The sequence below is a fragment of the Heloderma suspectum genome, chromosome 2, assembly GCF_057233095.1.
Source record: "Heloderma suspectum isolate Gila_16-S chromosome 2, 16-S_ref, whole genome shotgun sequence".
Taxonomy (NCBI): domain Eukaryota; kingdom Metazoa; phylum Chordata; class Lepidosauria; order Squamata; family Helodermatidae; genus Heloderma; species Heloderma suspectum.
The window spans coordinates 398391864-398536042 of record NC_139459.1 but is presented as its reverse complement, the minus strand read 5'-3'; the positions used below and the strand labels follow the sequence as shown (position 1 = coordinate 398536042).

The window sequence follows — 144179 nt, the reverse complement described above, 5'->3', positions numbered from 1 at the left end:
CTCTCTCATAATACTAATGCCTGTGGTCATCCAATGAAGTTGAATGGTGGGAGATTCAGGATAGATAAGAGGAATTACTCCTTTCCACATTACATAGTTAAACTATGGAATTTACTACCACAAGATGTAGGGACTGTGTCCAACTTGGATGGCTTTAAAAGGGGATTAGACAAATTCATGGAGGAGAAGGCTATCATTGGCTGTTAGGCAAGATGGCTATATCAGGAAAAACTTCCTGACTGTTAGAGCAATGCAAAAATGGAACCAATTCCCTAGGGAGGTAGTGGGCTCTCCCACACTGGAGGCTAGACAGCCACCTGTCAGGGATGCTCTGACTTGGATTCGTGCATTAAGGGGGGGGGGTCTCGATGGTCTTATAGGTCCCTTCCAACCCTACTATTCTATGATTCTATGAAGCTGGACAGCCACCTGTCAGGGATGCTCTGACTTGGATTCCTGCATTGGGGGGGGGGGGTTGGACTCGATGGTCTTATAGGCCCCTTCCAACCCTACTATGCTATGATTCTATGCTATGATTCTATGCTATAATGGGGACTAGAACCCAGATCTCCCGGCTTCCAGTCCAGCACTCTAGTCTAGCCACTACACCACACTGGCTCTTGTTCCATAGTTCCAAGACACTTACTAGTCATGCAACATAGTCTAGTATTGTGAGGTGTTAAAAAGCTGTGACACTCACAACAACATGGAATGTAGTCCACGGTTGTTATCTCAAACTACAGATCAAGTGAAATCATAGTGGCTCTCCCACCATGCCTCCCTCTCACAAACAGGCACAACAACAGCACATCACCTGCAAACACATGGAGAAGCTAAAATCACACATACATATTATCATATAAACATGTAACAAGTCCCTAAGATCGACTTCTCTACCAGAGAACAGGGACAGTGGCCAGTGTAATACCTGTGAATAAAAGAAAAGAAAAGAAAAGAAAAGAAAAGAAAAGGGACCTGGGGGAATCCACTGATTTACTGGCTGGCTAGCTTAATGTCTATTCTGGGTAATTTAGCAGAAAGCATTTTTAAAGTTAAAATTATCAAGCATATAGGACAAGCCCTGCTTTGGGGGGGGGAATCACCATGGCTTTCTCAAAGATGAGTCCTGTCTCACTAACCGTTTAGAATTCTTCAAGGGTGTCAATAAACATGTGGACAGGGGTGATCCCCTAGACATTGTTTACTTGGATTTCCAAAAGGCTTTTGAAGACATCCCTCACCAAGGAGTCCTGTTCAAGTTTAGCAGTCATGGAACAAGAGGAGAGGTCCTCTTATGGATCAGTATCTGGTTGAAGACCAGAGAGCAGAGAGAGGGAATAAATAGTAAATTCTCCGTGTGGAAGGATGTAGACAAAGGGGTCCCACCAGGCTCTCTGTTGGGGCCGATGCTTTTTAAGTTGTTCATCAGTGATCTGGAAATATGAGTGAGCAGTGAGGTGGCTAAGTTTGCTGATGACACCAACTTATTTAGGGTCATTATAATTTTGTAAAAAGTGTGTGTGTGTGTGTGGGGGATACTGAACAACTTCAGAAGGATCTCACCAAACTGGATAATGAGAATCAAAAGGGTAAATGTAGTTCAATGTAAATAAGTATCAAGTGATGCACTTTGGGGCAAAATATCCTAACCATGTAAATGCGGATAGGATCTGAGCTGGCAGTATGTTGCACAATGAAAGTATTGCAGATCACTAGAAAAGGAATCATAGAATTTTAGTCTTGCAAGGCATCTCAGAGGTCATCTACTCCAACCCCTTGCTCAGTCCAGGCTCTACAGGGTGCAACTACAACTTCTATAATGGATGGCCATCCAGCTTCTACTTAAATAACTCCAGGGAGAGACCCACCACTTCCTGAGGCAGTTTGTTCCATTGTGGAACAGCTTGTACCATTAGGAAGTTCCTCCTAATGTTTAACCAAAATCAGCTTCCCACCATTTCCACCCAGTGGTTCTAGTCCTGCATTGTGGATGTATGAAGAACAACTCTACTCCATTTGATGCATAACAGTCCTTCCAATATTTAAAAAAGAGCTGCCTTATCTCTCCTTAACCTTCTCTTCTCAAGGCTAAACCTATCCAGCTCTTTCAAGCATTCCTCTTCCTCATAGGACTTGGTTTGTAGACTAACATTTGCTATCTTAATAGGCAGTTATGGGAAAGGAGAAGAGATTCTATCTGCCCTAGATTGAAATGTCCTATAATATGTTACTACCCTTTTTTAAAAAATGAATCAGCAGACTATGCACTGAATGGTTTAAAAAGAGAGTGCTTTAACTCTACAATTCAAAAGGACCCCTTGCATCTGCAGCTTCTGAAATGGCATGCTGTCTTTCAGTGTTCATGCATCCCCAAAGTCTTCCTCCAAAGGCAAAATAGAGCAGCGATTTACCAGGTACGAGATAGCAGGTATAGTCCCTGGGAATTAAAGCTGATTAGAGCTTATTAAATCTAGTGGAGTAGCAGAAACTCCATCACATGCATAATGACTTACCAGTGGAATCTGTTAGAGGGAGGGTCCTTGAAAGTGTATGGTATAAACGCAGCATCTACTGCAGAGGTAACACCACTAATGAGGTAGTCTCCTGGCTTGTAATGATTCAATGGGTTATGTCTATCCCTTTTCAAAGTCAAGGGGCATTTGACCTTGAGCATCCTACAGGTTGCCTGGGGCAGCAGAAGCAAGAGCAGAATCATTCTGGGTATGCCTAGTACTCCCTCCACCCTTACGCCTGCTCCTCACAAGAAATTAGAAGAATGATTAGAAGAAGCCAAAGCCCCCTAACAAGACTGAAGTCTTAATAGACATCAGTGTCTATTAAGACATTGATGTCTTAATAGAAATGGAGCCCAGCCAGCCAAAGCTTCACTCCTGAAGGAGAAGATTGGAAGTAAACCTCACACCTATGCAGTCCTCCTCACCAGTCCTAAACCATCCCCCAAGGCTCTCTGTGGAACAGAAGGCATTTATGTAGAGGTCTTTTCAGGCTTGATTGTAAGTCATCACTTGAGCGTTGCTCTTGAATCTGATGTTTATGTTTGTGGACTCGAAGGGAATCTTACGAAAAACCCCTCTGGAGAGAATAATAATAATTTATCACTATGATTTGGATAATTATGAAGGGAAGAGGTTGCATCTCTTCAGCATCTTCCTGAACTCTCTGTTCAGGTCCATGTACAATGCATGGCTGGAAGAAAAACATGTTTATGAGAATTCACTGATGCAACTATACTCTCGACATGGGCGAGTAAAAGTGGAAAGGTGAGCTTGGCCTGACCTTTACGGATAAAGCAGCTTCATGTGACCCCTATGTCTGCTGGTAAAGTTAAATTGGGCATACTTAGTTATACTCTGAAGATAGAATGTTGTCACTACTCCCAAGATTTCCAGAAGAATTCTGTTAGAGAGGTCTCATATGTACAAGGTCTATATGTGACATCACAATGTGAGATTATACTGTTGGGCCCCTGCCCGGGGGTGGGGGGTAGGGAGAATGTAATCCTTTGTGCTCCCCTGCTGTGCTCCCAATCCAGCTCATCCCCCAACCATGCCTCCAATTTACATTGCCAAAACAGCATCCAGTTGTAATGTGAATTGTAGGCATATTGCAAAGTGTTAAATGCCCTACCCACTATCCTAGGGTCCTGTCTATATTTGGTCCCATGAGCTTTATTGTGAGTAAAAAAAGTAGTGCTGTGCAGGGAGCCCCCAATCTGAGTCAGAAGCCACTGCTTTGTGGCTTTGGAAGAGGGCCCAATTTGGCTCGGGCTGATTCGGGAGGCCCCCGACCCAACTCAGCCCCTAATCCGAAGTAGGATTTGGATGGCTGAATCCTGCTTCGGGGGGCCCTGATGCCCCCATGCAACCCCCCAGCTCCGTAGGTTGCCACCTCCTCTTCCTCCTCCTTGGCCGCAGCCACCATCATCGCCGCCACCAGCTCCTGACGCCTGGACGTGCGCTGGCTCTTTTTGCAGGGAGTCGCCATTTTAAAAATGGCGGCACTGGTGGTGGCAGCAGCGGAGGCAGCAGAGAAGGAGGAGAGGGGGAGGTGGTGGTGATGGCGACTCAGGTAAGGACCTGGAGGCACCAGTGCAGATGGGCCAGGGGTGCCAAAGCTCCAAAGCGCACCGAGGCACTTCAGAGAGCCCCTTACCCACTCAGGGTCACTTCAGGAACTTCAGCTCAGAAGGGGCTTGAAGTGACCTGAAGCAGCCCGCTTCGACTTGGGCTTCGGGCCTCAGGCCGAAGAGGTGCACAGCCCTAAAAAAAGAGAAGAAATCACCTACTTCTTTAAAATAACATCCACTTAGTTTCTCAGGGATTTTTTTTGTGGTGCGGTGGAATGCGCAGGTGGGGAGTAGGGCTTCACACCCCCTTTCTGAAACCAGAAATGCAGCACAAGGTTTCTCTGTCTTACTTTCTGTGTGGTAGGGAAATCACATGTAAGGGTCATGTCTTACATTAGGGACATATCACACATTACACTGATCACATGTTTGCACTTTATGCATGCTCATTAAGAAGGTTGTGAGAATCTAGCCATATTTAAGGAACAATCTATGCATGTTTAGATAGAAAAATGTCCTACAACTCTGAACATTTGGAGAACTTATTTTGGAGCTGTTCGCAATACCGTGTTGTTTTAACCACCACAGATTGCTTGGCATCAACAGCAAATGTGACCACCTCAATGCTTACTCCTAATTCTGGATCATTTATGAGCAGGTGAAAAGCATTGGTTCCAATACAGATCCCTGTAGGATCCCACCATTAACTTCCCTCCATTGGGAGAATTTACCATTTATTCCTACTCTCTGCCTCCTGTTCTTTAACCAGTTACTGATTCGTAAGAGGCCCTCTCCTGTTATTCCATGACTGCTAAGTTTGCTCAGGAGTCTTTGGTGACTTTAAATTTTCCATTGGGAGAATTTACCATCTATGCCTACTCTCTAACTTCTTCATCTCTGCCATCCAGATGGTCCACTTCTTGTCCAGGTCCATGTGGAAGATCATGGTGCAAATACTCACTTTCTTATTCATATGTACAAGTTGGATTCCCACAAATGCAGTTCATGGAGAAAAATCAAATCCAATGAAAGGTTGAACCTAACTAACTGTGTTTTTTGAAACACTCAAAGTATTATGTCTCTTATCTCAAAAAACCTTCCTTAAATACAATGCTCTTGGCATAAATGTTCTTCTGGCCCACTGATGACTTGAATCTTGAGGTTTGCCGATGAATGCACATGACTCATGGCAATGTAGAGTTGTTCGTGGCAAAATACAGGTGTGGGCAGATAGGTGCCAACTAGGGGAGTACAAAACCCCGCTGAACTGGCTCCGCCGGGTTCCGCTGGGAGGGGGAGGCGCTCCGTCCCTCCCCTGGAATCCTCGCCGGGGGGGGAGGCGCTCCACGACTCCCCCCAGAATAGCGTTGCCCTTATTTTCACCGTAGTCTACATAAATCTTTACGTAGACTACAGGGAACAAATAAGGAACGCGAATGGCGGCTCCCTATGGGGGCCGCCATTTGCGTACGCGCTTTTTTTTTTTTCAAAGTCACCCGTGATAGGCTACGTGACGATTAACGTAGCCTATCATGGCTGACTTTGCAGATCTAGCCATGATAGGCTACGTTAATCGTTACGTAGCCTATCACAGGGGCGTTTTTTTTTTCTTTTGAAGTTCGCGGCCGGGGAGACGGGGCGCTTCTCCCCGGCCTGAATTTCGGGCAGGCGAGGTGGGAAGCCTCCCCCCCGGCCTGAATTTCAGCCGGGCGAGGCGGGAAGCCTCTCTCCCCGGCCTGAACTTCAGGGGGAGCAGCGAAGCGCCTCCCCCCCACCACGAAGCAAGCTGCGAGACCAGGTAAGTGACTTTCGTGCATCCCTAGCTGTGATAGGCTACGTAAATACTTATGTAGCCTATCATGGCAGGGGGAAAAAAACCCCAGCGTACGCAAATGGCGGCAGCTGCCACCATTTGCATATGCTGGGTTTCCCCCCCCACACCACCATGATAGGCTACGTAAATACTTACGTAGCCTATCACCGTCTCCACAGGGACGCAAATGGCATCCCTGCGTTAGCCGTGATAGGCTACATAAATATTAATGTAGCCTATCACAGCTGAAGAGGAAGACACGAATGGTGGCCACAGGATGGCCGCCATTCACACAGCAGCCCGGACAGGAGCAGGTAAGTGCTCCATTTCTCACGCCTTCCGTAGGGTAGGGGTGGCGTCACTTTGTCCCGCACACCTTTTGTGGGTTGGGGGGGCAGGGGCTTCATTCTGCGATGGTTTTCAGGGGGCAGAATGCACTGGCATTCAGCCTCACTGAGATCTGTTGTGGAATTCTCTGACATCCCTAGTGCCGCCAACTTGGTTTGCCTGGCTGCAACATGTGCCATTCCAGGACACCATCCAGCCAAACCATGGAAGTGCAGCAAAGGGTAAACCAAAGGGTTGCCATGGTTCTCCACAAAGAAGAACTTGCAGCACTGTCCACCTTTAGGGTATACTATCAGACCACCATCAGCCAGAGGAAAGCCATCCAAGGTAACAAACACAGCAGCAGCTTCAGAGACACGGGAAACATTTTAGCACCCGGAGTGAGCCATAGTGTTCATCGTTCCATTGTTCTGATGGAAGCACAGTGATACATCCATTGGTGCACATCCATCAGCAAGTGTGGCAGCGTTCTCATGCTCAAGGATTTCACTGACATGCCGGTGCTTATTAGCATGAGCGTTAAGATTAAGTGGCAGGTTAGGGAGTGACTCAAGAAAGGTGAGGTCCAGTGTGCTGTTCTCTGCTCACTCGAAGAGAGCTCTAGTGACCTCATCAGTGTCAAGAATGAACAGCTGGCCACAGCTTGGACTCTCATCCGACTGCAAAGTGCCGACCGGATGGTGAACTGAGCCTTGCACCTTGATCACAAATGGACCGGGACCTTGTGGCTGTGCCATCTTGAGTGGTACGTAGAAGGAAGCAAAGCCTAGGGCAGTGTTGTACTTGCGAAGGTCTGTTGGCAATGTCTGTTGGCAAGGAATTACTTGCCAAGGGCAGAGCCTCAGTGACAATGCTGCAGATGAAGTTGGGAAATGGAGTGGGATATGTTAACTGCTGATCCAGGATGAAGCTAAATAGAAAAATCTCATTTCATCAAATCCCTAGGCAAGGACAAATTCATCACACCTAGCAGAGTTAAAATGGCAAGTAGGTGTCTATACCACATTTCACATACTATCAGACAACAACCAGGCAGAGGAAAGCCATCCAAGGTAACAAACACAGCAGCAAATTCAGAGACACAGGGAACATTTTAGCATCCAGAGTGAGCCATAGTGTTCATTGTTCTGTGGCTTTGATGGAAGCACAGTGATAGGTCCATTGGTGCATGTCTAGCAGCAAGTGCGGCAGGTAGGGATGTCAGAGAATTCCGCCATGGATCTCGGTGAGGCCAAATGCCAGTGCATTCAGCCTCCCAAAATCCATCGCGGAACGAAGCCCCTCCACCCCCCCACCCCACGAATGGTGCATGAAACGGGACACCTACCCGCTGCCGTTTGGGCTTAGGGATGTACGAAAGTCACTTACCATTTCGTGGATTGTGTTCGTCGGGGGGGAGGCACACCGTTCCTCCCCCTGGAATCCTTGACAGTGGGGGGAGGTGATCCATTCCTCCCCCCCTGAATCCTTCCTGGCCGGCTCTGCTCTGCAGCGGCTCTGCGGAGCAGCCGGCCAGGGCCGTCCACAGACGGATTTCCGGCCATGGACCAGCTGGTGCAGACGTAAATGGGGGCTGCTGTAGCAGCCGCCATTTCTGTCCAGCCAGGCAGTCGTGATAGGCTACGTGAGTCTTTACGTAGCCTATCACGGCTGGGCCAAAAAAAAAAAACCAGCAGATGCAAATGGTGGCAGCTATGGCAGCCGCCATTTGCTTTCCTTATTTTTTGCCATTTTAGTCTACGTAAATATTTATGTAGGCTAAAACGGCAGGAAAAAAAGGAATGCAAATAGCGCCCACTACACTATTTGTGTTCCCTTTTTTTCCCACCGTAATAGTCTACATAAATATTTACATAGACTAAAACGGCGAAAAATAAGGAATGCAAATGGCAGCCACCGTAGCCGCCGCCATTTGTATACGCCGGTTTTTTGCGGGGGGGGGGGGGTTATGGCTTGCCGTGATAGTCTACGTAAAGACTTACATAGCCTATCACGGCAAAGACCAGGATGTAAATGGCGGCCACGGCAGCCGGTCAAAAGACCAGCTGCCGTCGCCGGACCCCCCGCCAGACCCACCGCCAGACCCGCCGCCGTCCGGAACATCCACCCCAGGTAAGCCTCGTCCCGAGGGTATCCGCGGGGGGGGGCGGGCGGCAGGCCATTCCACCACAGATTTTGAGGGACCAAATGCCAGTGCATTCGGCCTCACTGAAATCCCTGGCGGAATTCTCCGCCATCCCTAATCGTGCTGACTTGCGAATGGTGGCCGCATCCACGGCTGCCATTGACTTCATCGCTATAGCCGTGATAGGCTACGTAAATACTTATGTAGCCTATCACGGCTAATGCAGGGACACCATTTGCATCCCTGCAGAAGTCGTGATAGGCTGCATAAGTATTTACGTAGCCTATCACAGCAAAAAAAAGGGAACGCAAATGGCAGCGGCTACAGCTACGGTGGCCGCTATTTGTGTTCCCTTTTTTGGGGGGCGTGATAGCCTATGTAAATATTTACATAGGCTATTACAGCAAAAGAGGGGCGCAAATGGCATAGTGGCTGCCCTTTGTGTTCCCTTTTTTTTGCCGTAATAGTCTACGTAAATATTTACGTAGACTAAAACGGCGAAAAATGAGGAACACAAATGGCGGCCACCGTAGCCGCCGCCATTTGAATTCGCTGTTTTGTTTTGTTTTTTGCCATGATAGGCAAATATTTACGTAGCCTATCACAGCAAAATACAGGGACGCAAATGGCGGCGGCTATGGCAGCCGCCATTTGCGTCCCTGCAGGCTGCCCAGCGGCCGGATGTCCGGCTGCAGGCAGCCCCAGCTGGCGGCTCCACGGAATCTCTGCGGAGCGGAGCCGGCCGGAGAGAATTTCAGGGGAGGGACGGAGCACTTCCCCCCCACCTCGAATGTCACCCTTCAAAATGGTAAGTGACTTTTGTATATCCCTAGCAGCAGCATTCCCCTGCTCAAGAATTTCACTGACATGCCGGTACTTATTAGTCTATGGGTTAACATTAAGTAGCAGCTTAGGGAGTGACTCCAGCGAGGTGTGGTCCAGTGTACTGTTCCCTGCTCACTTTAGGTGAGCCGTAGTGTCCTCATTGGTGTCAAGAACGTACGGCTGTGCCATCTTGAGTGCTGCACAGAAGGAAGCAAAGCCTAGGGTTGTACTTGAGAATGTCCTTCAGGAATTGCTTGCCAAGAGCAGAGCCATTGGTTTCAATGTTGCGGATGAAGCCCAGAACCATGAATGGTAGTAGTAAAACCTTTCCGTCATGGCAGCAAAGAGCTGATGATTCACCATTGAAAAGCAAGGCATCGCAGTGTTCACAAACCTTGACACAGTTATTGATATCAATGCTGTCGATATTGGTTGCAGGACACATACTGGCAGGCACAGTTTGCCTCCTGCTCCTGGGCTGGTTTGAAATGCTGACCGATGCAAGGCTGGCCAAAGCTTTGCTGTCGTCAAAAGGCGGTCATCATATGCAGGTCTGCTGATGCAGGCATGGCATGGAAGCATCCAGGTGGGGGCACAAAGCTTTTTCTCTAGGAGCTGGTGGGGTAGTGGCAGGAGGCAGTCTCAGACTCATGGTTCATTTGCCGGTTACTGTTATGGGCAAGTGTTTGACATCTGGGCATGCTAGTAATTTATAAATGCTATTTTGTTAAATTCAACAGCTAGAATTTCTTTCTGGGCAACAACTAATGTTTGACTGGGTTACTTTTACCTGTAGGTGTCTCTTAATCCCTTCATGATTTGTTTCCAGACCGTACATTACTGGCATATCATTGTACTTTGGCCTGCAGCTGTGTTCATAAAGGTGTATAGAGATTTCATGTGTGTTCATATTGCATTTTGCTCCAATTTGTTATAAATTATGTTTATTTAATTGTACTTGACTTCGTAGTACATTGTTATAGAAGATAGCCTAATACTTAAAAAAAAAAAGTTTATGGACATTAACTCCCAACTATGAATTACAGTGAAAACTGTTGTTATTCCTGGAATCTGTACATCAAAAGCTTTCCAGTGATGTGTGTTTCAAGGGAATCGGTCAACGGGGAAGCAGTCAAAAAGGGATGACCGTCTAACTCCCAACTTTGTGTGTGTGTGTGTGTGTGTGTGTGTGTACATGCCATAACTGGCACAGGGGCTTGAGAGCATCGGGAGAGAAAAACTGATATGTAGTTGGCTGATATACCAACTACATCCTTATCTGGACAGAGATAGCCTAGCTACAGTTATCCATCCTCTGACAACCTCTTGTCTGTATTACTGCAATGTGTTATACATGAGGCTGCCTTTGAAAATGGTCCAGAAACTTCAGCTGGACCAAAACAGGGCAGGGAGACTGTTAGTGGTTGGGATGGCAGAGAATTCCACCAGAGATTTCGGTGAGGCCGAATGCACTGGCATTCAGCCCCCCGAAATCTGTGGCAGAATGGCCTCCCTCCCCCATGGATTCCCCCTGGGACAAAGCCTACCTGGGGTGGATGTGTTGGGGAGGGGGAGGGATCAGGATGAGCCTGATGTGATGAGACAACCCAGCCTTCACGAACGATGACAAATGAGGCACAGAGAGCAGGACCAGCATTTTCGGAGAAGCGTGAGGTTGAAGGCAAGGATCTTGGCTCCATGAAGGCCATCCTTATGTAGCTGGCTTCACAGCTGGCAGTTGGGCATGTCCAGCTAGGGCCTGTATATCAGCCAGCAAGGCCAGGCCCAGCGTTGGTTGGAAACAATGTCTTTGCATGCTTGCGGTGTTCATGCATCCTCAGTGATCCTGAACTTCTTCCTTGGAAATTGGACTCCCTTGAAAATTCATACTGAATCTAACTTTGCCTCTTGCTTCACCCTTGTCTGGATACCTGCCTGCTCAGAACTTTGCCTGTTGTGATGTTCGGACTGCTTGACAAATGGCTTTTTGGACAAACCTCTTATCACTTTGCTGTGAGTGAAAGTGGCCTTGAAGAGGCCATCATCATGGGTGGACTTGTCACTGGGTGACTTTGGGCCAGTCACAGACTCTCAGCCCAACCTACCTCACAGGGTTGTTGTTGTGAGGATACAACGGTGAGGAGGAGGATAATGTAGGCCGCCTTGAGTTCCTTGCGAGAGGGAGAAAGGCGGGGTATAAATGCAATAAATAAATAAATAAATCATCATTAGTTACTGCTCCTGCTGGCAGGGATCCGAGCCCAATTAAGCAGACTGTGTTGGAAAAGGTGGGCTGAGACATGAGAGAGATGGTTCAAGGCTTATTCCCAGGTCCAAAGCTCCCAGTTCCTTATGTGTGTCATAGCTTGGGGATTCTCCTGAAACTATATTTGTCCCATGAGACTCAGGTGGCCTCTGTGGCACAGAGTGCTTTCTACAAATTTTGGCTGGTGGCTCAAGGAAGCCACTATCTGGACAGGGATAACCTGGCTTCAGTCATCTATGCTCTGGTAACCTCCAAGTTAGATTACTGCAATGCACTCTATGTGGGACTGCCTTTGAAGACAGTTCAGAAGCTTCAGCTCATGAAAATGCAGCAGCCAGATAGATAACAGGGACAAGGAGATTTGAACATATAACACTGATTCTGGCCCTCTTGGACTGACTTCCTGCATGTTTCTGAGACCAGTTCAAGTTGCTAGTTTTGACCTATAAAGCTTTATCAAGCTTAGGACCACAATATCTGATGTAATAAGAACATGTGAACATGAGAAGAGCCCTGCTGGATCAGACCAAGGGTCCATCTAGTCCAGCATTCTGTTCACACAGTGGCCAACCAGCTGCTAACCAGGAACCCACAAGCAGGGCATGAGCACAACAACACCCTCCCACCTATGTTCCCCAGCAACTGGTGTACATAAGCTCACTGCCTCTGCTACTGGAGGTAGCACATAGCCATCAGGACAAGTAGCCATTGATAGCCTTTTCCTCCAGGAATTTGTCCAACCCACTTTTAACGCCAGCCAAATTGGTGGACATCACTACATCTTGTAGTAGCAAATTCCATAGTTTAATTATGTGCTGTGTGAAGGCATGAAACTACTCATTTAATTAGGGATATCAGAGAATTCTGCCATGGATCTCGGTGAGGCCGAATGCCAGTGCATTCGGCCCCCCGAAATCTGTGGCGGAACAGCCTGCCACCCCCCCCCCGCGGATCCCCCCCGGGAGGAGACTTACCTGGGGCGGATCTTCCAGGCGGCGGCAGCTCTGGCGGTGGCTCCGGCGGCGGCTTTGGCAGCGGTGGCGGCAGCTGGTCTTCCGACCGGCTTCTGCCGCCGCTATTTCCAGGCTTGTGAAAAAAAAAAAAGATGTGATAGGCTAAGTAAAGATTTATGTAGCCTATCATGGCTAGGTTTAAAAAAAAATTAAAAAAAGACGTGATACGCTACATAAATCTTTACGTAGCCTATCATGGTTGGGGGTGGGTTAAAAAAAAAACGTGTACGCAAATGGCAGCGGCTATGGCCACCGCCATTTGCGTTCCTTCTTTTTACCCGTCTTAATCTACGTAAATATTTACGTAGACTATCACGGCGAAAATCAAGGGGAGCACAAATAGTGTAGTGGGCGCTATTTGCGTCCCCTTTTGATTCGCCGTTTTAGCCTACGTAAAGATTTACGTAGGCTAAAACGGTGAATGAAAAAGGGATGCAAATAGCGCCCGCTATGCTATTTGCGTTCCCCTTGATTTTCGCCGTCATAGTCTACGTAAATATTTACGCAGATTAAGACAGCCAAAAAGAAGGAACGCAAATGGCGGCGGCCGCAGCTGCCGCCATTTGCGTACGCGGTTTTTTGTGTTTTTTTACACAGAGCCCTCCGCGGCCGGAAATCTGGCTGCGGATGGCTCTGGCCTGGCCAGGCCGGGCCTGGCCGGCTGCTCCACGGAGCTGCTGCGGAGCACAGCTGGCCTTTCGAGGATTCCGGGGGGAGGAACGGAGTGCCTCCCCCCCACCAGGATTCCGGGGGGAGGGATGAAACACCTCCCCCCCACCATCAACATAATCCGTGAAAGGTAAGTCACTTTTGTACATCCCTACATTTAATACACTCTTCCCCTAAGGCCCTCCTCGAGATGCCTCCTCTAAGGGAGGCTTGGAAGGTGGCAATAAGGGAGAGGGCCTTCTCAGTGGTGGCCCCCTAATTATGGAACCACCTCCCTAGTGAGCCCCCCCCAGCACCATCATTGTTATCATTTCAGTGCCAAGTTAAATCCTTCCTCTACTCCATTGGTTCATCTTCTGAGGATTTGTTTCCCTCTTCCACAGAATGATGCCCTACTTCCCTGAGCCCCAATTCTCCATGACAGCAGAGGTGCTGTCAGCCAGGGACTGGGACACTGCTATTATGCCCGTGACATCCACCAACCTCTCTGCCTCTCTTAGCTTCTACAAGTCAGCAACCTTGGCTTCAAGGGAATGAATTTGTTTCCTGAGGGCTAGGAGGAGCTCATCAAACCGAGCGAGCACCAGGGAAGTCAAAGAAATCTGCTGCAGATTCAAATAAGGCCGAATTCTTTGGAATCCAGGCTCAGGAATCTGCAGCGAATCGGGACCACTTACCTCTGCTCCAGGAGGACTGGAGGTGAAACAGCACTCGGCTGCTTCTTGCCAGCCAAAGCCGTTCACCTCATCCCTGTCCCTGCTGATTGACGTGTCTTTTCTTTAAAAAAAAAAAGGCAATCAGCAGGATGTGCCCATAGACGCAAATAGAGTCATGAATCTTGCGTATAAGCCTAAGGACACATAGGCTTAGATGCAAGATTCATGACTCTATTTGTGTCTAAGTCTATGGGCACATCCTGCCAATCACCTTTCTTTTCTTTTTTTAAAGAAAAGACATGGCAGGGACAGGGAGGAGGTGAACAGCTCTGGCTGGCAATAGGGAAGGTAAGCGACCCCCAAGCTGGTTCCCCCCCTGGAATCCTCACTGATTGGAGCCACTCCGGAGGATTCCAGGGGGGAGGAATGGATCACCTCCCCCCCCCCGGATTCCCCACTGGAACAGATGGTGGGGAATCCATACACCCCAGATTCAAGCTATTTCCTCTGAGATTTGTTGTGGCCCAAGGATGAAGCAACAAAGGGGAAGTTGAGTGGGGGGGCAGAGGTGGACTTTTTGGCCCTCTCTAATAAGTCGTCTCTTTTTGTTGCATTTTAAATATATTTTATATTTTTAAATATATTGTAAGAATGTTGGTTAAGAACATCATAAGAACATTGTAAGAACTTTGGTTAAGAAGCATCAGGGTGTACAAATAAATCCTAAAGACCATTGTGTGTCCATTTCCTTAGGGCTAGGGGATCTTAAAACACCACCTGTCACCCCTGATAGGGACCGAATCCAGATTGGGGTCCTGTGCCAACTCTTGTGTGAAAATGAGGAAAAAAGATATAGATGCTTGTCATGTTTAATGTACACTGTGTTTTGACCCTGAGTGTTGAGATTAAACATTATGACTATAGACATTCCGGTGCTATGAGTGGTGCAGAACATCCATCAAGGAGAGCTCCATCCTTCCACCCTCCCTCTAAATCAAGTACTCAGATCATGAGTTTGAAACCCATTTACCTCTTCGGCACCAGCACTACTTCACCTTTTCTCTCCCTTCTTTTATTCCTCCACAAGGGCTAAAGGCAGGAAAGCCAACACAATGAGATCATACCAAAGCCAATCAGCAAAATGTGCTTGCAGAGGAGGTTTTTCAGGTGCTATTTCCTTGCCTCATCCAGGTAGGGGGGAAGAGGTTGAGGGATGACATCTGGAGAGCAATATGGTGATGGTTCTCTGTCTAATCTACAGTACTGCCTTGAGCATCAAGCCTGGTTTTCACGCTTTATTTGTTAGTTTGCTTCTTCATTTATTGGTACAACATTTCTGTACCGCTGTTCTGCCCTCAAAGGGGTCTCCAGGGTCTTTTACAGTGGTTAAATCGAACAACAATTTAACAACAGAGTATGAAAAGCCACACTTAAAGAGTTAAAACAAACCTCTTTGGTTGGTCACAGGATGAAAATGGCAAAAAAGTTTACTTTGGTAAAAATGGCAAAAATGTTTACTTTGGTGCTTTTCCAGAGCTGGAATGAAGCCTGTTTTGCTATGTGCTGAGAGATCAAAGTCAACAATAACAGAATATTTGAGTGTGTGATAAAAACACACATCAAATTTATACTTTTACATGTGTAATAATGTGCTCCTTTGTATTCAAATCCGGCCTCAGTATAATCATGTAGCACTTCGGTATGAAGATACATCCTAATAACCCAGCACTAGAGGCCGAGATAGAGAAGACCTGCACGGCTACCATGTATTTCCTCTTGGTGCTCAGGTAGGTGGGCACAAAGGATACCCAAACACTGCAAAACACCAGCATGCTGAAGGTGATCAGCTTGGCTTCATTGAAGGCCCTGGGCAGCTTCCTGGCTAGGAAAGCCACTGTGAAGTAGATGGCAGCCAGAAAGCCCATGTAGCCAAGGGCAGTATAAAACATGGAGACAGAGCATTGCAGGATGATGTGTCGAGGCTGTGCGTGCATGTCGGAGTCTGGGAAGGGTGGAGAGATCCCCAACCAGGTGGTGCAGATGAGAACTTGGACAATGGAACAAGAATTGACAATGGAAATGGCCAGACTCTTCCCCAACCATCTCCTTACCCTGTTCCCTGGTTTTGTGGCCAGCAAGGCCAGCACCACAGTGATTGTTTTGGCCAACACAGAAGAGACAGTAACTGAGAAGATGATGCTGAAGGCTGTTTGTCGGAAAGGGCATGCCAATTTGCTTGGCTGTCCAATAAACATAAAAGAGGACAAGAAGGAAAGCAGGAGGGAGACGAGGAGAATGCAGGAAAGGTCCCGGTTGTTGGCTTTGACTATTGGGGTTTCGAGGAATTTAATGAAGATTCCTAAGACAAAGCCTGTGATTAAGGTCAGGAATAGGACTAAGGAAGCTAGAATGATCCCCAAAGGTTCTTCATAGGACAGGAACATTATAAGCTTGGGGATACATTGATTATGGTAATTGTTTGGATACTGATCTTCTGGGCACTTGGTGCAATGGTCGGCATCTGGAAAGAACAAGAATAAAATCTCCTTAGCGATCTTGGTCCTTTTACATTCCGTACAATATATGTTTCAAGTATGACTTGGAGTAAACTTTAAGTTTGTACAGTGCACAGCTCAGGACTGTTGGTTCTCCTCTTTTTCATTTTTTTCACCTGTGAACAAACCAGTTTGAATTTCATGAGTTTAAATATGAGTCTATGCAAATCACATCCTTGCAAGATTGGGGTTTGGATAGGTTGGTGGTTCCAGGAGTATTCCTGGGGACTGCCTTTACAGTGCTCCAAAAATTGCCAAATATCTCCTCCTTTGTTAGGGAAATGACAGTCTTCTCAGGCCGGTCTGTAAATTGAAAATTCCACCATTGTAATGTTGTGTTCTAACCACTATGCTATTGGCATGGTTGGACCAAGCATTCTGAAACAGGACAGTTTTGCTTCAGACTTTCAGGATGATTGGAGGAAGATTGTGGGAGAAAGATCAGGCTGAGTTGAAAAAAACACACACAAGCAAACAAAAGTCCCTCTGTAGCTAATCCTGAAGGGAACAGGCCCTTGTCATCTAAAACACCATTTCTGTTCTTCTTATATTGGGGTCAGAAGGAAACTATTTTGTTTTCAAAGTGTAATTACATTTAGTCTTTAAAATAAGATGGTGGTTGTTTTTTTTAAATGTGAAGATAGTCAGTGGGTTGAACATAAGCCTCAGTATTCTCAGTAGCTTGCCCCCTCTCTCTCCCCCCCCCCCGCTCTTTACCTCATATCCTTAGTGTCTGAGAAGAAGAAAGATGAAACTGCTTGGCCAATTGGTGGATGGGTGGGCTGAATCTGCTGAGAAATGTGGGATGTGGGTAGGGACGGACAGACACAACTGCATCCGCATTCTGGGAGTGCTCCAGCCGCTGCCACCACTCGCCCAGTTGAGCTGGGCTGTGTGAGACCCTGGAGAGCTGGGGATCTTCCTGCTTGTATCCAGTCCTGGCTCACATGCATCTTTCCTCTGCAGTTCCTCCTTTGCGGGAGCCATTTTAACGCCAGATGGAGGCTCTTGTTTTTTGTAAGTCTACTGTTGTGCACAGCGGTGGGTGGCCTCGACAGGCCATTTTCGCCACTCTCATCAACTGAATGAAATCAAACTTTGGAAAACAAAAATAGTTTCCCACTGACCCCAATATAAGAAAAACAGAAACAGTGCTTTAGGTGATGAGGGCTTGGTCTCTTCAGTAGGGATGGCGGAGAATTTCTCCCCGAAACTTCGGGGGGCCGAGCGCCAACGCGTTCGGCCCCCCGAACAAGTTTCGGGGAGAAATCCTCCGCACACACCCCGCCCCCCGCACCCCCCCGGGATGGGACTTACCTTTTGCGAATGTCCCTCCCGGTGGCTGGTCCGGCCGGCGGTTCGGCGGGTGTTCAAGCGAGGGGGGAGCGGCAGCCGGTCTTTCGACCGGGTGCCGCCGCCGCCATTGTAATGAAAAAAAAAAGAAAAAAACTTCCCCTGATAGGCTACGTGACGATTCACGTAGCCTATCACGGCTAGATTTGCAAAGTCAGCCATGATAGGCTACGTGAATCGTCACGTAGCCTATCACGGGTGACTTAAAAAAAAAAAAAAAAGAGTGTACGGATAATGGCGGCCCCCATAGGGAGCCTCCATTCCCATTCCTTATTTGGTGGCTGTAGTCTACGTAAATGTTTACGTAGACTATGGCGAAAATAAGGGCAACGCTATTTGCATTGTGCTTATTTTCGCCGTAGTCTACGTAAACATTTACGTAGACTACAGTGACTAAATAAGGAACGCGAATGGCGGCTCCCTATGGGGGCCGCCATTAGCGTACGCACTTTTTTTTTTTTTTTTAAAGTCACCTGTGATAGGCTACGTGACGATTGACGTAGCCTATCACGGCTGACTTTGCAGATCTAGCCGTGATAGGCTACGTGAATCGTCACATAGCCTATCAGGGGAAGTTTTTTTTTTTTCTTTCTTTCGCGTTCGCGGCCGGGCGAGGCGAGGCGCCTCTTCCCCGGCCTGACTTTCGGCCGGGCAAGGCGGGAAGCCTCCCCCCCGGCCTGAATTTCGGCCGGGCGAGGCGGGAAGCCTCCCCCCCCCCGGCCTGATCTTCGCGGGGGGAGCAGCGAAGCGTTCCCCCCCACCACGAACGGCCTTCGAGGACAGGTGACTTTCGTCCACCCCTACTCTTCAGGAGTTGCCAGAGAGTGACTTTTTGTATATTTGTTTTTCAGCTCAGCTTGATTTTTTCTCCCACAATCTCCCTCCAATCATCCTGACATTCAAGTTTCAGAATGAAAGGTCAAACCAGGTGAGGAAGGACGCATGCAAGCAGATGGGCTCAGTAAGTCCTCCTGTCTCACCAGCACTGTTGCCGCTGTGGTAGCCACAATGAGGGGAGGAGGAGAAAGGAGTGCTACTCACCTCTCCTCTTTCCTCCCATCCCAGCTACCATAGCGGCATTGGTGGGGCACGAGGAGGACAAGAAGGAATCCCCTCTTGTCATCCTTCTGCCCTAACCATTGATGCTGCCACTGTGGTAGCCAAGCTGGGAGGGGGAGAAGGAAGCAGCAGTGATGGCAACACGGGCTGAGCTGATCCTGGATGCTGCCGAGCTCTAGGGCGCTGGGCAGTGGGTCGCTCAGCAGTCCACAGCTTGGTGAGCAGGGTCTGGCAGGCCAAGTATGGGAGAACCCACCAGGCTCTCAGACCCATTCAGGCACCTGCATCAACCCTATGTGTCGGGGAGGGGGAGGGATTTCCTGAGTCACCAATGCATGAGGAATCTCCTCACACTCCAGTTTCCCAACAGATTCAACCCCTCCAACCCACCAAACAGCCCACCATACAAAACTTGAGAGGAGCCAGGAGGACCCCTTGATTCGTACTGAAGGGAGTAAGGTAAAGCAGTTAAAGCACCAATCCTGGGTGAGCCTTGGCAATAATTCAACTTTGTGCGTGATGACTTATGGTATGTACCAATAATTTAGGAACTTTATGTATTTTTGATGTAGCTTGAGTGAGTGGTTAATTTATAACGTGTGCCATTTTGGTAGTTTGCGTTGATGAAGGTTTAGTCTGATATATTGTTGATCTACGTTGTTAAGAATCTTAATGCCTTTCTTTTAGAAGATATTAAAAAAGAAGAAATTTTTGGAGGGGATAAAAATTAACACCATGACAAGTAAGGGTGTTGTTAACAGTTCTTATAATCGGGATGAAAACATGATTTCAACAATGAGATTTCCTACTGAATACTACTAGATACACTATGTACTAGATACACAATAGATGTCTGCCCAGATGTCCAAGGAAGCTAGCAAGTTTGGAAAATCAGTGAGGTCTGAAGCACAGGTGCAGACTATCCCCGTTTGGAGGTCAACTGGAATGATAATTCATGAAGGGTTTTTTTTAATTATTGTTGTATTAATTATTCTATTTATTGAATAATTTTAATTAATTGGATTCATTCTAAATTAATTCTGAGGAAACTGCGGAGAGGCATAGAAAAAGACAGATCCTGAGGAGGCTGAGGAAAGACCAGGAAAGAAAACAGCAGGAGCAGCATTCCGCCCTTAGATGCTCGACAGCCAACAGAAGTAACTGGGTCCCACACTTCCTTCTGAGTCCTGGATTGCACAGTTAGAGACAGCATTTCTTTTAAGAAATAAATTACTTAGTTTAAGGGCACATTTGCCATTCGCCCAATGGACTGCCCTTTTCACAGAAGTCACCCACCTTCTTTAGCAGAGATAGTCCCTTCTGCACAGGGAACACATTCATAGCAGCAAACCAGCTTTCCTTCCTGAACCACCTTGACGGATCCAGGGCGACAGCTTTTGATGCACTGTGAACGAGGTAGGGTCTAAAAAGAAGGACCAGCAAGGCAAATGTGTAGCACTGATGTATGTACAGAAATGAGACACAGACCAAGCAGGACCTCTGATTCCCTGGAGACTGGTGGCTCCACTTTCAGTGGAGCTGTGAATGCATTCTGATTTCATTCAGAACCAGACTGCATTCTGAAGGAGCTATCCAAAGTGCTGATCCCTATCCCCAGAAATGGATAGCTCCTTTAGAGTTCTGGGGGGTTCTGGCTGAAGCCCAGAAGGCATTTACAGCCCCGCCCACAAAGGATTCACAGCCCCAGTGGAACAGGGGCCATGAGCTTCCACTGATAGTATCTCATTTGAAGTTTCTAACCAAGTCCAAGTGCATGCAATAGAAATAAATGGATTTTGATCCCATGTTTAATACCCCTGGTGCCTCCATTTTCCTAGTTGTCATCTCTATTGAATTTTAGATTCGGAGCATGTTGCTAATTGCATTAGTTGTTTGCAAACCAATCCTTCTAATGTTCAGCAACCAGCACCAGCGCCACTGTTCAGGGGAACCTTTTCATCATGTCATGTTTTATATTTGGATCACATAGGTCCCTTGCCTCCATCTCATGGCTATATGCATCAGTAAGTAGTTGTTGGTGCCTGTACCAGGTTCACATGGATTTTGCCACAGCAGGATGTGACAGCTGGGGCTACAGGGAATGCCTTGCACATGTTGATTGGTTGGGCCGCACCAGTTAAGCAGCATTAACCTACATCACAGGGTTGTTGTTGTGAGGATAAAATGGAGAGGAGGATAGTGTAAGCCATCTCGGGTTCCTTGCAAGAGGAACAAAGCCGGGATATAAATGCAATAAATGAATAAATAAATCCACCATCAAATGGGGTTGCTGAGAAAGGCAACCAAATAATCAAGAGAGGACTTCTCAAACTCCTCCTGGCCAATTTATTACCCGTGGTGCAGAGAGGAGTCAACAACATGCTAAATGTTCCAACCCCATGGAACGTATTACAAGGCTAAAAGAGATGACACCGGACGTTGAGCCCCTCAGGTCGGAAGATGTCCAATATATGACTGGGGAAGAGCAGAGGGAATTTCCAAGGAGTGCCAGAAAGAGTGAAGCGGCTGGGCCAAAGCCGAAAGGACACTCAGCTGTGGATGTGTCTGGTGGTGAAAAGAAAGTCCAAAGCTGTAAAGAACAATATTGTTTAGGAAATCATATCCCTTATGAATATACAGTAGAGGTGAGGAATAGATTTAAAGGATTAGATCTGATAGACAGAGTGCCTGAAGAACTATGGATGGAGGTCCATAACATTGTTCAGGAGACAGCAACTCAATCCATCACAAAGAAAAAGAAATGCAAGAAAGCAAAGTGGCTGTCTGATGAGTAGGGATGTACGAAACCCCCCTTACTTGGCTCCGCCGGGTTCTGGGGGGGGAGGCACTCCATCCCTCCCCCTGGAATCCTCCCCCCTAGAATCCTGGCTGGCCGGCTGCACTCGGCGGGGATTCCGCGGAGCCACCGGCCGGCTCCACCAGCAGCTGGACATCCGGCCGCTGGCTAGCAGAGATGCAAATGGCTAGCAGGGAAGCAAATGCAAACAGTAGCTGCCGCTGTTTGCATCCCTGTATTCAGCTGTGATAGGCTACATAAAGACTTACATAGCCTATCACTTCTGGGTCCAAAAAAAAAAAATGCTACGCTATTTGCGTTCCCCCTTAGTATCGCCGTCTTAGTCTGTGTAAACATTTCCGTAGACTAAGACAACCAAAAATAGGGAATGCAAATGGCGGCAGCCGTAGCTGCCGCCATTTGCATACGCTTTTTTTTTTTTTTTTACCCAGATGTCATAGGCTATGTAAGTCTTTACATAGCCTATCACAAATGGGGGGGGGAAGACTGCAAATGGTGGCGGCGGCCGGTCGGAAGACCGGCTGCCGTCGCTGCCTCCGCCGAAGCCTCCGCCGGAGCCTCCGCCGTCCATAACATCCACCCAGGTAAGTCTTTTCCTGGGGGGGATCCAGGGGGGAGGGGGGGGTGGCAAGCTGTTCCACTTCGGAGTTCGGGGGGCCGAATGCACTGGCATTAGGCCTCACCAAGATCCGTGGCGGAATTCTCTGACATCCCTACTGATGAGGCTTTACAAGTAGCTGAGGAAAGAAGGGAAGCAAAAAGCAAGGGAGAAAGGGAGAAAGGGAGAAAGGGGAAGATTTATCCAACTGAATGCAGAGTTCCAGAGAATAGCAAGGGGAGACAAGAAGGCCTTCTTAAATGAACAATGCAAAGAAATCGAGGAAAACAACAGAATGGGAAAGACTAGAGATCTCTTCAAGAAAATAGGAGATCTCAAGGGAACGTTTTGTGCAAAGACGGGCATGATAAAGGACAAAGAAGGCAGGGACCTAAAAGAAGCAGATGAGATTAAGAAGAGGTGGAAGGAATACACAGAAGAACTATACAGGAAAGATCTGAATGTCCCTGATAGCCATGATAGTGTGGTCACTGAACTTGAGCTGGACATCCTCGAGAGTGAAGTCAAGTGGGCCTTAGGAAGCATTAGTAACAACAAAGCTAGTGGAGATGACAGTATTCCATCTGAGCTATTTAAAATCCTAACAGATGATGCTGTTAAAGTACTGCACTCAATATATCAACAAATTTGGAACACTCAACAATGGCCACAAGACTGTAAAAATTCAGTTTACATTCCAGTTCCAAAGAAGGGCAATGCCAAAGAGTGTTCAAACTACCATACAATTGCGCTCATTTCACATGCCAGCAAGGTGATGCTCAAAATCCTAGAAGCTAGACTTCAGCAGTATGCGAACTGAGAACTACCGGAAGTACAAGCTGGGTTTTGAAGAGGCAGAGGAATGAGAGGTCAAATCACCAACTTTGCTGGATCATGGAAAAAGCAAGAGAATTCCAGAAAAACATCTATTTCTGCTTCATTGACTACGCTAAAGACTAAAGTGGATCACAACAAACTGTGGCAAATTCTTAAGGAGATGGGGGTACCAGACCACCTGACCTGTCTCCTGAGAAACCTGTACGAGGGTCAAGAAGCAACAGTAAGAACCAGACATGGAACAACCGATTGGTTCACAATTGGAAAAGGAGTACGACAAGGCTGAATATTGTTGCCCTGCTTATATAACTTATATGCAGAGTACATCATGAGAAATGCCGGGTTGGATGAATCAGAGGTTGGAATTAAGATTGCCGGGAGAATTATCAACAACCTCAGGTGATACCACCCTAATGGCAGAAAGTGAAGAGGATCTAAAGAGCCTCTTGTTAAGGGTGAAAGAGGAGAGTGCAAATGCTGCTTTGAAACTCAACATTAAAAAAACTCAGATCATGGCATCTTGCCGCATCACTTCCTGGCATATGGAAGTGGAAGAAATGGAAGCAGTGACAGATTTTATTTTCTTGGGCTCCAAGATCACCGCAGACGGTGACTGTAGCCATGAAATTAAAAGATGCTTGCTCCTTGGGAGGAAAGCTATGGCAAACCTAGACAGAATATTAAGAAGCAGAGACATCACCTTGCCAACAAAGGTCCATCTAATCAAAGCTATCATTTTCCCAGTAGTAATGTATGGCTGTGAGAGCTGGACTATAAGGAAGGCTGAGAGCCGAGGAATGGATGCTTTCGAACTGTGGTGCTGGAGAAGACTCTGACAAGTCCCCTGGACTGCAAGGAGGTCAAATCAGTCAATCCTAAAGGAAATCAACCCTGACTGCTCATTGGAAGGACAGATACTGAAGCTGAAGCTCAAATATTTTGGCCACCTCATGCGAAGAGAAAACTCTCTGGAAAAGACCCTGATGCTGAGAAAGACTGAAGGCAAAAGGAGAAGGGGGCGGCAGAGGATGAGATGGCTAGATAGCATCACTGATGCAATGAATATGGTCTTGAGCACCCTCCAGGAGAGAGCACAGGACAGGAAGGCCTGGCGTGCTATAGTCCATGGGGTCACGAAGAGCTGGACATGACTGAACAACTGAACAACAAGAATATTGTAATATTTGTAGGGATGTACGAAAGTCACTTACCTTTTCGCAGGGGTGCTTCGCGGTGGGGGGGAGGTGCTTCGCTTCTCCCCCCGCAGTTCAGGTGAGGGGGGGGGAGCCGTCCTGCCTTGCCTGGCCGAAATTCAGGCCGGGGGGGGGAGGCTTTCTGCCTCACCCGGCCGAAATTCAGGCCGGGGAGAAGCGCCCCGTCTCCCCGGCCGCGAAACAAAGTCTAAAAAAACAAAGAACAAACCCGTGATAGGCTACGTAATGATTAACGTAGCCTATCACGGCTAGAGACTACCGGGACCAAATAAGGAACGCAAATGGTGGCGCCCTATGGGCACCGCCATTTCCGTACGCGCTTTATTTATTTTTTTCAAAGTCACCCGTGATAGGCTACGTAACCATTTACATAGCCTATCATGGCTGACTTTGGAGATCTAGCCGTGATAGGCTACGTAAATCGTTACATAGCCTATCACGGGTTTTTTTCTTTTTTTTACACTTTGTAATGGCGGCGGCGGCAGCTGGTCGGAATACCGGCTGCCGCCCCTGCCCCCGACAAAAGGCCGACGAACCGCCACCAGGACCCGCCGCCGGGAGGGACAATCGCCAAAGGTAAGTCCCATCCCGGGGGGGGCGGGGGGGTGGAGAATTTCACCGCCGATTTTTGGGGGGCCGAATGCATTGGCGCTCGGCCCCCCGACGATTCGGGGAGAAATTCTCCGCCATCCCTAAATATTTGAAACTGGGGATTTTAGATTATGTTGTTATATTTCTTAATTTTGTTTTGTTTTGTTCCTTTGTTTGTTTGTCTGTTTTGTTCTGTTAAAATTCCAAATACAAAATGATAAAAAAGACTACTAGCCATTGATAGCCCTTTCCTCCAGGCACTAGTCTAACCGCCTTTTTAAACCATCCAAATTGGTGCCCCTCACTATATCCTGTAGTAGCAAATTCCATAGGTTAACTACACAATATGTGAAGAGGTCCTTCATTTTATTATTACTGAATCTCCCACCAATCAGCTTCATAGTATGACTTTGGATTCGTGTATTTTGAGAGAGGGAGAAAAAGTCTCTCTATCTACATTCTCCACACCATGCATAATTTGGTAGACCCGTTTCATGTCTCCCATTGCCTTCCAGGCTTATTGGAAAATTGACAGGGATTCAAAGGCAGACCTACAGAGGGACTTCCATACGTGGTTTTGCAGAGCTATTGCCCTGTCTCATTCACAGAATATTATTGTGGGGGGAGTGCAGATGAAACACATCATACCCATGTATTCTATCCAACTGCTTATTCGATCTTTAGACTTCCCACAGAATATCCATTAAAGAAAGAAAGATGTAATTGCTGGATGATGCTTTCTGATTGGTAGCTCTATGAGCCTGCTGTCTGGAACTGCAGGTCGAGTCTGTCACAGTTATTAGAGCTTAAGAGATGGCAAACAGAGTGAAATGAAATGAATGATTTTCCCTACCTTGGGGGTTTTCCCCACAATGGCATCCTGATGAATGGTGAACTTGAGGCCTGAGGAATCCTGTCTTTCCATACTCGCAAGTTTCACTCTCATGACAGACCGATTGGGAAGCACCACTGAGTACACGATGTCCATGTTGACTGCCAGGTCTCCATTCTCATCCAAATACACTCCATCCATGATGGACCTATTGTTAACATGGGGATTTCTCAGGAAAGGATGAAGCTAGAATGGCAGAGAAAACACCAGCATTTAGGAAACATGAAACCACATGGGATAACTCTGTTCTGCCCATTTCATGCTTGAATCTCCCATGACTCGAGGATAGTTCCAGACTTGTGCCTTGGTTTTGTTTTTTCACACTTAAAGCCTCTGATTTCATTCCCCTGTCAGCCTTAGCATTTGGAAGCTAACGCCATTCAACACATAAATTTCCCTTTTCCGTTACATTGGCCATAAGACATTAATGTCTTTTGGTCTCCTGAGGAGAATTCTGCAATCCCAGTCAGCTCTTACTATTAGCAGAGATACCCCAACCACTCCACTGGGCACATCTGGGGCACCATTAAAAGTCAGCAAATTCCAACAGGGGCCTGATTGGCCTCTGTGTGAACAGAATGCTGGACTAGATGGAGTCTTGGCCTGATCCGACGTAGCTCTTCTTTGGTGTTTATATACTGCAAAAGTAAGGGGAGAAGAACAAATTGGCCCAATTTTCAGTCACCAGAAAACTTAAGAACATACATTTCTCTCAAACATGTGAGCCATCCAGACATCCGGTAGAGGGGATGGCACCACACATCCACCTGCCAATGAGGGAGGCAGTTTGGAGAGGGTGGAGCTATAGTGAAAACCAACTGGCGCCCAAGTAGCAGCCCAGTCAGGATACAGGAAGGATAAGATAGACCTAAGATAGACATAAGAGGGCCCATTCCAGCGTCGAAGTATTTGAAATAGACCAGTTCCAAGACAGAGGAGTTGAACCAGTGCCAGGGGCTATTACCAGAGGACCTGTGTCCTCCAAGGGCATAGAAGAAGGAGAAATGAGGGACCAGCAAATGTAGTTTCGCAACTGGATTCACTCCGTAAGTACACATCATTTTACCTCCTTAATACTTTTGAGATTTTCCTATATTGCAAATCCAGGTCAATGATTCTGGAGTGGGCAAATGATTGCCATGTCTAGCAGAGGTACTTGTAATGGAGTGACAACCATGGATATGCTGATGTAGCAGTGCCTCCAAGAGCATCTGGTAAATTGTCACCATGCTGGGATGCCTGTGTAGGCAGATCGCACTTTCTTGTCCTCCAATGTGCATCCAAATCCTAATGCTCTTTTTTACAATGGGCTGACTGACTCAAACCAGCCGAGCCTTTTGAAATGGAAGTTTACGGTTGTTGGGAAGGAAAATTCAACAACTAAGTCATTAATTGTTTATCTGTTTTCAGGACCGCTGACATCAAGAAATGGAAGCTATTGCATTATTGGACAAAACTTCTATAAATTTCTGCTCTGGATCTGGCTTTTATTGAAATCAGATTCCCATAAAAATAAGAGTTCACTCACCACTGCTGAGCCATCCATATGTTGTTTAATCGGAGAGGACACGATTGTCTCAGACAATCTTTCCCCCCCCAATGAACTCTGCATATGTTCTGGTATCCAGACTGTACTCTAGGAGGAAACATGGAACTGGCTATGTCAGGGATTATTATGGTGGCGGTGGTGGTGGTGGTGGTGGTGGTTGTTGTTGTTTTGTGTCAGTGTGATCATTGCCTAAGCTTGTTTCCCCCCCCCCTTTATCTTCTCTCCCTTCCCCAACCCCCACCCTCAGTAAACCCCTGATAATATTTGGACATTTGGCTGCATTATTTCAAAATGGATGTTGTTGTTGTTGCTGCTGCTGCTGCTGTTGTTGTTATTATACCCCCAGGTGGAAAGGACTGCAAGGTTACAAAAATACCATTTATGTTTATAATATAATACATAATATATATGTGTATGTGTGTGTGTTCACAAGATTTTTCCTGAATTTTGCATTATTGGGTTTAACCATGAACATCCCAAAGCATTTCTATTTTTTATAAGTTTCCTAGGGGTGGGCTGAAAGGTGACATCTTTGACAATTGGGCTTAGAAACTCCCCTGGCAGTTGAACAACCTGGAGTGTCAGGAGATTTACCATTACTGATGGAAGACAATCAGTAATTATTTTTTTCACAGCATGTAAAGAAGGGGACTAATAGGACAAGATAAACCCCACCCACCAAACCCCAACCATAACAGACAGAAAAGGGAATACCTGCCATGGCTGTATCCTTTGGATATCCAGCCTGCCTCCAACTTCTACCACCCTCCTCTTGGATCTGGATGAATAAGCAGCATCTAAGGCATGGGCCACAGCCTGGATGGTGTTGTAAATGATGTAGGTGTCTAGAGATAGAGTTCTCTCCATGTCTTCTTGGGGCAGGGCCTCCAGGTTCTCATACTCTCTGCATCTTGTCCAGCCTTTCACAGACAGGGCATGCTTTGCATAGGAACAACTAAATGCTTTCTCCACAAAATGCTTGATGGTGTAGTAAAAGTGTAGAAAATCATCATAGTTTGCCATTGTATTTGTCTGGATTAAAAAGGAAAAAAATCCGTCGATGTGTAGGAAAGGCTCCTCAAAATACATCAAGTTCAAGGTGATGTCCCACATAACTGTTGTGATGCAGACTTTCCCTACAATGGAATTTATCTGGTGTTCGATGGTTGTTTGTATAGCATATATTCCAGGTATGAAAGAACTATGCTCTGCAGAATAAACAAAGACATTGACTTTTCTCCACTTTTGGAACAAAGCAGTGCAGACCACTACTAGGTTTGTATTCAGCCCTGAGATGGTTTCTGAGAAAAACACACAAACACCATTCCTGATGAGCTCAGTTGTGAAGGTCTTCAAGAATGTCTCTCCTTTGTCAGTGGCTGATGCAAAGAGACCAATCAAGGTCCATCTGAAACGCAGGAGCAGTTTCACAATCCCCTGGTGCTGGATTCCTTCTTTGGGGACCATCCGGCAGAAAAAAGGGAACTGCGTTTTATCACTCAGAACATGGGAGGCAAAAGCATAAGTGACCTGCCAAAGAAAATAAGAGACTGATGGTTTGCTTTGTTGCAGAACCAGATTTCAAGTCTTTACCAGATTTCAAGTCAGATTTCTGAAATCTGGCCAGATTATGTGTATTAACTGGTTATTATATTTTCCAAATGTCATACCATTGAACAGAAATTGAAAGTCTCTGATTAACTTCTTTTTCAATTATTCTTTATTTAATCTTGACATAAAATACAATGAACAGTAATCAACAAAATCCATCATGGAAAATAAAACTAATAAATAGGGCAAAAATAAAAAAGATTCCCCCCCCTCCATTATAATAATTCAAACAGCATATCTTAGTACAAAACATAGTCACAAAAATAGGAGTTTTAGGGGGAAATTACAAATATGAATATAAAAATAAACATTATATTTAAAGGGGGTTTGTGCATTAAGTAAACCAAATATTTCTAAAGTATTTTTTGGACTAAATCCGTATTACTATCTTTCTTCATATATGCAATATAAGTCCACCACTAGGAGCAAAAGTATCTATTTTCTTTTGTCCTTTTTCTATGTGTAACTTTTGAGTCAATTTTTCTACTAATGCTACTCCCTCCACCCGTGTTTTGTTTGTTTGTTTGTTTGTTTACTTTTATATACCACTCCACTTCAAAGATTTCAGAGCAGTGAACAAGAAGATAAAAGACAAATACCCCATTATTAAATTTATGTGAACATTTTGAAAGAACATTGTTATATCATGGAGGGAGCAATCCTATGGCCTCCAGACAGTGGTAGATGGCCATAGGATGGGTCGGTTCCTGGGAACCGACCTCGGAGCCCGGACTCCGAGGTAAGTTCCCTGAGAACCAACCACCCCACACCCCTGTGCTGCCTCCTAGGCAGCGTGGAACAGCCTTGCACCCCGCGCTCAGAAGAGGTGCACAGAGTGGCAAGAACGGGGCATTCCTGGGGGCATGTCAAGGCAGGGAAGTCAGAAATGTCAGTAGAACACATCCTACATGTCATCTGGCTGCTGCTTCCTGTGCCCCGAGGTCCCATTGCCAGACAGCCGAAATTGGCTGTCTGGCCATAAATGTAGGGCAGCTGAAGCGTGGAGGGGACAATCCCCTCCACGCTTCTCCTGCCCTGCATCAAATAGGTGGTCACCTCCAAGTTCAGAGGCGGCCACCTACCCGTATAGGATTGCGCCCCTAGCTATTGAAATTCCTTGTAAATCTTTCCAAAAATGGCAATAAGCACTTGTGCTGCTAATTAAAACACATCCCACCAACTTGTTATGTGATAGGTCTCCATACTTTCCATGGAAATTAAAGTTCTCGGGTGAACCACAGGTGAATGTAGATGAAGCCTTCAAATCACTGCCCCACCTGTGGGATTTTGTAGATGCCCAACATGGTTGATATCTGGATGGAGGTTTCAGAGTCAGATCCTTCAAGAACCACCAACAGGTGATCCTGCCTTCCACAACTGTAATTGGGCACATTGGCCTGCCCAGTGGAGAGCAGGTCTAGCAAGGCATCAGAAGTCATTCTTGCATTGAAATGGTTGTCATGGATGCTGTAGCCCAGGGTGATGTTGGGTAAGAGCCTTGGATTCTGGTTGATTGTCTGAATGGCAAACAAGAAGGAAAGCATGTTCCAGTAATATGTGTATCCTTGCCTGTAAAGACATCACGGCACATTGTCATCCTGTCTTCAAGGAAACTGAAATATGCCGTTGTTTCTTTGCATTGCTCTGAGGTAGTTTTCCCCAACCTGTTTCTCCCCAGTCTTTTGGTCATTTTGGAAAACAACTGCAGCATTCCTGGCCATTGTCAAGCTGATTGGAGTTGATATGCAAAATATCTGAAGGTCATCAATTTGGGAAGGGTGCTGTAAGTGGGGCAGTAGCTTTGGTCATATTTACTACTGAAAAGAATTTGGGGGATGGCTGGATATAATTGTTGTAAGATACAGCACCCAGCCTCTAAATTTGGGAGGGAAGAACTGAACTGAACTTTTATCTCCGTTTGTGTGTTGTGTGTGTGTGTGTGTGTGTGTGTGTGTGAAAGGGGAGAGTTGTCATGACTTCCCATGAGCTGCCAGCACTTTAGGCCCTGTCCCTGCTTATTTGTGCTGCATCTCTTCGGAGATTTCTGCCATGAGGTTTCTGCAGTCAGCCCACGATTCCAGAGTCTGGCAAGTCAGTTTGTCTCAACTGAAGACATTGAAAGCATGTCATATCTCCAGGGCTATTTTTAGTCTTAGCTCTACACCATCTATTTTTTTAAAGATGTTATCTTCATAGTTGGTTTAATAGATCAAGGACACATACTGGGCATAAAACATTGTCTAGAACATCCTTTAATGCAAGTCCTCTTTTTTTTCTTTTTTTAATCAGGCTGCAGATCAAGTGAAGTCATGGCAGCACTCCCCCCCACCTGTGAGAAATGCAGAAAATAGCAGCAGCATTTCACCTAGAAAAACACATGGAAGCGAAGACAACACCTTCTCCACTTTCTTTAGCTGCAAATTATGACATATGCATATTCTACAATTAATATGTAACATGTCCCTAAGAACACCCTCTGTACCAGTGAACTGGCCATCATAATGCCAATTTTTAAAAGGGGATTTGTGGGGAACCCAGGGAACTAATTTTATTAAAGAGCAAATAATTTTTTAAAAAACTATTTATTTATTACATTTCTACACCACCCAATAGTCGAAGCTCTTTGTGGAGTTCACAAGAATCAAAACCACAAAGGACATAATAAAGTACCATATAAAAATGTAAAAGTTCAAAATTACAGTATAAGTAGAAACCAAAATAAAACCTAGCAGCAATGCAGAGATTTAAAATACAATAACAGATGTAAAACAGAGCTATGGTTCACCCTCCCCCTTCCAAAGTTTTCAACCAAGTGCCAAAACATAGAGAAATTGTGAGCTAAGGCTCACAAAAGCCTTAACATGACATCCAACATAAAGAGGCAGAAAAAGCAAGTGGAATTCTCATTCATCCAAAGCAGATACACCAGGACAGAGAATATGATATGCAGAGGTGACTGTTGGGTTCTGGAAAACTGATGACAATCAACTTAGGTCCACTTACATCTCTTTTTTTAAAGCAGCCGTCCTCCATCTGGTCTCCTCCAGATGTGTTGGCTTCTCTCTGGGAATGATTGGAGGTATAGTTGAATGCATCTGGAGGGCACCAAATTGGGGGAGGCTGTCCTAGAGCAGTGGTGGGCAGAGTTAGATCTGCACATGTTCTGGACTTCAACTCCCAGAATCCCCTACCAGCATGGCCAGTGATCAGGAATGCTGGGAGTTGAACTCAAAAAGTCTGGAGATCTTCTTTCTGCCCATGCCTGTTCTAGAGCATTGTCTGTTCCAGAATTTGGAGAGAACATATGTGATCCACCAAGGATCTCCAAAGCAGGTGCAGCACTTTAAATAGATGAACTTAAACCAAATGTGGAGACAACTCCTGCCACTTGAATGCGTAATCAAGACAGTTCTGCTGACTCCAAAACTGGTTCTCAAAACATGGCACAGGTTTTCCTTTTATTGAATGCCACATATATGTTGTTGGGGGTCTTACAGGGGGGACTTTTCCTTCTGTATGATCAAAGGCAGAAGCTAATGTGTAAAATTATTTTTTAATTAATCATGAAAATGTTTACACGGCCAACCTATTGAACAAGGAAGGAAGCCACGTTGGCAATCCATCTTCAACATGATTTTTGTATGTCTTAGAAAAACAACCCACACACTTAAAAGACTTTGGCACATGAATTTTGTATTTAGTATGCAAGTTGCCATAACATTCTACTGAAAATGCTCATATTCAGAAGGCTGGAATGCCTTACTGCACCCCTCAACTAGCATCTCCCTCATAAGCAATAATTCATTACATGGACTTACATGCTCCTAGTCCTATGCAGAAGTTCATTCAAAAGTAGGAGTAGAGCTCTGAAAGGATTTCACCAAACTGGGCAAAAGGGCATTAAAACAGCAAATAAGATTCAATGGAAGCAAGTATAAAGCAGTGTACATCCGGGCAGAAAATCCCAACTTTACATATACACCAAAGGGATCTATGCTGGCAGTGACTGAGCAAGAAGGAGGTCTTGGGTTAATGTAATGCAGCTGCTGTGGAAAGTGCATATCTCACGTTGGGGATCCTTATGAGATGGATCACAGAATGCTGGAGTTAGAAGGGGGCATGTAATCCACCTCCCTGTTCAATGCAAGATTGAGAATGCAGGATGCAGCTACTGAAAGATGGCCATCCAACCACTGCATTGTTGTTATCATGATCATGATCATCATCATCAAATAGATTGTATACCACGAAACATACTTAAAATAGCTCTAAGTGATTCACAAGATACATAAATACCACCAGGGAGGGAGAGTACCTCACTTCCTGAGGCCATCGGTTCCACTCTCAACATGAGCAAGTTTCTCCTCAGGTTTAGCCATATAATCTGCTTCCCTGAAATCCCCACCCCACCCCCGTTCTAGTCCTTTCCTCGAGGAAAACAGAGACGAAGTCTGCTCCATTTTCAGCCTGACAGCCCTTCAGATATTTGAAGCCTGCAATCATATTTTCCCTGAATCTTCTCTTTCCCAGGCTAAAAATACCCAGGTCTTTTGATCGTCCCTCATAAGACACGGATTCCAGACTAACACTGGCAATGTTAATTAATAGGAAATTATGGAGATGGGGGATAGATGATGGGAGCAGTGTTTGCCACCCTAACTGTGTATATTCTCATTGATGGGATGGCAGAAAGACCACACTGTCCTAGAATATGTTACCACACTTTCTAGTTCAAAAGAAGCCTGGCTCGCTGCAGCACCTGACTTGGCTGGCAAGCTGTTATTTATCATTGATGCATCCCCAAATTCTTCCAGCAAAAGCAAAACAGGACAGCAATTTAGGTTCCAGATAACAGGGCAGTGGCTGGTAATGTTGGGTGATAGGAGCTTATGAAATCAGTAGTGCGTGGAGTAGCAGGAACTCCATCACACATGCATCGTGACTTACTTGTGAAGTCTGTTGGAAGGAGGCTTGTTGAAAGCATAAGGGAGAAATCTAGGACATGTTGCAGGGATGAGCCCACTGATGATGTGGTCCCCTGGCCTGTAATAATTCCGTGGGTCTATTCCATCCCTGATCAAAGTCAAGGAGCATTTGGCCCTGCGCATCCCACCAGTGGCCGGGGGAAGCCGCAACAGCAGCAGCAGAATCATTCTGAACAAACCTGACACAGCCGCCCCCCTTGAGTTTGCTCCTCTCAACTAAACAGACAAAGAATGAGAAGAAGCCGAAGCCGCCTTGAAGACTGACGCATACATGGCTTTCCTAATACAGATGGAGCAGAGCCAGCCAAGGCTTCCCATCTGAAGGGGATAAGAGAAGTAAACCTCACACCCACACACTCCTCCTCCCCTGCCCAAACCTCCTCCTGAGCACTGGAGGCATTTATGTGTCTGTCCTTACGCACTTGGATTCGAAATGTCACCTGATGTTCATCTTGAATCAGTGGACTCAAAGATGAACTTTGGAAAATACCCCGGATGTTTGGAGAGAATAACAATAATAAACATTATGATTTTGATAATTATAAGGGGAAGAAGTGGCATCACTTCTCCATCTTTCTGAACTCTCTACTCGGTTCCATGTGCAGGTGAATATCTGGGGGCAGGGGAGAAGCATGTTTGTGAGAACTCACATATGCAACTCCACACTTTTGACATGTGCGAGTGATGGTGGAAAGGGGAGATTGGCTTGACATTTACTGACTTCATGTGAAGCAGGATCAAGATAGTCTTTTAGGATATATGCACATAAACATTTGGGTATCAGATAGTTATTAAATCCCAGCTCAGTATTGTTCCCTCTGATAGGCAGTGTCTCCTCTTGAGGATGTAAATGGGGACCAGGAAAAATGTTGGCTGTTTATTTTGTACCTCCCATTTTTTTGTAGCTAAAGAGGTGACAAAATCAATGCAAAATCAGTTTGGATGTCCAAATTGACATCCTAAAGAACAGACACTACCTATCAGGGGGATCAATCCAGAGCAGGATTTAAAAACAGCCTGATGAAGTCACCATGTTTAAAGATATTTGTAAAGGGCTAAATGGATCCTGGTTCATATGAAGTTAATAATGGTCAAGGAAAGCTCGTCTTTCCAACCTAACACACCCATGTCAACAGTGTGGGGTTGCATCAGTGAGGGCTGACTCAGTGCGTTCTCACAAGCCACCTCTTTCGGTAGCTCATGAAACATCCTGGGGGGTTCAGTGCCTGGCGTCTCCATTTGTGCCATCTGCACAAGGCAGAACACATACAACATGACTAGTCACCTTGAGCTGTAGGCATGGGGCAGGCTATGAGTCTGGCAACATAATGGCCACAGAAACCAAACCAGCACTTCCTAAACTCTACCAGGCTCATACCAGCTAGGTCAGAAAGAGAAGAAGGGGCTTTTCGCTTCTATTTTTTTCTTTCTTTCTTTTCCTCACCAGTTCTTCTTCTTTAAAAAAAAAACTGTTTTCCTTACCACTGTTTCCAACAGGAAGGGAAAGTAAGTGCACTAGATCAACAACTGCAGCAATTTTTCTCTTTTCTGGCTGTGTGCACATGTAATGACAAGGCTTTGGGCTCAGTGGATGAAATGTCAATTTCAATATGTTGTTGAAATTTCACCAGCCGTGGCCTCTCCTGGACAGGGATAGCTTGGCCACAGTGGTACAGGCATTAGTAACCTCAAGACTGGAGTCCTGCGATGTGCTCTATGTGGGGCAGCCCTTGAGGCTGGTCCGGAAGCTGGAGCTAGTGCAGAATGCAGCAGCTCGGCTGTTGTCGGGAGCTGCCTTTCAGCATGGGACTCCTTTGTGGAGGGAACTGCACTGGCGGTGTATTTGCTATGTGGCCAGGTTTAATTCTTTAATACTGATGTACAAAGGCCCAAGAGAGCGCCTTCTTGCTTACCGACCTGCACAGTCACTGAGGTTATTGGAGGGCTTGCTCCTGGTGGTTCCACATGGACCTGTGGCCCGGTTGGAGTCCACTAGGAGAACAGCCTTCAGTGTGGTGGCCCCCTTCCTGTGGAATTCCCTGCCTTTGGAGGTCAGGTAGCCACCAATATTGTGTTGCTTTGGGCACCTCCTGAAGACATTGTTCTTTCGACAGGCTTTCCTGAGTGACCAGCCGCAGCTCATTACATTCAGAATCTACTCTTTTAAAATATTTTAATTGCTTTAATTATTGGGCTTCCTTATTTTATCTTGTTGTTCACCACTCCAAAATCTTTAATGTGGAGTGGTATATAAATATTGTAAATAACATCGGTGAATTAAATAAATAAAACATATATACATAGTTAAAAGAGTAACAAGCAAACTGGATTAATACAAATTAACCTGGGAAAGCTTAGATTAAAATGAATTATTAGAATGTGAATAAAATATTTGATTGTGTTGGAGGACAGAGTCTTTCCAGGGGTAGAATATTCCAGAGAGCAGGGGCTGATGGGAATCTTTGGCATCACTGCCTCTTGTTAAATAGGCACTTAGCAGAGAAAAACTAAAGGCCGAACAGAAAGAGTGTTTACCAATCCCACATGGACACAGAGGGGAGAAAAAGGAGAGCACACCGTTCTTTTGGTGAAGAAAAGGTTAAATGTTTTACCCATAGTTTCCTGCATCTAAGATGTAGGTACAACATAGGGTTTCAATGCCAAAAATCCCTCATGTATATGTTCAGTTTCAATGGATGTGCATATCACATACATGTAAACCAAACACATACCTGAAGGATGTTTTGGCATTGAACTCTGGGTGCTTAGGAAAACCTGACACTCCCCAAAGCTGAATGGGTCAGAGAGCACACCAAGATATTCAGAAACCATTATTTCACTTATTAGAGAAGAAGCATAGAAGAAGCATAGAATCATAGAAGAGTAGGGCTGGGAGGGGTTTATAAGACCATTGAGTCCCACCCCCTGCTCAGTGCAGGAATCCAAGTCAGAGCATCCCTGACAGATGGCTGTCCAGCCTCCTCTTGAATGCCTCCAGTGTGGGAAAGTCCACCGCCTCCCTAGGTCATTGCTTCCATTATTGTATTGCTCTAACAATCTAGACTTTTTTCCTGATGTTCAGCCAGAATCTGGCTTCCTGTCACGTGAGCACATTATTCCATGTCCTGCATGCTGGGATGATGTTTTAATGTAGAATTTTATTGTTTTAAAACTGTTGCTTTGTTGTACATTGCCCAGAGTGGCCGGGTGACTGGCCAGATGGGCGATTAAGAAATTTAATAAATAAACAAACAAATAAAATGATCGAGAAGAGATGTTGGCCTTCCTCTCTGTGACAACCTTTCAAGTACTTAAAGAGCGCTATCCTATCTCCCCTCAGTCTTCTCTTCTCAGGGCTAAACATGCCCAGTTCTTTCCATCTCTCCTTATAGGGCTTTGTTTCCAGTCCCCTGATCATCTTCGTTGCCCTCCTCTGAACACTTTCCAGTTTGTCTGCATGCTTCTTAAAGTGTGGCGCCCAGAAATGGACACAGTACTCCAGACGAGGCCTAACCAGCTGAGTAGAGGGGAACTGATACTTCACATGATTTGGAAGCTATGCTTCTATTAATGCAGCCCAAAAGAGCATTGGCCTTTTTTGCAGCCACATCACATTGTTGGCTCATCTTCAGCTTGTGATCTACAACCATTCCAAGATCCTTCTCGCTTGTAGTATTCTTGAGCCATGTATCCCCCACCTTGTAACTTCGCATTTGGTTTCTTTTTCCTAGGTGCAAAACATGGCATTTATCCCCATTAAATGTCATTCAAATGTTTTCTGCCCAGCACTCCAGTCTATCAAGATCACTTTGAATTTTGTTTCTGCTCTCCAGGCTATTTGCTACCCCACCCAATTTTGTGTCATCTGCAAATTTGATAAGCAATTAATTAAAATCCCACATCAGGGCAATTAGAGCTGTACATACTTTTGGGGAATTAGAATCATACATTCACACTCTGAAGGTTAGAGGTAAGCTTTTAAAGTCAATAGTGAAGCACACTGAGATGTATAGACAAGTGTGTGTGTGTGTGTGTGTAGCTGATCATGGAGGGGGGAGGAGAAAGTGTGTGTGTGGGGGGGAGAAGGAACTTTCAGCTTGAGATTTTGAGCGGGGGGGTAACAGACTGTTTGGGGGGATTGTGAAAGAGTTTTAGAGCAAATGCAGGATTTGGGAAGGAAGTGGATGGAGAGAATTAAAGAGCAGCAGGTAGCTTTAAAGCCAAGGGGATTTGGAGTTTGGATTGGGATGGAATATTCGGAAAAAGGGAGGAAAAGAGAATAATTGGACTATGCAGAACTTAGAAGGAAAAAATAAAATAATGCAGAGAGTTATTTATTTATTTTATTTAACATATTTATATCACTCTCCATACCTTGAACAGATTTTGGAGCAGTGAACACAAAAGATAAAACAGTCAGAGCATAAAAGGATTAAAACACCACATTAAAGTTACACTTGTTTAAAAACCCAGTACCAATAAAAACTGCAACTGGTCGATTAAGGAAGGCCTACTGGAAGAGTGCTGTTTTCAGGAGGTACTGGAAAAATAGAGAGCTGGTGTCTGCCTGACTTCCAGGGGCAGGGAATTGCAAAGAAAGGGGGCCGCCACGCTGAAGCCTCTTCTCCTGGTGGACTCCAAGTGGGCCATAGGTAGGGATGTTGGAGAATTCCGCCACGGACCCAAATGAGGCCAGATTCCGGTGGACCGGCTTCACTTACCTCCGCATCCGGAGGATTCCCTGCAGAATGGCACTCCGGCTCCACGGTGCTGGCACTATGGTAATGGTGGCCGCCATTGCCATATACCTTGGAGAAATACAGCTGCAAATGGTGTAGTGGACACCATGTGTGGCTGTAAAGTGCTGCTTTTTACCAAAACAGAGCCGTAAACACCTGCAACTCAGGGATTTACAGCCACAAGTGGCATCCAATATGCCATTTGTGTCCATGTTTTTCTTTTTCCCCATGATGGGCTAGCCTGTGACTGTATTGCCAGCACTGCAGAGCAGGAGTCTGGTTCTGAGAAATCCTCTGGACACAAAGCTGCTCCGGAGGACTCCAGGGGGGAGGAACCGATCAACTCCCCCGCTGCGGACACCGTCATGGAACGGGTGGTGAGTAATCCGCCCATCCCTAGCCATAGGTCCATGTGGAACCAGCAGGAGCAAGCCCTCTGCTGACCTCAGTGACCAGGCAGGTTGGTAAGGGAGAAGGCACTCTCTCAGGTAACCTGGTTACTGTAGTTGTTGTCCTGAGGCAAGATTTGAAATTTGCAAGTGTTAACACAGAGGAATTAAGGTCAGTGGCACACAGAAAGTTTTTGCAAGAAGTCTGCAGCTCCTCTTGGGTTGTGCAAGGCCTCAGTATCCTATGGGAACTGCTTGTCTGCCCTTCTGCAAGCCCGAAAAACTAGGGATGTCGGAGAATTATGCACGAATTTTAAATGGAATCGAATTCTGAGAAATCCAGTCCAAGGAATTGTCCTCGGAATGGAGTGGCCCAGTCAACCTGGACCGGAGCTCACGCAGACCCTTTTTTTTTGTCAGTCGAATGGCGGATTTTATGAAAGTAATTATGAAATGTAATCCGTGGTTTGGAAAAGGAGGAAGAAGAACGTGACCGGCTTCACCATTTTTATAAGGCATTTTCCCTGTGATCCGAGGCTTTCTTTTGCTGGGGCTGAGTCTTGAACTCCATGGAAATCCTCCATGTTTTTTGTTTATTGTCTGTGGAGGTGAGGTCAGGTCCAGTGAGGTCAGGTGAGGTGAGGTCAGGACAGGTCCGGTGAGATCAGGTGAGGATAGGTGACCAGAAATTGCGTGGGGAAACCCATGAAGGGCTTTACCCTTTTTACGAAAATAAATTTGCATTTCGGGGCATGTGGACAGCAGATCGGGGCAGCCCTCGGCTCTGCGAAATCCTTGCGGAGCGGAACTGCACCACGCGGATTCCGGGGGGAGGAACGGATCACTTCCCCCCTCCCCTCAGATTCCCCACTGGAACGGACGGTGGAGAATCAGTACATTCCTACAAAAAGCCCTAGTCCCCATCCAGGTACAGGCCACTTGTCCCCAGATCAGCAGAATTTGGGGGTACTTTGTAACAGGCTTCTAGCATTAGCATAGAAACAGCTATACATGGTATCCCTCCCCAGATGTCTCTGGTGCATGCCTCTTCTGCTATGGCACTTAAGCCTCTTTGACTGGCTATCATGTTTCACCGTATGCTGATGGCCCATTTCTTCCCCATCTCCATTTGGGCAACTGGAAATGTTTCGAGCTTCAATCCCTAGGGATGATCCAACATGAACTGGATGCTTCCCAGCTCATGTTGGCTTTAATCCAGGGTTCAGTTTAAAAGCTGCTTTGCCAGCTTGTTTGATTGTTTAGCGCCAACAGTCTGGTTCAAGTGGAGCCCGTCCCCCTTGTAAATGCTCATCTTGTCCCAAAATGTTCACCAGTGCCGAAGAAATCTGAACTCCTCCTCCTTGCACCACCATCTCATCCACAGGTTGAGGCTCCTCAGCTTTGCCTGTCTAGCTGGCCATGCGTGTGGAAGAGGTAGCATTTCAGAGAAAGTCACCTTGGTCATCCTGGATTTCAACTTTCTCTCTTGAAAGCTAAATTTGGTAGGGATGGCGGAGAATTCCGCCATGGATTCCAGTGAGGCCGGATTCTTTAGAATCCGCCCCCCCCCGGAATCCGTGGTGGAACCGCCTCCTGCCCCCCCACCCCCCTACGGAATCCCCCCGGGATGGCACTTACCTGGGGCGGATTCGGTGGTGGCGGCTCCAGTGGCGGCAGTGGTGGCAGCGGCTGGTCTCCTGGCCGGCTGCAGCAGGGCTGCTGCCGCAGCTATTGCCATCCTTGGACCGTGATAGGCTATGTAAGAATTTACGTAGCCTATCACGGCTAACGTAAAACAAAAAACAAAAAACACACAGCATACACAAATGGCGGCGGCTATGGCGGCCGCCATTTGCGTTCCCTATTTTTCTACGTAGAAAATATCTTTATATAGATATAAATATTTATATAAAGATAAATATCCTTATTGTAGATAAATTTAAAATATGTACGTAGGCTAGAATGGCAAAAAATACAGGAACGCACATAGCGTCCACTATGCTATTTGCGTTCCCCTTCCCCCCCCCTTTTATCTTACGTAAATATTTATGTAAGATAAGTTGGCAAAAAGTAGGGAACACAAATTGTGGTTGCTGTAGCCGCTGCCATTTGTGTACGCTGCGTGTTTCTTTTCTTTTTTTGACGTTAGCCGTGATAGCTATGTAAATTCTTACGTAGCTTATCATGGCTGTCTAGCTGGACGCAAATGGTGGCCATTATGGTGGCCACCATTTGCGTCCACACCAGACCGTCCGCCTCCGGAAATCCGGCGGCGGACGGCCCTGGCCAGCTCCTCCATGTCCTGGCTGCAGAGTGGAACCAGCCATCGAGGATTCCAGGGGGGAGGACCGGAACACCTCCCCCCCATCGAGGATTCCATGGGGAGGGACGGAGCAAAGTTAAGTGAGTTTTGTACATCCCTAAAATTTGGGTTTCATGACGTGCTGGCCACAATTCTCCATGTCATTGGGACCAACATGGACATGACCACAATCAACACCCCAGCACTACCTACAAGGCTGTCTAGATGGCATGTGATATCAACAACAATTGCACCAAGGAGTCCAATTACCATGACGCTCATCACAAACCCAGCTGTCTATGTGTCCAATGATCAGATCCCCATGATCATAAGGCCACCATGTACTGGAGTATTGGTTCATTTTCTGAGCAATGCATCTCTTCTAAGGGAACATGCCCTCTTCCATAGAATAACACCCTACTTCCTAAAGACCCCTATTCTCCATGACAGCAGAGCTGCTTTCACCCAGGGATTGGGACACTGCTATTAGGTCAAGATCACATCCACCAGCCTCTCTGCCTCTTTAATTTCTCCATGTCAGCAACCTTGGCTTGAATGCAAGGAACTTCTTACCTATCAGGCAGGAGCTCATTAAACCGAGTAAACACCCACGACTTCTGTCCAGCTGGCAGAGAATCATACACATGGCACCCAGTGCAATATGCTGGATAGCCCGCAAACACCTGCTGGCTTTCTACCTTCATAACTCTTTCTTTAAATTGCTAAATTAGCATTTCCAGGTGCAAGGTATTTCCTCTGAATATGGCCCATTAATGAAGGCGCAAAGGGTCAGTTGAGTTGGGGGGCAGAGGTAGATCATAGAATCATAGAATCATAGAATAGTAGGGTTGGAAGGGGCCTACAAGGCCATCGAGTCCAACCCCCTGCTCAATGCAGGAATCCAAGTCAGAGCATCCCTGACAAATGGCTGTCCAGCCTCGTCTTAAAGGCCTCCAGTGTGGGAGAGCCCACCACCTCCCCAGGTAATTGGTTCCATTGCCGTATTGCTCTGACACTCAGGAAGTTTTTCCTGATGTTCAGCCGGAATCTGGCTTCCTGTAACTTGAGCCCATTATTCCGTGTCCTGCACTCTGGGATGATCAAGAAGAGATCCTGGCCTTCTTCTCTGTGACAACCTTTCAAGTACTTGAAGAGTGCTATCATATCTCCCCTCAGTCTTCTCTTCTCAAGGCTAAACATGCCCAGTTCTTTCAGTCTCTCTTCATAGGGCTTTGTTTCCAGTCCCCTGATCATCTTTGTTGCCCTCCTTTGAACCCTCTCCAGCTTGTCTGCATCCTTCTTAAAGTGTGGTGCCCAGAACTGGACACAGTACTCCAGATGAGGCCTAACCAGTGCTGAGTAGAGGGGAACTAGTACTTCCCGGGATTTGGAAGCGATGCTTCTATGAATGCAGCCCAAAATAGCATTTGCCTTTTTTGCAGCCACATCACATTGTTGGCTCATATTCAGCTTGTGATCGACGACAATTCCAAGATCCTTCTCGCTCGTAGTGTGGTTGAGCCACGTATCCCCCATCTTGTACCTGTGCATTTGGTTTCTTTTTCCTAGGTGCAGAACTTGGCATTTGTCCCTATTAAATGCCATTCTGTTGTTTTCTGCCCAGCACTCCAGTCTATCCAGATCACTTTGAATTTTGTTTCTGTCTTCCAAAGTATTAGCTATCCCTCCCAATTTTGTGTCATCTGCAAATTTGATCAGCATTCCCTGCACCTCCTCCTCCAAGTCATTAATAAAAATGTTGAAGAGCACTGGGCCCAGGACTGAGCCCTGCGGTACCCCGCTCGTTACCTCTCCCCAGCTTGAGAAGGTCCCATTGATAAGCACTCTTTGAGTCCGATTCTGTAGCCAACTGTGGATCCACATGATCGTTGTTTCATCTAGCCCACTTCGAGCAAGTTTGCTCATCAGGATATCATGGGGCACTTTGTCGAAAGCTTTGCTGAAGTCGAGGTATATGATGTCTACAGCATTCCCACGGTCTACAAGGGAGGTGACTTGATCAAAAAATGAGATCAGATTTGTCTGGCAGGACTTGTTTTTGACAAATCCATGTTGGCTTCGAGTAATCACGGCATTGTTGTCAAGGTGCTTCCAGATGGATTGCTTTATGATCTGCTCCAGAATTTTCCCAGGGATTGATGTCAGACTGACTGGTCTGTAGTTCCCAGGTTCCTCCTTTTTACCCTTTTTGAAGATAGGGACAACGTTAGCCCTCCTCCAGTCATCTGGCACTTCCCCGGTCCTCCATGATTTCTCAAAGAGAATAGACAGCGGTTCTGAGAGTTCTTCTGCCAGTTCCTTTATTACTCTAGGATGCAGTTCATCTGGCCCTGGAGATTTGAACTCATTCAAAGTAATGAGGTGTTCCTTGACCATATGCCTGTCGATCTCAAGCTGCAATCCTGCCCCTTCAGCCTGTACTTCGCCTTTGCCAGGGGGGTCATAGACCCTCTTTTGGGAGAAGACTGAGCCAAAGTAGGAATTGAGCACCTCTGCCTTTTCTTTGTCATCTGTTATCATTTTGCCATCCTTATTTAATAGCTGAACAACCATTTCTTTCCTCTGCCTTTTACTATGCACGTAGCTGAAGAAAGCCTTTTTGTTGTTTTTAGCATCCCTCGCTAACCTCACCTCGTTCTCCGCTTTAGCCTTCCTGACGCCATCCCTGCAATTCTGTGCTACCTGCCTGTACTCTTCCTTTGTTACTTGGCCTTCTTTCCACTTCTTATATGTGTCCTTTTTTGTTTTCAGGTCATCCCTAAGCTTTTTGTGAAGCCACATTGGCTTCTTCTGTTGTCTTCCACCTTTTCTTCTTGTTGGAATTGTTTGTGATTGTGCCTTGAGAATTTCCTTTTTTAAAAGTTCCCACCCATCTTGGACTCCTTTTCTCGCTAGCATTGTTTGCCATGGGACCTTACTGATCATTGTTCTGAGTTTATGAAAATCAGCTTTCCTAAAATCCAGGGTACGCGTTTGAGTACACTCGGCTTTTGCTTCCCTTAGAACCAAGAACTCAAGTACAACATGGTCGCTTTCCCCCAGAGTTCCTGTAACTGCTACTTTATCCACTAAGTCATCTCTGTTGGTTAGGATCAAGTCAAGGATAGCCGATCCTCTAGTTCCTTCCTCTACTTTCTGTAGGAGGAAGTTATCCGCCACACAAGTCAGGAATTTCCTGGAGGGGCCATGTTTTGCAGAATTTGTCTCCCAACAAATATCGGGGAAATTGAAGTCCCCCATTACTACTACATCATGCTTCCTTAAAACATTGGCTATTTGCTTTTCAAAAGTTTCATCCTTGGCTTCTCCTTGATTGGGTGGCCGGTAGTAGACTCCGACCACCAGGTTCCTTTTATTCTTTGCTCCATTTATTTCAACCCAGATGCTCTCGATGGGGCTACCAAGCTCCTCCTCCTGTATTTCTGTGCAGAGATATGTATTTTTCACATACAGTGCAACCCCGCCTCCCTTTCTGTTCCTCCTGTTCTTTTTGAACAAGTTATATCCTTCAACTGCTGTATTCCAGTCATGAGAGTCATCCCACCAAGTCTCAGTTATACCTATCAAGTCATAATTTCCCTCCTGTATTAAGAGTTCAAGTTCATTCTGTTTGTTTCCCATACTCTGGGCATTAGTATATAGACATCAAAGACCATGTGCTTCATAGTCTGGCTTTCTTCCTACATGTGTCTGAAGACTATTATTGGGCGCTATCAGCGCTGTTCTCTCCATTGCAGTGCATGCGCCTACGTCCATTGTTACCCCCAACATTACATCTCCCTTCCCCGTAGGATTCAGTTTAAAGCCCTCCTGATGAAGTTCTTCATGCTGTGTCCAAACACATTCTTCCCAGCCTTTGTGAGGTGCAACCCATCCCTAGCCAACAGCCCATCTTCCAGGAAGTATAGCCCGTGGTCCCAGAATCCAAATCTCTCTCGTCGGCACCACCTTCGTAGCCAGTCATTCACCCGGAGTATTTTTCGTTCCCTTTCTATCCCTCTTCTAACTACTGGAAGGATGGATGAGAAAACTATCTGGGCCCCAAAGTTCTTGAGTTTCCTTCCCAAAGCTTCAAAGTCTGACGTGATCTCTTCGTAGCTCCGCTTGGCGGTATCATTTGTTCCCACATGGATGAGAAGAAAGGGATACCTGTCAGTGGGCTTTATGAGTGCAGGCAACCTTTCAGTCACGTCTCTAATCTGTCCTCCCGGGACACAACATACCTGGCGAGTCCACGGGTCTTCGCGACATACTTGGGTCTCGATCCCACGCAGCAAGGAGTCTCCCACTACTACCACTCTTCTCTTCTTCTTCTTGTAGGCCTGGGTTTCATCGCCTCTGTTTGACTGACCTTTAGCCTCTTGCTCACTCTCATGCAGGTTCCCCTGTGATTCTTCCTCTGCAGGCTGTCCTCCAGTCTCATCTGCAAGTACCTGGAATCGGTTCCACAGCTCCACCGCTTCCACTGGTGCAGAGTGGCGTCTAGTTCTTCTTCTCCTAACTGTCACCATTTTCCAAGGAGTATCCTCTACTCCATTTTTCTTCTCCTCAGCATTTCCCACTTCTGCCTCATCTTGCTGTTGCTCTTCAAGCTTCTGGTCTGCCCTTTGCTGCTGTAGTTCCCCCATTCTGTCCAAGAACTCTTCGTGTTCTCCTATTCCCCGGAGGGTCGACAGTCGCCACTCCAGTCCACTTACTTTTTCTTCCAGCAGCGTGATCAACTTGCACTTGTTGCAGGTGTAGGCCATGTTGTTCTCAGGCAAGAAAACAAACATGGCACACACCTTGCAGGTCACCACCACTGGAGAGTCTTGTCCTTCCATAGCCTCTTTTCCCTTTTTGTGTCTAGCTTTGTGATTGTTCTAGACTAGCCTGTGCCTGCTCCTCTACTCAGTAGAGGTTAAAAGCAGAGTCCTACTGGTGTGGAAGTATGTGTTACAAGACAAATAAATGGGAAAAAGTTAGTTAAAAATAAAATAAAATAATAATGAAAAAAAATGTTAGCGGCCTCCCCCTTGACCTCCCATGCCGAAGTCCCCTGGTCAACTCCTGTTTGCCCCCCCTGGTTGCTCACTCTGGTTGCTCACTCTCTGGGAGCTTGCTTGCTTCTGTAGTCCCTGGACCAGCTGGAGCAGCTTGCTCTGCTCTGCTCTGCTCAGCTGGGAGGCAGGAAACAAACTGAAGCTTCCCGCCCACTCAGCTGCTGGGAGTACTCAGGCCACATACCCCCAATTCAGTTAAAGCTCTCAGAAGCACCTGGTGAGCTCACAGCCACTCAGAAGGATAAAGGGCAGCCCTCTGGGCTTCCTGCAGCCCACATACCTCTTAGCCTCTGTCTCCCTTGTCTCTTCTACCACTGCAACTCCCCTGGCCAACTCCTGTTTGCTCCCCCTGTTCGCTCGCTCTGTTCGCTCGCTCTCTGGGAGCTTGCCTGCTTCTGTAGTCCCTGGACCAGCTGGAGCAGCTTGCTCTGCTCTGCTCTGCTCAGCTGGGAGGCGGGAAACAGACTGAAGCTTCCCGCCCAGTCAGCTGCTGGGAGTACTCAGGCCACACCCCTCCAATTCAGTTGGAGCTCTCAGAAGCTCCTGGTGAGCTCACAGCCAGTCAGAAGGATAAAGGGCAGCGCCCTGGGCTTCCTGCAACCCACTTACCTCTTAGCCTCTGTCTCCTTTGTCTCCTTTGTCTCTTCAACCACTGCAACTCCCCTGGCCAACTCCTGTTTGCTCCCCCTGTTCGCTCGCTCTGTTCGCTCGCTCTCTGGGAGCTTGCCTGCTTCTGTAGTCCCTGGACCAGCTGGAGCAGCTTGCTCTGCTCTGCTCTGCTCAGCTGGGAGGCGGGAAACAAGATGTGTATACAGATGTGTATACACCTTTGGCCCTCTGTAGTAGCAACTGTCTTTTCTGTTACATTTTAAATATAAAGCATCATAAGAACTTTGGTTAAGAACAGCATGGTATACAAATAAATCCTAAAAGCCATTCTGTGTCCATTACCTTATGGCTGGGACATGTTAAAAGACATCCTGTCATCCATGCTAGGGTTAGAGGGCTGGAGGCAGGAAAGCCATCAAAATGAGGGAATCCTTGAGACAAAAGAAAATGTGCTTATGGATTATGCTTTTTTGGTGGAATTTCCCTGCCTTGTTCAGTTAGGGAGATAGGGAGGAAGCAACTGAGGAATGAAATCTGGTGAACACTAGGCCTGCCACACAGGGGGTGATGACTCTGTGCCTTCCTTAAGCAGCAGGCCTGGTTTCTGTGCTTTACTTATTGATTCATTCATTCATTCATTCATTCATTTTTATAAACATTTCTATACTGCTGTTCAGCTCTGGTAATTTATATTGGTTAAATCTAAAAATGAATTAAAAACAGAGAGCATTAACAGCCAGAGTAAAAGACGTAAAATAAAAAATAATAGCTCACAGAATTAAAATGGTCAAAGCATTTACTATGGTGTTTTCCAAAGTTGGAATAAAACCCCTTTTGCCAAGGACAGACTACCAGGTCAAACGTAACAGAATATTGGGGTGTTGGATAACAAGAATAATCAAATTTATACTTTTGTTTGTGTTATGATGTTGTCCTTTGTATTCAGATCAGGCCACAGTAGAATAATATAGCACTTGGGAAGAAAGATGCAGCCCCGTAACCCAGCACTAGAGGCCAAGATGGAGAAGATCTGCACAGCTACCATGTATTTCCCCCTTGTGGTCAGGTAGCTGGGCAGAAAGGAGACCCAAACACTGCAAAAGACCCTGTTCATGTGATAATCTATGCAAATATTTGTGTAGCCTTTCACGTCAAAAACCAGGGATGCAAATGCCGTAGTGGATGCCATTTGCAGCCGTAAAGCTGGTATATTAAGCTAAATGCAGCCATAAATGGCTGCATTTTGGCTAATCTACCAGCTTTACAGCTGCAAATGGCACCTACTAGGCCATTTGCATTTAGAGACATACTTAGCACAGTGATACAGCACAGCAGTGGCTGCCAGCCATATCGATACTCACCATTGATGCAGAGTAGGCGGCCGGCTCTGCAGGATCGATGCCAAGACAGATTCAATCCGGACGGATTCCGGGAGGAGGCGGAGGTGAGTGCTCCATTCCACCACAGACTCCAGGAGGCTGTATTCTTTAGAAACCAGCCACATTGGAGTCCATGGCAGAATTCTCCACCATCCCTAGTGTACATAGGCTCACTTCCTCTGGTACTGGAGGTAGCACATAGCCATCAGGACTAGTAGCCATTGATAGCCTTTTCCTCCAGGAATTTGTCCAACCCACTTTTAAAGCCAGCCAAATTGGTGGCCATCACTACATCTTGTAGCAGCAAATTCCATAGTTTAACTCTGTGCTGTGTGAAGGCATGAACCTACTCAGTTACTACACTCTTCCTCTAAGGCCCTTCTCCAGTTGCCTCCTCTGAGGGAGGCTTGGAAGGTGGCAATAAGGGAGAGGGCCTTCTTGGTGGTGCCCCCTAATTATGGAACCGCCTCCCTAGTGAGGTTCACCCACTACCATCATTGTTATCATTTCAGTGCCAGGTTTAAACCTTCCTCTACTCCATTGGTTCATCTTACAAGGATTTTTTCCCCTCTTCCTCAGAATGATGCCATCCTTCCCTGAGACCCCCATTCTCCACAACAACAGAGGTGCTGTCACCCAGGAATTGGGACACTACGTCCCTGAAGGTCTCATCCACAAACCTCTCTTCCTGTCTTGGCTTCTACAAGTCAGCAACCTTGGCTTCAAGGGAATGAACTTGTTTCCTGAGGGCTAGGAGCTAATCACACCGAGCACATATACAAGACTTCATAATAGTTTTTTTTTTAATTGCAAAATTAGCATTTCCAGATTCAAGCTATTTCCTCTGAGATTTGTTGTGGCCCAGGGATGAAGCAACAAAGGGGTAGTTGGGAGGGGGGATTTGTATCCACCTTTGGCCCTCTCATCTCTTATATTGCATTTTAAATAGATCAACCCTGACTGCTCATTGGAAGGACAGATACTGAAACTGAAGCTCAAATATTTTGGCCACCTAATGTGAAGAGAAAATTCACTGGAAAAGACCCTGATGCTGGGAAAGATTGAAGGCAAAAGGAGAAGGGGACAGCAGAGGATGAGATAGCTAGATAGCGTCACCGATGCAATGAATATGAACTTGAGCACACTCTGGGGCAGAGCGGAGGACAGGAAGGCCTGGCGTGCTATGGTCCATGGGGTCACGAAGGGTCGGACACGACTGAACGACTGAACAACAACAAAAACAGCAACAAGAATAATGGTTAAGAATCATAAAGAACATTATAAGAACTTTGTTTAGGAAGTGTCAGGGTGTACAAATAAATCCTAAAAAGCACTGTGTGTCCATTGCCTTAGGGCTAGGGGATCTTAAAAGACCACCTGTCAGCCCCGCTAGGGACTGAATCCAGATCAGGAGTCCTGTGCCAACTCTAGTGTGAAAATCAGGATGAAGACATAGTTGCTTGTCACATTTAATGTACACTGTGTTTTGACCCTGAGTGTTGAGATTAAACATTATGTCTATAGACATTCCGGTGCTATGACTGGTGCAGAACATCCATCAAGGAGGGCTCCATCCTTCCACCCTCCCTCTAAATCAAGTACTCAGATCATGAGTTTGAAACCCATTTACCTCTTCAACACCAGCACTACCTCACCTTTTCTCCCTTCTTTTATTCCTCCCCCTCCTCCACAAGGGCAAAAGGCTGGAAAGTCAATGAGATAATTCCCAAGCCAATTGGTGAAATATGCTTGCAGAGGAGGTTTTTCTGGTGCTATTTCCTTGCCTCATACAAGTAGGGGGAAGAGGCTGAGGGATGACATCTGGAGAACAATATGGTGATGGCTCTCTGTCTAATCTACAGTACAGCCTTGAGCATCAAGCCTGGTTTCCACACTTTGTTTGTTAGTTAGTTTGCTTGTACATTTATTTTTACAACATTTCTGTACTGCTGTTGTGCCCTCAAAAGGGCCTCCAGGGTCATTTACAGTGGTTAAATCGAACAACAATTTAACAACAGAGAGTATGAAAAGCCACACTTACAGAGTTAAAACAAACCTCATCGGTCACAGGATGAAAATGGGAAAGAACATTTACTATGGGGATTTTCCAGAGCTGGAAGGAAGCCTGTTTTGCTAAATGCCAAGAGAACAAGGTCAACAATAATAGAATATTGGCGTGTGTGATCAAAACACCAAATGAAATTTAAACTTCTGCATGTGTAATAATGTGCTCCTTTGTATTCAAATCCGGCCTCAGTATAATCATGTAGCACTTCGGTATGAAGATACAGCCCAATAACCCAGCACTAGAGGCCAAGATAGAGAAGACCTGCACGGCTACCATGTATTTCCCCTTGGTGCTCAGGTAGGTGGGCACAAAGGACACCCAAACACTGCAGAAGATCAGCATGCTGAAGGTGATCAGCTTGGCTTCATTGAAGGCCCCAGGCAGCTTCCGGGCTAGGAAAGCCACTGTGAAGCAGATGGCAGCCAGAAAGCCCATGTAGCCAAGGGCAGTATAAAACATGGAGACAGAGCCTTCATTGCATTGCAGGATGATGTGTTGAGGCTGTGCGTGCATGTCGGAGTCCGGGAATGGTGGAGAGATCCCCAGCCAGGTGGTGCAGATGAGAACTTGGAGAATGGAACAAGAATTGACAATGGAGTTGGCCAGACTCTTCCCCAGCCATCTCCTTACCCTGTTCCCTGGTTTTGTGGCCAGGAAGGCCAGCACCACAGTGATTGTTTTGGCCAACACAGAAGAGACAGCAACTGAGAAGATGATGCTGAAGGCCGTTTGTCGGAGAAGGCATGCCAATTTGCCTGGCTGTCCAATAAACATAAAAGAGGACAAGAAGGAAAGCAGGAGGGAGACGAGGAGAATGTAGGAGAGGTCCCGGTTGTTGGCTTTGACTATTGGGGTTTTGAGGAATTTAATGAAGATTCCTAAGACAAAGCCTGTGATTAAGGACAGGAATAGGGCTAAGGAAGCTAGAATGATCCCCAAAGGTTCTTCATAGGACAGGAACATTATAAGCTTGGGGATACATTGATTCCGGTCCTTGTTTGGATACTGATCTTCCGGGCACTTGGTGCAACGATCTGCATCTGGAAAGAACAAGTGTAAAATCTCCTTAGCGATCTCAGTCCTTTTACATTCCATACAATATATGTTCTAAATGTGACTGACAGCAAACTTTAAGTTTGTACAGTGCACAGCTCAGGACTATTGGTCCTCCTTTTTTTCTTTTTTCTTTTTTTCCCCCTGTGAACAAACCACAGATTGAGTTTCATGAGTTTAAATATGTGTCTATTTAAATCACATCCTTATAGTACTGGGGCTTGAAAAGGTTGGTGGTTCCAGGAGTATTCCTGGGGACTGCCTTTACAGTGCTCCAAAAATTGCCAAATATCTCCTCTTTTGTTAGGGAATTACAGTCTTCTCAGGCCAGTCTGTAAATTGAAAATTCCAGTCTGTAAACTGCAAATGCAATTTTAATGTTGCATTCTAACCATTATGCTATCGGCATGGTTTGACCAAGCATTCTGTAACTGGACAGTTTTGCTTGAAACTTTCAGGATGATTCATGATTGGAGGAAGATCGTGGGACAAAGATCAGGCTGAGTTGAAAACACACACACAGGCAAACAAAAGTCCCTCTGTTGCTATTGCAGAAGAGAACAAGCCCTTGTCACCTAAAACACCATTTCTGTTCTTCCTATATTGGGGTTAGAAGGAAACTATTTTTTCCAAGGTTTAATTTCATTTAGTCTTTAAAATAAGGTGATGGTTGTTTTTTAAATGTAAGGATAGTCAGTGGGTCGAACATAAGCCTCAGTATTCTCAGTAGCTCGGCCTCTCTCTCCCCCTCTGCTGTTTACCTCATGTCATATCCTTAGTGTCTGAGAAGGAGAAAGAGAAGATGACTGCTTGTCCATTTGTTGGTTGGTTGGGTGAATCTGCTGACAAATGTGGGGTGTCAGTACGGATGGAAAGTCACCACCGCATCTGCATTCTGGGAGTGCTCCAGCTGCTGCCACCACTCGCCCAGGTGAGCTGAGCTGTGTGAGACCCTGGAGAGCTGGGGACCTTCCTGCTTGTATCCAGTCCTGGCTCGCATGCATCTTTCCTCTGCAGTTCCTCCTTTGTGGGAGCCATTTTAACACTACATGGGGGCTCTTGTTTTTCGTAAGTCTACTGTTGTGCACAGTGGTGGGTGGCCTCGAAGGGCCATTTTCGCCATTGACTATCACTGACTAAACAAACTTGAACTTTGAAAAACAAAAATAGTTTCCCACTGACCCCAATAGAAGAAAAACAGAAATAGGGTTTTAGGTGACGAGGGCTTGGTCTCTTCAGGAGTTGCCAGACAGGGACTTTTTGTGTCCCTTTGTGTCTCTTTCCCCCAATCCCAGCTACCCTGACGGCATCAGTTGGGCAGGAAGAGGACAAGGAGGAAGCCCCTCCTGCCCTAACCATTGATGCTGCCACTGCGGTAACCAAGCTGGGAGGGGGAGAAGGAAGCAGCATTGATGGTAACGCGGGCTGAGCTGATCCCGGATGCTGCTGAGCTCTAGGGTGCTGGGCAGTGGGTCTGTCAGCGATCCACAGCTTGGGGAGCGGGGTCTGGCAGGCCATGTGTGGGAGAACCCACCAGCCTCTCAGACCCATTCAGGCACCTGCATCAACCCTACGTGTTGGGGAGGGGGAGGGTTTTTCTGGGTCATCAATGCATCAGGAGTGTCCTCACATTCCAGTTTCCAGCAGATGCAACCCCTCCAACTCACCAAACAGCCCACCAAAGGAAACTAGAGAGTGGCCAGGGGGATGCCTAGATTCATACTAAAGGAAGTAAGGTACAGCAGTGAAAGCAACCATGCTGGATGAACCTTGGCAGTAATTCAACTCTCTCTCTGTGTGTGTGTGTGTGTGTGTGTGTGTGTGTGTGTGTGTGTGATGAGTTATGGTATGTACCAATAAGGTAGGAACTTTAGGTATTTTTGATGTCGCTTGAGTGAGTGGCTAATTTATAAAGTGTAGCATTTTGGTAACTGCGTTGCCCTTATTTTCGCCGTAGTCTACATAAAGATTTACGTAGACTACAGAGACCAAATAAGGAACGCAAATGGTGGCTCCCTATGGGGGCCGCCATTTGTGTACGTGCTTTTTTTTTTTTTAAGTCACCCGTGATAGGCTACGTGACGATTTACGTAGCCTATCATGGCTGACTTTGCAGGTCTAGCCATGATAGGCTACGTTAATCATCACGTAGCCTATCACGGGGGCGTATTTTTTTTTTAACTTTTTAGTTCGCGGCCGAGCGAGGTGAGGCGCCTCCTCCCCGGCCTGAATTTCGTCCGGGCGAGGCGGGAAGCCTCCCCCCCGGCCTGAATTTCAGCTGGGTGAGGCGGGAAGCCTCCCCCCCTGGCCTGAACTTCACGGGGGGAGCAGCGAAGTGCCTCCCCACCACCACGAAAAGCTTTGAGGACAGGTAAGGGACTTTTGTGCACCCCTACCACAAACCAAAACCTCCTCTGCCTTTTTTACACAAGAATTGAAACTCAAAACTGGGGAACATGGGCCCCAGTTTCACGTGGCTGAGAACGTGGCTGAGAATGTGAAAGGGCATGCTGAGCCAAGCCCTGTCTGTTTCCTCGCAGATTCAGCCCCTCCCCACCCCCCGCTGTTTGACAAGCTGGTGGAAAGGGCCCCCAATTCTGCTGCAGGAATGGCCCATGTGGAGAACTCTCCTCACATGCCTGTTTTGAAGCAGACTGTGGCCCACCATGACCACTCTGGCAAACAGATGTTTGGCAGGAAAATGGGGGGAGATTGTAGAATGAGATCAAAATATTTGTACTAGATACACTATAGATGTCTACCCAGATGTCCAAGGAAGCTAGCAATTTTGGAAAGCTGTGATGTCTGAAGCACAGGTGCAGACTATCCCCACTTGGAGGTCAACTGGAATGATAAATCATGAAGGCTTTTTAATTATTATTGCACCAATTACTTCTATTTATTAATTAATTCTAATTAATTGGATGAATTCTAAATCAGTTCTGAGGAAACTGAGGAGAGGCGTAGAAAAGCAAGATCCTGAGGAGGCTGAGGAAAGACCAGGAAAGAAAACAGCAGGAGCAGCATTCTGTCCTTAGATGCTCGACAGCCAACAGAAGTAACTGGGTCGTACACTTACGTCTGAGTCCTGGACCGCACAGTTAGAGGCAGCGTTTCTTTTAAGAAATAACTTACTTTAAGGGAGGATTTGCCTTTCTCCTGATGGACTGCCCTTTTCCCAGGAGTCACCCACCTTCATTAGCAGAGATGGTCCCTTCTGCGCAGGGAACACATTCATAGCAGCAAACTGGTTTACCTTCCTGAACCACCTTGATGAATCCAGGGCGGCAGCTTTCAACGCACCTTGAACGAGGTAGGGTCTAAAAAGAAGGACCAGCAAGGCAAATATGTAGCACTGATGTATGTACAGAAATGAGACACAGACCAAGCAGGACCTCTGATTCCCTGGAGACTGGTGGCTCCACTTTCAGTGGAGCTGTGAATGCATTCTGATTTCATTCAGAACCAGACTGCATTCTGAAGGAGCTATCCAAAGTGCTGAACCCTATCCCCAGAAATGGATAGCTCCTTTAGAGTTCTGGGGGGTTCTGGCTGAAGCCCAGAATGCATTTACAGCCCCGCCCACAAAGGATTCACAGCCCCACTGGAACAGGAGCCATGAGCTTCCACTGATGGTATCTCATTTGAAGCCTCTAACTAAGTCCAAGTGCATGCAATAGAAATAACTGCATTTTGATCCCATGTTTAATACCCCTGGGGCCTCCATTTTCCTACTCGTCATCTCTATTGAATATTAGATTGGAAGCACCTTGGGGCAGAGTGCTGTACTCTTCTAGTGTGCACAGTGATGGCGCTATATGAATGAATATGCTGTGTAACCAAAAAACCCTTTTGTTTAACATTTCGCGTTCAGGGCTTTGAACACTCCAAAATGCTACCAAACTACAGCTGTTAGCTGACAGACCCATAAAAGATGTGCTATTTAAATAATACGTCTATTGCATAATGAAAAGGTTTTTGTTTATTGAATTTAACTACTTCTTGAGAAGGCTATGCCTACGAAGTTCTGATCAGGCAAACTTTTTTTTTCTCTTTAAGATAACCTCATTTATCATGGAAAAAGAAAGCAAGAAATATCATGGTTAATATAAAAGAAATCAAACTGCATTTAGAAGGGTCAGAATTCACATCCAACTGACATTAACATCCAACTGGAATGTCTATAGACATAATGTTTAATCTCAAAACTCAGGGTCAAAACACAGTGTACATTAAATGTGACAAGCATCTATTTTCCCCCCCCCCCATTTTCACACTACAGTTGACACAGGACCCTGATCTGGATCCAGTCCCTAGCAGGGGTGACAGGTGGTCTTTTAACATCCCCTAGCCCTAAGGCAATGGACACACAATGGTCTTTAGGATTTATTTGTACACCCTGATGCTTCTTAACCAAAGTTCTTACAATATTTGTTTGATCTTCTGAACCAACATTTAAAATGCAACAAAAAAAGACAACTTATTAGAGAGGGCCAAAGGTGTCTACAAGTCCACTTCTACCCCCCCCACACACACACACAACTCAACTGCCCCTTTATTGCTTCATCCCTGGGTCACAACAAACCTCAGAGGAAATAGCTTGAATCTGGAAATGCTACTTTTGCAGTAATAATAATAATAATAATAATAATAATAATAATAATAATAATAATACAGTTATGAAGTCATGGGTGTGTGCTCAGTAGGCATGTATGGATTTCCCACCATCAGAACTGGACACAATACTCAAGATGAGGCCTAACCAGTGCTGAATAGAGGGGAACTAGTATTTAATGGGATTTGGAAGCTATACTTCTATCCATGCAGCCCCAAATAGCATTTGCCTTTTTTGCAGCCACAGCAAACTACATTGTTGGCTCATCTTCAGCTTGTGATCTGCAACAATTGCAAGATTCTTCTCGATAATACTATTGTTGAGCCAAGTATCCCCAATCTTGAAAATGATCCCCAATTCCGAGATCCTTCTTGATCATAGTACTGTTGAGCCAATTATCCCCAATCTTGAAAATGTGCATTTGGTTTCTTTTAACTAGGTGCAGAACTTGGCATTTATCCCCAGTAAATTTCATTCTGTTGTTTTCAGCCTAGGGCTCCAGCCTATCAAGAACACGTTGAATTTTGTTTCTGTCTTCCAGGGTATTAGCTATCCTGCCCAATTTTGTGTCATCTGCAAATTTGATCAGCATCCCTGCACCTCCTCCTCCTAATCAGTAATAAAAAAAAATGTTGAAGAGCACTATGCCCAGGACTGAGCCCTGTGGTATCCTGCTTGTTACCTCTCCCCAGTTTGAGAAGGTCCCACTGATAAGCACTCTTTGAGTCCGATTCTGTAGCCAACTGTGGATCTACCTGATCGTTGTTTCACTTTGACCTACTTTGCTCATCAGGATGTCATGGGGCACTTTGTCGAAAGGTTCCCTTTTTGCCCAGCTGAAAACTCCAAGAGCCAAATCAGCACTCAGATCAGAGGCTGCATTTCAAGGCTTTAATTCCATTTCCTCTAATGAGGCATACAGGTGCAAATTGCTAGAGGCTACAAAAGAAACAACCTTCACGGAGTTCAAAGGGAAACTACAAAAGTTGATCTCCTTTTGGGAAAAAAGGTGGCAAGCTCTCTTAACTTAAGGGGTGGGAGGGGAAGATCTCCCCCTCTCCTGTGACACATCCGGGCGTGGCTGTTGATGCTGAGCCAATCGGCAGAGTGCAGAAGTTCAGCCCATATGACCTCACGTTTGTGCCTGCATCTGCAACTTGCGTCTAAAAGTTCAGGTTGTTCTTCTGTTTCTCTCCCTGTCCACTATCTGTCTCAGGGATGTGCAAAGGGGAGATGGACTCTCCATGCAGCTGTGCCTCAGAAGCCTGGGAAAGTTCCTCCCCCACCTGTAGCAGCTCTTCCTCAGAATCTGAACTACTCAGACACTCTGTATGCTCAGGGGCAACCCTGAACCTTTGCTGAAGTCGAGGTATATTCTGTCCACAGCATTCCCACAGTCCACAAGGGACATTAGCGGATCCAAAGATGAGATCAGATTAATCTGCAAGCTTTGTTCTTGACAAATCCATGTTGGCTTCCAGTAATCCCTGCATTGTTTTCAAGGTGCTTACTGACTGATTACTTGATAATCTGCTCCAGAATTTTCCCAGGGACTGATGTCAGACTGACTGGTTCCATCTTTTTGCCCTTTTTGAAGATAGGGACAACCTTAGCCCTCCTCCAGTCATCTGGCACTTCCCCCGTCCTCCACAATTTCTCCAAGAGAATAGACAGTGGTTCTGAGAGTTCTTCTGCCAGTTCCTTTATTAGTCCAGGATGTAGATCTTGAAGAATTGCTGCTAGTTGAAAAATAAGGACATAAGAAGAGCCATGCTGGATCAGACCAAGGGTCCATGTAGTCCAGCATTCTGTATCAAGTGATTCTTGATACTGAGGGGTATTTTTTTATTCTGGTAGGGAAGTATATGGGTAAATTAATTGCTACAATCAACATATTAACTGCTACAATCAACATATATGGGCCAAATATTGATTCTCCAGCTATGTTTCATGATTGTTTTGCTAAACTGATTGATAGCACATATGATTATTTAATGGTGGGTGGGGACTTTAATGTGGTCTTACAAACTTTGTTAGATGGGAATGCACCTTCTCCTAAGACCACATCTGCTGGGAGACTGCCACTCCAAGCTTACATAATGGGACATGGTTTAATTGATGCTTGGAGAATTTTACATCCTGCCGACAGAGAGTATCCTTTTATTTCACCAGTTCCTCATAATGGCATTACATTAGACTATTTTTTTATCTCTATTTCTTTAGTAGGTGAAATGAAAGACTGCAAGATGGACAAGATTGACACATCGGTAGTGTTAGATCATGCCCCAATATGTTTGGAACTGCAATTGTCTGACACTTCTAGGGCCTTTAGTCTTCATAGAATCATAAAATCGTAGGGTTGGAAGGGGCCCAGATGGCCATCAAGTCCAATCCACTGCTTTTTGGTGCTTTAATCGTTCTCCTCTCAATGATGAGAAGTTTACAACCCAGATGTTAGCTGAACTAGCAGAGTGTTGTGATACTAATGGGAGTACTGTGGGTTTGTGTGCCATTGGTGGGAGGGCAGTAAAGATTTTCACGAAGGGCCAAATTATTTCTAATGCTTCTTGTAAAAAAACAAACACAAGAACCGTAAAAGAACTCAACAGACGTTTTTAAATAGGAAGCTGAAATCTCTTATAACTCAGTTTGCCACTTCCCCTACAGCACAACTGTAGAAAGAGCTACAGAATAATAAACATGAGCTCATGCTTAGTATGCGGTGGTAGATAGGCATAACTTGTGAATGGACTTATATTTCGGTATTTGGTCTGATTTTACTGAACTTTACGTGTAACGCATTCTCTCTCTCTCTCTCTCTCTCTCTCTCTCTTTTTCTTCCTAGAATATTGTAATATTTGAAACTGGGGATTTTAGAATATGTTGTTATATTTCTTAATTTTGTTTTGTTTTGTTCCTTTTGTTTGTTTGTCTGTTTTGTTCTGTTAAAATTCCAGATACAAAATGATAAAAAAGACTACTAGCCATTGATAGCCTTTTCCTCCAGGCACTAGTCTGGCCGCCTTTTTAAACCATCCAAATTGGTGCCCCTCACTATATCCTGTAGTAGCAAATTCCATAGGTTAACTACACACTGTGTGAAGAGGTACTTCATTTTATTTTTCCTGAATCTCCCACCCATCAGCTTCATAGTATGACTCCGGGTTCTAGTATTTTGAGAGAGGGAGAAAAAGTCTCTCTATCCATATTCTCCACACCATGCGTAATCTGGTAGACCTGTTTCATGTCTCCCATTACCTTCCAGGCTTATTGGAAAATTGACAGGGATTCAAAGGCAGACCTACAGAGTGGCTTCCATAGGTGGTCTTTATAGAGCCATTGCCCTGTCTCATTCACAGAATATTATTGTGGGGGGAGTGCAGATGAAGCACATCATACCCGTGCCATTCTGTCCAACCACTTCTTGCATCTTTAGACTTCCCACAGAATATCCATTAAAGAAAGAAAGATGTAATCGCTGGATGATGTTTCTGATTGGTAGCTCTATGAGCCTGCTGTCTGGTACTGCAGTTCAAGTCTGTTACAGTTATTAGAGCTTAAAGGATGGCAAATAGAGTGAAGTGAAATGAATGATTTTCCCTACCTTGGGGATTTTCCCCACAATGGCATCCTGATGAATGGTGAACTTGAGGCTTGAGGAATCCTGTCTTTCCATACTCGCAAGTTTCACTCTCATGACAGACCGATTGGGAAGCACCACTGAGTACACGATGTCCATGTTGACTGCCAGGTCTCCATTCTCATCCAAATACATTCCATCCATGATGGACTTATTGTTAACATGGGGATTTCTCAGGAAAGGATGAAGCTAGAATGGCAGAGAAAACACCAGCATGTAGGAAACATGAAACCACATGGGATAACTCTGTTCTGCCCATGTCATGCTTGAATCTCCCATGACTTGAGGATAGTTCCAGACTTGCTCCTTGGTTTTGTTTTTTCACACTTAAAGCCTCTGATTTCATTCCCCTGTCAGCCTTAGCATTGGGAAGCTAACGCCATTCAACACATAAATTTCCCTTTTCCGTTACATTGGCCATAAGACACATATGTCTTTTGGTCTTCTGAGGAGAATTCTGCAGTCCCAGTCAGCTCTTACTGTAAGCAGAGATACCCCAGCCACTCCACTGGGCACATCTGGGGCACCATTAAAAGTCAGCAAATTTCCAACAGGGACCTGATTGGTCTCTGTGTGAACAGAATGCTGGACTAGATGGACTCTTGGCCTGAACCAATGTAGCTCTTCTTTGGTGTTTATATAGTGCAAAAGTAAGGGGCAAAGAACAAATTGGCACAATTTTCACCCGAAAACATAAAAATGTATACGGCTCTCAAACATGTGAGCCATCCAGACATCCAAACTGCCTCCCTCATCGGCAGGTTGATGTGTGGTGCCATCCAGACATCCGGTAGAGGAGACGGCACCACAGATCGACCTGCCAATGAGGGAGGCAGTTTGGAGAGGGTGGAGCTATAGTGAAAACCAACTGACGCCCAAGTAGCAGCCCAGTCAGGAGACAGGAAGGATAAGATAGACCTAAGATAGACATAAGATGGCCCATTCCAGCATTGAAGTATGTGAAATAGACCAGTTCTGGGACAGAGGAGTTGAACCAGTGCCAGGTGTGGCAACCACTGATACGTTAATGTAGTTCAGCAGTGCCTCCGAGAGCATCTGGTAAGTTGTCACCGTGCTGGGATGCCTGTGTAGGCTGATCGGGTTTAACCACAAGTATCCCAAAGCATTTCTATTTTTTATAAGTTTCCTAGGGCTGGGTTGAAAGGTGGCATCTTTGACAATTGGGCTTAGAAACTCCCCAGGCAGCTGAACAACCTGGAGTGTCAGGAGATTTACCATTACTGATGGAAGACAATCAGTAATTCTTTTTTTTCACAGCATGTAAAGAAGGGACCTACTAATTGGATAAAAGAAACCCCACCCACCAAACCCCAACCATAACACACGGAAAAGGGAATACCTCCAATGGCTGTATCCTTTGGATTTCCAGCCTGCCTCCACCCTCCACCACCCTCCTCTTGGATCTGGATGAATAAGCAGCATCTAAGGCATGGGCCACAGCCTGGACGGTGTTGTAAATGGTGTAGGTGTCTAGAGATAGAGTTCTCTCCATGTCTTCTTGGGGCAGGGCCTCCAGTTTGTCATACGCTCTGCATCTTGTCCAGCCTTTCACAGACAGGGCATGCTTTGAATAGGGACAACTAAATGCTTTCTCCACAAAATGCTTCATGATGGAGTAAAAGTGTAGAAAATCATCATAGTTTGCCATTGTATTTGTCTGGATTAAGAAGGAAAAAAATCCGTTGATGTGTAGGAAAGGCTTCTCAAAATACATCAAGTTTAAGGTGATGTCCCCTATAACTGTTGTGATGCAGACCTTTCCTACAATGGAATTTATCTGGTGTTCGATGGTTGTTTGTATAGCATATATTCCAGGTATGAAAGAACTAGTCTCTACAGAATAAACAAAGACATTGACTTGTCTCCACTTTTGGAACAAAGCAGTGCTGACCGCTACTTGGTTTGTATTCAGCCCTGCGATGGTTTCCGAGAAAAACACACAAACACCATTCCTAGTGAGCTCAGTTGTGAAGGTCTTCAAGAACGTCTCTCCTTTGTCAGTGGCTGATGCAAAGAGACCAATCAAGGTCCATTTGAAATGCAGGAGCAGTTTCACAATCCCCTGGTGCTGGATTCCTTCTTTGGGGACCATCCGGCAGAAAAAAGGGAACTGCGTTTTATCACTCAGAACATGGGAGACAAAAGCATAAGTGACCTGCCAAAGAAAATAAGAGACTGATGGTTTGTTTTGTTGCAGAACTAGATTTCAATAGGGGTGAGCGGATCACTTACTTTTTTCCAGTCCGGGGCATCCCCTGGGGGGGGGGCAGTGATTTGACCCTCCACCCTGGAATCCCCCCAGCCGGCTCCGCTCCATGGTAAAGCCGCGGAGCTGCCTACTGGGGCTGGCTGCAGCCAGACCTCTGGCTGCTGCCGCCGCGCTGCGGACGCAAAAGGCGGACACTATACTGGCTGACATTTGCCTTTGTTAGGGATGTCAGAGGATTCTGCCACGAATCTCAGTGAGGCCGAATGCCGGTGCATTCGGTCCCCCCAAATCCGTGGCAGAACGAAGCTCCCCTGCCCCACCACCCCATGAAAGGTGCACGAAACGGAGCACTTACTTGGTGCCTTTCGTGATGCTTTGCGAATGGCAGCCGCATCTGCGGCCGCCATTCGCTTCCCCATTTTTTCCGTGATAGGCTATGTAAATACTTACTTAGCCTATCACGGCAAAAAAAGGGAATGCAAACGGTGGCTGCCATAGCCGCCGCCATTTGCGCCCCTGTTTTTTTGCCATGATAGGCTATGTAGATATTTACATAGGCTATCACGGCAAAGGACAGGGGTGCAAATGGTGGCTGCTATGCCATTTCCGCCCCTGTTTTTTTGCCGTGATAGGCTACATAAATATTTACGTAGCCTATCATGGCAAAAAAACAGGAATGCAAATGGCGGCAGCCGTAGCTGCAGCCATTTGCATCCACAGGCTCCACACGCCTGCAAATGCACCTGGCCAGAGGATCCGTGGAGTTGCCATGGAGTGGAGCCAGCCGGGTTAGGATTTCGAGGGGAGGTGCGGAGCGCCTCCCCCCCACCATGAATCACCCCCTTTGAAAAGGTAAGTGACTTTCGCACATCCCTACATAAGTATTTAAGTAGCCTATCATGTGGCCTAAGGAATGGACGAAAATGGCGGCCATTGCAATGGCTGCCATTTGTGGCCGCAGCACCTTGGCAGTGGCCGGAAGATGAGCTGGGGCTGCCACCACCAGGTAGGGATGGCGGAGAATTTCTCCCCGAAACTTTGGGGGGCCAAGCGCCAACGTGTTTGGCCCCCCGAACAAGTTTCGGGGAGAAATCCTCCACACTCCCCCACCCCCCGTCCCCCCCGGGACGGGACTTACCTTCCCTGAATGTCCCTCCCGGCGGCTGGTCCGGCTGGCGGTTCGTCGGGTGTTCGAGCGGGGCGGGAGCGGCAGCCGGTCTTTCGACCGGCTGCCGCCCCCGCCATTGCAATAAAAGAAAAAAAAAAAAACGTCCCCTGATAGGCTACGTGACGATTCACGTAGCCTATCACGGCTAGATTTGCAAAGTCAGCCATGATAGGCTACGTGAATTGTCACGTAGCCTATCACGGGTGACTTAAAAAAAAAAAGTGTGTACGGATAATGGCGGCCCCCATAGGGAGCCGCCATTCCCGTTCCTTATTTGGTCGCTGTAGTCTACGTAAATGTTTACGTAGACTACGGCGAAAATAAGGGCAACGCTATTTGCGTTGCCCTTATTTTTGCCGTAGTCTACGTAACCATTTACGTAGACTACAGCAACTAAATAAGGAACGTGAATGGCGGCTCCCTATGGGGGCCGCCATTCGCGTACACGCTTTTTTTTTTTTTTTAAGTCACCCGTGATAGGCTACATGATGATTCACGTAGCCTATCACAGCTGACTTTGCAGATCTAGCCGTGATAGGCTACGTGAATCGTCACGTAGCCTATCAGGGGGCTTTTTTTTTGTTTTTTTTTACTTTCGTGTTCGCGGCCGGGCGAGCGGGAAGCCTCCTCCCCGGCCTGAATTTCGGCCGGGCGAGGCGGGAAGCCTCCCCCCCCGGCCTGAACTTCGCGGGGGGAGCAGCGAAGCGCTCCCCCCCACCGCGAACAAGCTGCGAGAAAAGGTAAGTGACTTTCGTCCACCCCTACCGCCAGGTAGGTCCGTTCCAGGGGGGATTTTGGGGGGTGGCAGCAGGGTAGTCCGTTCTGCCATGGACTCTGGGGGGGTGGATTCTAAAGAATCCAGCCTCACTGGAGACCACAGTGGAATTCTCCAACTTGCCTAGATTTCAAGTCTTTACCAGATTTCCAGTCAGATTTCTAAAATCTGGCCAGATTATGTCTATTAACTGGTAATTATATTTTCCAAACTTCACACCATTGGACAAAAATTGAAAGTCTCTGATGAACTTCTTTTTAATCATTCTTTGTTTAATTTTGACAATATGCATAAAATACAATAAACATTTAATGTTGATTAAATTTTGTAATCAACAAAATCCATGATGCAAAATAAAACTAATAAATGGGAAAAAATGGGAAAAAGATCCCCCCCCCAAATAATAATTAAAATAGTATATCTTAGTACAAAATATAGTCACAAAAATAAGTAAGGGTTTTAGGGGGAAATTACAAAGATGAATATAAAAATAAACATCATATTTAAAGGGATTTTGTGCATTAAGTAAGCCAAATATTTCTAAAGGTTTTTTGGACTGAATGTATATATGCAATGTCTTCATATATGCAATACAGGTTCACCATTTGGCATCAATGATTCTGGAGTGGTGAACAACAAGATAAAAGAATAAAATCCCATAATTAAAACAATGTAAACATTTAAAAGAACATTGTTATACCATGGAGGGAGCAATCCTATGGCTGCTAGACAGTGGTAGACGGACATAGGATAGGTCGGTTCCCGGGAACCGACCTCGGAGTCCACACTCTGAGGTCAGTTCCCTGAGAACCAACCACAATCCCCTCCCACACTGCCTCATAGGCAGTGCTGAACAGCACCGCGGTCCACACTCAGAAGTGGTGCATGAAGTGGCAAAAATGGGGCATTCCTGGGGGCGTGTCGGGGGAGGGAAGTTGGAAATGCTTGTACAACACATCCTACATGTCATCTGGCTGATGCTTCCTGTGCTCCAAGATTGGTTGTCTAGCCACAGATGCAGGGCAGCTGAAGCGTGGAGGGGACAATCCCCTCCACGCTTCTCCTGCCCTGCATTGGATAGGTGGTCACCTCCGAGTTCAGAGGCAGCCAGCTACCCCGATAGGATTGCACCCTTAGCTATTGAAAGTCCTTGGAAATCTTTCCAAAAATGGCAATAAGCACTTGTGCTGCTTATGAAAACACATCCCACCAACTTGTTATGTAATGGGACTCCATACTGTCCATGGACATTAAAGTTCTCTGGTGAACCACAGGTGAATGTAGATGAAGCGTTCAAATCATTACCCCACCTGTGGGATTTTGTAGATGCCCAACATGGTTGATATCTGGATGGAGGTTTCAGAGTCAGATCCTTCAAGAACCGCCAACAGGTGATCCTGCCTTCCACAACTGTAATTGGGCACATTGGCCTGCCCAGTGGAGAGCAGGTCTAGCAAGGCATCAGAAGTCATTCTTGCATTGAAATGGTTGTCATGGATGCTGTAGCCCAGGGTGATGTTGGGTAAGAGCCTTGGATTCTGGTTGATTGTCTGAATGGCAAACAAGAAGGACAGCATGTTCCAGTAATACGTGGATCCTTGCCTGTAAAGACATTGTGTCACATTGTCACCTTGTCATGCTACTGCAGCTACCCTTCCACCTTACAAGTATTCAACTGGCAGCCAATACCATCCACATAGTATGACAGAGTTGGAATAACAGCAACAGCAACAACACCAACCAAATGTCTCTGTTCTGACCGGAACCACCACCACTCCATTACATGAGCCCTCTTGAGTGGGTGAGGCTAGTTTCACTGCAGTTCAATTATTCATAGCTTTTGTATTGAGGTTGAAGACACTAAATGCATGTCATATCTCCAGGACTATTTTTATTCTTATCCCTATACCATCTGGTTTTTACTTTTATCTTCACTGTTAAATAGGTTTAACAGATCGAGGACACATATTGGGCATAAAACATTGTCTAGAACATCCCTAAGATCAAGTGAAGTCCTAGCAGCACTCCCCTCCACCTGTGAGAAATGCTGAAAACAGCAGCCATATTTCGCCTGCAAAAGCATCGGGAAGCGAAGACAACACCTCCTCCACTTTTTATAGTTGGTAATTATGACATATTCATATTCTAAAAGAAATATGTAACATGTCCCTAAGATCAGCCTCTGTAAGAAAGGACTGGTCAATATGATGCCAGTTTTAGAAAGGGGATTTATTGGGTATCCAGGGAATTAGTTTTATTAAAGTTCTAATAAACAAAAAAAAAACTATTTATTTAGTTATTTATTACAATTCTATACCTCCCTATAGCTGAATAACCTCTCTGGGCAGTTCACAAGAATCAAAACCACAAAGGACATAATAAAGTACCATACATAAAATGTAAACATTCAAAAGTAAAGTATAAAAGTACAAACCAAAATAAAACCTAGCAGCAATGCAGAGATTTAAAATACAATCACACATTTAAAACAGAGCTATGGTTCTTCCTCCCCCTTCCAAAGTTTTCAACCAAGTACCAAAACACAGAGAAATTATGGGCTCACAAAAGCCTTAACGCCACATCTTTCCTAAGAAGAAGGCAGTAAGCGCAAGGGAAATTCTCATTCATCCAAAGCAGATACACCAGGACAGAGAATATGATATGCAGAGGTGACTGTCGAGTTCTGGAAAACTGATGACAATCAACTTAGGTCCACTTACATCTCTTTTTTTAAAGCAGCCTTCCTCCATCTGGTCCCCTCCAGATGTGTTGGACTTCTCCCTGGGAATGATCAGCATTACAGTTCAACTCATCTGGATGGCACCAATTTGGGGAAGGCTGTTCTAGAGCAGTGGTGGGCAGAGTTAGATATGCAGATGTTCTGGACTTCAACTCCCAGAATCCCCTACCAGCATGGCCAATGATCTGGAATGCTGGGAGTTGAACTCCAAATATCTAGAGATCTTCTTTCTGCCCATGCCTGTTCTAGAGCATTGTCTTTTCCAGAATTAGGAGAGAACATATGCGATCCACCAAGGATCTCCAAAGCAGGTGCAGCACTTTAAATAGACAAACTTAAACCAAATGAGGAGACAACTTCTGCCACTTGAATGCGTAATCAAGACAGTTCTGCTGACTCCAAAACTGGTTCTCAAAACATGGCACAGGTTTTCCTTTTATTGAATGCCACATATATGTTGTTAGGGGACTAACAGGGGGGACTCTTCCTTATGTGCTCAGTCCTGTATGATCAAAGGCAGAGTCAGAACCTAATGTGTAAAAAAAATAAAATAATTACTCATCAAAATGTTTACATGGCCAACCTATTGAACAAGGAAGGAAGCCATGTTGGCAATCCATCTTCAACATGATTTATGTTTTAGGGGGGGGAAAACACCAAAAAGACCTTGGCACATTTATTTTGTATTTAGTATGCAAGTTGCCATAACATTCTACTGAAAATGCTCTTACTCAGAAAGTTCGAATGCCTTACTGCACCTCTTGACTAGCATCTCCCTTATAAGCAATATTTCATTACATGGACTTACATTCTCCTAGTCCTATGCAGAAGTTCATTCAGAAATAGCAGTAGAGCTCTGAATGAATTTCACCAAACTGGGAAAACAGGCATTAAAATAGCAAAGGAGATTCAATGGAAGCAAGTGGAAAGTAATGCCGGTTGGGGCAGAAAATCCTAACTTTATATATACACCGACGGGATCTAAGCTGACAGTGACTGAACAGGAAGGAGGTCTTGGGTTAATGTCATGCAGCTGCTGTGAAAAGGGGATCCTTATGAGATGGATCACAGAATGCTGGAGATAGAAGGGGGCAAAGAAACCTGTACGAGGGTCAAGAAGCAACAGTAAGAACCAGACATGGAACAAACGATTGGTTCAAAATTGACAAAGGAGTACGACAAGGCTGCATATTCGCCCTGCTTATTTAACTTATACACAGAGTACATCATGACAAACGCCGGGTTGGATGAATCACAGTTCAGAAATAAGAATGTCGGGAGAATTATCAACAACCTCAGATACGCAAAGGATACCACCCTAATGGCAGAAAGTGAAGAGGATCTAAAGAGCCTCTTGCTGAGGGTGAAAGTGGAGAGTGCAAACGCTGGTTTGAAACTCAGCATTAAAAAAACTAAGATCTTGGCATCTGGCCCCATCACTTCCTGGCATATGGAAGGGGAAGAAATGGAAGCAGTGACAGATATTATTTTCTTGGGCTCCAAGATCACCGCAAATGGTGACTGTAGCCATGCAATTTAAAGACGCTTGCTCCTGGGGAGGAAAGCTATGGCAAACCTAGACAGCATAGTAAGAAGCAGAGACATCACCTTGCCGACAAAGGTCCGTCTAATCAAAGCTATGGTTTTCCCAGTAGTAATGTATGGCTGTGAGAGCTGGACTATAAGGAAGGCTGAGTGCTGAAGAACTGATGCTTTCGAACTGTGGTTCGATTGATATACCATGAAAGATACTTAAAATAGCTGTAAGTGATTCACAAGATACATAAATACCACCAGGGAGGGAGAGCACCTCACTTCCTGAGGCCGTTGGTTCCACTGTCAAAAGACTCCTATATTAGCAAGCTTCTCTTCAGGTTTAGCCATAATCTGCTTACCTGAAATCCCCCCCTGCCCCCGTTCTAGTCCTTTCCTTGAGGAAAACAGAGGCCAAGTCTGCTCCATTTTCAGCCGGACAGCCCTTCAGATATTTAAAACCTGCAATCACATCCTCCCTGAATCTTCTCTTTCCCAGGCTAAAAAATCCCAACTCTTTTGATCATCCCTTCTAGGACACGGATTCCAGACTAACACTCGCAATGTTAATTAATAGGAAATTCTGGAGATGGGGACAGATGGTGGGAGCAGTGTTTGCCACCCTAACTGTGTATGTTCTCCTCATTGATGGGATGGCAGAAAGACCGCACTGTCCTAGAATATGTTACCACACTTTTGAGTTCAAAAGGAGCCTGGCTAGCTGCAGCACCTGACTTGGCTGGCAAGCTGTCATTTATCACTTATACATCCCCAAGTTGTTCCTGAGAAAGCAAAACAGGACAGTGATTTAGGTTCCAGATAACAGGGCAGTGCCTGGTAATGTTGGGTGATAGAAGCTTGTGAAATCAGTAGTGCTGGAGTAGCAGGAACTCCATCACAGATGCATCGTGACTTACTTGTGGAGTCTGTTGGAAGGAGGCTTGTTGAAAGAGTACGGGAGAAATCTAGGACGTGTTGCAGAGATGAGCCCACTGATGATGTGGTCCCCTGGCCTGTAATAATTCCGTGGGTCTAATTCATCCCTGATCAAAGTCAAGGAGCATTTGGCCTTGCACATCCCACAGGTGGCCGGGGGCAGCAGCAAAAGCAGCAGCAGAATCATTCTGAACAAACCTGGCACAGCCGCCCCCCTTGAGTTTGCTCCTCTCAACTAAACAGACAAAGAATGAGAAGAAGCCAAAGCTGCCTTGCAAGAATGATGCCTACATGGCTTTCCTAATACAGATGGAGCAGAGCCAGCCGAGGTTTCCCATCTGAAGGGGATGAGAGAAGTAAACCTCACACCCACACACTCCCCCTCCCCTGCCCAAACCTCCTCCCCAGCACAGGAGGCATTCATGTGTCTATCTTGTGCACCTGGATTCGAATTGTCACCTGATGTTTGTCTTGAATCAGTGGACTCAATGATGATCTTTAGAAAAATCTCCTGATGTTTGGAGAGAATAACAATAATAAACATTATGATTTTGATAATTATAAGGGGAAGAAGTGGCATCACTTCTCCATCTTTCTGAACTCTCTACTCGGTTCCATGTGCAGGTGAATATCTGGGCGCAAGGGAGAAGCATGTTTGTGAGAACTCACATACCCAACTCCACACTTTTGACATGTGCGAGTGATGGTGGAAAGGGGAGCTTGGCTTGCCTTTTACTGACTTCATATGAAGCAGGATCAAATTAGTCTTTTTGGTTACATGTACATAAACATTTGCCTTTCAGATTGTTATTACAACCCAGCTCAATACTGTTCCCTCTGATAGGCAGTGTCTCCTCTAGGGATGCACAAATCCCACTTACCAGTCTACTGCCAGGGTCCTCTGGGGGGGGCGATCCCTCCCTCCCGCCCCGGAATCCTCCCCAACCGGCTCCACTCACCTCCACATCCAGAGGATTCCCCATGGAATGGCTCTCCAGCTCCGTGGTGCTGGCACTACTGTAACGGTGGCTGCCATTGCCATATACCTTGGAGAAATACAGCTGCAAATGGCGTAGTGGACACCATTTGCTGCTGTAAAGTGCCGCTTTTTACCAAAATAGAGCCGTAAACACCTGCAATTAGGGTAAACATAGGGCTTTATGGCCACAAGTTGCATCCAATAGGCCATTTGTGTCTGTGTTTGTTCCCACAATGGGCTAGCCTATGTCTGTATCATCAGTGCTGCAGAGCCGGAGTCTGGCTCTGAGAAATCCTCTGGACGCAGAGCTGCTCCAGAGGATTCCAGGGGGGAGAAACCAATCACTCACCCCCCTGTGGACACCATTGTGGAACGGACGGTGAGTAATCTGCCCATCCCTAGCCATAGGTCCATGTGGAACCACCAGGAACACGCCCTCCGCTGACCTCAGTGACCAGGCAGGTTGGTAAGGGAGAAGGTCCTCTGTCAGGTTTCCTGGTTCCTGTAATTGTTGTCCTGAGGCAAGATTTGAAATTTGCAAGTGTTAACACAGAGGAATTAAGGTCAGTGGCACACAGAAAGTTTTTGCAAGAAGTCTGCAGCTCCTCTTGCGTTGTGCAAGGCCTCAATATCCTATGGGAACTGCTTTTCTGCCCTTCTCCAAGACCAAAAAACTAGGGATGTCAGACAATTATGCACAAATTTTAAATATGATTGAATTCTGACAAATCTGGTCCGTGGAATTCTCCTCAGAACAGAGCGGCCCGGACAACCTGGATGCAGACCCTTTTTTTTTTGGTCCACCTAATAGAGCTGGTGGAGAATTCCGCCATGGCTTTCAGTCAGGCCGACTGCACTGGCATTCGGCCCCCTGAAACCCATGGCGGAACGGCCTCCCCCCCCCCGCCCCCCTGCAGAATCCCCCCCGGGACGAAGCTTACCTGGGGCGGATGTTCTGGCGGCTCCGGCTCCGGCTCTGGCAGCGGCTACGGCGTCGGCAGCTGGTCTCTCGGCCGGCTGCTGCGGATGCAAATGGCAGCCGCCATAGTCGCCGCCATTTGTGTCCTGCCAGGCTGTCATGATAGGCTACATAAGTATTTACGTAGCCTATCATGGCAAAGAGCAGGGGCACAAATGGAAGCCGCTACGCCGTTTGGGCCGCTGCTCTTTCTGTGATAGGCTACATAAGTAGTTACATAGTCTATCACGGTAAAGGCAGCTACACAAATGGCATAGTAGCCGCCATTTGCATGGCTGCCTTTACCGTGATAGGCTATGTAAATACTTACGTAGCCTATCACGGCAGCCTGGATGGATGCAAATGACGGCTGTTATGGCGGCCACCATTTGCGTCCTCAGCAGCTGGCCGTGGCTGGAACTCCGGCTGTGAATGGCCCTGGCCGGTGGCTCCGCAGAGCCGGCCCAGTGAGGATTCCGGGGGGAGGGACGGAGTGCCTCCCCCCCACCATGAATCCAAGCTGTGAAAAGGTAAGTGACTTTCGTACGTCCCTACCTCCTAATGGCAGATTATACAAAAATAATTACGAAAAGAAATCCATAAATTGGAAAAGGAGGAAGAAGAACTTGATCGGCTTTACCCTTTTTATGAGGCATTTTCCCTGTGATGCGAGGCTTTCTTTTGCTGGGGCTGAATCTTGAAGCCCACAGAAATCCTCCATCTTTTCTGTTTATTGTCTGTGGAGGTGAGGTCAGGTCTGGTGAGGTCAAGTGAGGTGAGGTCAGGACAGGTCCGGTGAGGTCAGGTGACCAAGTGGCATGGGGAATCCCTGTGAAGGGCTTTACGCTTTCTACGAAAATAAATATGCATTTTCCCCATCACCTGAGGCTTACAGAGACTGGCGGCGGGCAGGCGGAAAGGATTTTTCAGTGGTACTTACAGAATTACTTACATAAGTTCAGGGAACCAGAAAAAAAGAGGGAATCCAGGGCATGCAGATGGCAGAATGGGGCGGCCCTTGGCTCTGCGGAATCCTCGTGGAGTGGAACTGCTCTGTGCTGATTCTGGGGGGAAGAACAGATCACTTCCCCACTCCCCACGGATTCCCCACTGGAATGGACGGTGGGGAGTCCTTACATCCCTACCAAAAAACCCTAGTCCCCATCCAGTTACAGGCCACATGTTCCCAGATCAGCAGAATTTGGGGGTACTTTGTAACAGGCTTGTAGCATTAGCATAGAAACACCTATACATGGTATCCCTCCCCAGATGTCTCTGGTGCATGCCTCGTCTGCTATGGCACTTAAGCCTCTTTGACTGGCTATCATGTTTCACCGTATGCCGATGGCTCATTTCTTCCCCATCTCCATTTGGACAACTGGAAATATTTTGACCTTCATCCCCCAGGAATGATCCATCATGAATTGGATGCTTCCCAGGTCATGTTGGCTTTACCACAGGGATCAGTTTAAAAGCTGCTTTGCCAGCTTGTTTGTTTGTTTAACAGCAACAGTCTGGTTCAAGTGGAGCCCATCCCCCTTGTAAATGCTCATCTTGTCCCAAAATGTTCACCAGTGCTGAAGAAATCTGAACTCCTCCTCCTTGCACCACCATCTCATCCACCGGTTGAGGCTCCTCAGCTTTGCCTGTCTAGCTGGCCATGCATGTGGAAGGGGTAGCATTTCAGAGAAAGTCACCTTGGTCATCATGGATTTCAACCTTCTCTCATGAAAGCTAAATTTGGGTTCCATGACCTCCTGCCCACAATTCTCCATGTCATTGGGACCAACATGGACCATGACCACAATCATCACCCCAGCACTACCTACAGAGCTCTGTAGATGGCATGTGATATCAACAACCATTGCACCAGATAGGCCAATTATCATGTTGCCCATCACAAACCCAGCTGTCCAGTGATCAGATCCTCACAAGCAAAACGCCCCCACGTACTGGAATATTGGTTCATCTTCTGAGGAATGGGTTTCTTCCAAGGGAACATTCCTTCTTCCATAGAATGACACCCTACTTCCCAGAGACCCCAATTCTCCATGACAGCAGAGCTGCTTTCACCCAGGATTGGGACACTGCTATTAGGTCCCTCAAGGTCACATCCACCAGCCTCTCTGCCTCTTTGATACATGTCAGCAACCTTGGCTTGACTGCAAGGAACTTCTTACCTGTCAGCCAGGAGTTCATTACACCGAGTACACACACACGGCTTATGTCCAGCTGGCAGAGAGTCATACACATGGCACCCAGTGAAATATGCTGCATAGCCCGCCAACACCTGCTGGCTTTCTACCTTCATAACTCTTTCTTGAAATTGCTAAATCAGTAGGGATGTCAGAAAATTCCGTGATGGATCTTGGTGAGGCCAAATGCCAGTGCATTCGCCCCCCCGAAATCCATCGTGGAACGGCCTGCCACCCCTCTGCCCCCCACGGAACCCCCCCCAGGACGAGAGTTACCTGGGGCTGATGTTTCAGAAGGTGGCGGCAGCAGCTGGTCTTCCGACCGGGTGCAGCTGCCGCCATTTGCAGTCTGTGTTTGTTTCTCCCCCCCCCCCATAGACATGATAGGCTATGTAAAGACTTACATAGCCTATCACATCTGGATAAAAAAAACAAAAAACAAATGCGTACGCAAATGCCGGCAGCTACAGCCTCCACCATTTGCGTTCCTTATTTTTCTCCGTTTTAGTCTACATCAATATTTACATAGACTAAGATGAAGACAAGAAAGGGGAATGCAAATAGCGCCCAGTACACTATTTGCGTTCTCCTTTCTTTTCTTCGTCTTAGTCTACGTAAATATTTACATAGACTAAGATGGCGAAAAATAAGGAACGCAAATGGCGGCAGCCGTAGCCGCCGCCATTTGCGTGTGCATTTTTTTGTGGTTTTTTTACCCAGAGCCCTCCGCAGCCGGATTTCCGGCTGTGGGCGGCCCTGGCCTGGGCCTGGCCAGCTGCTCCACGGAGCCACCGCGGAGCACAGCTGGCCATCGAGGATTCCGGGGGGGAGGACCGGATCGCCTCCCCCCCAATGAACTGAATCCGCGAAAAGGTAAGTGACTTTCGTACATCCCTCTAAATCAGCATTTCCAGGTGCAAGGTATTTCCTCTGAATATGGCCCATTGATGAAGGAGCAAAGGGGCAGTGGAGTTGGGGGGCAGAGGTGGACTTGTATACACCTTTGGCCCTCTGCAGTAGCTACTGCCTCTTCTGGTGCATTTTAAATATAAAGCATCCAAAGAACTTTGGTTAAGAAGCAGCATGGTGTACAAATAAATCCTAAAGGCCATTCTGTGTCCATTACCTTAGGGCTGGGGCATCTGAAAAGACATCCTGTCATCCATGCTATCAGGGGTCCTGCACCACGACTAGTCACATTTAATGCAGTCTGTGTTTTGACCCTCACTGTGACTAAACATTATCTGTATAGCCATCCCTGTGCTTTGAGTGCTGCAGTACCTCCATCGGGAGGCCTCCATGTCTCCACTCTCCCTCAGATCATGAAGCTGAAACCCATTTACCTCTTCAGCACCACCATTACCACACCTTTCCTCCCGTCACTAATTCCTCCCCCTCCCCCACAAGGGCTGGAGGCAGGAAAGCCATCAAAATGAGGGAATCCTCAAGACAAAAGAAAACAGGCTTACGCATTATACTTTTTAGGTGGAATTTACCTGCCTTGTTCAGGTAGGGAGGTAAGGAGGAAGAGATTGAGGGATGAAAACTGGAGAACATTCGGCCTGCCACACAGGGGGTGATGAATCTGTGACTTCCTTGAGCAGCAGGCCTGGTTCCTGTGCTTTACTTACTGATTCATTTGTTCCTTTATTTTTATAAACATTTCTATACTGCTGTTCAGCCCTGGTAATTTTTATTGGTTAAATATGAAAATGAATTAAAAACAGAGACCATTAACAGCCAGAGTTAAAGAGGTAAAAGAAAAAAGAAAAGCTCACAGAATTAAAATGATCAAAGCATTTACTATGGTGTTTTTGAAAGTTGGAATAAATCCCCTTTTGCCAAGGGCAGACTACCAGGTCAAACGTAACAGACTATTAGGGTGTTGGATAACAAGACACATCAAATTTATACTTTTGTTTGTGTTATGATGTTGTCCTTTGTATTCAGATCAGGCCTCAGTAGAATAATGTAGCCCAGTAACCCAGCACTAGAGACCAAGATAGAGAAGACCTGCACATCTACCATGTATTTCCCCTTCATGATCAGGTAGCTGGGCAGAAAGGAGACCCAAACACTGCAAAAGAACCTGTTCATGCGATAAGCTATGCAAATGTTTGCCTAGCTTATCACATCAAAAACCAGGGACGCAAATGCCGTAGTGGACGCCGTATATTAAACTCAAAGCAGCTGTAAATGGCTGCATTTTGGCTAATCTACCAGCTTTATGGCCACAAATGGTGCCCACTATGCCATTTGCATCTGGAGCATAGCGATGTGGTATGGCAATGGCTGCCAGCTGTATCGACATTCTCCATTGATGCAAAGCAGGCGGCCGGCTCTGTAGGATCAACGCCAAGACAGATCCGACCTGGACGGATTCCGGGGGCAGGTGGAGGTGAGTGCTCCGTTCCACCACAGACTCTGGGGGGCTGGATCCTTGAGAATCCAGACTCACTGGAGTCCATGGCAGAATTCTCCACCATCCCTAGTGTACATAGTCTCACTGCCTCTGGTACTGGAGGTAGCACATAGCCATCAGGACTAGTAGCCATTGATAGCTTCAGGAGTTTGTCCAACCCACTTTTAAAGCCAGCCAAATTGGTGGCCATCACTACATCTTGCAGCAGCAGATTCCATAGTTAACTATGTGCTGTGTGAAGGCATGAACCTACTCAATTACTACACTCTTCCTCTAAGGCCCTTCTCCAGTTGCCTCCTCTGAGGGAGGCTTGGAAGGTGGCAGTAAAGGAGAGGGCCCTCTCAGTGGTGCCCCCTTAATTATTGAACCACCTCCCTAGTGATGCTCACCAGCCACCATCATTGTTATCATTTCAGTGCCAGGTTTAAACCTTCCTCTACTCCATTGGTTCGTCTTCCAAGGATTTTTCCCCTTCTTCCTCAGAATGATGTCGTCCTTCCCTGAGACCCCCATTCTCCACGACAACAGAGGTGCTGTCACCCAGGAATTGGGACACTACGTCCCTGAAGGTCTCATCCACAAACCTCTCTTCCTGTCTTGGCTTCTACAAGTCAGCAACCTTGGCTTCAAGGAATGAACTTGTTTCCTGAGGGCTAGGAGCTAATCACACCGAGCACACATCCAAGACTTCATAATAGTTTTTTTTTTTTTTTTTTAATGTAAAATTAGCATTTCCAGATTCAAGCTATTTCCTCTGAGATTTGTTGTGGCCCAGGGATGAAGCAACAAAGGGGTAGTTGGGGGGGGGACTTGTATCCACCTTTGGCCCTCTCTAACAACTCATCTCTTATATTGCATTTTAAATAGATCAACCCTGACTGCTCATTGGAAGGACAGATACTGAAACTGAAGCTCAAATATTTTGGCCACCTAACGTGAAGAGAAAACTCACTGGAAAAGACCCTGATGCTGGGAAAGACTGAAGGCAAAAGGAGAAGGGGACGGCGGAGGATGAGATGGCTGGATAGCATCACCGATGCAATGAATATGGATTTGAGCACACTCTGGGGCAGAGCGGAGGACAGGAAGGCCTGGCATGCTATGGTCCATGGGGTCACGAAGAGTCGGACACGACTGAACGACTGAACAACAACAACAACAACAACAAGAATGGTTAAGAGCATCATAAAGAACATTGTAAGAACTTTGTTTAGGAAGCGTCAGGGTGTACAAATAAATCCTAAAGGAGCACTGTGTGTCCGTTGCCTTAGGGGTAGGGGATCTTAAAAGACCACCTGTCAGCCCCGCTAGGGACTGAATCCAGATCAGGGGTCCTGTGCCAACTCTAGTGTGAAAATCAGGATAAAAACGTAGTTGCTTGTCACATTTAATGTACACTGTGTTTTGACCCTGAGTGTTGAGATTAAACATTATGTCTATAGACATTCCGGTGCTATGACTGGTGCAGAACATCCATCAAGGAGGGCTCCATCCTTCCACCCTCCCTCTAAATCAAGTACTCAGATCATGAGTTTGAAACCCATTTACCTCTTCAGCACCAGCACTACCTCACCTTTTCTCCCTTCTTTTATTCCTCCCCCTCCTCCACAAGGGCAAAAGGCTGGAAAGTCAATGAGATAATTCCCAAGCCAATTGGTGAAATATGCTTGCAGAGGAGGTTTTTCTGGTGCTATTTCCTTGCCTCATACAAGTAGGGGGAAGAGGCTGAGGGATGACATCTGGAGAACAATATGGTGATGGCTCTCTGTCTAATCTACAGTACAGCCTTGAGCATCAAGTCTGGTTTCCATGCTTTATTTGTTAGTTTGCTTGTACATTTATTTTTACAACATTTCTGTACTGCTGTTATAACCTCAAAAGGGCCTCCAGGGTCATTTACAGTGGTTTAATCTAACAACAATTTAACCACAGAGTATGAAAAGCCACACTTACAGAGTTAAAACAAACCTCATTGGTCACAGGATGAAAATGGTAAAAAACATTTACTATGCGGCTTTTCCAGAGCTGGAAGGAAGCCTGTTTTGCTAAATGCCAAGAGAACAAGGTCAACAATTACAGAATATTGGAGTGTGTGATCAAAACACCAAATGAAATTTAAACTTCTGCATGTGTAATCATGTGCTCCTTTGTATTCAAATCCGGCCTCAGTATAATCATGTAGCACTTCGGTATGAAGATACAGCCCAATAACCCAGCACTAGAGGCCAAGATAGAGAAGACCTGCAGGGCTACCATGTACTTCCCCTTGGTGCTCAGGTAGGTGGGCACAAAGGACACCCAAACACTGCAGAAGACCAGCATGCTGAAGGTGATCAGCTTGGCTTCATTGAAGGCCCCTGGAAGCTTCCTGGCTAGGAAAGCCACTGTGAAGCAGATGGCAGCCAGAAAGCCCATGTAGCCAAGGGCAGTATAAAACATGGAGACAGAGCCTTCGTTGCATTGCAGGATGATGTGTCGAGGCTGGGAGTGCATGTCGGAGTCCGGGAAGGGTGGAGAGATCCCCAACCAGGTGGTGCAGATGAGAACTTGGAGAATGGAACAAGAATTGACAATGGAGTTGGCCAGACTCTTCCCCAGCCATCTCCTTACCCTGTTCCCTGGTTTTGTGGCCAGGAAGGCCAGCACCACAGTGATTGTTTTGGCCAACACAGAAGAGACAGCAACTGAGAAGATGATGCTGAAGGCCGTTTGTTGGAGAAGGCATGCCAATTTACTTGGCTGTCCAATAAACATAAAAGAGGACAAGAAGGAAAGCAAGAGGGAGACGAGGAGAATGTAGGAGAGGTCCCGGTTGTTGGCTTTGACTATTGGGGTTTCGAGGAATTTAATGAAGATTCCTAAGACAAAGCCTGTGATTAAGATCAGGAATAGGGCTAAGGAAGCTAAAATGATCCCCAAAGGTTCTTCATAGGACAGGAACATTATAAGCTTGGGGATACATTGAGTCTGGTTCTTGTTTGGATACTGATCTTCCAGGCACTTGGTACAATGGTCTGCATCTGGAAAGAACAAGAATACAATCTCCTTAGCGATCTTGGTCCTTTTACATTCCATACAATATATATTCCAAGGGTGATTGACAGCACACTTTAAGTTTGTACAGTGCACAGCTCAGCACTGTTGGTCCTCCTTTTTTTTTCTTTTTTTCCCTGTGAACAAACCACAGTTTGAATTTCATGAGTTTAAATACGAGTCTATGTAAATCACATCCTCATAAGATTGAGGTTTGGAAAGGTTGGTGGTTCCAGGAGTATTCCTGAGGACTGCCTTGACAGTGCTCCAAAAATTGCAAAATATCTCCTCCTTCGTTAGGGAATTACAGTCTTCTCAGGCCGGTCTGTAAATTGAAAATTGTTGTTGTTGTTCAGTCGTTCAGTCGTGTCCGACTCTTTGTGACCCCATGGACCATAGCACGCCAGGCCTTCCTGTCCTGCGCTCTCTCCCGGAGCGTACTCAAGTTCATATTCATTGCATCCGTGATACTATCTAGCCATCTCATCCTCTGCCATCCCCTTCTCCTTTTGCCTTCAGTCTGTCCCAGCATCAGGGTCTTTTCCAGGGAGTTTTCTCTTCGCATTAGGTGGCCAAAATATTGGAGCTTCAGCTTCATTATCTGTCCTTCCAATGAGCACTCAGGGTTGATTTCCTTTAGGATGGACTGATTTGACCTCCTTGCAGTCCAGGGGACTCATAAGAGTCTTCTCCAGCACCACAGTTCGAAAGCATCAATTCTTCAGCGCTCAGCCTTCCTTATAGTCCAGCTCTCACAGCCATACATTACTACTGGGAAAACCATAGCTTTGATTAGACGGACCTTTGTCGGCAAGGTGATGTCTCTGCTTCTTACTATGCTGTCTAGGTTTGCCATAGCTTTCCTCCCAAGGAGCAAGCGTCTTTTAATTTCATGGCTACAGTCACCGTCTGGGGTGATCTTGGAGCCCAAGAAAGTAAAATCTGTCACTGCTTCCATTTCTTCCCCTTCTATATGCCAGGAAGTGATAGGGCCAGATGACATGATCTTAGTTTTTTTAATGTTGAGTTTCAAACCAGCTTTTGCACTCTCCTCTTTCACCCTCAACAAGAGGCTCTTGAGATCCTCTTCGCTTTCTGCCATTAGGGTGGTATCGTCTGCATATCGGAGGTTGTTGATAATTCTTCCGGCAATCTTAATTCCGACATGTGATTCATCCAACCCGGCATTTCTCATGATGTACTCTGCATATAAGTTAAATAAGCAGGGTGACAATATGCAGCCTTGTCGTACTCCTTTCCCAATTTTGAACCAATTGGTTGTTCCATGTCTGGTTCTTACTGTTGCTTCTTGACCCTCGTACAGGTTTCTCAGGAGACGGGTAAGGTGGTCTGGTACTCCCATCACTTTCAGAATTTGCCACAGTTTGTTGTGATCCACACAATCAAAGGTTTGAGCGTAGTCAATGAAGCAGAAATAGACGTTTTTCTGGAATTCTCTTGCTTTCTCCATGATGCAGCGAATGTTGGCGATTTGATCTCTAGTTCCTCTGCCTCTTCTAAACCCAGCTTGTACTTCTGGTAGTTCTCGGTTCGCATACTGCTGAAGCCTAGCTTGTAGGATTTTGAGCATCACCTTGCTGGCATGTGAAATGAGCGCAATTGTGCGGTAGTTTGAACACTCTTTGGCGTTGCCCTTCTTTGGAATTGGAATGTAAACTGACCTTTTCCAGTCTTGTGGCCACTGTTGAGTGTTCCAGATTTGTTGGCATATTGAATGCAGCACTTTAACAGCATCATCTTTTAGGATTTTAAATAGCTCGGCTGGAATACTGTCATCTCCGCTAGCTTTGTTGTTACTAATGCTTCCTAAGGCCCACTTGACTTCACTCTCTAGCATGTCCGGCTCAAGTTCAGTGACCGCACTATCATGGCTATCAGGGACATTCAGATCTTTCCTGTATAGTTCTTCTGTGTATTCTTTCCACCTCTTCTTCATCTCATCTGCTTCTGTTAGGTCCCTGCCTTCTTTTCCTTTATCATGCCCGTCTTTGCACAAAACGTTCCCTTGAGATCTCCAATTTTCTTGAAGACATCTCTAGTCTTCCCCATTCTGTTGTTTTCCTCGATTTCTTTGCATTGTTCATTTAAGAAGGCCTTCTTGTCACTCCTTGCTATTCTCTGGAACTCTGCATTCAGTTGGGTATATCTTCCCCTTTCTCCCTTGCTTTTCGCTTCCCTTCTTTCGTGAGCTACTTGTAAAGCCTCCTCAGACAGCCACTTTGCTTTCTTGCATTTCTTTTTCTTTGGGACGGATTTCGTTGCTGCCTCCTGAACAATGTTACGGACCTCCGTCCATAGTTCCTCAGGCACTCTGTCTATCAGGTCTAATCCCTGAAATCTCTTCCTCACCTCCACTGTATATTCAGAAGGGATATGACTGAGGTCATACCTGAACGGTTTAGTGGTTTTCCCGACGTTCTTCAATTTAAGCCGAAATTTTGCAAGAAGCAGCTCATGATCTGAGCCACAGTCAGCTCCAGGTCTTGTTTTGACTGACTGTATGGAGCTTCTCCATCTTTGGCTGCAAAGGACATAATCAATCTGATTTTGATATTGACCATCTGGTGATGTCTATGTGTAGAGTCCTCTCTTGTGCTGTTGGAAAAGAGTGTTTGCTATGATCAACATGTTCTCTTGGCAAAACTCTATTAGCTTTTGTCCTGCTTCATTTTGTACACCAAGGCCATGCTGTTATCCCAGTGATTTCTTGACTTCCTACTTTAGCATTCCAATCCCCTATGATGAAGAGGACCCCTTTTTTTTCGTGTTAGTTCTAGAAGGTGTTGTAGGTCTTCATAGAACCGATCAACCTCAGCTTCTTCGGCATCAGTGGTTGGGGCATAGACTTGAATTACTGTGATGTTGAATGGTTTGCCTTGGATTCGTACTGAGATCATTCTATCATTTTTCAGATTGTACCCCAGTACTGCTTTTCCCACCCTTTTGTTGACTATGAGTGCTACTCCATTTCTTCTAAGGGATTCTTGCCCACAATAGTAGATATGATGGTCACCTGAATTAAATTCGCCCATGCCTGTCCATTTTATTTCACTGATTCCCAAGATGTCGATGTTCAATCTTGCCATCTCCTGTTTGACCACCTCCAGCTTACCTGGATTCCATGATCTGACATTCCACGTTCCTAAACAATATTGTTCTTTACAGCATCGAATTTTCTTTTCACCGCCAGACACATCCACAGCTGAGTGTCCTTTCAGGTTTGGCCCAGCCGCTTCATTCTTTCTGTCGCTACTTGGAAATACCCTCTGCTCTTCCCCAGTAGCATATTGGACACCTTCCGACCTGAGGGGCTCATCTTCCGGCGTCATATCTTTTAGCCTTGTGATACGTTCCATGGGGTTTTCTTGGCAAGAATACTGGAGTGGGTTGCCATTTCCTTCTCCAGTGGACCACATTTTGTCAGAACCCTCTGCCATGACCTGTCCGTCTTGGGTGGCCCTGCACGGCATAGCTTATGGCTTCACTGAGTTACGCAAGCCCCTTCGCCACAACAAGGCAGTGATCCATGAAGGGGAATTGAAAATTCCACCATTGTAATTTTGCATTCTAACCTTTATGCTATCAGCATGGTTAGAATCATAAGTCACCCGTGATAGGCTACGTGACGATTTACGTAGCCTATCATGGCTGACTTTGCAAATCTAGCCGTGATAGGCTACGTTAATCGTCACGTAGCCTATCACGGGGGCGTTCTCATTTTTTTTTCTTTTATTGCAATGGCGGCGGTGGCAGCCGGTCGAAAGACTGGCTGCCGCTCCTGCCCCGCACGAACACCCACTGAACCGCCGGCCGGACCCGCCCCCAGGAGGGACATTCGGCAAAGGTAAGTCCCGTCCCGGGGGAGGTGCGGGGTGTGGGGGGGTGAGGAGAATTTCTCCGCTCGGCCCCCCGAAGTTTCGGGGAGAAATTCTCCGCCATCCCTACGTAGCCTATCACGGGTGACTTTGAAAAAAAAAAAAGCCCGTATGCAAATGGCGGTGCCCATGGGCGCCACCATTTGCGTTCCTTATTTGGGCACAGGTAGTCTACGTAAAGATTTACGTAGACTATGGCGAAAATAAGGGCAACGCTATTTGCGTACGCGGTTTGTTTGTTTTTTTCAAAGTCACCCGTGATAGACTACGTAAAGATTTACGTAGCCTATCATGGCTGACTTTGAAAATCTAGCCGTGATAGGCTACGTAAATCGTTACATAGCCTATCATTTTTTTTTATTTACTTTTTTTATTTCACAGCCGGGGAGACGGGGTGCTCCCCCCCGGCCTGAATTTCAGCCGGGAGGGGCGGGGCACCTCCCCCCCGCCAAGAACTTTGGGGGGAGAACCGAAGCGCCTCCCCCCCACCGCGAAGCAAGCTGCGGGACCAGGTAAGGGACTTGCATCCATCCTTACCAACATTCGCTGGATCACGGAGAAAGCAAGGGAATTCCAGAAAAAACTCTATTTCTGCTTCATTGACTATGCTAAAGGCTTTGATTGTGTGGATCACATCAAATTGTGGAAATTCTTAAAGAGATGGGAGTACCACACCACCTTACCTGTCTCCTGAGAAATATGTACGAGGGTCAAGAAGCAGCAGTAAGAACCGGACATGGAACAACCGATTGGTTCAAAATTGGTAAAGGAGTACGACAAGGCTGTATATTGTCGCCCTGGTTATTTAATTTATATGCAGAGTACATCATGAGAAATGCCGGGTTGGATGAATCACAGGTCGGAATTAAGATTGCCGGGAGAATTATCAACAACCTCAGATACGCAGAACATACCACCCTAATGGCTGAAAGCGAAGAGGATCTCAAAAGCGTCTTGCTGAGGGTGAAAGTGGAGAGTGCAAAAGCTGGTTTGAAACTCAACATTAAAAAAATGAAGATCATGGCATCTGGTCCCATCAATTCCTGGCATATGGAAGGGGAAGAAATGGGAGCAGTTACAGATTTTACTTTCTTGGGCTCCAAGATCACCGCAGACGGTGACCGTAGTCATGAAATTAAAAGACGCTTGCTCCTTGGGAGGAAAGCAATGACAAACCTAGACAGCATAGTAAGAAGCAGGGACATCACCTTGCCAACAAAGATTTGTATAATCAAAGTGGTGGTTTTCCCATTAGCAACATATGGCTGTGAGAGCTGGACTATAAGGAAGGCTGAGCGCCAAAGAATTGATGCTTTCTAACTGTGGTGCCTGAGAAGACTCTTACATGTCCCCTGGACTGCAAGGAGGTCAAATCAGTCCATCCCAAAGGAAATCAACCCTGAGTGCTCCTTGGAAGGACAGATCCTGAATGAACATGAACTTGAGTATGCTCCGCGAGAGAGCGGAGGACAGGAAGGCCTGGCGTGCTATGGTCCATGGGGTCACGAAGAGTTGGACATGACTTAACGACTGAACAATAACAACAATCTATCCCCATAGGATTGCTCTCTTAACCTCTTTTTTTGTGACAGGAGCATGTGTTTATCCTGCCAATATGGGGTAATTGAAGTCACCCATTATTACAACACTTTCTCATTTGGATGCCACCCTGGTTTCATTTTCTGTCTCAAGATCAAGCTAGAGATGGCGGAGAATTTCTCCCCGAAACTTCGGGGGCCGAGCGCCAACATGTTCGGCCCCCCGAAGAAGTTTCGGGGAGAAATTCTCCACACACCCCCGCCCCCCCGCACCCCCCTGGGACAGGACTTACCTTTCCCCAATGTCCCTCCCGGCGGCGGGTCCTGGCGGCGGTTTGTCAGGTCTTCGTCAGAGGCGGGGGTGGCAGCCGATCTTTCGACCGGCTGCCGCCCCCGCCATTCCAATAAAAGAAAAAAAAAACGCCCCCGTGATAGGCTACGTGACGATTAACGTAGCCTATTACAGCTAGATTTGCAAAGTCAGCCGTGATAGGCTACGTAAATCGTCACGTAGCCTATCACGGGTGACTTAAAAAAAAAAAAAAAGCGCATACGCTTAATGGCGGCCCCCATAGGGAGCCGCCATTCACGTTCCTTATTTGGTCGCTGTAGTCTACGTAAAGATTACGTAGACTTCGGCGAAAATGAGGGCAACGCTATTTGCGTTGCCCTTATTTTCGCCGTAGTCTACGTAAAGATTTACGTAGACTACAGCGACCAAATAAGGAACGCGAATGGCGGCTCCCTATGGGGGCCGCCATTTGCGTACACACTTTTTTTTTTTTTTAAAGTCACCCATGATAGGCTATGTGACGATTTATGTAGCCTATCACGGCTGACTTTGCAGATCTAGCCGTGATAGGCTACGTTAATCGTCACGTAGCCTATCACGGGGGCGTTTTGTTTTGTTTTTAAACTTTTAATTTCGCGGCTGGGCGAGGCGCCTCCTCCCCGGCCTGAATTTTGGCTGGGCGAGGCGGGAAGCCTCTCCCCCCCGGCCTGAACTTCGCGGGGAGAGCAGCGAAGCGCCTCCCCCCCACTGCGAAAAGCTGCGAGACCAGGTAAGTGACTTTCGTGCACCCCTAGATCAAGCTGTGTGTTCTGATCCGGGGGATAATAGCATGTTCCCGGTACTAAATTGCTTTTGGAGAGCAGTAAAGGGAGAGAAGAGAGTGACCTTTACATATCTGAATGGTTGTTATGCAGAGAAAAAAAAGAAAAGAAAAACGGAGTTGTTTTCTGTTGCCACAGAAGGCAGAACTAAAACCTGTTGGCGTAAATTCCAAGAAAGCCCATTTCAGCTAAACATTAGGAGGAACTTAGTGAGGGATGTTCAACAATGGAACAGATATCCTTGGGAGGTGGAGGGTTCTCCCTCTCTTTGGAGGTAGTTGCACCCCTTTTTGCAGATCCTGCATTGAGCAAGGAGTTGAATTATTTATTTACTTGTTTATTTGTTTGTTTGTTTGTTTGATGTATACCCTACCTTTCTATAAAAAAATGTCATTCAAGGTGGCTTAAAAAAACAATTTGAAATAGATTAAAGCAATAAAACACATTGAAATTCAATAAATGCATAACAGTTACAGAATTAAAAAAGTATCCAACCTACAGACCCACTTACAGGCCAAAGGCCTTCTTGATTAAAGTAGTATTTGCTTGCCATCAGAATGATAGCAGAGGATGTGAGCCTCCTCCCTTGGGAGGGAGTTCTATACCTTGGGAGTGGCCACAGAAAAGGCCCTCTCTTGTGTTGCCACCAAATGTGTGTGCGTCTGATGGTGGTGGTCTCAAAAGAAGTGCCCCTCCAGAAGTTCTTAAGGACCAGGCAGGCTCATACCAGTCTTTCTGGGAGCTAGCCAAGGTAGTCTCAGGGTTGGCACTGAAGTCTCTGCAGCTTGTTGTCCTGGGGTGAATTTACTATTCATGCTGTGGCCGCCTTATTGGAAGTGTCTCAGGACTTCATGGCCTCCATGGCAACCATGGGTCTGTCCAAATTAATATCTGGCCCCACTCATTCAGCAGGGCACACTTTGGATCTGGTTTTCTGCATAGGGTGGAATGATGGTGATCTGGGATTGGAGGACCTTTCTCTAATTCTGTTGTCATTGCATATCACTACCTGGTAGGGTTTAGAATTGCTGGGACTTGGAGCCTCTGCAGGGGTGGTGGGTCTATTAAGAAAACAAGAAAAGCTTGTCTACATAAACATGTATTTACCAGAATCTAAGTTCAAGTTCCAGGAGTTCCATAGCGAAGGAGCCAGTGCACTAAAAGATCTTTCCAGAGTGGACTCCAAACAGACCTCAGGACCATGCAAAGCCACCATTACAGCAATGCCCTATCATTTAATGAACCTTTTGAACATTTACTGTTATCTGATTTACTTATTTGAAGGGTTGCACATGCCTAATCAAAGCACTGGAACAAAGTGGTTTTGTTGGATAATGGCTATTGACCCTTGATGAAGGCTACTTCATCACGCTCCCAGAAAAAAAATCAACCATTAAGTGGGGATTGGCTGTTGTGCTTCTGGCTTTGGCTCAGGGATGGCGTTAGCATGAGCAAAGTTCTAGGAATGGACTGCAAAGATATAAATTGCTTCAAAGGGTCATGGAGTCAAAGCAGCAACAAGTGAATATTTTAGTTTCATTGAAGATGTGATGAGAATGTGACACATTTCCCCTCCCCCACAGGAAAGGAAGCATAGATTACAGGAAGATCCTGTCTTTCTTGTTTGCCACCCAGGAGATCAACCAGAATCCCAGGCTCTTACCCAACATCACCCTGGGCTACGACATCCATGACAACTATTTCAGTACAAGAATGACTTCTGATGCCTTGGGAGGCTTGGTCACTACTGGGAAGGCAAATGTTCCAAACTACAGCTGCGGAAGGCGGAATCACCTGTCTGCTCTTCTTGAAGGATCTGACTCTGAAATCTCCAACCAGATTTCAACCATGTTGGGCATCTACAAAATCCCACAGGTGCAGGGACGGGGGGGGGGGAGGTATTTGCAGGCTGTGTCCAACACTATGCGGGATTCTCTCCAAGTAAATCAAGGGGTTCTCCAGAGAACTTCAGTTGGGATTTCCCCTGCTAATGAAAATAGGAGGCATAGGTGGAATGTTGGGCAATCCAGATCTACAGAGGGGGCAAAGTGTTAAAACACCCAACATCTCTCTGCTAAGTTCCTGACCTGGATCAGGGGGGCATGCTAGCTACTGTTGAAAAGAAAATCCATCATTCAAGGGCAAATCACATATTTAACATAATTTGTAGTTTAATACTCAGTCATACTGAGCCAGTGTGGTGCAGTGGCTAGTGTGTTGGACCGAGAGTCAGGAGATCTGGGTTCTAGTCCCCACTCATCCATAGAAGCTCACTGGGTGATTTTGGGCTAGTCATAGACTCTCAACCCAACCAACCTCACAGGGTTGTTCTTGTGAGGATAAAATGGAGAGGGGAGGAGGATTATGTACTCTGCCTTGAGTTCCTTAAGGAGGAAAAAAGGCAGGATATAAATGCAACAGATAGATAGATAGATAGATAGATAGATAGATAGATAGATAGATAGATAGATAGATACTCTTATAGCTCAGAAATCAGAGGGTGGTGCTCAGGGACACCAGTGAAAGTGGAGGGCCAACTACTTTGCAGCTATTGGTCTGGTCATCCCTAAGAATCATTGTGCTCCAGTTCTGGGTTCTGTTTCTTGGCCTCATTAAACACTGCATCGAAAGTGTTATATATTTTTGGTAACTGGCTTCCAGTATAGAGTCTTAGGGCAGACTCTATACCTTGTAGTTTAGGACATCTTATGTTTTGTTGTTGTTGTTGTTGTTGTTGTTGCTGTTGTTTTAGTGTTCTATCATTATGAAGCCTGAAAAATGTATTCCTCATAAAAGTAAGACTATTTCTTCTATTGGTATGAAGTATGGCAAAGATTTTGTTGTTGTTCAGTTGTTCAGTCGTGTCCGACTCTTCATGACCCCATGGACCATAGCACGCCAGGCCTTCCTGTCCTGCGCTCTCTCCCGGAGCATGCTCAAGTTCATATTCATTGCATCCGTGATGCTATCTAGCCATCTCATCCTCTGCCGTCCCCTTCTCCTTTTGCCTTCAATCTTTCCCAGCATCAGGGTCTTTTCCAGGGAGTTTTCTCTTCGCATTAGGTGGCCAAAATATTGGAGCTTCAGCTTCAGTATCTGTCCTTCCAATGAGCACTCAAGGTTGATTTCCTTTAGGATGGACTGATTTGACCTCCTTGCAGTCCAGGGGACTCGTAAGAGTCTTCTCCAGCACCACAGTTTGAAAGCATCCATTCTTCGGCGCTCAGCCTTCCCTATAGTCCAGCTCTCACAGCCATACATTACTACTGGGAAAACCATAGCTTTGATTATACGGACCTTTGTCTGCAAGGTGATGTCTCCGCTTCTTACAGTGCTGTCTAGGTTTGCCATAGCTTTCCTCCCAAGGAAATAAAATGGGTCACTGCTTCCATTTCTTCCCCTTCTATATGCCAGGAAGTGATGGGGACAGATGCCATGATCTTCGTTTTTTTAATGTTGAGTTTCAAACCAGCTTTTGCACTCTCCTCTTTCACCCTCAACAAGAGGCTCTTTAGATCCTCTTCGCTTTCTGTCATATCAGTTAATAGATGTAATCTGGTCATATTCCAGAAATATACAATGAAGAATTGAAACCTCTTTGTTTCCTCACTAGGTCACTTATGCTTTTGTTGCTCATGAACTGAGAGATAAAACTCAGTTTCCCTTTTTCTACTGGATGGTCCCCAAAGAAGGAAGCCAGTACCCAGGGATTGCCAAACTGCTCGGTCTCTTTGCTCCAGATACCAACATTGGAGGGAGGTTCATGAAGACTTTGACATCTGAGCTCATCAGGATTGGTGTTTGTGTTGTTTTCTCACAAAGTATCTCAGGACTAAATACAGACAATGTGGTACTCCGTCACCCTTCTTTCCATAATTGGAGACAAGTCAATGTTTATGTTTATTGTGCCGAGACTAGTTCCTTCTTAAATGGAATAGGCATTATGCAACAACTCTTTGAAAAGCTGATGAAACCCATTACAGGGAAAGTCTGGATCACAACAGCTTTGTGGGACATCAACTTGGAGTTGAGATCTAATGATCTATCTTTCCAAAACATCCATGGGATAATTTCCTTCTTTATCCAGACAAATAAAATGACAAAAGATGATTATTTTTGGCTCTTTTTCTCTGCTGCCAAAGCATTTTGGAAAAAGGCATTTAAGTGTTTCTATTCAAAGCATGTATTATCTGTGAAAGGACAGACAAGATGCACAGAGAACAAGAAACTCGAGGCCCTTCCGCAACAGGACATTGAGGGAATTCTCTCTCTAGATAGCTACATCATTTACAACACCATCCAGGCTGTGGCCCGTGCCTTAGATGCTGCTTATTCATCCAGATCCAAGAGGATGAGGGTGGAGGGTGGAGACAGACTGGATGGTCAAAGGCTACAGCCATGGCAGGTATTCTCTTTTCCATCACAGATACTTTTGCTGAATGTGACAATCAATTGTACAATTCCAGCATGATTGCTTTGGATGTAGAAGTTGGGAATGTAAGAAAATGAGATGAAATGTTGCATATTTATGGAGCAAAACCAGCTGCAAAACACCATATGCTGCTCCCTCTTTTGGCTAGGGATGGCGGAGAAATCCGCCACAGACTCCAGTGAGGCCAGATTCTTTAGAGTCCCCCTCGAGTCCATGGCGGAATGGACTACCCCCCCACACTGCCACCGCCTGAAATCCCCCCGGGATGGACCTTACCTGGCAATGGTGGCTGCTCCTGGTTGGATGGTCGTCTTCTTTCCGCAGCCTAGCTGCGGAATGAAATGGCGGCTGTCATAGCAGCCACCATTTCCATCCCTGCCCATGATTGTCTATGTGAATATTTATGTAGCATATCACGGAAAAGAGCAGGGATGCAAATGGCGGCCACTACGCCATTTGCATCCCTGTTCTTTGCAGTAATAGTCTATGTAAATGTTTACGTAGCCTATTACTGCAAAGAACAGGGACGAAAATGGCGTCTGCTATGCGGCTGGAGCCGGCTGGTGGCTCCACTCCGAGGTGAGTCTGTGAAGCCAGCCGGGCACGGCGAGGATTCCGGGGGGGAGGGAGGGATCTCCTCCCCCCCCGCGGACCCCCTTGGATGCCAGGTAAGGGGGTTTTGTACACCCCTACTTTTGGTCTCCTTACACTAGAAAAAGAAGACTCAGCCATTCCGGTCATAAACCCAACATTCTCAGTAGGGGTGTATGAACCCTACTCACCCGAGTCTGCTGGGGGGTCTGTAGTGGGGGAAGCAATCCGTTCCTTCCTCCAGAATCTTCCCCAGCTGGCTCTGCTCCGCGGCGCATCTGCAGAGCCACCGACCAGGTCCGTCCACTGCCGGACGTCCATCCGCTGCCGGTCTGCAGGCACAAATGGCGTCTGGCGTAGCGGACGCCATTTGTGTCCCTGCTCTTTGCTGTGATAGGCTATGTAAATATTTACATAGCCTATCACAGCAAAGAGCAGGGACGCAAATGGCATAGCGGATGCCATTTGCGTCCCTGTCCCTTTGTGCGATAGGCTACGTAAAGATTTATGTAGCCTATCATGGCAAAGAGCAGGGACGCAAATGGCATAGCGGACGCTATTTGCATCTGCAGACTGGCAGCGGATGGCAGTGGAGTGAGTGGATGGACCCATACCCAGCCGGTGACAGGTAGCATCCAGCCAGCGCAAACTTTGCGGGGTGGCGGAGGTGAGTGTTTCGTTCCGCCACAGACTCTGGGGGGCCGGATTCTTTAGAATCCAGCCTCACTGGAGTCTGTGGTGGAATTCTTCACCATCCCTACCCCTCGGTGTCTGCCGCACTGGCCCATTCCCTTGTACAGTTCCAGAACAGCTGTCCTGGATTTAGAACCTGAGAAAATGCCCCATCTAGCAGTGTGGTGAATAGCTGGGTATTTATGGAGCAAACCCAGTTGCAGAACTCCCTGTTCTGGTCCCCTTTTTTTGCCACCTTACACTGACCTCAGATGACACAGCCAATCCAGTAATAGCCCCCATGATTGGGACAACTCCTCTGTCCCTTCAGTTACCCATCCCCTCTACCCCACCACTGGAGTCAGCCATCTTGCTGGCTCTGTCTGACCTTCTGACCTTCTCAAATGGCTGCTACTTTGGCATCTCCATGACTCCACTGTGGCCCTTCCTATCCTCCCTCCAGCAAGCTTCCTCTTTTATCTGTGGGAGTGTGTGTAGTGCTGGAGTGGAGCCTATACTAGGTGTCTGTATGGCTCATGTGCTGATAGGGTGTATTGGCCCCAGGAGCATAGCCAAGTCATTTATAGTGTTAGAGGGGCCTAGAGATCCATAATGCTTGCTTAAGTTTATTATTAGTGCAATTCTCTTGCTAGTAAGCCTCTGAGCATGTGAAGGTGAGTCAAAGGTCCAATAGCGCAGCCTAGCACATTGCATACTAATGAGTAGAGTGTAATGAGTAAAGTATATAGAGTATAAGATGAGCCTGAGAAGCAGAGGCTATTCATCTTAAAGCTACAGGTGGCTGTGCTGGGAACCATGCAATGCTAGTCTATGCTGGGAGTGAACGCTAGGGGGCGCTTGCTGCTGTTATGCTGCTATGTATGCTATAAAACCCATGTTACTCCATGGCTCTGGGTTCAGAGAAGCTGTATGATCCAACCATTGGGTATGCCTGTGTGCTGTAAGTTACTCAGTACAGTACTCCTTTATCAGTAAACCTGGATCTGATTTATCACTATCTTGGCACCTCTAAATTAAGAGTTCAGCACCCACTGCAGGGGCAATACATAGGGTGTGATAGGTGTGTACTTCTTTAAATGCTTCTGGTGAATTCAGCATTGTCCCAAGCTGTACTTGCCCCATTATATTATATTGAACTTATATTTTTGTATTAAACTTACCTGTTCTCAGGGATGGTGGAGAATTTCTTCACGAATCTTTGGGAGGCCAAGTGCCGACGCATTTGGCCCCCCGAAATTGGTGGGGAAATTCTCCGCCAGCCCCCCGGCCTTTCCGGGATGGGACTTACTTTCGGCGAATGTCCCTCTCGGTGGCGGGTCCCGGCGGCGTTTCGGTGGCGTTTCGGCGGGGGCAGGGGCGGCGGCGGGTCTCCCGACCGGCTGCTGCCGTCATCATTACAAAATAAAAAAGTAAAGTTAAAAAAAAAACACCCGTGATAGGTTACGTTACTATTTACGTAGCCTATCACGGCTAGATTTCCAAAGTCAGCCGTGATAGGCTACGTAAATCGTCACGTAGCCTATCACGGGTGACTTTGGGGGGAAAAAAAAAGCACATACGCAAATGGCAGCGCCCCATGGGCGCCGCCATTTGCCTTCCTTATTTGGACAGGGGTAGTCTACGTAAAGATTTACGTAGACTACGGCGAAAATAAGGGAACGCTATTTGCTACGTAAATCTTTACGTAGACTAGACGTGCCAAAATAAGGAACGCAAATGGCGGTGCCCATGGGGCGCCGCCATTTGCCTATGTGTTTTGTTTTTTTTTCAAAGTCACCCATGATAGGCTACGTGACGATTTACGTAGCCTATCACGGCTGACTTTGGAAATCTAGCCATAATAGGCTACGTAAATCATCATGTAGCCTATCACGGGTGTTTTTTTGTTTTTTTTACTGTACTTTTTTTTTTGCGGCCGGGGAGATGGGGTGCTCCTCCCCGGCCTGAACTTCGGGGGGAGAACCAAAGCGCCTCCCCCCCACCGCAAAGCAAGCTGCGGGACAAGGTAAGTCCCTTTCATCCATCCCTACCTGTTCTTGGCAAGCTGCTCAGAGGTAAGGCAGGCACTGCAGACTCTCACGTTTGCTGGCAACCATGGAAATGGCCACTTTAAGATAACCTTGTCTAAGCACTGTTCCGGGAGGCATTCCTTAACTTACCAGCCATAGTTTTTATTGGCATTCTGTTTTTTAAAAAGCATAATTTTAATATGGTGTCTCAGGAAGCAATCCTATGGCCACTAGATGCTGTCTAGAGGGCTGTAGGAAATGCTCTATTCCAGGAACCAACCTTGGGGGTTGGTTCCCAGAAATCTGACCTCCCCCCGCATCTGTGCTTCCTTAAAGGCAGCATGGAGAAGCCCCATCCTCTGCATTCAGAATATGAATGCAGAGTGACTGAAAAGGGCTTGGGCTGGGGGGAGTTCCAGGGTGGGGAGAGTGGAGCTGCGCATATGACACATCCTATGTGTCGTATGGCAGGTTCCTCTCCTGGTCTCTTCCCCCACCGCTAGACAGCCAAAAAGGACTGTCTAGCGAGAAAGAGCAAGGCAGGAGAAGCACAGAGGGAACGATCCCCCATGCCTCTCCTGCCTTGCTTTGGACAGGCAGTCGCCACCGAGGTCAGAGGCAGACACCTGTCTAGTTAGGATTGCAAGCTTAATGTTTTTATAGTTTTACAATTTTACCTTTTATGTTCACTGCTCCAAAACCTGTTTTAGATATGGGGTGGTATGCAAATACTGTATGGATGGATGGATGGATGGATGGATGGATGGATAGATATAAAGATAGATATAAAGATAGATGATAGATAGATAGATAGATAGATAGATAGATAGATAGATAGATAGAGAGGCAGGCAGGCAGGCAGGCAGGCAGGCAGGCAGGCAGGCAGGCAGGCAGACGATAGACAGAGATATATGCACAGCTAAGCAAGAGGAGGGGAAATGGTACTGTAAAACTGTCTTGCCTGACTGCTCTGCACATATTTATTTATTTTAAAACATTTGTATCCTGCCCTATATCATTAAGATCTAAGGGCAGTGTACAGATAAAATTAATTTAAACAGCATAAAACAATAAATAATTAAAACAGCCAAAAGCATATTAAACCATTAAACAAGCTAAAACCAATTTACAACATCTAAAACAATAAAACAGTTAAAACAGTGTGCAACTTTAGGGAATTCAATTGGCCCTCAAAGGCTTTGGTGAAAAGCTATGTTTTAACTGGCGCCAAAATGAAACAAATGTCTTCAGCAGTTGGGCCTCCAAGGGGAGGGTATTCCACAACTGGGGTGCCATAGCAGAGAAGGCTTTCTCCCACGTCCCACCATAGTGTATATTTCACACTGGTGGGATGCAGAGGAGGGCTCCTTGAACAGATTTAAATCCTCAGACAGGCATATATAGGGGGAGGCACTCCCTCAAATATCAAGGAATTGACCTGTCCCTGTTGTTTTCAGCATACAATGCCTTCTGCCACCACCTGGGGATCCTCCCACAGCCTCTTTGTGACTGCGCCATATCACTTTGCCATTATAGGTTCTGTTAAAACAATATAAACACCTGAGCTTGGGCTGGTTTGCTGGATCAGTTCCATTCATGGCTGTCTGGCCAGTAACATATGGGGGCCACACTACCCAGACCAACCTCGTCTCTACACCTCCCCATTTCTGACCGGATTTTACCATTTTGGGGAGCATGGCAAATCTTGGGGCTTCTCCACATGGAGCTTTTACCCTGCGATTGAGATTGGTTACTCATGGAAGCTTGTGGGCTCCTTAGATGATGTTGTCAACCCCCGGGTCATCTCCCACACTAAATAACCTTTATTCCATTTTTTAAAAGATCGGAGACAGTGAGCTATCAAACTACAGCGCTTGAGTTCCACTTGAGTTCCCTCCGTGAAATGAGGAAAACCTGCCGTTAGAGGAGCTAGACTACAGCACCATCTAGTGGCTGTATAATGAAACATATGGACGACTCAGATAATGGGGGGAAAGTAGGGGGAGGAGGCACAGTTAAAGGGAGCTCGTCGTTATCCTGCATTTAAAATGGAAGCAGAAAGCCCCATTTTAAATGTGGGAGTTTAGGCTGTTTTAGAGATGCTCTTGGTGTTCTGTTGGCAACCCAAATGGCAACGCTAAGGGTGCAATCCTATGCATACTGGCTGGGTCATACTAGGAGTTGTAGGACTTTTTTCTGCCTAAACATGCATAGGATTGCACCGTAAGAGGCATAGGATGCCACTGTTCTGCCACACTGCTCGGCCACCTTTTTGCCAGACTCATCACATCCTGGCCACCTAAACTCTCACCTTGCCAAACTCCAGCTTCACAGATTACTGAGATCTAAGGAGACATCTTTCACACATCTATCCCATTCTCCAAAGGACCTATAATTACAGAGTATAGCCTTCTACTTGGCACCTTCTTTTCTATTGCTTCTCTGCTTTATGGAAGTGTGCAAACTTGGTCTAATTTTGGAGGCTATTTGATTGGAGCTCAGCCACTTTGTACAAGCCTTCCTGTGGCTGCCTAGGGGGAAGAATTGCAGCTGAGATTCCTGTTGCATCCCCAAATTCCCTCTCTGTAGACAGTCTTGTCATCAGTCAGCCAAGTCTACCAGAAGATTTGGCTGAGCTGACTGTGACTGTGCTCAATAAGAAAGGCTTTTGGTGCCCTCTGAAGTGTAGACCCTTATTCCATGAGAGGAAAAAAGAGGAAGTATTGCACACAAAACACTGGAAAATAGTGTGTGTATGTTTTAACTATAGGCACCGTCATAGAATAGTAGGGTTGGAAGGGGTCTACAAGGCCATCAAGTCCAACCCCCCTGCTCAATGCAGGGATCCAAGTCAAAGAATCCCTGACAGGTGGCTGTCCAGCCTCGTCTTGAATCCCTCCAGCGTGGGACAGCCCACCACCTCCCTAGGTCATGGGTTCCATTGTCGTATTGCTCTAACAGTCAGGCAGTTTTTCCTGATGTTCAGACGGAATCTGGCTTCCTGTCACTTGAGCCCATTCTTCCGTGTCCTGCACTCTGGGATGATCAAGAAGAGATCCTGGCCTTCCTCTCTGTGACAGCCTTTAACAAATGCGCACCAAGTGTGTAGATGTGTCTAGAAGAGCACATTCAGTAACATTGAATCAAAGGTTGTGCATTAAACCTTTGATATTAAGCTTATCTTTTATATTGAGTAGATAATAAATTTGTACTGGAAGCATTTTATTTAAAATCAACTTGTACAAGTTGATGCCTGGGGCAAGAAATACCGATTCTCTCCCAAGCACATACTAACCATTATTGTTGTTGTTGTTATGTTATCATGTTGTTGTTGTTGTTGTTGTTATTTATCACCCAATAGCCAAACCTCTCTGTGGGGTTCACAAAAATCAGAACCATAATATACAACACGATAAAATATAATATACAACCTTCAACTGCTGAACACAGTTATCAGTAATGTACAAGGACACAATAATACAACTAACGCAATACTTTTAAAAGCCCCCAGCATATACTGGTAAATGTCTGGGGCTAGAGGAAAGTTTTACCCTGCTATCAGGAAATGACAAGACTGGCGCCAGGCAGACTTCATTGGGGGGAGAGTGATCCATAATTGGGGGGGGCACAGAAAAAGCCATCCCCTGAAACACCCTTTTAAAAAACCCTTGGAAGAGGGCCTTAGATGTTGATCATGGTGTACCAGAAGGTCTCCTATCAGGAGAGGTGTTTTCTGGCTTTGTGGAGCTTGAGCCAACATGAGATGGTCTTCACTCTGGTCTTAAACGGGCAGGGATATATATACATATATATATATATATATATATATATATATATATATGTATGTATATTTGAATCCTGCTGACTTTAGTCAAACTTATTCCCAGCTAAGTGTGGGCAGGATTGCAGCCTTAATCACATAACTGACTATTTGCTGCCTTTTAATGGTGCCCAAATAGTGACCCATGAAGTCTCCGGCCTCCCTTTCCTGCACCTAAGACCAGAGGCTTCTTCACACAGGGCTTTTATCCTGCTATTGAGAATTTGACACCTTCCCTGCCCTGGTGTCCTCCAGGCAATTTCTATTATTCCAAGCCAACATTTATTGGGAATGATAGTCCACACATGTGTATGGCGCCATGCTGGTCAATGCTCCAGGTAGGGCTGCCTTTCTCTCTCTCTCAAATCCAAGTAGCAGCCATTGTTTTTTTTTTGTTGGTTTTTTTTTTGTTTTTAAAGATCTCAGAGAGAGGTGAGTCTTCTCCCAGCTCTGCACCCAGCCGTATGCCAGAGGTATTGTGTTCAAACACAGGCTGGGGTCAGTCGGGACTGAAATCATTTCTATATTCTTATAGCACTACCAGCAGGCATGGCAGTACTACATACTATAAGAGAACAGCTCCCTGCCCCAAGGTGCTTCCAAAATAAAAATTCTACCTAAGGGACAGTAGAGAGGCAAGGTGGCATGTGGAACGCGTGACGCAACATGAGGTTATTTCCATTGCACATGCTTGGACTTACTTACAGGGATCGGGTTAAACCCTAGAGGTCCTCTTGTGTCCTTTCCAACTCTGTGTCTCATTGCTGTAGTGAAATTAGCCCTAACAGATTTCCATCAATGGTCCTTACCTTTCTACTTAGCCCTTACCTCTTTCCAGGTGTGTGGAAAGCTGTCGCCCTGGATTTGTCAAGGTGGAACATGAAGGAAAGCCAACCTGCTGCTATGACTGTGCTCCCTGTGAGAAAGGGACCATCTCCTCCCAGGAAGGTGGGTGACCGTGAAGGAAAATGCAGCCCATGGGGATGAGGCCAAATCAGGCAGATCTTCCATATTTGAACTACCTTGTCCCTGCTACACAATCAGGAAATTCCATAGTTAGATGCCTCCAAGAGACTTCTGGATTAAAATATGGTATTCTGAAAGCCAATGCCATGCAGCTTGGCCTCTTGGTACAAGAGCAATAAAACTCATCTCAACACTGATCCTTCCCAGATGGGAGACAAAAGTTCCAGATAGGTAATAATTCATGATTAGCTCACTATTCGTCTCGGTTGATAAGAAAGGAATTCCAAACAAACAATTCCAGGTTTGACAGTTCAGTCACAAAGGGGTTAGTGGCAGAGAAGCCCCATGTCAATGCCCATATTAGATTTTTTGTTTTGTTTTTATTGCATTACATTTCTATACCACCTACTAGCTGAAGCTCTCTGGGTGATTCACAACCTTTAAAAGCCCAAGATGCATCATGAAATACAATATAACATGTAAAAGCTTAAAACTGCAATATAAAAATACAAACCAAAATAAAACCTAGAGGCAATGCAGAGATTGAAAATACAAAAACAGATTTAAAACAGCAGAGCTGGATGATTAAATTGCCTGGGAAAATAAAAAAAAGTCATCACCTGGAGTGGAAAGAGTACAACGTAGGTACCAGGCGAGGCTCTCTGGGAAGCTCATTACACAACCAGGGTGCCACAGGAGAAAAGGCCCTCTTCTTAGTAGACACCCACTTCACTTCCTTTGGCAGGGGCTCCCAGAGAAGGACCACTAAAGATGACCTTAGGATCTGGGCAGGTACATATGGGAGGAGATGATCCTTCAGGTAACCTGGCCCCAAGCTGTTTAGGGCTTTGAATATTAATAGCATCAATTTGGATCCGGCTCAGAAATGGACTGGCAGACAGCGCAGATGGAAAAGTACTGGTGTAATATGATCATGTTGGCAAGTTTCCATTAGGAGTCTCACTCCCCTATTTTGGACCAGTTGAAGTGTCCAGACCATTTATGAAGGCAGGTAGTTTTACAATAAGATGTCCTTCATAGAATCATAAATAGGATAATAAATCAGTTAGGTGGGATGCAATCAAATAAGGCAGCAAATTGTAAATACAAGAGAGATGTTTTGAGAAAACATCATCATAAGTCAGGATGGAGTCAGAGAAATAGTTCTTGTGCCAAAAACACACCTGGGGCATGTCATGGTATCCTGGAATATTTGTATATGTATGTTATTATAGCATTGATCTTATTAAGAGGTTGGGGTTTCAGCAATATTGTTTAGTCGTAAGTGGTTTAGGAACAGCCATGTATATTTCAGTGGGACATAAATGAAGTAAAAATAACTTAGGGTGTAATCCTATGGCTGCTTGATAGTGACTAGGTGGCCATAGGATTTTTTATTGTTTTCCCAGAGAACTGAGCTCGGAGCCAGCACTCTGAGCTCAGTTCCAAGAAAACTGCCTCCCCACTCCCTCCCCCATGACCTCATGGGCAGTGCGGCTCATCCCCAACTCTGCTCTCAGAAGAGCAGCATGGAGCAGGAGAAAAGGGGGCATTCCTAGGGGCAGGGAGGGGAGGGGACCACAGAAGTGGTGTTAGAATGCTTCCTATGTGCCATCTGGCCTCCCCCCTCCCATTCCAAGGTGCCCGCCCCAGCTAGACAGCCAAAATCTGCCATCTAGCTGCAAATGTTGGGTGGCCAGAGCATGGAGGACATGATTCCCTCTGCGCTCTGTCTGCCCTGCACTGGATAGTCGGTCACCTCCAAGTTTGGAGGTGGCCTACTATCCCCATAGGATAGCCTTTAGAGGAGCTTGTTAAGTTACAACAAGATCATGCTGGATCAGAACAAAGTCCTATCTAGTTCAGCATTGTGGCCAATCAGATGCTCCAATGGAAAACCATCAAGTGGCACATGAGTGCAACAGCATAATCCCACTCATGTTCCCCAGAGGCACATTAACTCTGATACTGGAAAAAATATTGTTAGCTACTGATATCCTCAATCTCTATGAATTTGTCTAATCCTACTGAAGTTACTGGCAATCACTACATCCTGAGGGTGCAAATTCCATAGTTTAACTAAGTTCTGACTGATGAAGTTTATACTTTTGTCAGTCTTGAATTTCCCACCGCTCATCTTCATGGGATAACTCCGGTTGACTATAGGTGCTGGATGTGGATGTTAACAGTTGTAGTTCCACACATCTGTAGGGAACCAGGATGGGACAGGCTGGCTTGAGCACTCCAGTGTAGGGATGTACAAAAGTCACTTACCTTTTTGCAGATGTGATTCACGATGTGGGGGGAGGAACGGAATCCTCTGTGGCCGGCTCCATTCCCCAGCGGCTCCACCGAGCCGCTGGCCAGGGCTGTCTGCAGGCAGAGTTCCGGCCGCGGACGGGCTGCTGCAGACGCAAATGGCGGCCGCCGTAGAGGCCGCCATTTGCGTCCTGCGAAGCTGCCGTGATAGGCTACTTAAGTATTTACGTAGCCTATCACAGCACGCCCCCCCAAAAAAAACCAGCACCCCCCCAAAAAAAAACCATTTTAAATATTTACGTAGGCTATTATGGCAGGAAAAAAAGGAACACAAATAGCGCCCACTACGCTATTTGTGTTCCCCTTTTTTTGCCATAATAGCCTATGTAAATATTTACGTAAGCTAAAATGGCTAAAAATAGGGAATGCAAATGGTGGCCACCGTAGCCGCCGCCATTTCCGTACGCTGGTGGGTTTTTTTGGTAGGGGGCTTGCTGTGATAGGCTACATAAATACTTACGTAGCCTATCACGGCAGCCTTGCAGGACACAAATGGCAGCTGCTGCAGCTGGTCAAAAGACCAGCCGCCGCTGCCGCCACTGGAGCCACCACCACCACTGGAGCCCCGGGTAAGTTTCGTTCCAGGGCTATTCTGCAAGGTGGCAGGGGGGTGGGAGACCATTCCGCCACGGGTTTCGGGGGGCCGAATGCCAGTGCCTTAGGCCTCACTGAAATCCGTGGTGGAATTCTCCACCATCCCTACTCAAGTGGGGAACCAAAGTCCAGTGCCCCCACATCTGATCCCCCAGGAGAGGCAGTTGGCACCCTAAAATGCTTGCAGACTCACCTGTCTGTGTCTCCTTCTCTGACTCAATACGGTTATGGTCTATGTTTTGTTTCCTTCAAAGAAACCTAGACTACACCACCCTTATGCAAGGGGTGAAGGTGGGGAAGAAAGGCATGCTGTTTTCACAAAATGGCTCTCACTTCCACAGGAATCCTATAATTTCCAGTCATTGTGGGTCATTGACCTATTATTTCCCTAACAAAGGAGGAGATACTTGGGTAGCTTTGGAGGACTATAAAGGCAATCTGGATCCACCCACCTGCCCAACCCCAAATCTTACAACAATTTGATTGGGTTAAAGCAGTGGTGGGGAACTAATTTCTGTTAAGTGACCTCCCACCCAGCTGTCCACAGTCTGAACAACATCAGGGAGAGTGCACATGGCCCTGACATAATTTTGTTTCCGGCCAATGTGTTGGGTGAATGATCCACCGAGTGCAACAGCTGGCAGTGGTACCCAGTTTCACTGTGAATGGTGCTTCTGCCATTGGCAGAAATCTTGCACTCAGCAAAGCTGCTCTGTCTGAGTCAGCAGCTGGAGACGTGCTCCAGGTGGGAGCTCAGCCAGGGATGCTTCACCCACATGGCATATTCCCGAATGGGGAAGGTGCTGCTAGGCAAGTGACTAGGGTTTAGAGCACCATGTACCATCCCCATGGGGGCAGCATGACACACAAAAGAGACTTAGTTGACACTATGAGGAACTGGCTGAGACTTCTACCACCCACATCCCCCATTGTTATCCTGTATTCAGTAAAAGGTATTGCAGCAGAGAGTCTTCAATGGGGTAGGGTGGTGGCTGCATGAATCTATGAAGGCTTTGCTGGCCAGATTGAGGACCTCTGCAGGACAGATTAACACCACAGGCCAGAGATGCCCCATTCCTAGGTTAAAGTCATGGTAATGAGATCTAGCAGTCCTGACTGTATCCTGCATGTAGGGGTGTATGGATTCCCCACCGTCTGTTCCACTGGGGAATCTGTGGGGGGTGTTTTCTCCCTCCTGGAACTCTCCAGAGCGGTTCCGCTCTGCTCAGATTCTGGTGGGGGGAGGGAGGAACTGGCTTGGGGGTGCTTACCTTCCCTCCTGCCAGCCAGACCCGTTCATCTCCTCCCTGTCCCTGCTGATTGCCATGTCTTTAAAAAAAAAAAAAAAGGCGATCGGGAGGATGTGCCCATAGACTTATACACATATACAGTCATGAAACTTGCATACAAGGTTATGTGTCCATAGGCTTATACACAAGATTCATGGCTCTATTTTGCATATAAGTCTATGGGCACATTCTGCTGATCGCATGCTGATCACATGCTGATCAAAAGACATGGCAATCGGCAGGGACAGGGAGGAGGTGAACGGCTCTGGCTGGCAAGAAGTGGCCGAGTGCCGTTCCGCCTCCAGTCCACCTGGAGTGGACGTAACTGGTCCCGATCCACTGTGGATTCCTGAGGCTGGATTCCAAAGAATCCGGCCTCATTTGAATCCACAGCAGATTTCTCTGACATCCCTACCTGCATGTAAGAAATGTATGCTGCTAATTACAGCAGAAAAATACCTTTGATGGAATGTAAAAGAACAGAGTGTTATGGATGTAGAAGAAAGATGTTACTCTTGCTCTTTCCAGATGTAGACCATTGCACCATGTGTCCAGATGATCAGCATCCAAATAAGGACCAATATCAATGTATCCCCAAGGTCATAACCTTCCTGTCCTATGAAGAATCTTTGGGCATGATGCTAGCTTCCTTTGCACTATTCTTGTCCCTAACCACAGGCTTTGTGTTAGGAATCTTCATTAAATTCCTAGAAACACCAATAGTCAAAGCCAACAACCGGGACCTCTCCTACATTCTCCTCGTCTCCCTCCTGCTTTCTTTCTTGTCCTCCTTCCTATTCATTGGTTGGCCAACATCAGCAACCTGCCTCCTCCAGCAAACAGCCTTCATCATCATCTTCTCGGTTGCCATATCTTCTGTATTGGCCAAAACAATCACTGTGGTGTTGGCCTTCCTGTCCACAAAGCCAGGGAACAGGATGAGGGGATGGTTGGGGAAGAATCTGGCCAAAAACATTGTCATTTCTTGTTCCATTATTCAAGCTAGCATCTGCACCATTTGGCTATGCATCTCTCCACCCTTCCCAGACTCCGACATGAACTCTCAACTTGGAGAGATCATCCTGCAATGCAATGAAGGGTCTGTCACCATGTTTTACACTGCCCTTGGCTACATGGGCTTCCTGGCTGCCATCTGCTTCACGGTGGCTTTCCTAGCCAGGAAGCTGCCCAGAGCCTTCAATGAAACCAAACTGATCACCTTCAGCATGCTGGTCTTCTGCAGTGTTTGGGTGTCCTTTGTGCCCACCTACCTGAGCACCAAGGGGAAATACATGGTAGCTGTGCAGGTCTTCTCTATCTTGGCCTCCAGTGCTGGGTTATTGGGATGCATCTTTCTTCCTAAGTGCTACATTATTTTTTTGAGGCCTGATCTCAATACAAAGGGACATCTAATGACAAAAACAAAAGTAACAATATGATTCAATTTTCTGCAATATTGACATGATAGTCTGCACTTGGCAAAAGGGGTTTCATTCCAACTTTGCAAAAGCACTGAACAAAACTTTTTCTTCTATGGCAGAGAATTCTGCCATGGACTCAAATGAGGCTGAATTCCAGAGAATCTGACCTCCAGATTCCACAGCGGAACAGCATCACTTACCTCCAGCTTTGGAGGATTTCATGTGGAGTGGCTCTCCAGCTCCCTACACAAGGTGATATGCTAATGGCGGCTGCCATTAGCCTATCACTGGGACAAATGCAGATGCAAATGGTGTATTGTATGCCACTTACAGCTGTAAAGCACTGATTTTGACCAAAATAGAGCCGTAAACAGCTTCAATTCAGTCAAAGTCAGGGCTCTATGGCTGCAAGTGGTGTCCAATCTGCTATTTACGTCTATATTTTTCCCTGCAATAGGCTAGTGTATCACGGGGAAAAATACAAATGTAAATAGCATATTGGAAGCCCCCTGAGGTGATACAGCCCTGCCTTTGACCTAATTGCAGCTGTTTAAGGCTGTATTTAGGTCAAAATCAGTGCTTTATAGCTGCAAGTGGTATACAATATGCCATTTGCATCTGTATTTGTCCCAGCGATAGGCTAATGGCAGCCGCCATTAGCATATCGCCTTGTATAGGGAGCCAGAGAGATGCTCCGTGAACTGCCCCAGATGCAGAGCAGCTCCTGAGGGTTTTGAGGCACCCCTCAACATAGAGGGGGGGGCCTTTACGAACCACTCCCTGGACCAGAAAGTGAGGGGTTCGTACATCACTAATTTTAATCCAGCTAACTTTGGTTTTTCTTTTATCTGTTTTACTCTGGATTTTAATGCTCTTTCCTTTTTTAACTTGGTTTTAGATTGTACCAATGTAAAATGCCCAGGAAGGGGTGGGGCTTTCTGTGCTGAAGGATGGTGTTATAATGTTTATATAAATGAATACATCTTTGAAACCGGGCTTGACACTGAAGGTAGAACTGCTTGTGTGACATGGAGTCACTACTCCTCTCCGTCAGGATCATTGCTTTCCCATTTCAGCTGTCAGCCTCTTCACCCTCCCTGGATGAGTCAGGGCAATTGCATGATAAAAGCTTCTTCAAACATGGTTTGCAGATTACTTTTTTGGTGTTCCTCCCTCTTGCCCTGTGTTGTGTGTGTGTGTTGAGGAATAAACAAAATGAGGAAAGGGGTTGTGGTGGTGCTGAAGATCCTGAAGAGATAAATGTGTTTCAAGCTTATGATTTGGTGATGTGATTGAGGGAGAGAGTGGAGAGATGGAGCCCTTTGGATGGAGGTTCTGCATTACTCATAGTACAGGGATGTCTATCAATGGGATGTTTAACGACAGCAGGGCCAAAACAGACAATATTTCAAATGTCTGTCTAGCAGCTATGCCCCCCCCCCTGCCATTTTTACAGGCACAGAGGACCTGATCAGGATCTGGATGCTAGTGTGGGGGATGGGGGGGCATTTAAGATCCAGATTGGGGGTCCTGCATGTACTCTAGAATAAAAATGAAATGAATATATAGTTGCTAGGCACACATTTAAACTAATGTCTGTGTTTTAGTCCTAAGACATGTGACAGAGGACAGCCTTTAGGATTTATTTGTACACTAGGCTGCTTACTAACCACCGTTCTTTTGGTGGATTACAGTATATTTTAAAGACAACAACATAAACGAGGGTGACTAGGGAGGACACATTTGGAATTTTGAGAGAGTGTCATGAGCACTCTCACAACATGGCTGCCATTGTGGGCAGCCACATTATATAAGTCTGCCACTGAGCACCAGGTCAACTGATACTTTGCTGCTGAATCTGTGGGCCACAGCAAATCTCAGTGGGAATAGCGCCCACCCGGAAGTGGCTGCCAGTGCCAGATGTCTGTCCCTCACAGGCCTGGGTTCTTTCCTCCTGGGCTGCTGCTAGTGCTGCTGTCTCTTGAAGCTTCTGGTGGGGTGTGCAAGGGGCATCACAGGACCAAGAGTGTTACAAACCACCCTTGCAGTCCTTTGATGTCACAACTGCCAGGAAAGGATTGGTTCCTTTGAAATGGCCACAGGAAGATAGAAAGCTTCTTTGTACTGAGTCTGACAATTGTTCCAGCAAGCCCAGGATTGCTGACACTGATGGCCAGAATTTCTCCAGGGTTTCAGGCAAGAGGTTCTCCTAGCCCTACCACTGCAGATGCAGCGGATTGAACCTTGGGTCTTCTACATGCAGAGCAGGTGCTCTATCCCTCAGCTACACCCCGTCCCAACACTGAATTTCCAAGTGGTCCATTGAAATGCCTAAATCCAGAGTGACTGGCTGCTTGCTTACTTTAGGGCCTTGTGTATGGCCAAAGAAACCCACTGAAGTGGCTGGTAGATCTGTGAACATCAGATGCCCCCATTGTCAATCAGAAGCACTCAGAGGGAAATGCCCTAATGTGGGGTTTTACTAGGGATGTATGGATTTTGTAAAATCTGTTCTGTTGGCATTTTGTGGATTTTCAGGTAGAGGTGTATGAAACACTTACCTTGTTCCACTGGGGCCATCCGCAGTGGGGAGGGCGCTCCAACCCCCCCCCCCCGGAATCCTCCCTGGCCGGCTCTGTACCGGCCGCCATTTGCGTCCCTGCTGTAGCCGTGATAGGCTACGTATATAGTTACGTAGCCTATCACGGCAAAAGGCAGGAATGCAAATGGCGGCCGCTACGCCATTTGAGTCCCTGCCTTTTGCCATGATAGGCTATGTAAATATATACGTAGCCTATCACGTCTACCGCAGGGACGCAAATGGCAGCCACTATGCCAGTTGTGTCCCTGCTGCATTAGCCGTGATAGTCTATGTATATATTTACGTAGCCTATCACGGCAAAATACAGGGATGCAAATAGTGTCCCTGTGTTAGCTGTGATAGGCTACGTAGATACTTATGTAGCCTATCACGGATTGGCAGGGACGCAAATGGCAGCCAGCGTAGCACAGCCCAGCAGCGGCTGGAAAACCACCTGGAGCCACTGCCACCGCCAGAGCCGCCACTGCTGGAGCCCCCACCGCTGGAGCTGCTGCCACGTTGGCTCCGTCCTGGGGGGATTTCGTGAGGTGGCAGGGGGGATTTCCCCATTCTGCCACAGGCTCACTGGAGTCCATGGCAGAATTCTCCAACATCCCTCATTTCAGGTCTGCTCATTGGCAGAATCAGATTTTTTTCCATTTCCAAATTTGCTCAAATTTGCAAATGCCCCCAAAACTGTGCAAATCTTCTCCAAAATGTTCAAATCTCCCCCAATCCATATGTTCACGCTTGAGCCTATGAAGGAAATGTGTATTTTCAGCTATTTCTTTTTTCTTTCTTTTTTTAACTTTATGGATTTTTCTATGACTAAGTTTGTGTAGAATTCCAAAAAGTGGTGTTTGTGTGTTTTTAACAGTCTGGAAGCCCACAGAATCTGTGTGACTCAGGAAAAGCCAGTCCGCTGCAGAATCCATGGGTCAGACACACAGAAATCTGAACTAATTTGATTCTGCTGTTAATTTCTCTGACATCCCTAGGTCTTTTACACACACACACACACACACACACACTGCCATTACCCTATCTCACCATATAGGTCAGCCTTCCCAAACCTGGTACCCTCCAGAAGTGATGGATTACAACTACCACCATCTAAAGTCAATGGTCATGCTGTCTATGAATGTTGGGAGTTGTAGGTCAACACATCTGGTATTACATTCATGGAATGCACTTCTTGGGTGCTCAGATGCATTATCTCAATAGTTCATGTACAACAGCCCTGTGAGGTGGGCCAGCATTGTTTTCAGGGATGGTCAGCTGAGTTTGAGGAACGGTGCCTGAGAATGAAGCCAGACTGTCATTTCTCCTTCTGTATGTCTAACAGAATGCATTGGAACGTGTTGGCATTCTGCACGTGGCCCTGCAGGCCTCACAATAGAGACAGGCAACCGTTCCTCTTTCCAAACACTCAGTTAAAAGACATAAAATACAACAACATACAAATATGAAACTTTACAAAGTTTAAAATGACAGTTCAAGACCAAAATAAAATACTTGATGCAAGCATGAATAAGCAGTAAATGCACAGGTACCCGGAGGAACTGATGCTTTTTTGTGTCCTGCAATGCACGTTCTGAGATGTATGGCAGAGCCCCATAAGAGATGAGGCTCCTTATGCCCCAGGGGCTCCTCCTTTTCCTGGAAGCTGCTACTGAATTCCTGTCTCTAGGAGGCTGCTCTGGTGAGTAGCTGCTGGGGCTAGACAGACTCAACCAATCACCGGCAGAACAGGGAGAGAGAATTTGCACTCTGACCAATTTCCAGAGGACTAGCAGCCCTGTTAGGGCCAAAGCAGTCTTCTCCTTTAAATCTGGATTGAGCAGCTACATTTCCTCTTATTTTTACTCTCAAGTAGATTTAGGGAGCCTCGTGTGGCGCAGAGTGGTAGGTGGCAGCATTGCAACCGAAACTCTCCCCACGACCTGTGTTTGATCCCAGCGGAAGCTGGGTCTCGGGTAGCCGGCTCAGGTCGACTCAGCCCTCCATCCTTCTGAGGTCGGTAAAATGAGGACCCAGCTTGCTGGGGGAAAGGTAGTCATGACTGGGGAAGGCAATGGCAAACCACCCCGCTCCAGTCTGCCATGAAAACGCCAGCGCAAGTGGCATCCCTCTAGGGGTCAGTAATGACCCGGTGCTTGCACAGGAGGAACCTTTCCTTTCCTTTCAGATATAGGGACCCTGATCTAGGCCAGACCCATAGGAGGGGTTTGGAGGGTTAAAGCCATTGGAATGGCCAGGGCAGTTTCACCAAAGGGTTAATCTGCTCTTGGAATATTAGAGATGTTAGGGTTAGTGTTAGAGCATAGGATTAGGGCTAGATAACCTACACATGAGCATATGTGCATTCGCAAAATGTGCATTTTTATTTATTTATTTATTTATTTATTTCATTTCTATACCGCCCAATAGCTGAAGCTCTCTGGGCGGTTCACAAAAACTAAAACCAAACAACACACAATAAAACAATTTAAAATATATAGAACATTAAAACCACAATATATCAATACAACCACAATAAAACCTAGCAGCAGTACAGGAGTTTAAAATACAGATTTAAAACAGCAAAGATAAAAATTTAGAAAGCTAAAATGCCTGGGAAAATAAAAAAAGGTCTTCACCTGGCGCCGAAAGGAGTACAATGTAGGCGCCAGGCGAACCTCACTAGGGAGCTCATTCCAGAGCCGGGGTGCCACAACAGAAAAAGCCCTCCTCCTAGTAGCCACCCGCCTCACTTCCTTTGGCAGGGGCTCACGGAGAAGGGCCGCTGAGGATGGTCTTAAGGTCCGGGCAGGCACATATGGGAGGAGGCGATCCTTCAGGTAACCTGGCCCCAAGCCATTAAGGGCTTTGAATGTTAACACCAGCACTTTGAATCGGGCCCGGAAATGGACTGGCAGCCAGTGCAGCTGGAAAAGTACTGCCGTAATATGAGCTCGCAGGCCAGTCCCTGTTAACAATCTTGCTGCCCTATTTTGGACCAGCTGAAGTTTCTGGACCGTTTTCAAAGGCAGCCCCATGTATAACGCATTGCAGTAATCCAGATGAGAAGTTATCAGAGCATGGATAACTGTAGCTAGGCTATCTCTGTCCAGATAACTTATAAGGGCGTAGTTGGTATACCAGCCTAAGCTGATGAAAAGTGCTCCGTGCCACTGAGTTCACCTGTGCCTCAAGTGACAGTTCTGGATCCAAGAGCACCCCCAAACTACGAACCTGATCCTTTAGGGGGAGTGCAACCCCCTCCAGAACAGGTTGAATATCACCTAGCCGGGCAGACGAACCACCCACTAACAGTACCTCCATCTTGTCTGGATTGAGTTTCAGTTTATTAGCCCTCATCCAGTCCATTACCGTGCCCAGGCACTGGTTCAGAACAGCCACTGCCTCACCTGGTTTTGATGAGAAAGAGAGGTAGAGCTGGGTGTCATCCGCATATTGATGGCACCTCAGCCCACACCTCCGGATAACCTCCCCCAGCGGTTTCATGTAGATGTTAAACAGCATGGGGGATAAACAGCATGGGGGATAGAATAGAGCCCTGTGGAACCCCATGGCACAATTGCCATGGCACAGAGCAATAATCCCCCAGCACCACCTTCTGGAATCGGCCATCCAAGTAGGAGCGGAACCACTGTAGTGCAGTGCCTCCAACTCCCAACCCAGACAACCTATCCAGAAGGATACCATGGTCGATGGTATCGAAAGCCGCTGAGAGGTCCAGGAGAATCAACAGGGTCGCACTCCCCCTGTCCCTCTCCCGGTAGAGGTCATCCTACAGGGCGACCAAGGCAGTTTCCGTTCCAAAACCAGGCCTGAAGCCCGATTGAAATGGATCTAGATAATCGGTTTCATTCAAGAGTGCCTGGAGCTGTCCTACAACCACCCGCTCAAGCACCTTGCCCAGGATGTTGGCCACTGGCCTATAATTGTTAACATCCTCTGGGTCCAGGTTAGGCTTTTTCAGGAGTGGTGTAATTACTGCCTCTTTTAAAGTGGCAGGCACCACTCCCTCTCTCAAGGAGGAATTTACAACCTCCTGGACCCAGCCGGACAACCCCTCCTTGTTTGATTTAATAAGCCATGAAGGGCAAGGGTCAAGCACACAAGTGGTCGATCGGACTTGGCCAAGCACCTTGTCCGCATCCTCAGGCCTCAGTAACTGAAACTCATCCAATAAAACTGGACCAGACGGTGCTCTGAACGCCTCTACCAATGGAACTGCATTAATCGTGGTGTCCAATTCATGACGAATCTGAGCGACTTTATCCTCAAAGTGCCGCGCAAACTCGTCACAGCGTGCTACCGAGGGTTCCACCGTCTCTCTCCCTGGCCCAGAATGTAACAGGCCGCGAACCACTCGGAAAAGCTCCGCCGGGCGACACTGAGAAGATGCAATGCTGGTGGAAAAGAACTGCCTCTTTGCCACCCTCACCTCCACAGAGTAGGCTCGATACTGGGCTCTTACCTGTGTTCGGTCAGACTCAGCACGAGTTTTCCTCCACCTGCGTTCTAGCCGTCTCCCCTCTTGCTTCATTGCCCTCAGCTCAGGTGTATACCAAGGAGCTGGCCGGGCTCTGCTCAGAGGGAGAGGGCGCTTGGGCGCGATCGTGTCAACCGCCCGAGTCATCTCTGCATTCCACAGAGCGACCTGGGCTTCGACAGGAGCACCAGCCATACCAGCAGGAAAATCCCCCAGAGCCCTCTGGAATCCATTGGAATCCATTAATCTCCGGGGGCGGACCATTTTAATAGGTCCCCCACCCTTGCAGAGGGGAAAGGCCACCAGGAGTCTAAACCTCAGCAGGAAGTGATCTGACCATGACAAAGGGACAGATGTTAATTCCTCTACTTTCAGATCACCATCCTCCTGCCCAGTCGAGAAAACCAGATCAAGCATGTGTCCTTTTATATGCGTTGGGCCGATGACATGTTGGGACAGCCCCATGGTTGTCATGGCGGCCATGAAGTCCTGAGCCGCCCCGGATACAGCGGCCTCGGCATGGAAGTTGAGATCCCCCAGGACCATCATCCTGGGGGTCCTCAACACCAAGTCCGAGACCACCTCCGTCAGCTCAGGCAGGGAGTCCGATGGGCGGCGGGGTGGGCGGTACACCAACAGAATTCCTAATCTGTCCCGGGTACCCAACACAAGGTACAGACACTCAAGATCTGCACTCGAATGAGCAGGAAGCCTGGAGAGGGAGATTGAATTCCTATAGACCACGGCAACCCCCCCTCCCCGACCCTCAAGTCGGTGTTGGTGCTGCACTGAGTACCCAGGAGGGCACAGCTGGGAGAGAGTGACCCCTCCCAGTTCCCCCACCCAAGTCTCAGTAATACATGCCAGGTCAGCCCCCTCATCCACAATCAAATCATGGATGAGGGAGGTCTTATTTTGGGCTGACCTGGCATTCAGCAGCAGCACCACCAGACCCGAGGGCAGACTGGTAAGGCTGCCAGGAACCATCAGGTTGGGGGAAGAACCAGAAGAGGGGACAGCTGTGAGGTGTCTAGCCCCTCTTCTCCTCAGCTGGCCTGTTAATCCCCCAACGCCATGCCTCCCCCTGCCCGTGACCACAGTTATGGTGGCACCTCCCCCACCCCCTGAGTTGTCCAATAGTCCTCCCAGGCACATATTAAAATATTAAGATATAAAATATACAACAGTTTAAAAGCATGTAAAAGAGATAAAAGAGAACAGCAGCGAAGAAGGAGCAGATAGTCCACGTTTGCCCCTTCCCCTGGTCTTTAAAGCTGCTGCCCTCTGCTGCTGCTGCTATTTGCTGCTGGTGTTGTGGCTGCTGGTGTCTCTGGAGAGGCAGGTGGGTAGATCTTGCGACTCCAAGTGCAACGCTAAGTGCTCCTTCCCGAGCAGCCTCTGGCAGCCCCGCCTTAAGTACCTGTGGGCGGGGGCAGAAGCAGGCTCAGGCTCAGGATCACCCGGTGCAGCTGCTTTTTTTTTTTTTTTTTGCGCATACAAAAACATGCACATTTTTGCAATCAGCATATCATTTTTTAAAAAAAAACAATGGTGACTGCAGAGCTTGACGAGGCCACTGGTGTGAGTGTGGTTGCTTGCCGAGCATGGGAGGGGCTTGAGAGAGGTCTGGGGACTGGCGAGCAGGGGCAGGGGCTGGGTGGGCATCCAGAGAACCCGGATGGGGGTGCGTTCGCACATCCCTAGTCCCAGTGCTTCACTGCATAAAAATAACTAGTTGGATACAGGGCTGCTAGAAACCAGATGTTTTTACAACATTGGGTTTGTTTCTATGAAGCTAAGAAACTGCATGAGCCTCCCACTAAACCTTTCCCAAAGAGAGATTAGTTTTTTGCTAAATCCATCACATACCTCCAAGGAAGAGAACACCAGTTTCCGGTTTGTTTTAAAGGCAATAAGTAAGGATACTAGAGCTTATCACTGCATTACAGAAAACAGAGTTCCCAATCCTCCATTATTTTCAGAGTTAAGAACTATAGCATGAAATGGCAAATGAGTTTCTAACTTCCATGTACATGCAGTGGGAAGACGCAGCCAATCCCAGCCCCCTTTGCTTATGCACCTATATGATACCTGCAACCAGCAATGCTCATTTTTCAGATCCACTTAACATTTTGTGTGTGCCCACTATACCTGTAATTTGGAATGTGAGGCAGTCCAAACTTCAGCCCGATCAATGAAGCAAGGCAGCTACAACCAATGCAGCCTGTCGAATTAATATTAAAAAAAACCCTGCCTCCCTTTGGCAAGATCAGTCCACGTTGTTTCAACTCTGCTATATGAGCTTTGCTGCTTGCCCAGCTCGGCACACACAGAGTTGGGCAAGCAGGGGGAACCCATCTTGTCCATAAATAGCCCCATTTAGACAACATTACAGGTATAACTGGTCTAATTAGCCTGTAACGTTGTGTAAATTGGAGCTGTTCACAGCTGCCATTTTATACAAATGGTGACTGACATGAATAGCTGAGCCTCCATTTTTACTCCCCAAATGGATGCAGGGATGCCATGAGCCACTTGCCGGGTACCAGTGGACCATTTGGCAGCTCACATGGCAAGCCAAACAGGGGTGTGTGGCCAGTTGGGGTCTGGTGAGCGGTACCCAAAGCGTTCGACCATTCTCTCTCTCTCTCTCTCTCTCTCTCTCTCTCTCTCTCTCTCACACACACACACACACACACACACACCCCTTGTATCTGACTTCCCTACAGAAAGTCCTCCTCCCCAAGGTCTGTTTATGGAACATTATTTATTTGCTTATTGCACACACCTGTATACCTCTCTGGTAAAATTATCAAAGGGGTTCAAATCATCATCAGCAATAACATGTGCCTTTCAGAGTGAAACTGAGCATGCCAGCAGTTGCGAGCGGAGATGGGTTAAAGAAGATGCAGACAACAAGCTTGGATTGAAAATTGGGCCACATTTATTGAAATAGCTGCAAAGGGGTAACTAGGAAGGGCATCTAACTGTGTCAGCGGCTAGCTGACACTTCTCTTGGGCGAAAACACACCCAGCCTGAGGGGTGTCGGTGATCTCGCCATCCCTCCGGACTGCCCCTTCTGGGGGAGGTAGACCTTCCGGTGTCACCCCCAACCCGGTGCCGCACAACACCTGGTTGAGTGAGTAGGGTTGGTCTCCCAGGCAACCCTTATCCCCCTGCCGAACTGCACAACCCGTTCGGGGGGCCTCAGGCGTCACCTGTCACCATAAGGTGCCTCTGCATGCACACCATCCCTACTTTCCTGTTTTTGCCCGTCCTAGCCGCCAACTGGAATGTGACCGATGATAAAGACCATATTCCTTTACAGGACACACTCGCCCCGCAAAACAGCGTGACGTAGGCAAAAAAGACGCACAGTAAAAGGCCAATCGAACTGTGAGCCAAAAAATTCCTACATGGCTCCCAAAGGGCAACTGGTAATAAACCCACACTGCTTAGGGGAGGGAGCTGCGTTGAGCCAGAGAGCTGAGTTTGAGAAGGGGGCTGAGTTTAAGGCAACTCAGCCTGCCCCTCCCTGCATGGTGGTGCCACTGGGGTGCACCAATCAGAGGCCCCTACGTCTTGTCACCCCACCCGCCCGCAGTGCCCCCCCCTTTCAGCCAGACAAGCTGGCGCCGGGGTGGGGGCATTTGCGAGCAGAGATGGGTTATAGAAGACGCAGACAACAAGCTTGGGTTGAAAATTGGGCCACATTTATTGAAATAGCTGCAAAGGGGTAACTAGGACGGGCATCTAACTGTGTCAGCGGCTAGCTGGCACTTCTTGGGTGAAAACGCACCCAGTCTGAGGGGTGGCGGTGATCTCGCCATCCCTCCGGACTGCCCCTTCTGGGGGAGGTAGACCTTCCAGTGTCACCCCCGACCCGGTGCCGCACAACACCTGGTTGAGTGAGTAGGGTTGGTCTCCCAGACAACCCTTATCCCCCTGCCGAGCCGCACAACCCGTTCGGGGGGCCTCAGGCGTCACCTGTCACCATAAGGTGCCTCTGCATGCACACCATCCCTACTTTCCTGTTTTTGCCTGTCCTAGCCGCCACAGGAGTCACAAGCCTAGAGCTTGTGAAACTCCGCCCACCTGCGCAGAAGAACTTCCCGCAGGCCTCTTTGCAGATCAGACAGAAATATGTTATTCACTACATGAGACAGGCAGACACCGTCCTTCCTGTAACGCTCCCTCCTTGTCCATAGAATTCCCTGGCGGGTGGAGCATCCATCGCCTCATTAGCATAGGCCATAAGCCATTTCTCGGTGCACTTTCGGACGTGCCCTGCCGCTGGCAACGTCATTCCATTCCTTCCCATTGATCCATGGGAGCACTGAGGGCTGCAATAGGCTACTTCCGGCCAGGTATGCCGGACCATCTGCCTCTCAACCAAGGCCTGTTCGATCAGGTCCTTGTCTGGCTTACAGCCGCAGTCATTCCTCTCAATGTGCAGCACCTGGACCTGCGGAGGAAGACTTAACGAACTTTGGTGGAACAGAGTGAGGAGGGGACTCCCACCGTATGCCACCTCTGTGAAGCCACTGGATCTTAATGTGATGGGGTGGCAGAAGCTGAAGTCTGAAGATGACATACAAGCCCTTCATGCAACTCCATATGTCATACCGAGCCCATGTAAGAGCACCCGTACCGGCGTACGATGAGTCTGCTGGTCTAAGGAATAAGCACATTAGGGCAAGCAAAGCAAAAATTGTATCATGAAGAAGCGGACAACTCATGAACGCAGGCCGGAATGCTGTGAAGTCCCATTTTTGAAATGCCATAACATGCCTGAGAGAGAAACCTCCAGCAGCTTACCATGGAGACTGCTTCAATGTAACAATAGTGGGTTCTGAACTGCAAATTACCTAGGCCTAGCAGGGCAGAGCTAATGTAGAAACTGCCCAAATTGCCTTTATGTCAACAGTGAGCCATTGAAGTGATAAAACCGAGGCCCCTCCTCAGACCCGCGGCATTCCATAAAACCCATAAGGTGCCGACGGGGCATAACCCATTGACTTACGTTTGGACGTGGCCAACTGCCGTTCCCTTGCCATACCGATCAGTTTGATCACCAGTTACGTAAATGGGTTACATTGGGCCAGACCTGTACTTTGAAGCATATCAAGGCCCTCTGGGACAAGTCGGTCTTGGGAGCCCAGACCAACCCTGGATTCCTAACGGGGGGGGGGGGTTGAAGAAGGCCGTTAAGGCTGCCACGTGGAACAGGGAACGTCTTACTGGAAGGCTCAAAAGGAGGGCCGTTACCCCAGAGCCCGAAAGGGGTATCTGGAGAGAGAGGGTGGCTAATTCACTAAAGCAGGCAACATCTGTGCCCAACCTTATATTGCACACCGAACCCAAAAATCTGACATGGAGTCAGTGAATCCCACCGTTGTGGGCCGGAAGGCTAAATGGCCAGCTTGCGATTTATGGTCCCAGATAGTCTGTTGTTCCTTAAGGAGGTGCAAAATTGCAGCCAATGAACTATATGTAATGGCCGTGAATCCTATCGCTGAAGCTTTGCCTAATGCGCGGCACACTATACCTGCTCTGACGCAGGCAGCTCCTATACAGGTGCCATGGAATGCAGGATGGCATGCCCGGCTTCAGACTCCCAGTCTCCCATAGTACTGCAAGGATGGGATCTGGGAATGGGCGCACCCCCAGGACTAAGGCCCGGAAGTTGTTGACCTGATTTCGTGACAAAGCATCGACAATTGGGTTTGCCTAACCCGGCACATGGCGGGCCCAGAACCGGCTGTTGTAATACTGACACTGGAGCGCGAACAGACTGACACATGACATGATCCTCCGATTTCAGAAGGACGGAGAGTGAATAACGTGGTCACGTTGTCATACCGAAGGGGAGGGGGTTACTGACTTGGTTATAAGGTCATCCAAAATGTGCTTGGAGGCGGCAGCATCCACTCTACAGGCCACTACCCACCGCACGATTGGACCTGCCCTAAGAGTCTGAAACCCCCTGGAGTAGCGGCGGAACCACGTGAATCCGCAGTCCGGCTTTTAAGAGTGGCTCACGCCTCCGTAAGGAGGTGCGATTAAAGCCCTACCAAGTTGCAGCCATGCCCATGGATACGTGCGCACAGCAGAAATGACCCTGGTTTAATGGTGCGGAAGCCGCAGTCCTTGCACTGCCCAAACTGAGCCGGCACGAGAAGGCACAGTCAGGGGCCGTTACCCTAAATGTGAAAAGAAGATGCCCTAAAATATCTTGCATGGCCCCCCAAAGGAAAACCCTAGGAAGATGTATAACTGCTTGAAGCTGTACTCAAATGACCTAAAAGTTGTCCTGAGGGATGTGAGAATAATGCCTAAAGGGTATCAAATTGGCTTTACTCAATGTTGATGTGGGCAACAGGCCCTCAGCCTTTGTGAGCTAAGGGACACCGAGGTAAAAGGGAAGGGAAGCAATACTTGCGTTAGGTCAGAACGTTGACCACCATCTTTGGACTCCATGTAGGATATGCCCCTCAGGGCCCGTGGCCGGGATACCAAACCAAGACAACTGCCACATCGACAAGGTGTATCGCACTGAGCACTGATGATCAAGGATCTCGTGATTAACAAACTGGCCCTCAGGGAAGAGAGGTTAGGAATCGGATAAGCACCCTAGAGGATTTCCTGGGAACCATTCCGAGAAGGGAAATCCTAAATTAGATATCGGGGTGTGGAAAAAAGGGGGGGGGGTTATAACCCTTCTGCCAGTACTGCCTTGTTAAACCTCTCACGAACCTGTTGATGCCTGGTGAGGGGAACTGTTGCTTACGAAGTAAGGATGGCCTATGTTGACCTAGACAAAGGGGGAGGGGTCCTAGGACCTAGCATGAAAACATGTTCCAAGTTAAACGCGTTCCCCTTGTTGGGGTAGCGTCTTAAAGCTGGAGTAGCAGCGCCAACCTAACCAGGCATGGGCCCACCGGGGGGAGCTGTAGCCTGGCCCTGGGCTTCCTATTGCCTCGGCCTTTCAAGGGGGACCCTACCATCCCCAGGCAATGGACAAGAGGTGCACAAGTGCTGACTGCTATAAGGGAGCATTTATGACGGAAAAGGTAAGGTTCTGGGAGTATGTGCCTTTGGGGATGTATTCCCAGCACAGATAAAGGTGCTGAAGTAGTGGACCTGCCATAGGCCGAGGGCCAGTGCGGGAGACAGCCTGGGGAATGTGGCCACTGCCAGATCTGTCATTGAAACACGGCCGGGAAGGAATCAAAATTGGAGCGAAAGGTCCAGGTCCGTCAAGTCCCTGCGCAGAGGAGGGTCAATGGCGGCCCTCCTGCGGAAGGCCTCGACATAAGCCAGCTACACACCTCTTCAGGTGAAAGCCATTACGAGAAGGAGTAGCCCTGGTGGCATTGCAAGTCACCAAATTAGTGTAGGGATCTAATATGCCACTTACGTGGATGCCCAAGCGGGCGTGGGCAGGGCGAGGGATCCTGAATTTATCCAGCAGAACCATATAAGATGCTGAATTAAGTGGCTGGGGCTAATGTGGGGTGTGACTGATGGAGCTGCAGGCGGCCCGGGTGTCGTATAGGGCGATGACAATGGGAGGGACAGCCGCCCCAGGGAGGTAAGCAAAGGTGGCAACCCCAAAGCCCTGAAGGTTGCCCATCTGGACAAGTGAGGCGAGGTGCAGTCATCTCACCCATATCCGGGGCAGCCGCGTCCTGGTCCCCGGGAGCAAGGGAGATGCTGCTGCTTGCAGTGCTACTGACGGAGATGCCCCAGGAGGGCAGACCGCCTCCAACTGTGGAGTGCCGCCTGGGCGAAACCACAAGGAGGATAATGTTGCTTGGATCATTGCTGACAGAGATGCCGCAGGAGGGTGGACCGCCTGCAGCGGCAGTGTACTGCCATGGTGAGCCTGCGAAGGCGAGGTGGAGGCCTCAATGGCGTCCAGGTGCACTGCAATGGAAAGCAAGAGTGAACATTGCGCCTGTTGTCATGTCTGTTTGGGGTGGACTGCCGTGGCTTTACCTGGGCACAGTCGGGGGAAGGAGAGGTGGTCCAGGGAGTGCGTTCAGCTGTTTCCAGACGCATGAGAATGGAAGCCGAGACTGGGCCCGCAACATTGATTTGACTCAGAATCGTGCCTATGTAGAGGCCAATTTGTGGGGGCGTCGCAGGGCTTCTACCTGTGCTACTGCCCCTGCCAGCTTCCCAGATCAGAATGTTACAAAAATTGTGTTCTTTTTCCCTGGTAGACCTTCTAATTCGTTTACCAAGAACGAGAGGAGGCAGAGATCTGGTCCAACACGATTTTATTCTGCAGAATAAGGCAACCCCTGGGGCTAACGCTCCATCAAAGGTTACAATCAAGTGATGTGATTCAAAAGTTTATATAGGCAAGACCTTTGGGGGCTGTCTTACGCCTGCGCTGTACTAATCTCTTTGTCTAGCTGAGCGGGAAACAAAAAAACAGACAGCACCTTTTACATATTTAGGCATGCGCAGAGAGGTAGCCTTGTACCCTAGTAAACACATTCTTGGCATTCCCGAGTTTCTGATAAGGCGCTGTGTCTTTGTCTAGCATAGCAGTCTCACACTGAGGTAGAATAGACATAGTTTAGCTTATAAAATCATAGTATAACAGACATACAACAACTGAAATTTCTATAACAAGAAGAGATTGGGAGCATCCAGCCCTTAGAGACACGGGAGGAAAAGGGCTAGGCTAGCAAGGGGTGCAAAAAAACCCTCAGGTCTGGGGCTAGATCCAGCCCATTGGGGTTCCTCAGAAGGCCAAGCCCCACCTATTCCCAGGATCCACCTCCTTTCCCCGAGGCTTTTGTTCAATGCGTTTATATCCCGTGGTGTGTGTGTGTGTTTTTCTTTTTTTTCTTTCTTTCTTCTCCCCTTCCAACTGTGTTGCCAACTCAAGGTGGCAACACATGGCTGCCAAGCAGACTCCAGAAAGGAGAGGTTCCTCTTGTGCAAGCACTGGGACATTACTAACGCCTAGGGGGACAAACGAGGGCAGGCCCAGCAGTTGCCATGCTACAGGCAGCAGCACACCCAGCAAGTAGCCTGCCGGCCGGGCAAGGCCACCTACTGCTGCAATGCCGGCCGTTATGCCACTGATTCCAAGTTAGGAGGGCATCGCTGCCACGCCCACGCAGGGCAGCAAGCGCCAGGGGCAACAGGTGCCGCCCCCGAGCGCGCGCCACCGCCACACCCGCAGGCAATTAAGAACGGGGGGCAGGTGCGCCGTTGCTGTAAGCGCCGTCGGCCTCAGGGGCTGGCAAACTCCGGAGACAATAGGCGTCGCGCCTGGCGCGCGCCGCCATCATACCCACCGGTGATCAAGAAGTGGGGGGGCAAGCGTGCCGTCGCTGTAAGCGGCGGTGGCCTCTGGGGCCGGCAAACGCCGGCAACAACAGGCGCCACACAGGAGCGCGCGCCTCTGTAACCGACGCCGGCAGTCCTGCTGGCGCACGAGGAAGCCCACTCACCGCTAGTGCCGGCAACTCCGGGGTTGCGGCGGCGTGAGTTGCAACTGCTGGAGGAGGAAGGAGGAGAAGGCGGCGGCAACGAAAGGCGGGCGCGCCGCCACTATAAGTACTGGCGCCCCGGCAGAGAACAAGCGCTGGAGAGGCGAAGGAGGGCAGCCAGGGAGGGGGCGGCGCTGGGCATGAGCGCCCCCGCCGTGAGCGCCGGCAGCCCTGGAGCCGTGGTAGGTGCGCCAAGCCATCGGCGCCGGAGAAGCGAGGGAGGAGGCGAGGGAGGAGGCAAGGGAGGGGGCAGGCGCGCAGCCCACCAACACTGGCGCCCTCAGAGGGCAGCAAGTGCTGGCGGCCACAGGGGCCGTGCCCAAGCACGCGCTGCCACCAACAGCAGCGGTCCCGCTGGCAGGGGAAGCGCAGGCCTCAAAGGAATTGCGCCCGAGCACATGCTCCCGCCGCAAGCCCCGGGGTGGAAGCGAGCCTTTTGGTAGTGATTTAGGCGCGTTACTTGCACGCTGAGACCAGGTGGCTGGAACGGGATGAAGTCTCAAGCAGGCAGATGGTCTCCAGCAGACGGGTGTTCCTCGTCGTTTCCCGGGGGAGCTGTAGTTCTCTCTAGCTGCGTCGAGCCAGAGAGCTGAGTTTGGGAAGGGGGCTGAGTTTAAGGCAACTCAACCTGCCCCTCCCTGCATGGTGGTGCCACTGGGGTGCACCAGTCAGAGGCCCCTACGTCTTGTCACCCCACCCTCCTGCAATGCCCCCCGCCTTTCAGCCAGACAAGCTGGCGCCAGGGTGAGGGCATTCGCTGCAGGAAAACCCCATGAAATAACTTTTGAACGGCTGCTTAACCGTTCATAAAACCTAAGAAAGGCACATCTCCTTGACAAACCCCAATAAAGCAGCAACGTTTGAAATAAATGTATGGGACATCAAGCTGCAGCTTGGAATACGAAGTACAAATCTGTCCGTTTGCAGCAGTTTTTAACTTGAGGTACCTGTGGCAATTTTTATCAGATCACATTGATATTTTGCATGATTGTATACCTCACCAGGTAAATCATGGAAACCAGGTTTCACAGTATTATCTAAAAATGTGTAATTTGTAAAAGTAGTAGAATTTGGAGGCTTTTAATGCCAGTATATTTGGGGGGTGGGCGGGGGGGTCACCTTAACTGAAGGGGCAGTCCCATGTCCCTTTGCTTAGCATTTTCCATATCTTATAACTACTGAAATATACAGTTGCAGTTAAACAGGTTTTAATAGATTTGACCTTGTGTATATATGACCAGCACAGCCATTAAGAAAGATTACCATCCCCTTTCTGGTTGCCAATTCTCTCAGGAGCCTACAGCGTTTGCCCTAAACTGAGCAGCCTGCTAACACTAGGGATGGGCAGATTCCCTACCTTCCGGTCCGTGGGGAATCCACCCACGGCGGGGAGGCGATCCATTCCTCCCCCTGGAATCCTCTTCAGCCTGCTCCGCTCCATGGCAATTCTGCAGAGCTGCTGGCCAGCTCCGAAGCACCAGCGATATGGCCGCCATGCTATATTGCTGGCTGAAGGGGACTTGACTGACTGTGGATGCAAATAGCGTCCAGGACACCATTTGTGGCCGTAAAGGCCTTAGTTTAAGGTAAATGCCGGCATAAATCGCTGCATTTAGTTTAAACTAAGACCTTTATGGATGCAAATGGTGTCCTGGACGCCATTTGCGTCTGTGCTTTTCATTCACACGATAGGCTAAGCAAATATTTGTGTAGTCTATCGCGTGAATGAAAAGCACGGATGCAAATGGCATCCGGGACGCCATTTGTGGCCGTAAAGGTCTTAGTTTAAGCTAAATGCAGCCATTTACGCCTGCATTTACCTTAAACTAAGGCCTTTACGGCCATAAATGACATCCTGGATGCCATTTGCATCCGCAGTCAGTCCCCTTCAGCCAGCGATACGGCATGGCGGCCATATCGCTGACAATCCGGAGCTGGAGGATCCAGCCCAAGAGGATTCCGGGGGGAGACGGAGGTAAGTGTTCCATTCCGCCATGGACTCCAGGGGGCCGGATTCTTTAAAACAGACCAGAAAACACAGAACAGGAAAAATGATTGCATCATTCACCTAGATTTGTATTAATCTGCAGAAATTCTGCCAGTTCAGCTAGCTGAACAGTGGATTAACAGTGGACTTCATAGAATCATAGAAGCATAGAATAGTAGGGTTGGAAGGGGCCTATAAGACCATCGAGTCCAGTCTCCTGCTCAATGCAGGAATCTAAGTCAAAGCATCCCTGACAGATGGCTGTCCAGCTTCTTGTGTGTTGGATGTTGGCTTCTGGTCTCCTTTGGCTTCTGAAACTTATGTATGTATTCGTCAGTTTTCTATCACCCTAAGGAGCTCAAGGTGCTGTAAACAGCTCTTCCTTTCCCTGCTGAGAGCATGACTGCCCAAAGTCACACAATGGGATTAGTAGTTTAGTGCGGACTTTATTTATTTAAAGCATTTTTTTGTCCTGATGCTGCTTTTCAGTCAAAAATAGTCTGACAACAGCTTGCATAATATCAATAAAAAGGCAACACTCCAAGCCCACAGTCTTACGATCAAAGAGACTTGACACAAAATACATCTCATAATGTTAGAACCTGGCGTCAGCCAATATGGTGGGAATTTCAGGACAGATGAAAGGAAGGACTTCTTCACAAGAGCTCCAGGTGGGTGACAATCTCCTACTTATTCTGCCTTGTGCAGATGGCAGCCCTATTAAATGGAGATGCCAGGAATGGAAGCTGCTGGGACCTTTTCTAAGCCCCCCAACAGGTAGGAGCAAAACAAGCAGAAACAGTAATACTGGGTTGGATTTATCAACAGTCTGATGCAACAGAAGAGAACTTCAGGACTAAATAATCCATGTTGTGTCATTGTCCATCTATCTATGATATTATCTTGGTACTATCTTGATTCTAAGGGGCCGCGGTGGCTTAGTGGTTAAGACGCTGTACTGCAGACTGGAAGGTCGGCAGGTCAGCAGTTCGAGACCCGAGTGCTGCATGACGGAGTGAGCTCCCGTCTTCAGTCCCAGCTCCTGCCAACCTAGCAGTTCGAAAGCAAGAAATTGCAAGTCGATAAATAGGTACTGCCTCGGCGGGAAAGGTAACAGTGTTCCGTGCACCTCAGTGTTCAGTCATGCTGGCCACATGACCACGGAAGCGTCTTCAGACAGCGCTGGCTCTTCGGCTTAGAAACGGGGATGAGCACCGCACCCTAGAGTTGGACATGACTGGTTGGGGACACCTTTACCTTTTTATCTTGATTCTGGTTCATATGAAGGTGAAAAGCTTAGGCCAAGTTTACCTCCGCCACCTACCCTAGGCCCATATCAATCTCTGCATGGCTGCTAGGCATTATTCTGGTTGTAATGTGATATTGTGGTTTTAAACTTCCATATTGTTTTATGCTGCACTCTGTGGTTTTAATTTTTGTCACCCACCCAGAGAGCTTTGGCTATTGGGCAGTATAGAAATGAAGTAAATTCAATGAATCTACACGTGGAACAAAATAGAGAATTCAAGAAGTCGCGTAAGTGATGTTAGTTCCCCTTAAAATTACCAAAATCATGGCAATTTATTATGATGATGATTATTCTCTCTAAAGCTCAAAGGATTTTTAGAAATATCTCCTTTGAGGACACTGACATAAACATCAGATTCAAGAGCAATATGAGGTGACGTCTTGCATCCAAGCACAAAAGGACGGGCTAATAAATGCCTCCTGTGCTGGTGAGGGCTTGGGAGGAGGTTTAGGACAGGTGAGGAGGACTGTGGGGGGGTGAGGTTGACTTCCTCTCATCCCCTTCAGAGGTTTAGCCTTGGCTAGCTGGGCTCCATCTGCATTAGGAAAGCCCCTGAAGCCTCGGTCTTGTAAGGGGGGCTTTGGATCCTTCTAATTATGGTGGAGGCTGTACCAATGTACCCAGAATGATCCTGCTCTTCCTACTGCTGCCCCAGGCCACCCATGGGATGCTCAAGGCCAAATGCCTGTTGACTTTGAAAAGGAATGAACTTTACCCACCTAATCATTACAGGCCAGGAGACCACCTCATCACCGGGGTCCTCTCTGCAACCGGTGCTTCCTTTCAACCGTACAGTTTCGACATGCCTCCCTTGGTCAGGCTTTTTGGGTAAGTCATTATGTGTGTGTGTGATGGAGTTACTGCTACTCCATTCGCTCATGTTTTCCTGAGCTCCAGGAATTGCTCATTTCCAGGCATCGTGTCTGTTACCTGGTACCAGCTAAACCATTGCCTCATTAGGAGCAGTGATTTGCTTTGGGGTTCTATTAGCACTAGACGACAGCCTGCCATGTCAGAAGCTTCAGATAGCCAGGTCTCTTTTGAGCTGTAAATTATACAGTTAGATAGCGTGTTTTTTCTCTCTTCTCTTTAATGTGCAGAACAAATGTCCACTTTTCTTTCAAACCTTGTCAAGAGATACAAACTGTGGCTAAGGCAGAAGAGCATTGCTCCTCATAACCGCCCCCCCAACTCCATAACTTCCTATTAAGCCCGCAAATGTTAGTCTTTAAGTCAAGTCCTTCTAGGAACAAATGAAAGAGCCGGGTATGTTCAGCATAGAAGAGAAAAGATTTAGGGGGCACAGGGAACCTGAAGGCCTGTCATGCCGAAGCTGGATGGTCTCTGGTGCCCCAGAGGGCAGGACTAAAACTCCTGGGTGTCAATTGCAAGGAAGCAGATTTGGGCTACAAATGGGAGAAACTTTGTACGGGTGAGATCTATTCAACAGTGGAACAGACAGCCTTGAGAGGTGGCAGTTTCTCCCTCTTCGGAGGTATTTAAATGAAGGCTGGAGGACCATCTGTCAGGGATGTTGCAGTTCTGCCCTACCTTGCACTGAGCAGGGGTTGGCTAGATAACCTCCAAGATCCCTTCCTGGCCTAAAAATTCTGTTATTCCTTTCCTAATGATACCCAGCATGGAGTTTGGGGACCCCTTGAGGACCATAGAGTTGAGGGAGACTCTGGGTTTGCCCTCTGGGCTTTGCTGTTTCTATCTGCCTTGCCACATCCCTAGTCCTAGAAGCCTTCATAAGGAAGAAGGTGGTGCTTTTGCTGGGGGGGGGGTGTGAGAGAGAGAGAGAGAGAGAGAGAGAGGTGGGTGCCCTTTCTGGCCTCCAGCATGGGACCTGATGAGAGAAGAGTCTCTTTTTTGCAGCTTGGGGTGGATTTTTTTTTTTTTTGAAGTCCCCTGTCCTTTTTTGGCTGATAGAGCATGTGCTTTGCATGCAGAATGTCCCAGGTTTGTTCCTTGGCTTCTCCAGGTAAGGCAAGGGAAGTTTCCTGCCTGAAACGCTTGAGAGCTGCTGCCAATCAGTGTCAACAATACTGGGCTAGATGGGCCAATGGCCTGACTCAGTACAGTATAAGGGAGCTTCCTATGTCCCTATGTTCCTATGATGTTAACTGACCTTTATTAATGTTGATACTTTTTAAATGAACTGCCACGGAGTTACTGTAATGTATCTAAATTATGACTACTGTATTAGTTCGTGTGAACACCTTTGAGCACAATCTATTGTGGAACATATGGTATACAGGCTCGCCTGGTGGGAACGCAGGAGAGGGCCTTCTCGGTGGCTGCCCCAAGGCTCTGGAATTCCTTTCCCAGGGAGGCAAGAGTGACACCCTCCTTGGTATGTTTCTTGTTGTTGTTGTTCAGTCGTTCAGTCGTGTCCGACTCTTCGTGACCCCATGGACCATAGCATGCCAGGCCTTCCTGTCCTGCGCTCTCTCCCGGAGCGTGCTCAAGTTCATATTCATTGCATCGGTGATGCTATCTAGCCATCTCATCATCTGCCGTCCCCTTCTCCTTTTGCCTTCAGTCTTTCTCAGCATCAGGGTCTTTTCCAGAGAGTTTCCTCTTCGCATTAGGTGGCCAAAATATTGGAGCTTCAGCTTCAGTAGCTGTCCTTCCAATGAGCACTCAGGGTTGATTTCCTTTAGGATGGACTGATTGGACCTCCTTGCAGTCCAGGGGACTCGTAAGAGTCTTCTCCAGCACCACAGCTCGAAAGCATCAATTCTTCGGCGCTCAGCCTTCCTTATAGTCCAGCTCTCACAGCCATACATTACTACTGGCTAGGAAAACCATAGCTTTGATTAGATGGACCTTTGTCGGCAAGGTGATGTCTCTGCTTCTGACTATGCTGTCTAGGTTTGCCATAGCTTTCCTCCCAAGGAGCAAGCGTCTTTTAATTTCATGACTACAGTCACTGTCTGCGGTGATCTTGGAGCCCAAGAAAGTAAAATCTGTCACAGCTTCCATTTCTTCCCCTTCTATATGCCAGGACGTGATGGGGCCAGATGCCATGATCTTCGTTTTTTTAATGTTGAGTTTCAAACCAGCTTTTGCACTCTCCTCTTTCACCCTCAACAACAGGCTCTTTAGATCCTCTTCGCTTTCTGCCATTAGGGTGGTATTGTCTGCGTATCTGAGGTTGTTGATAATTCTCCTGGCAATCTGAATTCCGACCTGTGATTCATCCAACCTGGCGTTTCTCATGCTGTACTCTGCATATAAGTTAAATAATCAGGGTGACAATATGCAGCCTTGGCGTACTCCTTTCCCAGTTTTGAACCACTCGGTTGTTCCATGTCTGGTTCTTACTGTTGCTTCTTGACCCTCGTACAAGTTTCTCAGGAGACAGGTAAGGTGGTCTGGTACTCCCATCCCATATGTTTCTGCAGGCGGGCAAAAATGTTTTTGTTCTGGCTGGCCTATGGGGATAGCTACTCTGGACCTGTGAGAATATGATGGATTGGTTTTATTGTTGATGTTGCTGTCTTTTTAAAATTCTGATATTTTACACAATTGTAGTATTATTGATGATTTAATTGTATTTTTAACTTTTGTATATTTCTATTTATATGTTTGAACTGTAAAAGTTTTTAATGTTGTAAAGCTGCCTTGAGTCCCAGTATCGGGAAAAAGGTGGGATATACTGCTACAAATGAATTGACTGTTTGGTTATCAGAAAAACACCCTGCTGGCTTAAGACCAGAGTTAAGATGATTGCATGTTGGCTCAAGCTCTACAAAGCCAAGAAATTGGAAGTGAATTGGAAGCTGATGCCTTAACTGATTTGATCAGTTGCACAACATTAGAAACTCCACTTGCTTACAACATACTGTCCATGCACCCTTGCCTTTTCTAAGTCTTTAAGGCCCAAATTCATATGGGGAGGTTGGAGCGCGTCAGAACATCAAAGATGTCCCATGTTGTCCTGGTTTTTGATGCTTTACAAAACATCTGAATCTCAATGTATTGCTAGGGGAATCCTCCTGTGAGTTGATCTGTGTCTGCTTGTTGCTTTTATCAGTAGTTTGCCAAATGGGTTAAACAGGGAGAGGGAGCCCTCTTCCAGCAACCTTCACTATCCTTATGCTGGTTTTGTAGCATTATGGTAAGACTGAATTAAATGAGAGTTCAGGATTTGGAACTGTGCCATGATGAATGAGTAAAAAAAAAAGCCATGAACCACTACACTGAGATTTACAACAGCAGGAATAATGTAAGATAGCTGGTGTTGCTTTGGGATTTGAGATGCTTAGTTGGGAAGAGTGGGTTGGTGGCTTGAATGAAAAATAATCATTCTGTCGCACTGAGATTTCCACCATGACCTATCTCTGCATGACTTATCCCTGGTTGCTTTGGAACTTGAGATAACTGGTGGGGATAAAATAAGTTTATTGGGACCCCTTCCTGCAACTCATAATGAAGGACGTAGATTCCAAATGGAGGTTACAATTCTATTCTGACTTACTGTCCCATCATCCCATATTTCCTTACCCAAAGTTGGATTTTGTTTAATGGGACTTACTGTCTGTTAAGTCCCATGAAATGAAATCCAGCTTAGATATGAGTAAGAAAATATGGGATGGGTGATGACTCCAGGAACATGTACAATGTTGTCAGTTGGACTTTCTTCTGAGTAACCTGTACAGGATGATAGTATATAGCAGCTATTGTTCCAGACTCCCATCCCTAATTCCAGAGGCATAAGACTTAATTCTGGCTTACATCTGAGTATGGCTTGCATCAGGATTTTAATTTCCTTTCGCCTCTTCACCCCCCAGTGTTCTGATTTCAGGCACAAAGTCAGCAGGTGCCATTTACCATCTCTCTGGCTATGTGAACATCTGCTGATCATCTGTCTCACTATACACACACATGCGTGCATGCACACACACACACTGTATGTGTTTGTATTTCATTATATACATCAGTCAATAAGACAGCCCTTCTCTGAATCACTGAAATGAGGTATATACATTTTCACACACACTTGCATACCTATGAAATGCTTCCTAGGCATACACCAAAGTTCCCAATAAACAACTTACTCTTCCATAAATTTTATAAATAGCTAAATCAAGTTATTGAAAAACAAAATGGTATGGGGAGGATTGTCTGTTCAATGGAATAGATGCATGTAGTCTCTGCAACTGAAGCTATCATGCAGCTGAAGCTATCATGCATCCACAAAGAATGATAGCCTTGGAAGGGACCTTGATGGAGCTTGCATGAAGATGGGTTGACTATGTGACACTCCCTTTTGCAGGAAAGGAGACATGGATTACTGGAACATCCTGTCCTTCTTGTTTGCCATTCAGGAGATCAACCAGAACCCCAGGCTTTTACCCAACATCACCCTGGGCTACAACATCTATGACAACTATTTCAATGCAAGAATGACTTCTGATGCTGTATTAGACCTAGTCTCTACTGGGCAGAGAAATGTTCCCAACTACACTTGTGGAAGGCGGAATCACTTGTTGCCTGTTCTTGAAGGGGCTGATTCCCAAAACTCCATCTGGATTTCAGCCATGTTGGGTATCTACAAAATCCCACAGGTGAGGTGGAAGGTATTCATAAACTTCATCTAACTCTACCTGAGGTTATGTCTAAAGAAATCAAATGTTCTCCATATAACTTCAATGTGAGCTTTCCCAACCCCCATGCAAATAGGAATGGACACAATCCAAATTAACAGAGGGAGGCAAAGGTTCTCAACCACCACCTTTTCAGGAGTCCTGATCTGGTTCAGGGACCACATGCTGGCTTTTGGTGGGGGGAAAAAGCCTTCATTCATGTGAAAAACCATGTGATTGACATCACGTGTAGTTTGGTCCACATTCATCCAACATCAGGAAAAAAAACTTCCCGACTGTTATAGCAATACAACAATGGAACCAATTACCTACTGAGGTGGTGGGCTCTCCCACACTGGAGGCATTCAAGATGAAGCTGGACAGCCATTTGTCAGGGATGCTTTGACTTAGGTACCTGCATTGAGCAGGGGGTTGGACTCGATGGTCTTATAGGCCCTTCCAACCCCACTATTCTATGATCCTATGACATTCAGGGGCCAGTGAGGGGCAGGGTAAACTACTTTGCAATTATTATTTTTTTTTAGTGTTCTATTATTATGAACCCTGAGTTTGTTTTTTTCATCATACATTAAGAGTATTTATTCCATTGGTATGTAGTTTAGAAAAGATAATTACCAGGTATAAGATCACCAGATTTTAGAAATTTGGCACTGAGAGAAAGCAAACTTTATTAAATTATTGAATTCACTACCACAAGATGTAGTGATGGCCACCACTCAATGTCCTTAAAGGGGGATTGGACAAATTCCTGATGGAGAAGGTTGACAATAGCTACTAGTCCTAATACCTATGTGCTACCTCCACTATCAGGGACAATATGCCTATGTACATCAGTTGCTGGGGAACATGAGTGGGAGGTTGCTGTTGCAGTCATGTCCTGCTTGTGGGGTTTCCCATTGACAGCTGGTTGGCCATTGAGTGCACAGACTGCTGGACTAGGTAGACCTTGGTCTGATTCAGCATGGCTCTTATGTTCTTAAACCACTAGTCTCTTCCTTCCTTTGCCAGGTCACTTATGCTTTTGTTTCTCATGTTCTGAGTGATAAAACTCAGTTCCCCTTTTTCTACCGGATGGTCCCTGAAGATGGAACACAGTACCCAGGGATTGTCAAATTGCTCCTGCATTTCAGATGGACATCAACTGGTCTCATCACTTCAGCCACTGACAAGGGAGAGCAATTCTTGAAGGCGCTGATTCCTGAGCTCCTCAGGAATGATATCTGTGTCCTTTTCACACAAAGCATCAAAGGACTGAATACACAATATGTGCAGCTCAAGTATGATTTATTTCGAAAATGGAGACAAGTCAATGTATTTGTTTATGGTGCAGAGACTAGTTCCTTCTTAATTGCAATACAGATTATACAAAAAGTAATTAAACTCAGGGTAAAACCCATTGTAGGGAAAGTCTGGATCACAACAGCTTTGTGGGATATCACCTTGGATTTGATCGATAATGTCCTATATTTCCAACACATCCATAGTATTTTTTCCTTCTTTCCCCAGACAAATAAATGGGCAAAATATGATGATTTTCTGTCCCTTTACACTTCTATGAAGCAGTTTGGGGAGAAAACATTTAGCTGTTCCTATTCAAAGCATGCACTGACTGTGAAAGGCTGGACACGATGCAGAGAGAATGAGAAACAGGAGGCCCTGTCAGAAGAGTTCATAGACAGGATCCTGTCTCTGGACAGCTACATCATTTACAACACCATCCAGGCTGTGGCCCGGGCCTTCGATGCTGCTTATTCATCCAGATCCAAGACGATGGTGGTGGAGGGTGGAGACAAGCTGGATGTTCGGAGGTTACAGCCATGGGAGGTATTCCCTTTTCCATTTGTTATGGACTGAGAGGGAGGATAACTATTCCTACTGGTGGACCCCTTTCTCTACCAGAATTTTCCAGAGGAAAACAATTACTGATAGGCTGCCTTCAGTCAGAATGAACTTCCTGACACACTCTAGTCTATTCAAGTCTTTTGAGAGTTTCTCAGCCCTATTGCCAATGACCCGATTCCAGTTTTAGGAGATAACAAGAAAAAATAAAGGAAGGAAGGAAGGAAGGAAGGAAGGAAGGAAGGAAGGAAGAGAAAGAAAGAAAGAAAGAAGGAAGGAAGGAAGGAAGGAAGGAAGGAAGGAAGGAAGGAAGGAAGGAAGGAAGGAAGGTGCTTTGGGATTTTCTTGCTCAAAGCCAGAAATGCAAGACTCAACAAAATCCTGATGAAAATCCTAGCAATGCAAAGCCTGGCAATATTTTAAAACAATGCAGCCTAATTCCCAAATATGAAAGGGGGGGGGGGCTTAGAGGGTGGGGAAAAAACAAGGGAAGGCAGCAGTTGCGCGCACACACACACACACACACACACACACAGACGTGAAGACACACACATAGCACCAAAATATACTTAATCAGAAGCAAATCCTATTGGGTTCAGTTGATCTTACTCCTAAGTGGATGTGTAGGATTGCAGCCCTAATTCTGTAACTGACAGTTTGCTGCCTGATATTGGTGCCCAAAGTTTGCCCCATGAAGTGGCCAGACTCTTTTTCTGTAACTGTAAGACCAGGCCCAGAGTGCAGAACAAATGTATATGCTTAATGCCTCGAACTTTGCGAACAGGTAAAGCAGCCAAACAGCAATCAGGCATGAAATCACCCCCTTCCCCAGTAAATGTTGGAGGACACAACCAGCCATTTGAATCTGGGACCAGCCCTGAGCCATAAGAGATTGGGTAGGGGTGGGAGCAGAGTGATAGAGGACACTCTTTCCATGCAGAAGGCCTCTGGTTCAATCCCTGGGATCTCCAGGTAGGGCCAGAAAAATTCCTGCCTGAAACCGTTGAGAGTCACTGCCAATACTGGGCTAGATGGACCAAGGGCCTAACTCAGCATAAGGCTTCCTATGTATCCATGATATTCAATGGAAAATCTGAAGATGTGAGCTATAAAATGCAGTTCCTTGTTTCCTCAGTAATGGTATATTCTCTCTAGCTTCACCCTTTCCTGAGAAACTCCCAGTTTTATAATAATTCTATGGATGGAGTGTATCTGGATGAGAATGGAGCCCTGGCGGCCGACTTTGACATCATGAACTGGGTGGTACTTCCCAATAAGACCATCAACAGAGTGAAATTTGGGAGTCTAGAAAGACGGGGATCCCCAGGCCTCAAGTTTACCACTGACCAGGATGCTATGGTATGGCCCAAATGGCTCAGCCAGGTGTGGAAAACCATTCCTTTCATTTTGCTATATTCATCTCCCATCTCCAAAAGCTCTAACAAATGTAACAGACTCTAGGTCCGTTACATATTCCGTAATCCCTATTCCATAAGCTGGTGTACTCCAGATGGGTGGGACTGCAACTTCCATTACTGTCTCACACATTTGGGATACAGGGAGGCTGCAGGAGGAGGGAAACAAACAGCCCAGGGATTGAGCAAACAAACCACAGTTTGATTGTCCGCCAGACAATGGGTTAAATAAACCAGCGGATGCTGTAATGTGGAAACCAGGCCTATGTGTCTATTCCAGTGAACAGGCAAGCCTGGGGGACTTCGGTCCACCACTCTGCCTCAGACATCAAGCTCCAAAAGAGTGTGAAGCTGGCACTAGCCATGGCATAGGACACCATATCTTATGCATATTGCCTAAATAACATTTCTGTTCTGTCTACGACCATGCCTATGTGCCCCCAGCATAGACACTTTCCAGCCCGTTTAACTCAGGCCTTGCTTTAAATCCAACAGCCAGTTCTCTACTGAACAATCTCTTTCAGTGGAACAGCAAAGGGGCCATCTAAACAGAAAGGCTTTGTGAAGCGATTTGGGCAAAATCCTCATTTTCACAGAATGGAATGAGCTCTTTCCACAGTACATGCTGTATTCCCCTGCTTTTGAAGTGTATACGGGAACTGGAGCCGCATTAGTTGGGGTGGGGCAGGCGAGTTCCGCTGCAAGTAGAAATGGATGTCAGCAATTCCATAGGTACGTGGCAGCCAATGAGCAGAGGTGTGCTCCCCCTCCTTCGCGCCTTCAGTGGGGTGCAATGCAGGACTTGCTTATTTATAAGCAGATGTTCATGATAAACCCTGCATACCCCACATACACGCACAGATTTATGAAGTGGGCAGGCAAGCAGACAGCTGCCGCTGTCCAGAAACTGAGCAGAATGAGAGGGAGTGCAAGAGGCTCTGAGAGCAGAGAGCACGGAGCTGGCAAGGAGGGAGAGCAACTACACATTTTCTTTGATGTATACTAACTGCCCAATCAACAGGGTCCCCCACCCACCCACCCACAAACACAGGCTCAATGAAGTGCTTCTGAGTACACGTTCATGAATGTCGTCCACCCTGGTAATCACCCTTTCTCGGCTGCACAGCTTCGAATCAGCAGGCATCCACCATTTCTCAGCTGTGCTCCTTCATAGCTGCACAGAGTTAACACAGCAGGGCTGGATCCCTCGCCCCCACTCCCAAGCTCGATTACTTAAAGTGAGAGGCAGCAACGTGGAACTGAAGGCAATGAGTTACTTCTGGGTAGACATGTTTACCCCTCTGTTCTCCCACCCACCCTACTGTATCTTCCCTTCTGCCAATTCGCACCGCTTCCACCAGCCTGCGCCAAAGCCAGCTGATGTCACATGGACTCCCACACTGCACTGAATCCATGACTTCCGGGAATCGTGCAGGATAACTTCTTGAGATTCAAGAACAGGGATGGATGAGACCATCTCCGTCCAGGTTGGGGGGAGGTTGACAAGCTGCCCCCAGCATGCGTGGCTTGGACATGCTCAGCGAACCTCCCTGCTCACTCCGCCCACCTGCTTTATGCGCACAAGGGCTTGATTGCTGAGTCCTCAGCACAGCCAGCCCCCAGCCTCTCTCCCTGGGCTCTTCTAGAGTGAGAACACTGGGGTGCCACCGTCACCCTTCTTCCTCATGCTGGCTGTCAAGGGCTGGGTGCAGGGAAGAATGACCTCAGTGGCCAGCCCCCAGCCTCTTGCCCTGGCCTACTCTAGATGAGGCCAGGGTGAGAGTGCCAGGGTGCCACCATCACCCTTCTTCCTCACACCAGCTGTCAAGGGCTTGGCAAAAGGAAAGAAGGGCCTCGGCAGCCAGCCCCAGCACTCGTTAATTAAATCTTGTGCACAATGGCCGTCTGGAAATTGCTGGCCATTGTGCGCAAGATTTAATTTACAAAAACAGGAAATCGCCCTTGCCACTTGATACTTGGTTGTGGGCACTCGCCGGTGGGGCTGTAAGTCCAGGCAGCTCGGTGGGTGGGGTGGGGACTCAGTGAGCTGAGTCCGAGGGTCTGAGCAGGGGGAGTCCATCGAACTCCACCCCCTGGAGGGACGCTCGCAACATCCCTATTCAAGAAACAGGGCCACATCGTAATTCCATCTAGATCCAAGATCTACAGGGCCAAAAGAACATAGATAGCACTCTCAACCTCCATAAGGACATAAGAACATAAGAAGAGCCATGCTGGATTAGACTAAGGGTCCATCTAGTCTAGTATTCTGTTCACACAGTGGCCAACCAGCTGCCAATCAGGAACCCACAAGCAGCAGGGCATGAGCGCAACAGCACCCTCCCACCCATGTTCCTCAGCAACTGGTGTAAATAGGCTCTCTGCCTCAGGTACTGGAGGTAGCACATAGCCATCAAGACTAGTAGCCATTGATAGCCTTTTCCTCCAGGAATTTGTCCAACCCCCTTTTAAACCCATCCAAACATACTGTGGTAGTGAATTCCATAGTTTAACTCTGTGCTGTGTGAAGAAGTCCTTCCTTTTATCTGTCCTGAATCTCCCACCAATCAGCTTCATGGGATGATGCCATTGGGTTCTAGTATTTTGAGAGAGGGAGAAAAATGTCTCCCTATCCACATTCTCCACACCATGCATCATTTTGTACACCTCTAACATGACTCCCCTTACCCTCCTTTTTTCCAAGCTAAACAATCCCAGCTGTTGTAACCTTCTATCATAGGGGAGATGCTCCTGGCCCTTGATCATCTTAGTTGCCCCTTTCTGCCCTTTTTCCAGCTCTACAATAGCCTTTTTTAGGCATGGTGACCAGAACTGTACATAGTATTCCAAGTGTGGTCACACCATAGTTTTGTATAGGGGCAGTACGAAACTGGCAGTTTTATTCTCAATTCTTTTTCCTATTTTTACGTAACATGGAGTTTGCCTTTTTTACAGCAGCCACACACTGGGCTGACATCTTCACTGAGCTACCCAAAGTTTTGGGTATCTATGAACCTTTTTGGCAGTTAGGTGCTCAGATAATTTAACTCTTTGCTTTCTAGAGTTAGAGCTTAGAATGATTTCTGAAGAGAGATACCATACCATATGCATATTGCCTAAATAGCACATTAGTTAAGGGTGTGACCCTTAAATTTCTCCAGCTTTTTGGAGCTTGAGTTGACATTAAAGGGGATGGGCAATCTCTAGAGGTCCAGGGGCCATTTTTGACCCCTGGTCCCCTGCTGGTGGACATTCTGCAGGCTGGTGCATATTCCATGGGGTGCCACCCCCACAAAGAAAGAAAAAGGCAAGTAGGTTTCCTCCAAAATTTGATAGCAAACTAGTCTGTAGCACTTTTGTGGGGGTGCCACATGGGTGGGGCTCCATGACAGCTTGTGGCAGTGATGCATGTGGCCGATAGGCTGAGCTTTGCCCACCCCCTGCTTTAACACATATTAAACAGAAATTTGTGGTGTGTATTGGATATATTCATTTATACAGCACCGTCAGTGTGCACTGTGCTTTGCAGACTAAAAGAGGCCAGGTCCCTGCCCCAAGGTGCTTCCAATCTAACATTTGATGCAAGGGAAACAACAGAGGAGGGAGAAGAAAGGGTAGGCCTCAGGGGTAGTAAAAAGGGAAACAGCATGTGGCTATTTCAGTTGCATGATCTTATGTGTAGTTACAGGTTTTAAGTTAAACTCAGTAGGTCCTGTTGGGTCTTTTCCAACTCTGTATCTCATTTCAGTTGATAAACCAACCCTAACACATTCCTTGTTTCAGCTAGGGACAGAGTCTAGTCAAGAATAGCTGGATGCATTTACCATGTTTATTTTCTTACCCTTTTGCTCTTAAAGTTCTGGTGTGTGTGTGTGTGCTGTTACTATTCAGATGTTAAAACCATTTCCCTTATCATACTTTTTTTTAGTAAACTTTTTAACTTCTGTTTGTTTGCTTTAAACTGTGTGGTCTCTTTTCTTGTTGGGTTCTCCAACCCACATCTAGGAGCAAAAACCCACACTACCTAAAAGTGTTATTAAGTGACCCAGACTTTTCTCTTTTTTTAGGCTGTTTGTTATGGTAGCCAGGGTCCTTTCCAAGTCTGTGTCTCATTTTTATTCCTATATTGGTCCTAACACATTTTCCTTACTGGTCCTTGCATAGATGCTGCCTCATTCCAGATGTGTGGAAAGCTGTCACCCTGGGTTCGTCAAGGTGGTTCAGGAAGGAAAGCCGGTTTGCTGCTATGACTGTGTTCCCTGCACAGAAGGGACTATCTCCACTCGGGAAGGTGGGTGACTCCAGGGGAAAGGGCAGACCTTGGGGAAGAGGACAAAGATTTGCCCAGATGTTTTCTGTGATTTTTTAAAATCATCTTTGAAATTGGATCCATTCATGCAGTAGTGATGATCTATTTCACAAAGTGAGTCATACGAAATTTACTTATTTATTACATTTATATTGCTCCTTTTTCTCCAAGAAATGATGTTGGAGTATTGACCTGGAGGTGGGTGAGAAGGTTGTGGATGGAACGGGGATCAACTCCACCAGCCTACATCTCTTCTGCATGTAAATTGCATGCCCACCTTCCATTGTTATGTTCACCCCACTTTTCTTGAGTGCTGAGAAATTCCAAGGAAGGAGCACATTGTTTTTCTTGGGAAGGAAGTCAGTGGACGCTTAGTGGCATTTTGAAATATTTGAGTTTATTCACATATATGCATAAACACACACACACACACACAGATAAAAAAATGTGTGCTGGATCCTTCCAAAGTCCTATCTAGTCCAGCATTCAGTTTACACAGAGTGGTCAACCATATGCCCCAATGGGAAGCCCACAATGAAGACATGAGAGCAATAACACCTTCTTCCTTCAAGTAGGGGTGGATGAAAGTCCCTTACCTGTCCACGAAGGTTGTTCGCGGTGGGGGGGAGGCGCTTCGCTGCTCCCCCCGCGAAGTTCAGGCCGGGGGGGGGGAGGCTTCCCGCCTCGCCCGGCCGTGAACTCAAAAGTTTTTTTTAAAAAAAAACGCCCCCTGATAGGCTACGTGACGATTAACGTAGCCTATCACGGCTAGATCTGCAAAGTCAGCCGTGATAGGCTACGTCAATCGTCACGTAGCCTATCACGGGTGACTTTAAAAAAAAAAAAAGCGCGTACGCTAATGGCGGCCCCCATAGGGAGCCGCCATTCGCGTTCCTTATTTGGTCGCTGTAGTCTACGTAAAGATTTACGTAGACTACGGCGAAAATAAGGGCAACGCTATTTGCGTTGCCCTTATTTTCGCCGTAGTCTACGTAAACCCTTACATAGACTACAGCAACCAAATAAGGAATGGGAATGGCGGCTCCCCATGGGGGCCGCCAATATCTGTACGCGCTTTTTTTTTTTAAAGTCACCCATGATAGGCTACGTGACGATTGACGTAGCCTATCATGGCTGACTTTGCAAATCTAGCCGTGATAGGCTACGTTAATCGTCACATAGTCTATCAGGGGGCGTGTTTTTTTTTCTTTTATTGGAATGGCGGTGGCAGCAGCCAGTTGAAAGACCGGCTGCCGCTCCCGCCCCGCATGAACACCCGCCAAACCGCCGGCCGGACCCGCCGCCGGGAGGGACATTCGGCGAAGGTAAGTCCCGTCCCGGGGGGGGTGCGGGGTGCAAGGGAGTGCGGAGGATTTCTCCCCGAAACTTGTTCGGGGGGCCGAACACGTTGGCGCTCGGCCCCCCGAAGTTTCGGCGAGAAATTCTCCGCCATCCTTACTTCCTTGTGTTCCTCAACATCTGGTGTTGAGAAGCATAGCATACTGCCTCTGACAGTGGAGGGAATATAGAACTCTCATGACTATGATAGCTTCATCCTCCATGAGTTGGTCTAATCCACTGGTATTCAGGAGGCACTAACTGTATCATGCTTTAAGCACCAATTAAAGACCAGTTTCTTTACCCAGGCCTTCCCTGAGTGAATATGCTGCTCAGTCTGTTTGTAATTATAGTTATGTTTTAATTGATTTCAATTGATTTTAATTTTTTAATGTTTTATATTAACATTTTAGCAGTTTCTATGTATTTTATTTGAATTTTAATGCATGCTATAATATATTTTGTGAACCACTTGGAGATATTTTTAAATATGTTCAGCAGTATATAAATCTATTAAATCTATCCATCAAGCAAACACAAAATCTTCTTTTGAGGTAATCTACATTGGTGACCATTACTACATCTGGGTGCAAATTCTATAGTTTAGCTATGTACTCTGTGATGAAGTGCGTCCTCTTATCTGTCCTGAATCTTCCACCACTCAGCTTCATAGTGTGATGGATTTGTCTAGGGATTTTATGAGATGGGATTTCTGTATTTAACACGATCATGGAACTGCAGGTAATGTATCCCCTGCCATTTGCCAAGAATAAAGGGCCACCATGGAATGCAGGTTTTCTTCTAGGATAGGGTCACAAAATTATTAAAGAGGACTTGGAAATTGGAAGTATCCTTTGATCTTTTACTTTACAATCTTAATCAGTTCTTACATTTCTTAAAAACTAATATCTGAGCATTGAATGAAGACAAATACATAAACCGGTTACAAGGAAAATGTATTTCAGAAAGCTTTCTAAGTTTAGTTTCAGGAGCAGGTCTTTCTTAAGTGAAGTAACTCACCCAAATGACATTTCTGAGCTTAAAGAAAAAAAAGGAGTGTAGGGAAGTCAAGATAAAAGCCTATGTTCTGTCCTGAAGTTCCTATGCTCTGTCTCCCATTTTTCTATGATTTTTATGTGCTTCTTACATGTGTTTTACAAAGAATGGAATTCAGGTCATAACATTTCCCAACTTTCCCAGCTTTGATTTGGAGTGAAATATTGTCAGATTTTCTGAGACGTATTTCTGTATGTTCTCCAAACAGTAAACCATCTGCTTCTCTTCTGCAGGTATTGTTTTCCTACTTTAAAGCTGAACTTTTTTTCAGTTCTATTTACTTCTCACACTATTTCATATCATATTTCACTCATTCATGTGATAAACAGAACATACACACAATACTACACTGAAGCAGATATCCTTCCTTCCTGACCATTTAAAGCATTTTCCCCTGATTCTATTTATTCATTTATTCATTTATAATATGTGTATACCACACCACATTAGAATATTTTGGAGTGGTGAACAACAAGGTAAAAGAATAAATCACCAGGACAAAAGAGTTAAAACGTTCTTTAAAAAGACAAATCCCAATAAGGTCAAATTTAATAAACCACAGCTGGTCATGCAAGGAAGACCTCTCAAAATAACAATATCTTCAGGAGGAACCAGAAGGAACACAATGTTGGCAGCTGCCTGACCTCCAAAGGCAGGGAATTCCACAGGAAGGGGGCCATCACACTGAAGTCTCTTTTCTTGGTGGACTCCAACTGGGCCGTGGGTCCATGTGGAGCCACCAGGAACATGCCCTCTGATGATCTCAGTGACCCGGCAGGTTGGTAAAGAAGGAGGCGCTCTCTCAGGTATCCTGGTCCTAAGTTGTTTAGGGCTTTGTACACTCGTACTAATACCTTAAACCTGGCCCAGTAGTTAATAGGCAGCCAGGGCAGTTCCTCAGCAAAGGAGTTACATGCGGGAAAGGAGCAGCTCCTGACAACAGCTGAGCTGCTGTGTTCTGCACTAGCTCCAGCTTCTGGACCAGCCTTAAGGGCAGCCCCACATAGAGCGCATTGCAGTAATCCAGTCTTGAGGTGACTAATGTCTGTACCACCATTGTCAAGCTATCTCCATCCAGGAGAGACCATAGCTGGTGAACCAGCCAAAGCTGGTGAAAGGCAGGCCGAGCTGCCATGGCCACTTGGGCCTCCAGCAACACTGATGGATCTAGGAGTACCCCCAGACTATGAACCTGAACTTTCATAGGGAGTGCAACCCGATCCAGAACAGACAATGAGCCTATCTCCCCGACCCGGGAACCACTCACCCACAGGGCTTCCATCTTGCCATGATTCAGCTTCAGTGTATTGGCCCTCAATCAACACATTACTGAGACTAGGCACTGATTCAGGACTTGCACAGTCTCTCCTGATTCAGATGTCAAAGGGAGATAGAGCTGCATGTCATCATCATACTGATGGCATTTAGCTCCAAATCCCCAAGTGAGCACTCCCAGGAGCTTCATATAGACATTAAACAACATTGGGGACAAGATGGTACCCTGTGGTACCCCACAGCTCAATTGCCAAAGTGCCAAGGAAAAGTCACCCAATGTTACTCTTTGAAATTGGCCCCGTAAGCAGGACCAGAATGACTGTTGCACAGTGCCTCCCACAGAATTGATGCAGGAGGATACCATGGTCGATGGTATCAAAAGCCGATGAGAGATTGAGCAGAATTAACAGGGTTGCACTCCCCCTGTCCCTCTCTTGATAAAGGTCATCCATCAGGGCAATCAAGGCTGATTCAGTTCCATAACCAGGGTGAAACCCAGATTGAAATGGGTCTAGACAATCAGTATCCTCCAAGAGTGCCTGCAGTTGTTCCACCACTACCCTCTCCAGAACTAGGGATGGCGGAGAATTTCTCCCCGAAACTTCGGGGGGCCGAGCGCCAACGTGTTCGGCCCCCCGAACAAGTTTCGGGGAGAAATCCTCCGCCCCCCCACCCCCCGCCCCCCCCCCGGGACGGGACTTACCTTCCCTGAATGTCCCTCCCGGCGGCGGGTCCGGCTGGCGGTTCGTCCGGTGTTCGAGCGGGGCGGGGGCGGCAGCCGGTCTTTCGACTGGCTGCCGCCCCCGCCATTGCAATGAAAGAAAAAAAAAATGTCCCCTGATAGGCTACGTGACGATTCACGTAGCCTATCACGGCAAGATTTGCAAAGTCAGCCGTGATAGGCTACGTGAATCGTCACGTAGCCTATCACGGGTGACTTTAAAAAAAAAAAAAAAAGTGTGTACGGATAATGGCGGCCCCCATAGGGAGCCGCCATTCCCCTTCCTTATTTGGTCGCTGTAGTCTATGTCAATGTTTACGTAGACTACGGCGAAAATAAGGGCAACGCAAATAGCGTTGCCCTTATTTTCGCCGTAGTCTACGTAAACATTTACGTAGACTACAGCAACTAAATAAGGAACGCGAATGGCGGCTCCCTATGGGGGCCGCCATTCGCGTACACGCTTTTTTTTTTTTTTTAAAGTCACCCGTGATAGGCTACGTGACGATTCACGTAGCCTATCACGGCTGACTTTCCAGATCTAGCCGTGATAGGCTACGTGAATCATCACGTAGCCTATCAGGGGACGTGTTTTTTTGTTTTTTTTTACTTTCGTGTTCGCAGCCGGGCGAGGCGGGAAGCCTCCTCCCTGGCCTGAATTTCGGCCGGGCGAGGCGGGAAGCCTCCCCCCCCGGCCTGAATTTCGGCCGGGCGAGGCGGGAAGCCTCCCCCCCCGGCCTGAACTTCGCGGGGGGAGCAGCGAAGCGCTCCCCCCCACCGCGAACAAGCTGCGAGAAAAGGTAAGTGACTTTCGTCCACCCCTATCCAGAACCTTCCCTAGAAAAGGGGTATTTGTGACTGGACAGTAGTTGTCTAATAACATTAGGTCCAGAGTGAGCTTCTTCAGGACTTGCCACACTACTGCCTCCTGAAGGACAGCAGGGACCACCCCTTCTCATAGGGAAGCATTTATCACTCCCTGCACCCATCCAGACATACCCCCAGCTAGCTTTTATTAGCCAGGAGGGACAGGAATCTAGAGGCCACATGGTCGGTCACATTGCTGCAACCACCATGTCCACATCATCAGCATGACAACTGAGACTGAACCCACAACATTGGGCAGATGGTGGCATCAGACACCTTGACTGGTACTGCACTAAGTACAGCATCACGTTTGCTGCAGAGACAGGCAATTTTGTCCTCAAAGTGCAATGCAAAGATGTCACAGTGGTTCTTTGATGGGGCCAGGACCCTTTTTACTGGGGTGGGTGTTAACAGATGATTTTAGATGGGAAAGTTTGTTTTGTACCCATCTCACTTAACAATGACAGGTTTATAGATCAGTGAGAAGTTACAGCATGTCAGTTTGAATGCCTCTGTTAGAATCAAATTAATTCAGACTTAACAGAGGAATACACAATATTATTTCATTTGTTTCTTTATCAAAAGGGTAACTTATGAAAAGGTAGGTGGAAGACCAAAACTCTTTTGGATAAATGTTTGCAAGGTAGCTTATTATGTAGGTTGGTGCAGGAGTCTTGCCAAATGGGCAAAGCTTTCTGGGGCAAATATTTGCCACAACCAGATGCCCTGATGGTGGAGCATAAGTTGAGCATAGTTGTAATCATGCAGGATGTGGATAATGGGAGTTGTGGCCCAACACATCTGGAGGGAACCAGGTCAGGGTAGACTGGCTTAAACACTCCCACAAGCAGTCAAAGCCCACTGTTCCCACATCAGATCTCCTGAAAGAGAGAGAGAGAGAGAGATGCTTTCAGAGCTCAAACCCAACTCTCTGTGTGTCTTCCTCAGTCTTCCTCAAACTGCATACTGCCCTTTATCTCCTTCACATACATCTAGATTACATCACCCTTATCTAAGCAGTGGGAGGGGGGGAAGACATGACCTTCCCCCCAAATGGATTTCACCTTCCAGAGAATTCCACGGTTTCTAGTCCTTGAGGGCCATTGACCTGTGGTTTCTCTAACAAAGGAGGAGATATCTGGCATGTTTACAAGAATAACTATGGAGCCACTCATCTGTCCAACCCCCAATCTTACAACTCTACGATTGGATTAAAATTGTGTATAAACACACAAAACATAAAATGTGGCTTGTTTATATGAGAAAATAATGAAGTCCAGCAGGTCTACCCTGCATGAGATGAATGTGTCAATGACACCATCAAAGTATTTTTGATGGAATGTTAAAGAGTATTATGGATGTAAGAGAGATATCACTCTTCTTCTTTCCAGATGCAGACAATTGCATCATGTGTCCAGAAGATCAGTATCCAAATGTGAACCGAGATCAATGCATTCCTAAGGTTATAACTTTCCTGTCCTATGAAGAATATTTGGGGATCATCTTGGTTTCTTTTGCCCTGTTCTTGTTATTAATTGCAGGCTTCATATTAGTAATCTTCATTACATTCCTAGAAACTCCAGTGGTAAAAGCCAACAATCGGGACCTCTCCTATATTCTTCTCATCTCCCTGATGCTTTCCTTCTCATCCTCCTTTCTATTCATCGGCCGGCCAAGGAAAGTGACCTGTCTCCTCCAACAAACAGCCTTCAGCATCATCTTCTCGGTCGCCATTGCTTCTCTCTTGGCCAAAACAATCACTGTGGTGCTGGCCTTCTTAGCCACAAAGCCAGGGAACAGGGTGAGGAATTTGCTGGGAAAGAGTTTGGCGAACTCTGTGGTCATTTCCTGTTCCAGTGTCCAAGTTGTCATTTCCACCATCTGGCTGGGCATCTCTCCACCATTCCCTGACTCTGACATGCACTCACAGTCAGGACAGATCATTCTGCAATGCAGTCAAGGGTCTGTTGCCATGTTTTACAGTTCCCTTGGATACATGGGCTTCCTGGCTGCCATCTGCTTCACGGTGGCATTCCTAGCCAGGAAGCTGCCTGGAGCCTTCAATGAAGCCAAACTGATCACCTTCAGCATGCTAGTCTTCTGCAGTGTTTGGCTGTCATTTGTGCCCTCCTACCTGAGCACCAAGGGGAAATACATGGTAGCTGTGCAGGTCTTCTCTATCTTGGCCTCCAGTGGTGGGTTACTGGGTTGCATCTTTCTTCCCAAGTGCTACGTTATTATACTGAGGCCTGATCTGAATACAAAGGAGCACCTCATGATGAAAACCAAATAATAAATCTGATTCATCTTTGTTTCCAAATACCACAATAACCTGCTATTTTTATGCACTTGGAAAAAGGGGCTTTATTCCAACTTCAGAATAGCACTGGAGAAAACCTTTTTGGCATTCTACTCTGACTTTTAATGCCACTCTGTTTTTAACTTGTTTTGAGATGTTACCAATGTGAAATAACCTGGG

General features: G+C 46.9%; 2 protein-coding genes across 2 annotated transcripts; both read right to left on the bottom strand.

The window, feature by feature from the left end:
- Positions 1 to 50250: 50250 nt before the first annotated feature.
- On the bottom strand, positions 50251 to 72905 carry LOC146356602 (vomeronasal type-2 receptor 26-like). Its single transcript, XM_084830216.1, has 8 exons — positions 72738 to 72905; positions 71596 to 71598; positions 70063 to 70149; positions 65205 to 65444; positions 61082 to 61897; positions 59686 to 59910; positions 54660 to 54786; positions 50251 to 51453 (listed from the first exon to the last, which is right to left on the bottom strand). Exons 1-8 carry the CDS (start codon positions 72903 to 72905, stop codon positions 50549 to 50551), a joined length of 2571 nt encoding a protein of 856 aa, XP_084686342.1. The 3' UTR covers positions 50251 to 50548.
- Positions 72906 to 77772: 4867 nt separating this feature from the next.
- On the bottom strand, positions 77773 to 118127 carry LOC146356601 (vomeronasal type-2 receptor 26-like). Its single transcript, XM_084830215.1, has 4 exons — positions 118124 to 118127; positions 117207 to 117268; positions 116555 to 116618; positions 77773 to 78677 (listed from the first exon to the last, which is right to left on the bottom strand). The coding sequence occupies exons 1-4, from the start codon at positions 118125 to 118127 to the stop codon at positions 77773 to 77775; spliced, it is 1035 nt and encodes a 344-aa protein (XP_084686341.1).
- Between the last annotated feature and the right edge of the window lie 26052 nt (positions 118128 to 144179).

Excerpts from the sequence above, each read along its gene's own strand:
- LOC146356602 (XM_084830216.1), bottom strand. The coding sequence starts at position 72,905 with ATGGTTGTTGATATCACATGCCATCTACAGAGCTCTGTAGGTAGTGCT. Across the intron at positions 61,898-65,204 it reads GCATCTACAAAATCCCACAG|GTCACTTATGCTTTTGTCTC; the intron begins GTGGGGTAATGA and ends TTTCTTTGGCAG. Across the intron at positions 51,454-54,659 it reads GACCATCTCTGCTAATGAAG|ATGCAGATCGTTGCACCAAG; the intron begins GTGGGTGACTCC and ends TGTTCTTTCCAG.
- LOC146356601 (XM_084830215.1), bottom strand. Across the intron at positions 116,619-117,206 it reads CACCAGGCATCAACAGGTTC|TTTGGGCAGTGCAAGGACTG; the intron begins GTGAGAGGTTTA and ends GTGCCGGCTCAG. Across the intron at positions 78,678-116,554 it reads GTCATTTCTGCTGTGCGCAC|ATGCAGACCATTGTACCAAG; the intron begins GTATCCATGGGC and ends TGTTCTTTCCAG.